Below are 121,896 nucleotides of genomic sequence, written 5' to 3'. Positions count from 1 at the left end.
AGCATGAATGAAGAGGGAACACAACACAACACTTGAAACCATGTGTCCCATTGAGGTACCTGGCCTGGATGTGCGCCTTAGGAATTGGGGGGTTCTATGAGGTCGGGGAATGGATGTTTGACCAAAAAAACCTATTATTTAGAACACATAAAGAGCTCTAAACTCAACCGTAAGCAATAATCTGATAAAAAGTGGGAAAAAGACTTGAACAAACATTTTCTGAATATATAGGATGGCAAATAAGCATATGAAAAGATGACTAAATAATCGGCTATTAGGGAAATACAAAATAAAATCATGATGAGATACTACTACACATCTATTAGAACAGCTAAATAAAAATAACTGACAATACTGAGTGCTAGCAAGAATGTAGAGCAATCGTATCTCTCACACGTTACTGATGGGAATGTAAAATGGTACACTCTGGGAAATAGTTTGGCAGTGTTTTTTTGTTTTTAATTTTTTTTTGGCTAGTTGATTCGGCAGGTGAGTTGTTACACGCTCCTTAGCAGATTCCGACTTCTATGGCTACCGTCTTGCTAGTTTGGCAGTTTCTTATAAAAAACACATACTTATACAACCCATAATTATGCCACTGAGAAATGAAAACTTATGTTACAAAAACTTATCTTCACACAAGAATCTGCACATGAATATTCAGCAGCTTTATTTATAACAAACAAAATCTAAGAACAACCCAAAAGTCCTTCAATGGGTAAATAGATGAATGAACTAGACTATTACTCAACAATAAAAAAGAATGAAACTGATATATGTAATAACTTAGATGGATGCTAATGTCATGCTGTGGGGAAAAAAAGCCAATCTCAAGGCTATTAATATATACTGTGAATCTGCATGATTCCATTTATGTGTCATTCTTGAAATGATAAAATTACAGTAATGGGGAACAGACTAATGTCTTGAGTTAGGGTTATGGGGAGGGTGTGACTCTAAAGAAGTAGCAGGAGAGATTTTTTTGTGGTGGTAGAATAGTTAATTATCTTCATTATGGTGGTGGTTACACAAATCTTTACATGTGATAAAATTTCCTAGAACTACCATAGACCCCAAAATGAGTTCATATTAAAACTGGTGAAATTCAAGTAAAATCTATAGTTAATATTATTGTACCAGTGTCAATTTCCTGGCTTGGATAACTATGATTACATAAGATGTATATTATCCCTGGGGGAAGTTGGGTGAAAAGTATATGGAAATTCTCTGTACCACTTTTGCAGCTTCTTGTGAATCTTTAACTACTTCAAAATAAAAAGTTAAAGTTTGTTTTTTTTTTTTTTTTGAGACAGAGTCTCGTTCTGTTGGCCAGGCTCTAGAGTGCCATGGCATCAGCCTAGCTCACAGCAACCTCAGACTCCTGGGCTCAAGCAATTCTACTGCCTCAGCCTCCCGAGTAGCTGGGACTATAGGCATGTGCCACCATGCCTGGCTAATTTTTCTATATGTTTTTAGTTGTCCATATAATTTCTACTTTTAGTAGAGACAGGGTCTCGCTCTTACTCAGGCTGGTCTCGAACTCCTGAGCTCAAACGATCCACCCGCCTCGGACTCCCAGAGTGCTAGGATTACAGGCGTGAGCCACTGTACCCCGCCCAAAAGTTAGTTTTTAATGTGAATTGGGGGGATTGTACTTTATAAAACTGATGTATTTTATAAGGACTTATGGATTTGGTGAGATCACACATTTGTGACACTTTTTGTTTTTGGTTAAAGAAATATCTGTGACCCAGATAAAAAGCTTATGTGGCGTGGGGGGTTACTTTAGTGGTGGATGCACATAAGCCCAAAAGCTCATGTAAGTTTTACTATGATTGCTTAAACAAACACCAACTAGGGTAAATTCTAACTCTAAAATATTTGAGTGATCAGACAAGAAATCAGGCAGAAACCTAGTTAGAAGCTACTTGAAGACAGAGGATTTCCAGGTAAAATGTCATTGGGATTATTGTATAATACTTCTACCAGTCATCATTTCTCATCTTTTATTGCTCACTAGAGATTTTTTAAATGCCCATATTTTCTCAAGGAGAAAAATGCTATCAATGAGTCATAATTTCTTGGATATGGTAGGGAAAGAATATTTTGGCAATAAAAGTGAATTTAGAGTTATGTTATAGATGATTTTAACTGAGTCTATAAATAGGGTGATGTTACCTAACCTGGGGCACTTTAAAGATGGTATTCACAGTTTTGGAGCAAGAAGTGCAAATTGGGTCGGTCTGTCCAGGCCAAACTGGCACTTAAGATCACCCTATCTGTATTTGTCATTTTTTGCTGGATAATTACCCCAAAGCAAATGATTAGGACATTTATTATCTGTTTCCATGGGTCAGGAATGGTTCAGCTGGGCATCTATGGTTGAGGGTCTCACAAGGTTGCAATTAAGGGCTGACGATATCTCAAGGCTCAATGGAGATCCCATTTCCAAGCTCATTTCTATGGGTCTTTGGTAGACTTTAGGAGGAGGCTGGCTGTTGGCCAGAGACATCAGTTCTTTGCCATATTGTATCTCTCCATATGGCAGCTCACAACATAGCAGCTGACTTCCCCCAGACTGAAAGAGACAGGGGTCTCCAAGTGGAAGCTACAGTATTTTTGTGACCTAACCTTGGAAGTGACACATCACTTCTGCGGTATTCTATTCATTACAAGAGAATCTAAGCCTAGCCCACACTCAAGGAAAGGAGATTTATACCAGGGCATAATGACCAGGAGGAAGGGATCATTGGGGTTGCCTACTATACTACCAACTTATTAATAGCTTATAGTCAACTGACTTGAATATTAAAGAATTGGTTTAAAAATAGTGGAAGTTCTAGACATAAAGATAAAAGATCAATTACAATCAATTCTGTAACTACTGGTAGGCCGAGGAAGTTAGGAATGCTTCCGTCAGTCAGGATAGGCTAGGTGATGCTGTGCTAACAACTCAAAAACCACAGGGGCTTGACGATTTACCCCTCACTCATACTGCATGTCCACAAGTTGGCCGGGGACTCTGGATCATTCTCATTCTGGGATCTAGGCTAATAGTAAAGTGCTATCTGGGGTGCTAGTAGTCTTCATGGAAAGAAAGAAAACACCGGAGGGCAATGAAATGCCCTGCCTAGAAGTGATGTATAACATTTCTGCTCTCAACTAACTGGCCAAGTGGTCATACGGCCTTACCCAAACAAGGTGGCTAGGAAGTGCAATCTAATACTTGCACTTCAGAGCCTGAAATACCTGGTGAACAGTACATATGACTACCACAACCCACTCTTGTCTCCCACAGGAACTACACACCCTCTAGAATGGTTTATAATGAAACGAAATGACAAAACCAAGTGTTAGTGAGGACGTGGGGCAACTAGAACTCTCATACACTGCTGGCAGAAACGTAAGATGGTATAAACCACTTTGAACATGTCTTTGTTTTTCTTAATAGTGAAGTTGATCAGTTATATGGTAAGTACATGTTTCTTAAGAGTTTTCCAAATACAATAGTTCAAAGCAGCATTATTCATAATAGCAAAACCCTGGAAACAATCCAAATATTTACCAGTGGATGAATAAACTGGTATATTCATAAATAACAGATTACTTAGCAATACAAATTTTGGCAGTCTCCAGTTGTTTTGTCTGTTGCATTTTGTTTTCACAATGTTTTGTTCCAAATTACTCTTCCCACAGCAGCCTGTTCTATCAATGCAATGTAGTGGCACACTTGAGGATATAGTTGTAAAATCTTATTCTTTTTTTTCAATAGCTGTTACTTGTTCTGCCTGTGTGGTCCCTCTAAGAAGCTCTCAATTTCTTATATCAGTGACTTTTTCTTTTTTTCCTGTGTAGGATCAGATTAAGCCAGGTCACTAAATACCACTTCCTTCAGGAATTGTGAAGGTCTGGCTGTAGAGACCAGCCAGGCCAAGCAAGCATAACTCTTTCTCGTGTAAGCTGGTGGTGACTGGGCCATCAAGCTCAATTCACTCATATCAGGGTGTCCTGGAGAACGGGGAAAGGCTTGGTCCCTAATGGGCAGACAGTGGACATTTCAGAGGAGGTCTCTACCCAGCTCTTATAAGATCCTACTTACAAGTGGGATCTATAGTAAAATCCAAAATTTTAAGCATATAGGTAGGGCCCCCCTTTTCTTTTTTTTTTTTTTTTTGAGACAGAGTCTCACTTTGTTGCCCAGGCTAGAGTGAGTGCCATGGCGTCAGCCCAGCTCACAGCAACCTCAAACTCCTGAGCTCAAGGGATCCTCCTGTCTCAGCCTCCCGAGTAGTTGGGACTACAGGCATGCACCACCATGCCCGGCTAATTTTTTCTATATATATTTTTAGCTGTCCATATAATTTCTTTCTATTTTTAGTAGAGATGGGGTCTTGCTCTTGCTCAGGCTGGTCTCGAACTCCTGAGCTCAAACGATCCGCCCACCTCGGCCTCCCAGAGTGCTAGGATTACAGGCGTGAGCCACCGCGCCCGGCCTGGCCCCCCTTTTCTATTAGGTAAGTTGTCGTAACAGGGCTGTGACAGTACTGAGATGTTTGCCACCTTCCCAAAGTTTACCTAATATCTTGACACATATTAGCATGCACATTATTTGTTGAGTGAATCATATTAGAAGTGAGTTCTAAAACTAGAGGCCCTATCTAATCAGAAAAAAATGTTTAAAAATGCTACCCATATGAAAGTGATTGAATACTTAATAGTAATCACTATAACCTACAAAATGTAATAGATTCCAGTGGGAAAACATCTTTCAGACTTAAGACTAAGAGATAATCAAATACTATGTGCCACCTGAAGGACAACCAAATCACCTATGAAGTCTTAGGTCAAATCTGAATCTGGTCATGCTTTAATTCTAACTACCAATTCACAGAAATGTTAAACTTACACCACAGGGTTCCATCAGCAAACCTATTCTGTCAGAAATGCTTCAGAACAACAAATTCAATTTCAATACATAAATTGCAAAAGGTGAAAAGAGAAAAAAAGATTAGGGGATACATACAGATTAAAAGATACTTAAAAGATAGCAATTAATCACAAAGTGAGGTCTTTATTTGGATCCTGATTCAGGCAAACCAACTAAAACACATTTATGACATTTGAGACAACAGAAATTGGAACATTTACTAGATATGTGATGTAAAGAAATTGCTGTTTTTTTTTTTTTTTTTTTAACATGTGGCAATATTACCGTGGTTATGTTTTCTAAGAGTCCCCATTCTCTAGGTACAAACTGAAATGTTTATGTAAAAAAACTTGACTAAAAAAGTTCAAGAATAAAATATTGCTTAGCTTTGGGCCATTCTTGACATTTGTGAACATGTTAAGCTATAATCCAACTTCTTTCCTATTGTGTTATGGCAGAGTTTGGACAATAACATAGCAGAAATGTGGGAATTAGTTATTTTGCTAGTGGTAGAAATAAACCAGTTCAAGTAGGTAAAACTGGGAGATATTTCCCACCCTTCATGCAGAAATGTGGCCAGTGCCAGAGGGAATATATCACTGGATGATGTAATTTAATGATTTTCAGTTTAAGGTCTTATCTAGATATTTCAAAATAAAAATGATTCCAGTGTCTACAACTAAACCCAAGTGACCATAGCTCCAATCTCTATTCTATCTGCAATTCCCAGAATCTGCTTTTGAATTTAACTGAATGCAGAAAAAGCAATGAAACTAGTTTGCCACATAGCCAAGGGTAAGAGCCTATAAGCTTATATAGCATGAAGTAAAGATCACTAGCTCTGGATTCAGGCTGCCAAGTTTACAGCACAGCTCTGCCACTTGGTTGATGTATGACTTTTGGGCAAGTTTCTTAACCTTTCAGTTCCACAGATGTTCCTCCAAAGAGGGAGACAGTAGTACCTGCCTCTTCAAGAGTTGTCAGAAGGATTAAATGAATACACATAAAAATGTACAAGAGACTGGTAGAAAGTAAGTCTTGGTTATTTATACGGTTCAGAATTTAGGGGTGGAAAGACTGACTTGCTCACATTAAGACTTTTCTCTGATGAAAATATAGGAGTATAGAGAATAGAAGAATGTTTTAAAATATTCTCATGGCTATGAAATTAGAAGCACTGATTATGCTACACAGTTGAACATAAGACAGAAATTACAGATAGTCACTTAGGTGTTCTGAAAATTTTTCCCATTTTGAAATTAAAAAACAGGATGAAATTTGTTCTTAGTGCTAAAGATTTCATTCTAGTTCTTATCAAACTCAAAATTAAAAATGTCTCTTTACTAAACATGCATAATGAAAAACCCTGGAAATGATTCTTAAAAATCTATAATATAAGTCAGACAAATGTAAAAAAGTAAAGCAAAATGAGTTTTTCTGATCATAAAATATTTATTAAGGTATACTTTAGGGAATATAGTGAATATAAAATTTAGGTTCACAATATGAAGCAATTTCAAATCCTCTCAAAAGTCAGCACAGCCCTCAATACTCTGCAGATGTAAAACCACTGGTGAGACTCACTAAAAGCAGTTTGACTAGTACAGAAGTGGGTTTTCATGAACATTTACAACTACAGCATCTGAATACTTCTTTTAAGTGCAAAACCACACCACATTACACTAATGCTGCAACAATGCATTCATTATTGTTCTCATTAGTCATTAGTAGTCAACTTGCATAAAACACCAGAAAAAAGCACAATGGAGCTCACAAAGTGGGCCAAAAAATGAACCTGTCCTTGCAAAACACACTTTGTAATGGAACAGACGTTAAAAAAAGTATTATGCACATTACAGAAGCTGCGTTCATTCCAAAGATCTCAAGTGTCATTTCCTTTTCTGTAAAAATCAAATTACAAGAACCAGGCACAACTAATATTTGGGAGGCAGTGTGTAGCTAAAATTTCATTTAACTAATTATTCAATGATTTTTAAAATCCCCATAAATCTTTTCTGTCCTGAGGTAGTTGCAAAATAAATTGTAACTTGGATATCAACTACAGCTGAGGCTTTGACTCATTAAGACTAGTTGTTACTGACAGGAACTACCTTTTGATATTTAAAAGACAGTTGAGAAATGGGCCTCTTACTACACACATAAGATGATGGCTATGTGGGGAAGAGGATTAGCTGCTTCAGAACGTGAGAGATGTGGTCCGCCATTACTTCCACCCTCCCCACCCATTTTAGATTCTTTATTGTCCAAAAAGCCACCAGGAACAATAGAGTGGAAGCAGACAGATCATCGTCCTTTGCTGTAGCCAGGGAAGAAAAGCTCAAGTAGAGTCTGCAGAATCTCATTGGGAATCATGATGTAATTCTGGCCAAGATCATGCCGGCAAGCAGGGCAGGAGAAAACCTGGGCCTTAAAGGAGCGCTGTAAGCAATCCTAAAGTAAAACCAAGGGGAAAAAAAACACCCAATTTTATCTGAGGGTAAGGCATGTAGAAAAGTACTTAACAATTTATTGCTGGGAACTAGAAACTTACTGTCTGGTAACAAGAAAAATGTACAAAACGAACAACCGTGAAGACCTGAATCTGCACCATGAAAAAGCCCACAGTGATGGTTTTAGTTCCACCTCTGGTATACACTATGAGACTACAGGTAAATGATTTAACTACTTTGTGCTTCAATTTCCTCATCCAGAAAAATGATGGTGTTGGAGATTATGTGTGGTTTCCACTAGCCTAATCTGTTATGCTGTATTTTAATCCTGTTCTTTCCCGACAGAGGCCTAGAGAAAAAAAAAAATCAGCATTCTCTTCCTTAGCACTAAAGTTATATATTTTATCAAATCACTTAACACATAATGGGCCTTTAAAAAATATATTTAGCTGGAGTAAATGTAGTAAAGAGAGTTAACTGACTCAAGGTTAAGCACAAACTCAGAAGATTTGTTTCCATTTTATAAAAGAAATTGAAGTTCTAAAGTTCGGTCAGGGCACACAACCACTACTTGGCTTGAATAAAACTCAAACTTTCCTTTTATACCACGCTGATAACAATATTCAATTCATCTGGGCATTCTGCCAGATAGAATCTGTTTTAGAGTCTTTATTAAGTTTATTTCCAGTTTGCACTATAATATATACAACAAGCTATTTACATAGTGAAGAGAAATGACACTTTACTTTCTTCTTCATTTCAACCTGTCCTCAATAGTTCTCAACATGACAGAATGCCTCAAACAATATATATCAATATTTGAATTACCATTACTATTGAATTAAAACATGCATTTACCACCAAGATGTAGTTAAGTGCTTCTTAACTGGCAAGGTTCCATAACTATCCTGGCTTTATGGAAAAATGCTTCTTAGCTGACTAAAAAAGAGGTAGAGAATAGTGTGCCTTCATCAGGCCTAATATGGAAAATGAGAAGAGGAATTCTACTTACTTTACAGACGTTGTGGAAGCATTCTGTTGTCACAGGCTGGTAAACTAGCTCCTGGCAGCAGACACACATAAAAGATTGTTCCAATTTTTTCAGAAAATTCTAGAACCCACAGGGAGGGAAAATGAAAGTTAACAGTTCATAATACACTAATTCTAAATGATCAGAAAAAAAAGTATCTTAGAGGTTAAAGGATACAAAAATATAGCTAGATAAATAAGGCCTACTGTTCAATAAATTAGTGGGGAGACTATGGTAAACAATAATTTATATTTCAATACAGCTATCAGAAAATAATTTGTTCCCAGCATAAAAAAAATGTTTAAGGTGATAGAAGATATTCAATCGTCCTGAGTTATTACATATTATATGAATGTATCAAAATTTCACATGTACCCCAAAATGTCTATTGTGTATCAAAAGGGTCTTATTCATATTTAATATGTTTTCTAATAAGAAAAAAAGTAGTCACTCTTGTAACTACTTGAGACAAGCAAACTTACGTAATAAACTGAAGAAACCGCATTCCATACACATTAGTTTTAAATCTTAGTATCGGGGTTAGAAAGGTTGCAAAGTAAAATATATAGCATTAAAAAGTCAAAGTCTGGCTGGGCACAGTGGCTCACACACACTTGTAATCCCAGCACTTCCGGAGGCTGAGGCAGGAGGATTACTTGAAACCAAGAGTTCAGTCTGGTCAACACAGGGAGACCCCCATCTCTACAAAAAATTAGTCAGGCATGGTGGCATGTGCCTGTAGTCTTAGCTACTTGGAAGGCTGAGGTGGGAGGATCACTTGAGCCCAGGAGTTCAAAACTACAGTGAGTTATGATTGCCCCGCTGCATTCCAGCCTGGGCAACAGATCAAGACCCTGTTTCAAACTAAGAAATAAAGAAAAAAGGCAAAGTCCCCCTAAATCTCACATTCCAGGGATAAACTATTTTTACTTAAAAATATCATGGGCAGCTTGTCTCAAGGCCATTACCTACTGGTTGTCTTTTTCAAAAAGCTGCACTGTACAGTATTCCAGTGTATGAATATGCATTATCTGTTCAATCTTTCGCTGTTACAAAACTTGAATATTTTTTGAAGCTTTAATAGAAGCATTCGGCACTAATACTCTGTCATGTCTAATACCAGAAAGAATCAACATTTATTTTCCTAGGATTATTCTGCGATATTTTGTCTCCATACAAAAAGTCCCATATTTTCCTGATGCAAAATGTTCAAAGTGGGACAAAATTATAAGAGGTAGAGCTACCTAAAGCACATGATCAAATGGATACCCCTATACTCTTCAAAAGCTGTTACCGATTCCATTTTACCCAGGCTGTTTCTATTAAACTAGAAGGAAAGGTAGTTTTTTCTGAGTAGTCATAAGGATAATCCTCCATTCAGTTATTTTTGGTAGTAAGGAAGTGTATTTTTTGTTTTTTTTATATTAATAGAAAAAGTACAATTTATAAGAATTTTAAGTTAAAAATTCAAATGCCATATTCTAAAAGATATCTTGATACTGACTTATGATGAATTATAAAAAGTCAAGTGTACTATAATGAACAAAGTATTGTATGACACATTAAAAAATACGGCACTTATGAGATGTTGTATAAACCCAAAGTTTGTATCAAGTACCCTCTTCTCCCTGACAAACTGCTTTGTTAATGACCACTATTTTCCCTGCACTTACATGTGTCTATAACATGGGTATATGTAATATAGGTATTTTGAGTTTCTACAATGTTCCTAGACACTCATCTATGGTGGTAATAAGAAAGCAAAGTCTCTGCTCTCATGGGACTTACATTACTATAGGAGAGCAGACCAAGGGTAGGGGCAGAAGGCATCTCTGAGGAGTGTATTATTTATGTAGATTTAAAGGATATAAAGGAGGAAGCCACACGAAGACAAAGAATTACAGTCAGAAAGACAGTATGCGTTGAAAAGGCCCACGGGCAGCAACAAATCGAGTGTGTTTAAATAGCACAGAGACGGCTGTCATCAAAGCAGTTTGGGCACAAGAGGGTAGCAAGAGGAGACTACAGATGTAGGTTGGGCTATTCACCACACAGGGCCTTGGGAAGGAGTCTGTATATAAATGTATATACATACATACATATATAAAGTCACTGTTGGCTAACAACTGGTTTTTCTGTCTAATGTGTTCCCAGCTTATTTGAAGAGGATGGGCATGAAAGTTGTCCAGGGTGATAGTACATATACATCCAGAGCAATTATCAGCAACAAGGTCACAATAATTTGACGTAGGCAGGTCAGATCCTGTCACCAGTGGGATATCACCCACAGGGAAAAGAATTTCCACGTGCACTCAGGTGGCTTTTTCCTCCATCTATATTTGCTACTTTTCCCCCTGCCTATCCACAGTTAGAATTCACCTGAGTTATCACTAACCAGCTGTATTTGCTACAACCAGAGAATAATTAGACTGATTAACAACTGCTTAAAGTATTTTCACTTGCTCTCAGTGAAAATAAACCTAATCTAATAGAGTCAGACTCTTCTTTTTTTTTTTTTTTTTGAGACAGAGTCTCAACTCTGTTACCTGGGCTAGAGTGCCGTAGTGTCAGCCTAGCTCACAGCAACCTCCAACTCCTAGGCTCAAGCAATCCTCCTGCCTCAACCTCCCAAGTAGCTGGGACTACAGGCATGTGCCACCATGGCTGGCTAATTTTTTCTATATATTTTTAGTTGTCCAGCTAATTGCTTTCTATTTTTTTTAGTAGAGACAGGGTCTCGCTCTTGCTCAGGATGGGAGTCAGACTCTTCTTATGCCTGAGTCTCTTGGCTAAAAAAGTAACTTCCCACAGAGTGAAATCACTTTTCCTCTGTCCTCTAAGCACATAAGCCTCATTCTACCAAGGATAACCCCAACATACCACCGTTTATAGTTTTGTAGGCAAAGGAAATGATGATTCCAATATAAATCCAAAAGGTATTTGATAAATTTCACTCATTTCTAAGAGTTTAAAAATTATATTAGATTATTCCTTAATACAATGATGACTATCTCTCAAACAAGCAACACAAAAATCTAAGAGCTCTCTTTAAGTCTAGATAGAAAGCATATATATTCATTAACTCCATTTCAGACTTATAAGATTTTCCTAACTAATGCAATTAGATAAATAAAGAGAATTGGAAAGAAGAAATTACTAAGACGACAAGATGAACTTCAAGAGAGGCTACTAGGGCTCACCCACAATAGCTGCATATCAACACTTTGGAGGGAAAAAAATCAGAAAAGTAATTATATTACAAATGACAAGGGGTCAGTATCTAATAGATTCAAATTTATAAGCAAAATTAAAGACACAATAAAAGCAAGTGTGCAAGGAATGAACAGATAATTTGCATTTGAAGCCTCCAACTTTGGGGATTTGATAAGAAAGCTTTATTTGCTTAACGTAGCTTAACACAAAATCCACACAATAATCTTGTGATTTCTTTTCACTTTAAAAATTTTATGATTGCCCCAAAACAGGAAAAAGCTTTAAAAATACACAATATTTAAGTAAATCAATACTGGCTTATTTTATCCCTAAGTTGAACATATAGGTTTTGAAAATTGTGCCGAATTGCTTAAAACTTACGATACTAGGTAACTTTCAACCACAACAAAAACTTTCCTGGTGAGCTTTAGATTAGGTTGCTTGTGTTTTACAACTGAAAATTCTTCCCAGAATTAGTTCAGGCATAGAGAAGTCAAAAACCAACATCTAAGAGACTTAAAATAAATGTAAGACTACTTAAATGTATTGCTTTAGATTATATTAGAAAGGTGGTGGCACTGGATGAGAAAACTAGACAGAAGGATCAAGTTTTGACTGACTTGTGAATATCATACTTTATAAGAAAATTTTTCATCATTTGTTAAATATTAGAATGTTATTTAAAAAAATCTGTACATACTGGTCCTTCCACAAGAGATGCAAGCACTTCATCCCACAGCTTCTGGTTTTGACAATCTTCTCTAATTAGATGTTGTTGTTGAGGAGTTAGTTGGAAAGCCTCAACTGCTTCTGGTGAATCTGATGCTTTGAACATTTTGGAGGCACTTGGACAGTCATCTAGGTTTATTTAAAAAAATGTATCAGCAGACTTACAAGTGGTTCTAAGTAGAACTATGAAACAAGAGTTCACTGGCACCAGTGATGTTTAGCAGGAAGATAACCAGCATAAAGCAGCATCTAACTTCCCCTGGAGTTTATATTTGCTGTTACTTTGGTTCTGATACTATTAAAAATATACAAAAAGATCTATCCTCTACCCCCCGAAAAATTCTCTGCTTTTAATTTCTTATGAGTCTCAATTTATTCTCTTAATATTTCTCTTTATTACAAAGTTTGTTATTAGAATTTATGTTCTACAATCATTACCTACCATCTGTAGTTGGTCTTTTCGTGGCTGCACTGGCCTGCTTCTTTGACTGTCCTTTAGTCTTCTTCCCTTCCTTATCTGAAGGGTAACCTGCTGGATACTGATAATGGGGGGAGGGGAGAAGTAAAATGTAGATTTAAGCTCCACAGAGAAGGGGGTTCCAGATCCTGAGAAATTTTTTAAAAGGGGAGGACTACACTTTCCCCAAATCTAAAGACTTTAATTAAAGAAAGGATATAGACATTAAAGAAAAAAAGGGTTCAAAGGACAAATGACTATTCAAATCCCGAATTCAGTGCAAAACCACAGAGCTTTCACTAACAGATTCCACTTTGTAATACAATGATCTTAGTTTCAGATCTAAGAGAGGAAAGGTTAAGTCTTCAGGAGTCATGACTAGGTAGCTTAAAGTTTAAGAAAAGTAGAATCTAGATATGAAGGTAAATAAGGATCAACCACAGAGCACAACAGATGGTAATCAAATAGATGGAATCACAGTAAATTGTGGAATCAAAAATAAAAACATTAAGGGCCAAATTTCTTACCTCCTATGCTTAGTGGGGGTGGGGCTTTCAGAAGACTTAAAATGACTAAATTACTAAATCTGCTACCAGCTAAGGGTAACACTTTAAAGAATTCTACCTATTATCCTGATGTTTTAATGGCTATTTTTTTTTTTTTTTTGCAGTGGCAGGGGTATGCTTTATGATAATGCTCATGCTTAAAAGCTCTAAATGTTTTAGGCCTCAATGACATTATAAACATCAATGATATTATAAACTCATCATAGATGGGATCACATGCTCTGCTCAGTTTCAAATCTAACCTATTTAGAACAATGCTCTGAAGATTGGGATCTGAAAAATCTTGAAAATGAATGACAAATTTTTTAATATTGAGTTACAAAAAGAATAATTTTGGTAGCTATTTTATCAACTGATGGCTCTTGTTTAATCAGTTCTACGAATTTAAAAAGAAAAATATAGAAACAGACTTGCACTAGAAAACACACACTCACCTGCCTGGGTGGTCAGACACTTGCCCATAGTTCAGCCCCTACACATGCAGTGTGGGCAGAGCCAGGGGAAATGACAAAGCTGGCAGTCTTTCCGGGAAGCACAACAACAGGGAATGATGGGGGATGAACTCAAACCATGCTCTGAAGTCAGTGTCAGGGACAAAATCTAGGGTATACAGGCAGTGAAGGGGGAATGCAGCCATACCATCCACTATGCACACAAAACCAATAAAGTCTTTCATGGGTTAACAGCTGAACATGGGCAAAGGGGAAAAAAAGGCAAAGCACTAAAGGTGGTGGCAGGGCAGGGAAGCAGCTTTGCGGGGGAGAGAGAAAAAAGGGGTGAGGAAAAGTGAGAAGGGTAGAAAGCAGACCACTCTCATAAGCCACCTCCCCACCCTTCCCCTACCAGAGACACACCCCTGGGCCCTCTAGAATAAATGTCCCTTCTCAAAGTCTACCACACCTAAATTTTATGAATCCCTTTCCCTCACATTTCAAGGCATTTCCAAATTGAAGTGAAAATATTTTACTTTTTACTGACAAACCCAGTTTTTCTCAAGTACAACCCTTGGTCCTAGCCAGGTTGACACCGAGGATGCTACCTTTTTACTTCTCTTCCTTCTGTACATTTGCATGATCTTATTCCTCACCCCTTATAGTCCACTGATCAATTGCTGTGGGTTATATCCAGAGTTAAGGCATGTAGATAGTAGAGGTGTACAATTTTAAAAACACACAGTAGTCTAGACAAATGTAATCTAACCTGTAAACGTAGACATAATCTCCTTGACCGTTCTATTCCTTCTGAGGTCCAAGGAGCAGGTTCAACATCATCTCTTCTTAAAAGATATCGCCAAACCAAGAATCCATGGCTTGATGAAATCTCTGGCCAGTATTTCACCACCTAAATCATAATATATCAGTGCTAGTTTGAGATGTAAAGTTCAGACTTGTTCATAAGATCATCACATTAGTGGTATAAGTAAGCTTGCCAGAACTTAATGCAGTTCAGAAGGTACTTAGCTTTGCTTTAAGAATAATAAGTCAAAAATATCCACTGAAACATTGTTTTGACCTTAATCTCTATTAAGACAGTTCCCATGTAAATGTAGATGGCTATAAATTTAATCCAGTGACAAATTATGCTAATTAACACAATTTTGCATAGGTAGATTAAAATGGTGTCAGTAGATGCCCCTATTTTTAAAGACCGCAAATATATTTTTGTTATAATGTGTTCTGCTTTGAAAATCTATTACAATTAAAATTATTCTGAAAAGAATCCAGGTCTATAATGGCCAAGTTATTTAAATGGTTTCATCATAGAGAATACATACTTAAATCTTAACCCAAAATATAACTCTGCCCTTAGGAACTTCAAATAAGCCTTAAAAGAAAAGTATCAAAGAGCGTGCTTTGTGCATCTGTTACATTTCCAGAAAAAGTAGAAATATCAACTAAGATAGCCTACTATTTCCTCTAGCCCACCCACAGTAGTTCCCTGTGGCAACCCTGTCTTGAAAGCCCAGGAAGAATGACAAACAAGATGTCATGCCAGATAGAGCACCTTATAAATGCCATCATATCTGTTGCCTTCTTCAGGAGCATATTTGCTGATCTTCCTCCCTTTAAAACTGCGTATCACTCTGACTGGCTTACCAGCTCTCCAATTCCGAGACTCTGCTCCAATTTTATCATCCAATGGAGCATCACAGTTTAGGGCCAACGCCCTAAAAAAACAAACAAAAAAAAGTCTTTATACCAAGTAATCTTTCTTCTGGTATATAATGGAGTCATTAGCTCAATTAAAAGGTGAATTATGCCTTACCTGATGGTCAAGATTCTATGATTCTTTCCATATTATTCCAGATAATAGGATTATGCTTTCCCCCACCAGCAGAGAAGACAAATCAGTTTTCTGATGTCACCCCCAAGCCAGGGGATTGGTTCTCAGATAGCCTGTAGGGTTCTTCTGAAAGTAATAACATCTGTGCCACGTATAATAGAAAACAACTAGAAATACATGGAATTTTCTTTAAATAACGTTTGTTGAGGGAAGGGAGAACGTTGGAAAACTAAAGCAAGTGATTGTTTTAATAGTTATTTTTGATAAGGGAGTGAGGTAAATTGCTGGAATAATGTAGAAAGAAATCCAGAAATATAAATTTGTCATCAAAGTATAAATGATCTTCCTAGGTCTACTTTCCACATTCCAGACAATAGAGATTCCTAAATGTTTAAAAGATTAAGAACAAGTACAGTATGAGAATATTCTTTAAAGGCCTCCATAAAAAGATAAATTTAAATAAGACTGAAGCATCCAAATGCCTGTGCTAAATCAAGACAAAGAAGATTTTTCTTTTTAGAGACAGGATCTCGCTCTGGTGCCCAGGCTGGAGTGCAGTGGCATGATCATAGCTCACTATAACCTCGAACTCCTGGGCTCAAGCAATCTACCCACCTCAGCCTCTCAAGTAGCTGGGACTACAGGCGTGCACCACCATGCTTGGCTAATTTTTAAATTTTTTTTATAGAGATGCGAGTCTTGCTATGTTGCCCAGGCTAGTCTCAAACCCCTGGCCTCAAGTGATCCTGCCTCGGCTTCCCAAAGGCACTGGGATCATAGGCATGAGCCACTGTGCCCGGCCAACAATGAACATTTTTGGCTGCTTGAGATCACTACATTTTAACATAGACAAGGAGGACAGTGAGTTGGAAAAAGCACCTGACTTGGCTGGACCTTCCTTAGTATATGTATTCACTCAGTAGTAATAACTCAATGAGCTTATCAGATGCTAGAAGACCTTTCTTTGAAAACCTAGTCCTACCAAAATCTGTCTTAAAATTATTTTTAGTATTTTAAAATACCAGTTTTAGAATCTGTTTAAAATTAGCATTTTCCTTTAAGACAGCTAATTCCTAACTTAAGTGAAAAGAAAACATTGAGAATACATAAGGTTAAAAAAAGAAGTACATCCAATCTGGTGAAATCAGATAGGATACGAAATACTTTTCCAGGGTATAATTCTTTTCATGCAGGCTCAAATTAAAAAATAGATCTTAAGACTGTATGAATAAAATGTTGAAGAGAAACCTCTTGACCATAGTTATATTTTAAAAGTAAATGAACTTAAAGGATTTTGTTTTATAAAGTAACTTTTATAGCTGTGGTCAAAGAGTTAAAGCCTACCAAGTTATCGTTATCTAAAAGGGAGATAGATGCATTAAAACTCTGGGAGGCAGAAGAAAATATAGCCATCAACTCTAGGGTTAGAATTACATCTTACTTATGGAATACCTATGAAGATATACATACTGTATCTTCTTAAAGAACTAGGATAAGTACTGCCTTCATGTCACTGAGTGGAATGCTTTAAACACTCACAGGTACCTTCAATCATAATTACTGCCACCTCTAACTGGCACTGTCAACTCACTTCTGGCTTCAGATAAGCATACAGGCTATTATTCAAGCATATGAAAAGAGTATAAGAGGATGAAACTAGGCAAAACAGCAATAAAGCTCTTGCTTGACTCTATCTGCAGCCCAAACCAGTCAGTTGTCTCTAACTGCCTGATAAAGGATGGCCAAGTTACCTTGCTGCACTCTTCAGTTTCTTAAAAGTTGAAGAGCTAAGAAGAAACAGGACTAAACTTCTCAGAAGCAAGAAGGTGTCAAATTACCTCTTAGAAAAGAAGTAAAAATGAACTGAACCATACACTTTTTGGGAAAGAGTATACTATCCGTCAGAGCTATGGGCCTGGGCCTTTCACCTCAGTTTTCATGTTTGTAAGACATAGGTACCTTTGCCTAAGAGGTCTTAAAATCATAAGGTATATTCACAGCGTAATGTATAAAGTGACTGACTGGATGCTAAAGTCAACCCTAAATTGTTTTGAGTTAATATTTCATTTTCACCACCCTCTAACTTTAATAGCAAAGATTTTTCCTGCTTGTCAATTATTTTCTAATGAGATTGTGAGAGTACTTATTAGATTGTCTGAAAGCTTGAAAAGTATCTAACATGTACATTACAAAGGTGGGTAGTTATGAAAGAAGTTTCATTCAAGCAAAATCATCTATTATTAAAGGGAAAATATTTTCAGATTTGACAACTTGAAAAGGCCCTTTTGCAAATTCAAGATACATTTTCGTTGATAAAAGCACAAAGTATTCCTTTTAAGATCATTCTTCTTGAAGAGCTGCTTTCTTGCTAGATAAAGAACAGCTAAAGACTAGACTCCTGCCTCAGGAATGTTTTCACCAGCAAATCTGACCTGTCTCCTCTGCTGGTTCAGTAAAAATAATCCTACTGTCAGAAATAATATAGAAGTCATAAAAACAGATTCTTTTTAACTTGGTATGCAATCAAGTCTTGAAAGAATTATGTCCTTTACTTCACACGGTCATCAGAAATTACTTAAAACCGAGTGAATCAGACTCAAAGTGAAAAATACTCACTTTTACTTAATTCATAAAATACCTTTAATAGGATATAAAAAATTTTAACTTTATGAAATGATCACAAAATTTCCAGTATGACAAATTATAATGTAATCTTTGATTATCTGATGGTTTGGGTTACTTATCTATTATTGATGTTGGTAGTAGCATTCACTGACAAAATACACTTTTTGGGGGGAAGTTATTAAATTTTCTGCTTCCATGGGAGTTGGGATGTCAATATTTCTATAGAATAAAGGTCAGTACAAGGTGGCTTTTTGGTAATGCCTTAAGGGGATTTAGTCAGGAAAAAAAATCACTTTTGTAACTAAATGAATATTTCCTTTTATAATACTTAGAAAATATATTATTGGTTTAAATTCTAAAAGTACCTTGATAGTGTAGATCTGATTAAGTTATCTGATATATCACTTATGCACATAAATGTGGCTCCCCTATTTCATACAAGTGAGTCTCCTCTAAAAAGAAGTTTGGCACTTTAAAAGTTAAATCTGTGTTGAGTAGAACATACCACTTTAGCTTTGACCTATGGGATAGTAGACAAGCCACCTTGTCCTCAATTTCACTTAAATTGTTATATATAGGCTCCCTTCCTTCAGAGGCGTCAAAAAGTTTTCAAATGCATAGCACATATATTAAGACTGGGAATTATGCCATTTAAAAAATAACAGTATGAAGAAATAAGTTAGGATGACTATAATTATATAATCAAGCAAAGAATTTTAATTTCAGATCTTTAACTCCCAATGTAAGATTCTCCCCCACAGTTTAAGTTACAAATTATAAACCTATAATCAAACTTTTATACAACGTCATATCTAAATTCTAAGTAGTCTTTACAGTAGTACCTGTTCATGTTTGTTAATGTTTGATCAGCTGATGGTGCACCAATTCTTTTATTGCCGGCCAGATTTTTACCACCACTTCCAGTGTATGTGAATTCATCACCTCGGTCCTGTAGGAGAAGATTTCCTGCATTAAGACACCTAAACTCAAATATTTCATCAATTCTTATTTCAGAGTCAAAATATTTGGTTAGGATGTTACGAGTCGACATGTTCTCTTATCTACCAAAATAATGCAAAATTCAAATGCAATATTATGTGAAGTACACCTTCAAGTTATATCACTTGACCCAAAGCTTTCACTTTAAATTATAATTTCCAACATCTCCAAACATGGCTACCCTCATATATGTAGTCAAAAAAACTATAGGATGTTACAAGATAAGGTCTTATGGGTTAGAAATATTTAATTTAAAATAATCTTATAAATATTAGCTTATAGGTCCTTTATATATATTATTACTTTGATAAATGCTCAATAACTGAATTCCCAACTGCTATCTATACCATACCTAAGTTTCCTGCCAAATTTCAAACTCTGATGTTGATACTAAGTTTTATAAACAAGTTTACTTAAAAACTTCATTAAAATTCTAATAGCATACTAAGTTCTTTAACATTTCATATTCTGTGGGATCATTCATATTACATTTAGGTAAAATAATCATCTAACATTAAAAAGAAATTTGGATAGGAATCTGTCTTCATGGAAAATCTAAATCACAAAAAAAAAAAAAAAGAGAGCGAGAAATTTGGAGAAAAATTTGAAAACTAACAAGTAGTATAAAGTGTATTAAATGTAAAATAAAAAATATGCCAAAAGAAAATGTTACATAAACTAGCTCCATAATCATTTTGGTAGTAATTAGAAATTTATATGAAGTCTCTACCCAATTCAGTACTCAAATTGAGAAAACTATCAGTATGTAATAAATTCTACTAACACTAAAAAGTGATTCTTCTTTAATGAAACAGCATTTGAATTAGTCCAGATGGAACTTTAGACAATGATGTTTTCGCTACTAAATTCTTACTTGTTATAGAAGTCAGTTGTTTATATCTTGTTTTTCTTTTGGATTAAGAACCACAACGAAAATCATATAGTTTGAAAGTGTTTTTATTGGTCAAAACACCTTGAGTATCCCAATACTGGGTCCGTACTTTTAAAAATGCTATTAAGGAATTACATCTTTAGTGTGTATTCTACATAAAGGAATTCTAATAAATAAGTACATCTATTATAGAATAGTTGAGAGTACTTCTAAAATTGATCAAACATAGTTTTCCACAAGGTATCTGTATTGACTCCACATTAACTCTGTCAACTTTTCAAGTTATAATCATGGGACTATAAAGAAAAAGTGGAAACTAGAAGAGCATAAGAGCAACCTAAGATAAACAGTATGTAAAACATAAAAACATTGTTCTTCAAGCAGCAAATATCAAGTAAACATGGTTAAAATTCTATACCATTAACTCATTTATACTTAATCATTACACAAATAAAAACTTTACATTATCATAGGGATATAAGAGAATTGTCAGATTGTCAGAACTCAAGCCAATATTATTTTAGACTATTTTGCATACAAAAAATGATCAGCCTAAATATGTTGCATCTTCTAGTCCATGATCCACTAAATTGTGCCCCTGTGAGGCAGAGGCCTAAACAAGGCTTCTACCTGAAAAAAGCTCACATAAAGAAGCTGTACCAACACAAGGGACATGGTGCTGTCCTGGAATACTCAATTCTTGTATTTTCCAAACTCTATTCTTCTCCCAAGCTGCTAAAGCAGCTGCCTAAGACAACAAGCTGAATGCTCCATGCCTGCCATCACCCTTATCAGGTAGAAGACCATCTCAATCTTCTCAACCTCCCCACTAAAGACTACCAGATAAATCATTCTAAAGCACAATTAAGACCATTAAACTTTTCCCAGAGTCCTTTAATAATTCCTTAATTCAAGGCAGTCTAGAATATATTCTCAGTTTTTGCCAGTTTCTCTCTCACAATACCCTTTACATGCCTACAAGACCGAGTACTACCACTACCACCCATAATACCTATCTAGCTCTTACTGTGGTGGAGGGAATGGTTAGACAAAGCATTTTACATATAATTAATTCATTTAACCCTCATAGCAAGCCTGTGAAATATTATAAACTCTATTTTACAGATGAGGCAGAGGTTCAGTAACTTGCCTCCAGGCCACATAGCTAGGAAGAGATGGCTTCATGCTCCAGGACACAAACCCCAAACAGCATGGCTTCAGAGTTTTTTCCTGATCACTGAGCAAATTACTTCTCAGAAAAACTGAGAAGATGCAGATCATCTTTGTGGATTGTCATTTCTCAAGATGCCCAAACAGGGCACTAAAACTAGCATTTGATTACTTCTCAAATTACTAGACTAAAATATTAACTCAATTGTCAGCAGGTACTCAAGAGTTTCATGCCCATTCATCCAAACAGAACAAAGATCACTGGCTCCATGAATGTTACACCAAATTAAAGGCTTCAGAACAAATTTTTTCTTGAATGAGAAAAGCTTATTCAGGTTTCCCTCACCTACTCCTGTAGATATGACTTGCCTATAGTACAAAGATCTACTTCACAAATGTTTACTGCAGCTTTATCCATAATAGCTAAGAACTGGTTGTGATACACTCTATACAGTTTTGCAAGCTGTCACCACTGCGGGCACAGGATCTGTGTTTCTAATGCTACATATGAATCTATAATTATCTCAAAATAATAAGTTTAATTAAAAAAATATGCTCTATAGAGAATGTTTTTTTCCTACAAGTCAAATTAGTACATGTCAAGATTAGACACTGCCAATTGATTTACCTTATAACTTGTATATAACTGATCACTTCAACATAAAAGCTATGCTAAAAAGATAGTATTTGACGTATCCTATACAAAGCTTTCGTATTTTACTGAATGATCAAGGCAAGTTCTAAAGAACAAGGTTGTATCACGACTTACTACTTCATCTGCAAATCCACCAGCCAGGACAAGAGAATAAGCCCCATCATTACTTCGACCATGAATTCCACCAACATGGGGCCTATGAACACCTGCTTCGCTCACCTATAAAGTAAGTAAAAAGAGTCTCAAAATACCTCTGAACAGTTAAGTAACATTTACAAAATGCTTTCACATACATTATTGGTATCTAAATTCCCAATAACTGAATCTCACCCAGAGTTCTACCTTGCTCTCTTATTTTAGTTCTCCCCAAATATATCCTTTAGGTGAGCTGATAACTCTAGAACTGACTGGGCCTAGAATTCTGAGTTTCACAATAACTAGTAAGTAATCATATTCTTATGTCTATTGGAACTCAGTGGTCCAGATCTCCTTTCCTTTATTTCTTGTCTTTAATTATGGCCCTGTTCTCTACCTTTTTTGCAAAGTCAAAAATCAGGAGTGGCCAGGTACAGTGGCTTGAGCCTGTAATCCCAGCACTTTGGGAGGCCGAGTAGAGAGGATCGCTTGAGGCCAGGAGTTTGAGACCACCCTGGGCAACAGAGCAAGATCCCCATCTCTATAAAAGATTAAAAAAAAATTAGCTGGGTGTGGTGGTGCATGAGTTTAATAATCCCAGCTGCTTGGGAGGCTGAGCCAGGAGGACTGCTTGAGCCCAAGACTTTGAGGTTCCAGTGAGCTGTGATCATGCCACTGTACTCTAGCCTGGGAAACATAGCAAGACCCTGTCTGGAAAAAATAAAAAATAAAAAGATGCATGAATTATTTTAGCCCTATTCTTCTCCCTTAGTCCTCAAACCCACTTGGTCACAAGTACTGCTGATTATACCGTCTAAATTTCTCAAATCTGTCTTTTTCTACTTGCACTTCTTAGTTTGAGTCATGAATGCTTACAATAGACCCTTTTTCACTGCCTCCCGTTTTGCTCCTTCAAACCCATTCTATCACAAACAGAATTTTGCTTAAAATATATTAAATGGCCCCACAGTATCAAGCTTAAGTTAGGCATTATACATTACCCTCTTTCAATCTGGCTCCTATTTTCCCAGCCTTATCTCTAGCTTTTCCTTCATGGAACCTATGTGCTTGAGCCAAAACTATTCAATGTAACCCAAACATACCACTCACTCATTTCTAGTTTACTCATACTATCTACTCCAATGGCCAACTGCTTTTCCCCATGTATCTTTAATTCTGCCTCACTGAAACAAGCATTACTCCTTTGTGTACTTCAAATTCCCTGAGAAAGTTATTGTAGTTCATCTGTCATACAAGTGTTCTTAGCAAAGAAAGCTGAAATTCAAGCTTGCACAGTGGGCTTGAGAAAAGGTGGCATTTTAGAAGCCAAGCAGCAGCTGATAAGAGCAACAGAACCTGGAACAGCTTAGACCTTAGAAATAGCAGACACTTCAGCTGAAGATAGGGCTATTTGATTTCCCAACCTCAATAACCCTGGTAAAAATAATCTATTTTTCTGAATCTTCCCTACTTCCTAAATAGCAAATCCACCCTACTAGTTGCTCAGGCAAATAACCTCATAGTCATCTTAGACCATATAAGAGGCTTTCAGAGTTTTGGAACAAATAAGTGACAGACAGGTTTACAAAAAGAAAAAAGCAAAAAATAAGGCAACTATAATAAAAATACATTGAGTGTATTTTTATTGTATTTATAGTATTATATTCTCTATATTGCATTTTATTGTATTTATAGATCCAAAGTCATATTACTGTAAACACTGAATACTGATTCAACCAAAATTACAACACAACTATTGCAAGGATGAGAGGACATAGAGAATTAAACTAAATGGTCATCTTCTATAGAAGTAAAAAAACTACAATATAGGAAAAAAAGTATAAGCATCTTATTTAGAAATAAGAAGGTAAATCCAGAGGAAATATCTAGAATTTTAAAGTGGTTACCTCTGAGAAACAGACAAGGAGGTTGAAAAGTAGGGTGGGTTCTTAAAATATAAATCATATACTAGTACTTAACTTTTCAAGCTATGTATATGTATTAATATAACAGTTGGCCCTTTGTATCTGCAGGTTCCACATCTGCAGATTCCACCGAGGATAAAAAATACTCGGGGAAAAAAAACTGATGGATGTGTATGTACTGAACATGCACAAACCTTTTCCCTATCATTCGCTAAACAATACAGTGTAACAACTATTTACATAGCATTTATGTTGTGTTAGGGATTATAAGTAATCTGGAGATGATTCAAAGTATACAGGAAGATGTGCATGGGTTATATACAAATACTACACCATTTTATAAAGGGACTTGAGCATTCGCAGATTTGGGTCAGTGTGGGGGATCTTAGAAACAGTCCTCAAAGATATGAAGGACAATTATACATTATTTTAATTTTACAATTGCACTTAAAGTCTAAGTACCAGGGCCACTCAATATACAAATTAAAGCCTTTCTTATTTAAAGTTCAAAATTCTGGGTGTCTCTAATTGGAAACTGTTCTACAAGAGATTTTGTTTTTGTTTCACATCAAGTTATCCATGATAAGATTACCTTTCTAAAGAAGTCAGGAAGAAATACAACAGAGCATCCTTCAAGTTAAAGAGGGAAATAATTTTAGACTAGCTGGCACTTCCTTCTGCCCAGTATCTTAGTATTTGTTTAGGAAGATAAGCCCCAAAGAAAACACCTGAAGCAAGCTTAGAATTCAATGACATTAAATGAGAATTTACCACATGACTTAAAGAAGAATTTAATATTTGGAATATTTGGAATTTCAGATATTAAATTTTTGGCAAAAAATTCTTTAGAAAGTTCACCAATGTTAACTATTGTAACTACAACAGAACAGTAAAACACAGTGATGAAAAGGCTTATGACTAATTCCATGGTGTATTTTCTTCTGTTAACCTCTAGGAAGAAAATACCTGTCCTAAAGAAAATCTTTCATTCTAACAACTGAATGCCATGTGTTACTAGCTAGATGCATTTACAATCAATAGATACTAACATTGCTATAATTTGAACTATACCCAATTTGACCTTTTCAACTAAGCCAATTTTAAAGACATACCTGAACTCTAAATCTCCAAGTTGATCCAACAGGAATACCAGGAATAGGGCCATAATGATTAGAAGGGACAATAGTGCATTCTCTCGTACGACCAACACAAGCCATTCCCTATAAGTCAAAACAAGCTGTTTAAGAAATCAGTTATGTTAAATCTTACTAAAAGCCCCCAATTTTCTTAAAACATGAATAATATAAACCCAATGGTTCATGTAATTTAAGTACTACCAATATTAACAAATAACTGTTATACCATTATTACTATTCATATTGAAATAACATATTATAACTTATTACTAGGAAAAAAAGAATTTCTTCTTTACCCTGCCCCAGTCTCTCCGGCTTTCAGTACTAGCCGATGGCATCTTTGCTTTCTTTTTACTCATCTTGAGTCTTTCACCAGCCTTTACAACCTCACTGGAGTCAGTTTTACAGGAAGGACAATACCTTTCAAAGAAAAGAACAAAAGAATTTTGGCAATACCATATTAAGGCTAGAAACAGAATAATAGGCTTTCTAGATTAGAACAGGTATTAAGATGTATTAGTGTGTATTACAGTTTCTGCTGGCATTAAAATATTAAATTTTTCCAAATATTTACATGGTTAGGTTGGCTGTAAAAAATACTCTTGTCATCCTTTTAGAGAACTTAAAGATTTTATTATAAATCCTCAAATTCAGTTCAAAAGCCAAAGCTGTGAGATTCAAATGGTACCATGACCCTTAATCTTATTACTAACCCTGAGAACAAATTATTCATTTGATGTTATCATTAAAACAAAAGCATTAATAACAAGAATAGATATTCCTAGACCAAACATTCAACTAGGCAACAGACACATCACCCTATATAAATTGGTCTTAGAATTCTCAGAGTCAAAAATGTACAGTTTATTATAACAAAGTATAGAGGACTTCAAGGATGTTTATATTAACCCTATTCCTAGCTCAATTATAATTCCCTATACTTGTTTGTCCTTTAGCCCATTTGCAGTTGATTGCCCTACTGGAACCTGTATTTCATAAACTGCCTTCATACTTTTCTGAAAAAACAAGGTATATATCTATAGAATGAGATGGGGCTATTCTTGTGTCACCAAGGAATAGAAACTTTGGGAATATCCTAACAAAGATCTAATGGCCACTGCCCAATTAAGTTTAAATTTCTTTGTCCATACTTTCTATTTCATAATTATCGTTCCATATAGCCTTTACAGCAAAGAAGATATCTATGCCCACTAATTAATCCTGATTGCCTAATTATGCAATATCTTGTAGTGTACTATATGAGAGAAAAATGAAAACAATTCAATCCCTAATTTTGAGGAAATTATGTCTCAGAAGGGACTAAATACTATAAATTAAAATCTCTTCTAGTTGGAAAATCAGGAAGGCTTCCAAAAATAAATTTTTTCTAAAGAGAAACTATATTTTACCTGAAGGGCTCACCTTTATAACTATGATTTTATTAAAGATCCTGTGACTAAAGCAGGTATGATCTGTGAGAAAATTAGTTCAGAGATTAAATATCCAGACCACATGATTTGGACAAATAGAAAAGACTTAAGGTCAAAGAGTTCCAGGTGAAGTGAAGGACGTTGATATGAATGTAGAGATACTCCATAGAGTAATATAAGACAGTCTTCTAATTATAACATCCTAAAGTCATCCCCCCAAGATTCATTCTTTTCTCTTTTTTTGACACAAAGTCTCACTCTGTTGCCCAGGCTAGAGTGCCGTGGCGTCAGCCTAGCTCACAGCAACCTCAAACTCCTGGGCTCAGGCGAGCCTCCTGCCTCAGCCTCCCGAGTAGCTGGGACTACAGGCATGCGCCACCATGCCCGGCTAATTTTTTCTATGTATATATTTTTAGATGTCCATATAATTTCTTTCTATTTTTAGTAGAGACGGGGTCTCACTCTTGCTCAGGCTGGTCTCAAACTCCTGAGCTCAAACGATCCACTCACCTCGGCCTCCCAGAGTGCTAGGATTACAGGCGTGAGACACTGTGGCCAGCCCCCAAGATTCATTCTTTTAACAGGTTTGTTCAGAACCTCCTATGTGCAAGGCACTGTTTCGGTGATGGGAATAAATGATCAAAATGCTTGTACACAGTAGTTAAGGAAAACCAGTATATACAAGGAAAGAATTTCAGAAAGTGTTAAGTGCTATAAAGGAAATACATCAGGGTTATGTGATAAGAGTGAATGGATGCTAGCTGTTACAGTCATGGAAAAAAAAAAAAAAAAAGAAAGAAAAAAGAGTGAATGGGGGCTGGGCGCGGTGGCTCACGCCTGTAATCCTAGCACTCTGGGAGGCCGAGGTGGGCGGATCGTTTGAGCTCAGGAGTTCGGGACCAGCCTGAGCAAGAGCGAGACCCCATCTCTACTAAAAATAGAAAGAAATTATATGGACAGCTAAAAATATATATAGAAAAAATTAGCCGGGCATGGTGGTGCATGCCTGTAGTCCCAATTACTCGGGAGGCTGAGACAGGAGGATCCCTTGAGCTCAGGAGTTTGAGGTTGCTGTGAGCTAGGCTGATGCCACGGCACTCACTCTAGCCTGGGCAACAAAGTGAGACTCTGTCTCAAAAAAAAAAAAAAAAAAAAAAAAAGAGTGAATGGAAATGGTATGCTTCTTAGGTAAAGTAGATAACCCAAGGAAGTCATTCTGGACAAACAAAAAGTATAAACACCCTGAGACATAAAAGGGAATGATATGATTTGAGGAACATAAAGGTGGGTATAGCTCAAGGTCAGTAAGTAAATAGGCTAGTGATAAGCAATAGAAGTTAGAGAACAGACATGGGCCAGGTCATAAATGGAAGGGCTGAAATAAGAATCATGGATGAAGTTAAGCTTTTTGGCATGAACAAGTATTTAAGATGATAGTACTATTTACTAAAGACTGGGGGAAGAGAAGAATTTTAGCAGGAGTTTTTTTTTCTTTTTTTAGAAATTATGATTTCCATTTGGACTACTTTTGTGATGCCATAAAACTCAGGAGAGATTAGATCTGAAGATATAAATCCTGAACTATTAGCTTGGTATTTAAAGTCTCATGATTGGATGAGGTTACCTAGAAAGGAAGCATGAAGAGAAAACAAGTAGGTAGTGCTTTGAGGGAACTCAGAAATCTGGTAGGTGAAAAGAAACCAACAGAAGACTAGGAAGGAAAGGCCAGCGAAGTAGGTAGCAAAACAGGGTCATATGATATCATTAAATCTATAAAAACAGAGAGTAAGCAGCTGAGCAGTCCTGTAAGGAGAGGAATGAGAAGTAACCAGTGGGCTTGGAAACACAAAGTGTCTGTGAGCCTGACATAAGCAGATACAGTGGAGTCGGGCGAAGGAAAGCCAGATTGGAGTGCTGAGGTATGAATGAGAGGAGAGGCAATGGAAACAATTAGCGGAGATAGCTCTTGAGAAGCTTGGCCATGAGCAGAGAATTGGGTAGGCAGCTGGTGGAAGAAATGGGATCAAGGGAGGGGTGTGTTTTGAAAACTCAAGAGATTCTCAGATGCTTATGAGAACAACCTAATAATAGCAACTGAGAAGAGGAATTAACTGAAGGAGTGAAGTTCCTAGTAAGGCAAAAGGATATGGAACTATGAGAACAGGTAAAAGAGTTTCCATTTTAGAGAAGCCCTAATATTACGGTCCATTGAAACAAGAAGGAAAATATGAGACTTCAGAGGAAATGTCAGTATCGATGGTAAAATTCAGGGTGTGATTATTATGTGCAGCAATGGTAGGAGGTGAAAGGAAGAAGATATATCCCCCTTCTTTTCTCCCATCCCTACATCTTATCAGTAACCACCTTCCTAACAGGCAGGGGAAGGACCCAAATAACAATCTATTTTCTTCAGATACCAGTTACCCACTTGTGACATCAGTATTTCTGACTATGTCATCCCTCTTACTTAAAAACCCTCAATGGCAGCAATATGGCCCATAGTTTAAAAAGAAAAAAAAAAAGCCAATTGCTTAATATGGTTAAAACGGTCATTGTAATTTGGGCATATTTTTCCCAGTCTCTTTTCTAACCACTTCTTTCTGTAGCTACCACTACTATATGAAAAAAGTATATGTGACCTTAGAGCCCTGTTCTACTTAAGCTTCACAGGATTAAATACAATAATCCATATAAAGCACTTTGTTAGTGTTTAGCAAAAATTAAGTACTTGATATTTGTTAAAGTACCATTATAGAACAGGAACATCCAACAGTTGGGGTATAGAGGGCCATCCATAAAGGCTTACCAGAGGAAATCATATTTAACTGAAAAGCTGAAGGACGAATATCATCTTGAAGTTAAGCAAAGAGACAAATGCTTCCAAGAAGAAAATGTGTCAAGTGTGAAAACCCAAAAAAGAGTAACATGACTTATTTAAGGAGTCAAAAGATAAGTAATCTGGCTGGAGTGCAGAGTATTTGGGGAAATAAGAAAGTGGTAAGAAAAAAGCTGGAGAAGCAACTAAATAACATGCAGGGTCCCGTAAGGCAACACAAAGCCTCCGAAGCAAAGGAATAACAATCAGACTGGCATTTTTGAATGAACACAGGCTCCATACTGGAGAAGGAAATGGAGCGATTAAAAAAAAAATGGGGCTAGAGACCAGTTCAGAAGTTGTTATAGTAATTGATTAGAGATATCAATGCCAAATAATCATTGGCTATAACATTTTAAGCACTTTAATATATACTATGTATCTTTAGAAATCTACTTTTGGTGGGATAAATATTTCACATTCAATTCTTTATATAACAAGAACAATAAAAAACATGATAATCATACCAGTATTCCTCTTCGGGCACCTTATCCAAAGGTGGATCCAGGCAGTAAATATGATAAGCCATATTACATTCATCACACAGAACCTGCATGTTGGGCTCATGTTTCCCACCACATACATGACAGGAGCAAGAACGGCATGTCTTAGTTGGGTCTCCACCACACAGGTCACATTCAGGGTCATTTCTTCCTATTAAGAACAAAATTATAGCTAGTCTTAAAACAATTTTTATATCTATGAATACTATAAAGAAAAACACATGGAAACAGCATACAGCTTTTTTAATGAAAAGAAAGGAACCAAAAGAAATAATCAAATGTGATGCTTTAAGAACAACTACCTGAGCCTCATCCTAGACTTATTGGATCAGAATTTCAGGGATGGGGCCCAGGCATATGCCAGTGAAAAATCCAATGATCAGCAAACATGAGGATAATGCATACTTTTGGCTTAAATTGTATTTATATATGGATCCACAGTTCCCCAAATGTGCATTAAGACACCCAAGGGCAGTGTAGTGAATTCACTGGGCCACCATAAGATATCTTAAAATGTCAAGGGAAATGCAACTTGTCCAACAAAGTTATTTGGACCCAACTACTTAATAAACAGAACTGTTATGCATTTCTTTTGGTTTATGGGTATCATCAAAAAATTACTGTGGCCAGGCGTGGTGGCTCATGCCTGTAATCCTAGCACTCTGGGAGGCCGAGACGGGTGGATCACTCAAGGTCAGGAGTTTGAGACCAGCCTGAGAAACAGCGAGACCCCATCTCTACCAAAAACAGAAAGAAATTATCTGGACAGCTAAAAATATATAGAAAAAATTAGCTGGGCATTGTGGCACATGCCTGTAGTCCCAACTACTTGGAGGCTGAGGCAGAAGGATTGCTTGAGCCCAGGAGTTTGAGGTTGCTGTGAGCTAGGCTGATGCCATGGCACTCTAGCCAGGGCAACAGAGTGAGACTCTGCCTAAAAAAAAATAAAAATAAATAAATAAATAAATAAAAAATAAAGAGATATAAATTAATACTTTGGACCTTTAACTCCTATTAGACTAGGAAAAATAAATGACAAGGTAATGGAGAAATAGGCATACTGGTGAAAATGCAAATTGATAAACACTGAAAGTCCATTTCACAATACTCAGGAAACCTTAAGCTTAGATTCTTTTGTGAGAGTATTCTTTCTTCCTACTCTGCTAGTTTCCAGGAGGGTTTTCTCTAAATACTCTTGTATTTTTATCCTGTCCCTTATTACTCCTTGGGGGTGGTGACATACTTGGGTTGGTGGATTTAAGCTGCTCATCTAGGTATCTAATCAAAAGGTCCTGTAATTATGAGGGATTTGTTCTCTGCCTACCCCAACAAGTGGAAATAGTGACCTAGGCAAGTTCATATGTTCTGCACATCTAAACCTTTCCTTGAGTTGGCTGTACGAAGGGAGACTGGGCTGTTGGGAGTTAGCAAACTCATTTTGGTTCTCCCACAAAAGCTATGCTCCCAACCTACTCTTCGTGGCATTTGTAACTCAGTTATTTTTTATCTTACTTGTCACTTGGTTCAGAACTCTGGGAAGAGGCAACCTTTATTGGCCCTAAGTCCACATACCTTCTGTCAAAGTATTCCCTTAAACATTTTAAATATACACATGTACACAAGTTTTACGGCTATGTTCGTAAGACTGAACAAAAGTTAAATGTCAATCAAAAGGGGAACAGTTGGATAGAATTTATAAAAGATAAGGTAAATTTACAAGAACACAGAAGTATTATGTATATTAAATTCAAAAAGGAGATTGCAGAACATATATTTAAACAAAATTGTATAAATATATAAAGACAAAGAATTACATAGACACAAGAATAAGTGCCTGCCTCTTGGGAGTTTAATGTTTGAATTTATGTAGTTTTATACTCTGAATTTCTTACAAATATACACATTTGTGAGAAGATTTACCATATCAGAACTGATCTAGCAATGTAAGGGACAGGGAAACAGTAATTGACAAGTGACAGTGAGAGGGGGCAGAGATAAAGCTACTGATTTTAGTAATAACTGATCATTGCTGATTCTTGCCAATTAACAGAAGATTACAATTTACGTTCTTTTCTACTAAGGTAGCTATGACAACATATAAGCAATGGAGACAGAACAGACACAAAATACCAAAGGCAGTTTGGATTTTTGGTTCGAAGAGTGATTGGACTGGCAGCAGTCTGGCTTTGAAACGGTTTCTTTATATACAACTTCAAAGCTATAGCTATATTATGATTAGCATCAGGCAGAAGAGAGGACAACAAATATATACAGATACAGAGTGGGAGACAGTAGAAATATGAGAAAAACTTAGCCAATCTTGGTTTTCTATTGTGCTTTACTAAGAATGACTATGTCATTTTTATATAGGTTTATTCATCATGCCTTAGGGTTCTTAATTCAAATCTAGATATGTTGAGCATTGTGGCCTCAAAAAATGAGAACAGCCTAGACTGGAGACCTGAAGTCTACTTATTGATCTGTTAAAGGTCTTCTCTTGTTCAAATCTTGTACAATTATGGTAAGAAGAGGTTAGGCAGGACCCTTTAATCATAAATATTTCTTTCCCAGAATATATTAGACATTGACACATGGCATATAGTCAATGGATTGTTCCCCACAAAAAATAAAGAGAATATGAGACACTATAATCTATTTGGAAAGACAGCGATTGAACCATGCATGAGAAGACCTAGAATCTAGTCCTACCAATTGTGTGATATTAAACCAGAAAAACCTATACAATGAAGAGGTAGGGCTGCATTCTAACATTCTAATGTTTATATAAACCTCATTTATTACCTCCTAGAAATTCAAAGCTCAATTAGCACTATTATTCTCAGGCTCCACTGGTATAAAAATAAATCTCATTATTAAAAATATTCATCTTGGATGGCCACAAAATTACTGAAATAGATTTTTCCTTTGGACAGAATCTATAACAGAGAAAACAGCAGAAAATCCATCAAGAGATGGACAAAGAAAATGTGGTGTATACATACAATGGAATATTATTCTGCCACAAAAGAATGAAATCCTATCGTTTACAACAACATGGATGGAACTGGAGGACATTATCTTAAGTGAAATAAGCCAGGTACAAAAACCAAATGTCTCCTGTACTCACTCATGTAGGAGGGAAAAAAAAAGTGATCTCATAGAGGTAGTGAGTAGGATGGTGGTTACCAGAGGCTTGGAAGGGTAGTGGGGAGGGGGAGATAAAGAGAGGTTGGTGAATGGTACAAAAATACAGTTAGAAGTAGTAAGATATAGTGTTTGGTAGCACAATAGTAGGACTAAATAATAAGTTATCCTGTATTTCAAAATAGCTAGAAGAGTAGATTTAGAATGTTCTCAACACAAAGAAATGATATATGTTTGAAGTAATGAATATCCCAGTTACACAGATTTGATCATTACACATTGTATGCCTGTATCAAAATATCACATGTACCCTGTAAATACCTACAACTATTAAGTATCCATAAAAATTAAAAAATTAAAAAGAAAATAGCAATAAAATGCCAAGATGAGAACATATGTCTTTGAAAATAAAATTTTATCATTTGGGAAAAATCCATCAAACCAAAATGAATCTTAGATCAAAACTTGTGTTGAAAATATTATAAATGTGTATGGTCTACAGTTTTATATTTTCTTCTAAGTTATTCACTGACCAGTAAAAATAAATTTCAATCATGTTCAACACATGTAGTCTAGGCCCCAAAGAAAAATCCATACTTAAAAACTTTCCATCTGCAAATGAAAGAGGATGGGCTCCAGGTTTCTCGATCTTGAAGATTTCATCTACATATATTATCTTGCAGTCATTTAATGTTCCTTCAGAACCCCTGTTTAAAAAAAGAAGAAAGGTTAACTTCTGTCAACAAATCTAAACCATATACAAATAATAATTAAGACTCAGCTTGGAAACTCACTGGAATTTGCCTATTTACAATTTGAGATTATAGTTATTCCAATCACTCTGGAATTACAATTTCCAATAGCAGGAAAAGTCCAATTGTGATTTAATTAACATTCAAAGTTAAGCATAACTTTAGTGTAGTATCAGGAAAAAAATTCAGAAACTTTATACTTATATTATCTAGTAAGAAGTAGCTATTCTACAAATTTAATTTGAAGACTAAAAATGGTACCCTGTCAATTAAAATGTAATACTTAAACCTATTTCCAATAAATATGGTAAATTTCTGGGCAGAAGTAAGATGCCTTCTCCTTAAAGTCTTTTTTTTTTTTTTTTTTTTTTTTTTGAGACAGAGTCTCACTCTGTTGCCCAGGCTAGAGTGAGTGCCGTGGCGTCAGCCTAGCTCACAGCAACCTCAAACTCCTGAGCTCAAGCGATCCTCCTGTCTCAGCCTCCCGAGTAGCTGGGACTACAGGCATGTGCCACCATGCCCGGCTAATTTTTTCTGTATATATTTTTAGCTGTCCATATAATTTCTTTCTATTTTTAGTAGAGATGGGGTCTCGCTCTTGCTCAGGCTGGTCTCGAACTCCTGAGCTCAAAGGATCCGCCCACCTCGGCCTCCCAGAGTGCTAGGATTACAGGCGTGAGCCACCGCGCCCGGCCTACTTAAAGTCTTTAAAATACTAAACCATATTTGTCAGGGACTCAATTTATACCTGTTTGTATATGCATCTTCAAAATTTTCTGCTATGACTGCAGATTTATATATTTCTCCTTTTAAGTTGTCAGCTTTTGCTTTATATTTTTGAAGCTATGTTATTAGGTGCATACAGATTTAAGAATCCTGTATCTTCTTATTAAATGTCTACCTCTACCTCTACCTCTAGTAATGCATTCTACAACAAGTCTGCTTTTATTTACTTTTTTTTTTTTTCGGTTAGCATTTTTTGCAGACTTTTTCCATCCATTCACCCTTTCTTTTAAAACTTTTAATGTCAAATATACACAAATACAGAAAAACTGCATAGATAAATGCATAGCTTTCCCAATTATAAGGTGCACAACCTTCGTAATCACCAACCACGACAGAAGATAGAACTATCAACTACCTCAACTTGCCCCCTTCCAATGACAACTTCTTCACACCCTCCTGTTATATTTAACTTGATTTTCTTCAGTCTCCTTAGCTGTCTGCCTCCCTAAACATACAGTAGTTTTGCCTGTATTTTAAGTCTAAATTCCCATACCATCTCTTTCTTGAAATCTGTTGAAGAACCCAACCATTTGTCTTATAGAGTTTCTCAGTCTTGATTTGATATTTGCATTCCCAAAGTGTAGTTTAAACAGTTTTTCCCTATTATCTGTATTTCTCATAAGTTGGCAATTGACGTAGAGTAGAGGTCAAAAAACCTTGGTCCACTGCCTGTTTTTGTAAATAAAGTTTTATTGGAACTTAGCTACACCAACTCACTTATGTATTTTTGTGACTGATTTCATGCTACAACACCAGAGTTGAATAGTTGTGACAAAGACCACCTGGCCCCCAAAGGTAAACTATTTGGCTCTTTACAGAAAAACTGCTAACTCTTGTGCTTAATCAGATTTAGGTTCATCTTTTTGTAGACTATTTCATAGCTCTATTTCCATCAGAAAGCACCTTGTTATTTAGTTGTCTCCTTCCCTGTCATGACAGCAGCTACTGATGCTCAATGCCTAGATTTATTAATTCATTGGGGATTTAAAAATGTTGGTACTCCAGTTCTATTATTTCCTTCTCATTTACTTGCCAGAACAATTCTATAAAGGGAAACTTGACTTTACTAACTATTGGGTAAGCCAGTGGTATAACAAAGGGAGATAAAATGCTTATTTAGCAGTTTTTAAAAAATAGCTCTCTAACATTCTCTATAGGTGATCAGTTTTTGTATTAGTGTGAAATTGTACATTTAAATATATTCGATATGTCTCAAACCACTGTAGTTATCTTCCTTATCAGTGTTCAGATTGTCTCATCTTTGGTCAATGGGAGCTTCCAGTTGACTCCCAAATTCTTCTGACAAGAACTTAGCAGTCTTTGTGGGATTCCTTATTATTGCCTGACAAGATGTTCCAGGTTCATCTGGTACATTTTCTGTCCCCAGCCTGGAGTCCTATGCCCAAGAAACCCTCGTTTCTTTCAGTGGAAAATTCAGTGGCATTTCAAGACCACAATTAGGCAATAGGAAAGCTTATTACAACTGGGTTGAATTACTATTTATAGGCTTTTTCAGTGAACAAAGCTAGAAAATTTAGACATATACATTAATATACATACTCAAAATACCTCATGAGTTCATACTACTGTTGTCCAAATTCAGGACTAAAGAGTATTTACTTTGACAAACATTATGTATCTTATTTTCCTTCCCGCCCTCAACCAGAAAGTCCTAGTTCTCAAAGGATGTCAAGGATGCCTAAATTAGAATGGTACAAATATTCCTTTGCTTTATCCCAAATGACACGCAAGACAGCCAACCAGCTGTCAATATGATCAAAGTTTAGACTTTTTTGTATATTTTCTTCTCTATTTTTCAGTTATAATAGCTACCCTGTCACATCATATAGCCACTACATGCTGTATTTTCTCCTTTATGTTCTTCATTTAGTGCTAGGTCTAATGTGGAAATATTTTTAGTGTTTACCACCATTCTTTACATTAAATTCTCTTTAGTCATCTTGACTAAAGCTAATTCTCTAGAAGATTTCTCATGAAGAATGAGAGCAATATCTCCCTAGTTCTTATAAACTAGTAAGTTTGCCTATAGCCTTTATACTGAAGGCAAGTTTGGCTAAACTTAATCCTTGACTCTCCTTTTCTAGACTCATGCTTGTCTTTCTGGGATGCTTTGTCTGTAAGCATGTTATCCTATTCCTTATTTTCTCTCCTCTAACTTTGTATAGAATTTGTATTAATCCTTTCTTTTTGCTTATTTTTATAAAATAAGTTTCCTGAATCTTTAGAGGGTGTAATTGCACGTTATTTTTTGCTAGTTCACAGCCATAGAGTTCACTTTTGAGAGAGGCATTCAAAACTCTGGCAGCTAAGATCTAATAGAAAGTAAATCAGTGGTTGCCTGAGGCCAACACTAAGGGTCAGGGTGGTGACTGTAACGGGCCTGTGGGAACTTTCTGGGATGATAAAAATGTTCCATCTCTTATTATTCATTTGTTTTTTTGTTTTTTTTTTTTTTGAGAGAGAGTCTCTGTCACCCGGGCTGGAATTCAGTGGCATCATCATAGCTCACTACAACTTGAAATTCCTGGGCTCAAGAGATCCTCTTGGTTCAGCCTCCCAAGTAGCTGGGACTACAAGCACATGCCATGTGTTGATTAGCAGTGGCGCAGGCATATATATTTATCAATATTCACATACTACATATTACTGAACAAAACTAATTTTTAAAAAAGATATCACAAAGGCTGAGTATAATGGCTCACGCCTGTAATCCCAGCACTTTGGGAGGCTGAGATGGGAGGATTGATTGAGGCCAGGGTTCAAGACCAATGTGGGCAACACAGTGAGACCCTATCTCTACAAAAAAATAAAATTAGCCAGGTGTAGTGGTTCCTGCAGTCCTAGCTAGTTGGGAGGCTGAGCCAGGAGGCTGGCTTGAGACTGGGAGTTGGAGGTTGTAGCATGCTGTGATCGTACCACTGCGCTCCAGCCTGGGCAACAGAACAAGACTCTGTCTTAAAAAAAAAAAAAAAATCCACAAAAAACCCAAAACTGTCATGAAAGCTTACTTTCTGAAATCTCCTGGCTCTATTATCCTTCCTATTTTTAACTAGAACCTTTTTGCCTTTGTCTCTATTTTCCCTGTCCCACTCAATATGGATTCTATTCCCACTAGTTTCTTTTTAATATGGAGCTTTAGTCCTGGAAAGGAGCTTTAGTTGATTAATTTAAAGTTCATAAGGCTCTAATCCCTGCAGACCTTACTACAAATTGCTCATACTTATCCAGATTGGGATGCATACCCCTTTCTAGCTTCAGCTGCTATATCAGTTATCTATTGCAATATAGTAAGTCACCCATGACAGCTCAGAACAAAAATAATCTCAATTTCTGTGGATCAGCCTAGCTGATCTGGGAGCAGCCTAGCTGGTAGTTCTGGCTTAACATCTTTCATGAGGTTGCAGTCAAGCCTTTGGCCAGGGCTGCAATCTCATCTAAAAGCTTGACTAGGGGAAGATCCAAAGGCTGCCTGAGTAGCCTCGTGACATTCAGCTGGCTTAAGAGGACACGATCCAATGGAGTGTCCAAAATGGAAGTTATCTTTTTATAACCTAATCTCCAAGTGGTATATGTCACACCATATTCTATTGGTCACAAGAAGTCACCCGTGGCTAGGCACGGTGGTTCACACCTGTAATCCTAGCACTCTGGGAGGCTGAGGCAGGAGAATTGCTCAAGCCCAAGAGTCTGAGGTTGCCGTGAGCCAGGCTGATACTATGGCACTCTAGCCCAGGTGACAGAGAACTATATGAGGGTGAGTACCAGGAAGCAGGAATCACTGGAGGTCATCTTGAAATACCAGAGCTGCTGTTCTAAAATTAGTATGCTAGGCCAATTCATTATTTGGAGTTCCTGGACCTATTACAGATCCTGTAGCTACTTTCTCCTTCCTCTTGCACAGCCACCAATACCATATAGGTCTTGAAGCTTTCTGTTAGTTTATCCCACTGGCTATTTTGGAGTTCGTAGGAGCTAGCACATCATCCTGTTTCACTGTAGATGTTGCCAAGGAGTTTCTGGATTACATACTTTAGTTTCTTTGTATGTTTTTATAAGGACATTTGAGGAGATTAAAATTGAGATTAAAAATCCATGCTATTGTCATCTTCCTAGAATTCCAACCATTCTTCTCTTTTCAACTTCTGTGACTTTAAGGAGTCTTTCTTGTAAGTAGCATACAGGGCTTATTTTGTTTTAATCTAGTTTGTTCTTTGTCTTTAAATGGAATATTTCACATATAGTTAATATAATGGCTGATATAGCTGTTTCTGTCACTCTATTTTCTATTTTATCTCCCTATTTTTAGTCTTGATTTCCTTCTTTCAGATTAGTCTAATGTTTATTTTTCCTTTTTTTGTTTTAAGAGACAGGGTCTTGCTCTGTCACCCAGGCTGGAGTGCAGTGGCACAATCATAGCTCACAGTAACCTCAAACTCCTGGGGCTCAAGGGATCCTCCTCCCAAGTAGCTGAGACTGCATGCTCATGCCACCAGGCCTGGATAACTTTTAGTTTTGTTTTTGTTTTTTTTTGTTTTTTTGGAGATGGGGTCTCACTATGTTGCCCAGTCTGGTCTCAAACTCCTGGATTCAAGTGATTCTTCTGCCTCAGCCTCTCAAAAGTGCTAGGATTATAGGCATGAGCCACTATGCCTGGCTTGTTTTCCCATTTTCACTGCATAAATTTGTTAAAAATCCTTTCATTTTTTTAGAGGTTAGCCTGGAGACTGGTATGTCAGGTTTGCATAGTCCAATCTACTATAAATTTTAACTTTCATCACTTGCCTCAGAATGCCAGAATCTCACAATTTCATTCATCAATCCCATCTCTTGTGTTACGATTGTCATGCATTTTTTGCTACACGTTTTAAACTTTATTTTGGGGGGAGGTTGTCAAATGATCCTTTATTGAGATATTTTCCTTTATACTTTTTAACTAGCTGGGTATTCCACTGCACCACTGTTGAGGTCATCTACGATGTCAAGAGGGTGGCAGCCATGAACACTGCAACCCACAGACTGGGCAGTCCCCAAGATCTCTTTAATGGTTCCAGAGAGTTCTCTGGCTAACAATTGGTGCCGCGTCTGTCTGGCAATGTTGACAATCTCTTTTTTTAAACAAAAATAGAGACCTGAGACAATCTCATTAAGTGATATTTCCGTTGTATTTAATGTTTCTCTGTTTCTTTCTGTCTCTTGGTGATTCCCTGAGGGCTTTGGTGATCAGGGCAGAGGTAGAAGGTACTTCAATCTGGGCTTGTCCCGAATAGTTTTACTGTAGTCCTCACTGAGTGCCTTGGCAATGTCATCATCAATCTTTTTTGGAGACAGACCCAGGGGGCCAATCTTGGGGACCAGGGCAGACGTGGGACTGACTTTGCTACCTGTGCACCTCAGGTACACGACTTTGATCTCGTTGGCTTCAAACTTAGGCAGCATGGTGGAGGTGGCTGGTGTCAGGTGAACCCGGATTCGGACTACCAAAGAAAGCTAAACCTTGGCTTCCTCTGAGCCAAAAACCAAAAGCTAAACTTTATTTTTTTGAATAGCTATTTATACTTACACATATATTTACCCTTCCCCTACTCTTAATTCCTTCCTGTACTTCCATGTTTCTATCTGGGATTTCCTTCCTTCTACTTAAAGAACTCCCTTCAGTATTCTTTTTGGTGTATGTCTGTTGGTGATGAATTTCTTCAGGTTTCGTTTGATAATATCTTTGTTTTCATTTTTGAAGGATATTTTCATTAGAAATGTATTTATAAGTTGAGATCTATTTTTAAATAAGTGTTTTCACATGCTACTCCATTGTCTTATTGCTTACATTGTTTCTGGCTTAAACTTGGTCATCTGCGTTTCTATCTTTAGTTTTCAGCAGTCTTATTTGTGATATGTCACTATGTGTTTTCTTTGTATTTATCCTGCTTAGAGTTTATAGAACTTGTTTGATATGGACTGATCTCTTATCAGTTTTGGAAAATTATGGCTACCATATTTTTAAATATTGCTTTCACTCCACTTTCTACTTGGGAATTCCAAGTACACATAATTGGACCTTCCACCAAGTCCTGTGTATCTAACATTCTCTTGTGTTTTCCATATTTCAGTTTGGATAGTTTTTATTGACTTACCTTCCAGGTTACTAATCTTACCTTCTGCTATCTTGTTAAATCAATCTAATAAGGTCTTAGGTTTGCACTATAATTTTTAGTTTTAGAATGTCCACAATTATTTTATCGATTCCAATTCTCAGTTGAAATTCACCATCTTATCTTTCTTCTTGAGCACATTAATCACACTTTAAAGATTCTCTGATAACTGATTGTCAAGATCACCTATGGGTCCATTTCTGTTATTGGTTTGCCTTCTGTTTTCTGATTAGGTGGCCCTGTCTTTTGGCAGAATAGTATTTTTGGCTCCACTGCATATACAAAACATTAGAGGCTTCAGATGTTATCTTATGTAAAGAAGGTTTAATCTTCTTTTTGCTGGGGAGATACTGTGGCAGTTCAACATTTTAGACAGCAAGTATGTCGAGTCAAAGCTGGTTTATAGCCTTAGTAATATTTAGTCGACCTGTTTGTCTTAGCTATTCAGTTTTCAAACTAAAAGACTGCCATATATTCCGTGGAGCCACTCCATGAGTGATCCCAAAATCCAACGGTTCCCTTCTGAGACTGCTGAAAATGCCACTCTACTTTTTACTTACGTTTTCAGTCTCCTGCCCAGCAAAACCCCAATTTGGCCCAAGTCCTAAGGTGAAAACAGGCCATATACTTGAGGCATCCTAAGTATCTGCCCAAAGCTCTGCTGATTTCTGTTCCCACCCTGCTGCTAGCTGCTCTCAACTAGGTTTTGCACTGCATCCAGAATTAGCAGATTCCCCAGAGGCAAAACACAACTACAGAAGCCACTTGTGTTCTCAGGTTCTTCTTTCTCCAGAGTCATAGTCCCAGTGGTTCTCCTTGATCCTCTGCTGCCTTCAGACATACAACTATTTAATCTGGCTATTCTAGTAGCCAGGTAAGAGCACTGACCTACTGCCAGCTGACCCACGCTACACAGAAACAGAAGCCTTCCATATACTTCTTTAAGTGATTCAATAAATGTCACAAAAACAGTTTCAAAGCTAAAAACCATTCTTTCAAATATTTATCACTTTAGTTAAAGACTTACCACAGACTTTCCTTCTGCACAAAACTGATAAAGCCATAGTAGATCATAACTAAAACATGTAAATACACTGTCAATTTATTTCTTCAAGAAATATTAATATCTTATTTCATTGACTTTAATAAGCTAATAATTATAAAACATTTTATGTACTACCAAAAAAGAAACTGGCCTGGGACACCAAATGGTAGTCAACAACTAACTATAAGATACATTATGTAATTCCAAGGAAAAAAGCCTGCAATGAGGTGTTTAAGAAGGACCCTCAAATAAAGCCAGGACACCAAACGGTTTTCTCAGTTAAAGATAGACGGGAAATAAACCACCTTGCAGATACAAGTTAAAAGTTAAATGGCACGCCCAGGTGACTGGGAAAAGCAAACCCAAATCTTTAGAAGATCTTTAGTCAGCAGCCCAATAGCAACTTTACAATCCATTTTTATTTCAGACACGTTAAAATATGAAAAACTATTCTCTTACAATCTATGCAATACTGTATTTACTGAAAACCCATTGTAGCTAGTGCTTTGAATAGGGCCTGGCACGCAACAACAAAAAGTCAAGGCATTAACATTCCAGTGATACGACAGGCAGCATAATGGACCCCAAGGGTGTCAATGACCTAATCCCAGGAACCATGAATGTTACCTTACATGGCAAAAAGGACTTTGCAGATGATTAAGGACCTTGAAATGGGAGGATTATCCAGGTAGGCCCAAATAATGATAGCAGACCTTAAAAGTGGAAGAGGCTGAGGGAATCTGAGGGAGACATAACTACAAAAGAATTGCCAGAGAGATGCAACATTGCTGGCTATGAAGGTGGAGGAAGCAGGCAACAGGCTAAGGAATGTGGGAGGACTCTAAAAACTGGAGAAGGTAAGCAAATGGATTCTCCCATAGAGTCTCTGAAAATGAACACATCCCTGCTGATGTTTTGATTTTAGCCCAGTGAAACCCAAACATATGTAAGACTTCTAACCTCCAGAACTGTAAAACAATGTTTTACTGTTTAAGCCACTAAATTTGTGGTAATTTGTTGTAGCAGCAATAGGAAACTAATACAAGTGGGGTAAGAGAGACAATGTCAAGTGATAATACATCCTACAAAGAAAAAAAAATGTCAAGAGTAAGGGACAATTCAAGTAATCTATGCCTGGTATGTATATGTGTGATTTTACACAGGGTGATCAAGAAAGGCCACTCCGAAGTGACAGTTGAGCAGAGAACTGAAACAAGAGACAGAGCAAGCTAAATGAGTATCTGTATGGGGCAGACAAGGCAGAGGTAAACAGCAAGTACAAAGGCCCTGAGGCAGGAGCATGTTCATATAATTAAGCAACACAGGAGGCCAGAATAGTTGAAGCACAGTGAGCTTTGAGGTATAACTTGATATGGATGTTAAATATATCCTGTAAGAATGGCATACTCAGTGATAAGAATATCACTATAGAGATTTCATAATAAACAAGTATGAAAAAATTTAGTAAATAAATGAAACCCCATAAAAATGACACTGAACATAAAGCAAGTATATCTATAGTTTTAGTAATGTCAAATTTTCTTGCTATTGGATTCAAATTCTACTTTACTTATAAATGCCTAAACTAGTATAACTTAACATGGTATTAAATATGATATATATTACAATAGTAAGTGAACTTTTAAAAATGTAACAACTCAAATAGAATCTGATAACTAGAATTTGACAGTTCAAGCATATTCACTTTTTGGTACTCACAAATTAAAAATAGAAACAAGCATGAACTTTAACTTCAAGTTCCCTTATCAAATCTCCAAGGCAGATTAAAAAGCATGTCCTCTATTTGCTTCTTCCTTTGTACCTTCAACACAATAGAGAGGATCAAAACTGAAGGTTAGTTCTTTGCAAAAGTCTAACAAAACTGATAAATCTCTGGTGAGATTGACCAAAAAGTCACAAACTTAAATTCAGGAATAAAAAAGGAATATTACGACAGATATTGTATATATTAAAAAGATGTGGCTACTAAACAAATTTATGACAATTCTAAAATATAGATGAAAGTAAATTCCCAGAAAATTCTAGTTCAAAAAGAAACAGAAAATATGAATAGTTCTATGATCAATATAGAAATCGAATCAATCATTAAAAAAACCTTCCCATAAAGAAAACTCAGCTAGCACTTTACTAAGGAGCTCTACACCAAACATTCAAGAAGAAAATACAAAACTCTACCATAAGATAGAAAAAGAATATTCCAAATTATTTTATGAAACTAGCATAAATCCATGAAGAACAGCTAGACAGGAAGATTAATGTGCAACTTTTCATTAACACAAATGTAAAAATCCTACACAAAATACTATCAAATCAAATCCAGGAAAACATTCATAAAATATCTATAACAAACATAGTTATTAATGAAATTTTGGAAGTTTTCTGAGGTCAGGAGGATAAAAGGATGCCTGCTATCACCACTTCTTTTTAACAATGTATTGAATGGCCTAGCTGGTAAATAAGAGGAAGAAATCAAAAGTAAAGGAAAAGACAAAACAAAAATGTCCCAATTCACAGATGATTATAAACATTTCAAAAACAATCTACATGTAAATTAAAGTTAGTAAATCTAGTAAAGCTACTACTGGATCCAAAATCAAAGGAAACTTGAATTCCTATACACTAGTAAGAAAAAAGATGACTGGAAAATTCAAATGAAAGTACACAGAGCTAAGAACATACAACCTACTTGAAGAACAAGGCAGGATGACATGCTCTGTCATATTATGAAAGTGTGGCACTGTTATAAAGATACCAGATCCATGGTAGAGAGTAGAAGAATCAGAAGTTTGCATCAAATATAAGGATTCTTGATATGAAAGAGGTGATACTGAAGATCAGTGGTGGGGGAAATGGGCTTTTCAATAAACAGTGCTACGAAAAATGATTATTCATATGTATCAAGTTAAATTAGACCCTTACCTCACACTATAAACAAAATCTACTCCAAGTCAATTAAAGATCTAAAGGCAAAATCACAAAGCTTTTGTTAGGTACCGAGAGTATCTTTATGATCTTTGAGTAGGGAAGTTTCTTAAAGCAAGACATAGAAAACACAAGGAAAAAAACTTCCTTGAACTTTGATGACTTCAACTACATTAAAATTAAGAAAACTAATATTCAAACATCATAAGGAGAAAAGACAAGCCATAGAGTTAGATTTTTGCCACATATGACTGAAATGATTTAGTCTTCACAACTGGAACTCAAAAACTAATCAGATGAATTATTCAATTAACAACCACTAAAAATGCACCAAAGTTGAGAAACACATCCTCACAAAAAATATCCAACTTGTCAATAAACACACAAAAAGGTTCTCAACTCCATTACTAGTCAGGGAAATACAAATCAAAGCCACCATTAGATACTATTTTATTATATACTCACCTGATTAATAGAAACTAAAGTCTGACAAAACCAAGTGTAGATGAGAATGCAGAGCAACAGGAACTTACACTGTTTCAGAATTGTAATTTGGTACAACCACTTAAATATCTGATCTTTACTAAAGATGAAGATGCACAGGGGTTGGTTCTATGATCCAGTAATTCTCCTAGACACAGTATGATCTAGAGAAACTAATGTCCATACGTGCCAGGACACAGTACAAGCATCTCATGGCAGCACTATAACAGCCCCAAACTGTCTATCAACAGCATGATGCTTTTATATTTTAACCCCGATCATTTACCCATTCTTTCCAGTAAGAAAAGATTTCTAACTATGAAAAAAAAATTCCCATCCTCAAGCCACCAGCTTTTTTGGCTCTTGTGTCCCTAGTGCTTCTAAGTAAAAAAAAATGAAGAACACAATACTTCACAGGACATTGTGTTTTACTGTTGGGCTAGCCATCATATAATTGTTCTATCAAGCCAATATTTGCCTATCTATAATTTCCACTCAATCTTAGTTCTAGCTCCTGAGTGCCAGCTTGCTCCACTCTAACTATACCTCAGAATCACTTGGGGAAATTTTTTTTCTTCTAAATAGCTGGCTTTTTTGCTCAATGCTATGAGTACTGTTACGCTATTGTGTACACATGCTTTTTATACATCCTACACTCAAGTACATTAACTATAAGGCTCCTTACACAGCCAGTTTATTTAGGTGCTTTCTCCTTTTCTTCATGATTTGTTTCTATATCAGAATTTCAAAATGTTTAGATGTTTAATCGAGCCACACCCTTAGTCTAGCAATAGAATCACACTTTCTAGGAAGTTCTGAAATCTGTTTTCTAAAGTATGTTTTCAGCATCTCGCAACATTCATTTTCTTTATCTCAGGATTCAGCAAACTTTCTCCACAAAGGGACAAATAGAAAGTAGTTTTGGGTTTGCAGGATGGATGGTCTTAGTTGCCAACTTTCAACAATGCTATCAAACAAAAACAACCACAGATAATACATAAGTCAATAAGCATTGCTGAGTTCCAATAAAACTTTATTTACAAAAACAAGGCAGCTAGTGGGCTGTAGTTTACCTACCCTTGCTTTATGTATTTTTAACCATAAGCAGATGCTTGCTCCCAGATTTGTCACCTTGTGTCACTAATTCAGTTAACCAGAATTTGACAAGAATATTAGCTTGGCTGCTTCCCTTATGTAAAAGAAAACTGCCAGGGTCATTCCAAAATCTTCAATGCTCAACACAACAAATCTAAGAATTCTTTTTAAAGAAATGCAGGAAAATGTATATACAAGGATGTTTATTTAAACATATTTATAATAAAGGACTGGAAATAGTTTAATAGAGATTTTCTTTTTAAAAAGGAAACTAGTGACTATTTTGCAAAAAAACTATTCAGATGAAGCAGACATAGAAAGATGGTGACAATATTTTCTTAAGTGACTGTAAAATAATACCTAGTACTTTAAAATTTGGGGAAAACATCTGAAAGTATTTCATAAAGAATCAATGGTAGAAATATGAGTGATTTGGTATTTCAGGTGATTTTCTACATTTTGAATTCTCTTCACTACACCTGAATTCTGTAAGTTGAAGAAAAATTACTATGAAGGAACGATTTCAGCTAGTCTTAGTCCAGCAAACAGATGGTTAAGTAGCCATCCACTGCTATTACATCTACACAGATCCTTATAGCAATCATAGTTATTAAAATGCTTTTGTATTTTGTTTTGATCTATAAGAATCCTGTGAGGTAACTAAGAATTTCTCTAATAAAATGCTCAGTTTTCCCAGATTCATCCAAATAGTATCTCCAACCATAAAGTAGAGCTGGATATTTAAGCCATTCTTAATTTTAAAAATCCAAGAACTTATAAAATATTCTCCTTTAGTATGGAAATTTCCATCTTTCATAATTTCTATCTTTTGTTGCTAAGGGACATGTGCTTAATATCTAAAAATTACTTTCCTTGATTAATTCAGTAATTAAATGGCACCAGTGAAGAGAATCTTACCCCAGGAAAATTTTTACACGAAGTTCTTTTTTGGTCCTTGAGATTGTCTTCAGTGTGGTAATTTCTGCATCAAACCAAAATCCTCTTTGTCCAGGATTTTCTACGTTGTAATTAACCATTACCACATCACCAACATTTAATTCACTCCATTTCAAAATGGTTCTAGCTCGTGGTCTAAGATCCTTGACATTCATTTGTAGAATACCACTTTCTGGATATCTGAGGAGAGAGAAAGAACCACAGAGCATGGCTTATGATTATCACCAAAAACAACTAAAATTTTATGCAACATATAGAAAAATCTCATTTGTAGAATTAGTCAATTAAAAGAAAAAGTAATACAGGTTGCAATGTCCTTAAATAGCAGGTGTACTTCATGTTGGCCTCTCACCTGTATTGTGATACCTACAGGTTGGTCTCTGTAAGTGTGAGCACAAACCCTCTCCCCACCCCCACTAGGCCTCTTTTCATGGCTTGCTGAATGCCAGGCAAGTGTTTACTCCATGTTCAAGAACCACCATTATATCTACCTTGAGGGAGCTATATACCATTTCTCTAGAACAGACTAGATGTAACATATCTATTCAGTCAATGATTACTGTTATAATCTGGATATTCTGAATGAGAGACTATATATTCTTAGTGGTACTTAAATGATATACATTCAAGATCTTAATTCCCAGAGTAAAACAATTCTTCTTAAGGTCTAAAGACATTCATTGCTTGCTGGGAATGGGAGCAGGTAAAAAAAAGAGATACAATTTTTAAACCCAAGTTTAAGATTAGATAGATTTTTAATTCATTTTTATTTATTTTTTAAACTATTTATTTATTTTTTATTGATGGATTGAGACAAAGGTCTTACTCTGTCACCCACACTGGAGTGTGGTGCTATGATCACAGCTCACTGAAACCTCGAACACCTGGGTGGATTACAAGCATGCATCACCATGTCCGATTAATTTTTATTGTAGAGACAGGGTCTCATAATGTTGCCCAGGCTGGTCTTGAACTCCTGCCCTCAATCCGATCCTCCTGCCTCAGCTTCCCAAAGTGTTGAGATTACAGGCATGAGCCACTGTGCTTGGTCAACAATTATTTTAATAGGACTAGATGTTGGTCCTTCTCTGATCTTGGAACCAGTTCATTGAATTCTGCCATTTCCTTTATGCATAATAAGAACGTGAACGTAGCATTCTCTAATAGCCCCCATTTTCCCAGGAAGATTCTAGTTCTTATGTGTAGACAGCTCTCTAGTAATACTTAAAAAAACACAAAATTTTATATGTACCAGAAAGTAGAACATGTAAAAAAAAAAAAATTCTAGCAGAATTTTGGCTTTATTTATATTTTCTACGGGTAAGCATAACCAACCTAAACCTCACCTATACCGAAAGCTTTAGGAAGTTCTTCAATTTTAGGCCTAACTTCTTGGTATCATCAGGCCCAAGTAAGAAATATAACAGTTCATATTGGCTTCTATAAAATTAAGACCTGCTGCCCCTACATACTGCTAGGTAGTAGAGGGACAAATAAATGAGTAACACCTGGTTCTCGTTCTTACAAAGTTCAGTCTATTGAGGTAGGCCAAACTATAATACTATAGCAGTGGTTCTCACAGTGTGGTCCCCAGACTAGCAGCATCAGCATCAGCATCATCTGGAGATGTGTTAGAAATGCAAATTCTTGGGTTCCACTTCAGACCCTGAGTCAGAAACTCTGGAAGTGAGGCCTAACAATCTACTTTTACAAACCCTCTCAGTGATCCTGATGCATGCTCAAGTTTAAGAGCCTATTGTGCTGTAAGAACATAGGAATTAAATATCATATTGCAGTGTAACAGTATTAACAAAGTAGAAACTAAAGGAAGAAACCTTTAACTCTCAATCAACTAAGAGTGGCCTGCTAAAAATGAAAGTGGGTCTAAAGCTGGAAGTAGCTCTAGCAGTTAGCCTTGGTTCTTCCAAATCAAATAAGGATATGTAAGCCTAGGACTCTCACTGTATATCAACTCATTTAGAATAAATAGATATTAATCCTTGTGGGATTGTAATCATCCAATTTAATCAAGTCTCTAAGTTTTAGTTAGTTTGGGGGGGGGAAAAAAAAACAACCCTCAGGATTGCAAGGGGCATCAGACTATCTGGTCCATTTACCCTTTCAGTGCCATAATTCTCTTCTACAATGAGGCTTCCAAATAATCAACCTCTGCGTTTTTTTTTTTTTTTTGAGACAGAGTCTCAAGTCTGTTGCCCAGGCTAGAGTGCCATGGCGTCAGCCTAGCTCACAGCAACCTCTAAGTCCTGGGTTCAAGCAATCCTTCTGCCTCAGCCCCCGAGTAGCTGGGACTATAGGCATGCATCACCATGCTCAGCTAATTTTTTCTATATATTTTTAGTTGTCCAGTTAATTTCTTTCTATTTTTTTAGTAGAGACGGGGTCTCACTCTTGCTCAGGCTGGTCTCGAACTTCTGACCTCAAACTATCCTCCCACCTTGGCCTTCCAGAGTGCTAGGATTACAGGCATGAGCCACCGGGTCCATCCCATATTTTAAACTCTTTTTTTTTTTTTTTTTTTGAGACAGAGTCTCACTCTGTTGCCCAGGCTAGAGTGAGTGCCGTGGCGTCAGCCTAGCTCACAGCAACCTCAAACACCTGAGCTCAAGCGATCCTACTGTCTCAGCCTCCCGAGTAGCTGGGACTACAGGCATGCACCACCATGCCCGGCTAATTTTTTCTATATATATATATTTTTTAGCTGTCCATATAATTTCTTTCTATTTTTAGTAGAGATGGGGTCTCGCTCTTGCTCAGGCTGGTCTCGAACTCCTGAGCTCAAACGATCCGCCCACCTCGGCCTCCCAGAGTGCTAGGATTACAGGCGTGAGCCACCGTGCCCGGCCCCATATTTTAAACTCTTATATGGTGATGACTCTAAAACTCCACGCTTACCCAAGCTTTTAAGATTCATATATCCAATGAATGTACCTCTAATCCAGATGTCCCAGAAGCACCTCAAATTCAAAGCATTCCAAAACGGAATTCCCCCACCCCATAATCTGATGTTCATGCTCTCAGAAACTCAGAAGTTTCTCTAATTCCTCTTATAATGCCTCCATCCATTAATGCTTATTTAATGTGACTCTACGCCCTTAGTTAGGATTTGCATTTTACAGATCTTGACTACTGCCAAAGCCTAACACATCTCCCTGTCTTTAGGATACCTTCCAATCCATATTATACTTCTGCCAAAGTGAGGATTCTAAAACAGATCTACTTACAATATTTTATTAAGTCTGATTACAATCTGTTGATAGGCTATGGGCAAACAGATACTCTCATATATTGCTGATGGGAACACAAAGTGTTGTCTTCCCCTCGTGAAGGGGAATCTGACAATAGTCAGCAAAATTGCCTATATTTACCTTCTGACCCAGGAATTTCACTTCTAGGAATACATCCCAAACATAAAAATCCCCATGAAAAGATATATACACAGGCTATTTATAACTGCACTATTTTTTAACAGGACTAGAATCAAATGTCTATAGCAGAAACTATTAAAATATAGTAGTTATATAATGGATTACTATGCTCCCATAAAAAAGGAATGAGGAATATATGCTATAGAATGATCTCCAGGATATATAAAATAAAAAAAAGATGAGGTGCAAACATTATGTGTAGCATACTATTTTCTATTATATGTATGCGTAAATACAAATATTAATATATGCATTTGTATATAGCACATATATAAATGTGTATATACATGTATACACACATATTTTAAGATAGAAGCAAAAACCAAACTAATAAATATTGTTACTTACAGAACAAGGTAAGAAATAGGGTAGAAAGAATCAGAATGCAGGCTCAATTTCTCTTAATGTACCTTGTTTTGGAGATTAAACTGTGACACTGTGGTGTTTCACATAATTAACAAAATGTGAGAAATACCCCAAAACCAAAATGAAACAAAAGTACACAATTGGTGGCTTCACTTCAGAGGAACAAGTAATTTAAAAACACTAACTTGACTATACAGCCCAAATAATGTATTTCCGAAAGATAACATTTTAAATTTTTTTCAGTAGTCCTATTGTTTGCAACATTAGTACTGCTCGTTTACTAACAGTAAACTCACTGTTACCGTGAGTAGGATAAAGCATTATCAGTGATAACATCAGGAACCATGATTTTCAGGGTAAGAGAAAATAAATATAAAACTAGAGAGATTAATACTCTAAGTTTCACTCTAAGTTTAATTAGAAATATCAATATAAACCCAGGGTGTATTTAAGTATTTCCTAGCTTTGTCCAATGACAAGTATCAATGAGCAACCCAGACTATGTGCTCTAAATACCATTTCTCACCAAGATTAACTGGGGCTCCTCCAGGAAATGGCAGAATCTCGGCCTGGAGCATGTTGTTGCACCCAAACACAAAGAAGTGCTCAAGAACTATTACGTCAGGTTCAACCTGAAGAAGCCTCCATAGGCCAGAAATAAAATAATCTGGGCACCAAAAATAACAACTTGGATAGATTAAAATGAGTCTTAAAATCCACTGTGAATTCATAATGCTTAAAAGTAAAAATCTCACTTGTCAACCTTTGGAGGATTCTGCGGAGTTACTCTACAATTTTATAATGGATGGATCAGGCTGACAACACCTGAATCTTATCACAAAAAAGAGATGCAGGTATTATGCATCTACAGATGCCACACAATAGGTAAGCAAACACCATCTCTCAAGTAGTGTTATCTAGTAACACAATTTAAATCCAATCTAACTTCTAGATGTAACTATTAACATTAGCTTTTCAGGAAACTAACAAATAACAGAAGAATGTGTTAAATACCACTATAAAGATGTGATAGTAAAATCCAGTCTGGGAAAACTATGTAAGACAAATTATATAGTTTACAAAAAAAATTTTTTTTTTTTTTTTTTGAGACACAGTCTCACTCTTTTGTCTGGGCCAGAGTGCCGTGGTGTCAGCCTAGCTCACAGCAACCTCAAACACTTGGGCCCAAGTGATCCTCCTGCCTCAGCCTCCTGAGTATTATCTGGGACTACAGGCGCTTGCCACCACACCGGGCTAGTTTTTCTTTCTATTTTTAGTTGCCCAGCTAATTTTTTCTATTTTTTTTTTTTTTTTTTTTAAGTAAAGACAGGTCACTCTTGCTCTGGCAGGTCTCAAACTTCTGACCTCAAGCGATCCTCCCGTTTCAGCCTCCCAGAGTGCTAGGATTACAGGCATGAGCCACCATGCACAGCCTCAATTATTAATAAGTACTAAGGAGAAAGCAGGAGAAATCTGTAGACTGAGACTTAACCTATCAACTAAATGTAATGGATGGACCTTGCTTTTTGAGCCTTATTTTATCAGCCTAAGTATATTTTTAAAGAGACAATTAAGGAACTCTGAACACTGGCTAATTGATATTAAGTAATCACTGAGTTTTATGTGGGATTTGTTGTTATACTTTGTGTTTCAGAGTTCCCAAGTCCATCCCCAGGTTCAATGATTCACTAGAACTCACAGGACTCCTCCTCTACAGGACAGTATATAGCTGTACCTATGGTTATGATTTATTAATACTACAGCAAAAGGATATAAAGCAAAATGAGCAAAGGGAAAAGGCACATAGATTGAGAAGAAACTAGGCACAAGCTCTGAGAGTCCTCTCCCAGTGGAGTCAACAGGGTATGCTCAATTCCCTCAACAACCAATTGTGGCAACATGTGTGAAATGTTGTCTACCAGGGCAGCTCATTAGAGAGTACTCAAGGTAACTAGGGCCTGGTCACATAGGTACAGCCTAGTACATACCAAAATTCTAGGCTCCCAGAGGCATATGTACAGCATAAAACATTGTTTGTTGAAAGAGGTTAGGCACAGTGAGCTATTTTTAATCAGGAAATGACTGGAATGCTCCTGAAATCTAAGTTCCCAAACACCAGCCAAGGGCCAACCACATAAGCAGATCTTTTTAAAGATAGCAGTCTCTGATCTGATATGGTAACTTTTGCAAACCCTAAAAAGAACACTTTTAGTTATTTTGTCAGTTGGATGCTCTGGGAAACAGATGTCAAGATAAAGGTGACACCTATAAAAGACAGGGAGAAAGAGCAGAAGTAGGCAGTAAACACCCTTAGACCATGATGCTGGTCTATCACATTGAAAGAATGAAAGAAAGTCAGGCAGGGAAAGCCTCAGACTGTGGCACAACTCTGACAACGTCTTGGCAAAACCTAATGGTAAACTCAGGTGCAGAGATTAACATTGGGCAGAATTTGCCAGGTCACTGGCTGGGGGATGCCAATAAAGAACACAACCTTGGTTCAAACACCGTGGCATAGCTCAAAAGTGCTATGGTTGAAGATTATAAGCTAACTGTCCTCCTTGTAGCTGGTCAGTAAAGATCTTTCTTGAGGGGAGATCCAACTGGTACATACCACGGTCACTAAGGCCACATTTGAAATGTAAGGTTTGAGACTTGCTTCAAAATAATCCAGTGGTGCTCAGGGATGCTGATAAACAAAATTGGCCATGAGTTGATAATGGATGAAGCAAGGCGATGGGTTCATTATACTGTTGTTCTGCTTATGTTTAAAGATTTCTATAATGAAAACAAAAATGCTAGGTAAGTTAAAATCTAAAAGGCTCTTCTTATTTTTTGAATGTTTTCTATATGTGTACAAATTTTAAAAGGAAACACCCAAGGCTTATAATAAAAACAAGTAGTCTCCTGGTACAGACCATTAAGCTCCTAACTCTTGTTCCCCAGAGGCAACCACTTTCAATTCTCAGCTATTTCTTATTTACCTCCATATTTTTAAACAGCATGCTAAAAATTTGTTTTGTAAACTGTTACTCTACCCATCCCCCACATACAGTTCACTTGCGTACATCCTCCTCTTATAATTCTAACACAGGGCAACTGCTCTCTAAGTGTTTACATATATTTACAACAACCCTTATGACAGAGGTAGGCATTATTCTATCCCCATTTTACAGATGAGGCACAGAAGTTAAATAACTTATTTGGACAATATTAAGAAACAGAGACACGGTTCACATTCTTGATTATCTGGCTCAACTCCATTTTCTCAATAAGGGATGACAAACTTTCTTGCTCTCAAGCACATTATACAAACTATGTAGTTTGTAAAATCAGTATTTCAATTTTTTAAAACATGTTAACTAGTATTCACAGCTAAATGATGATGTATGCTTTAATTACATTTCCTTCCTGCCACAGCTTTACTTTCCTTTGAGTACCTAACTGTTCTTTTTGGTTGCTATTAATTATGTACCTATCATTAATTTATCTCCATTCCTCCACAGTTGGTAAAACTCTTCTGTGTTCAAACATTTCATGTACTCTACTAATCTTTTGGGCTGCAGAACATCTCTAGAGCTCTCTGTCGTATTCCAATCTGAACAGCTTGCTCTGTAGGCCTGTTCCATTGCTGTCATGTGGGATCTTCCATGACATCCTATGTTGAAGCCTATTTTCTGGATAGCATGTCATCTTTCTTGCTTTAAACCCTCAGTAGGGTTAAGAGTGGTTAAAATGTTCCTTAATACAAGTTAACTAATCAATCCGTTTGTTCTCAGTCCTATTTCATATGCCTAACCTCCAAAGTACCTAGAGAATTCAAGTCCTAAACCTTCCTAAGGTTCTCCAATACCAAGTTACTTGCTTGCTTCTTGTTTGTTGACTTCTTGTCCAGAGGATTCAGCTTTCTCTGGGCTAAGCTAGGTACTATTCATCCATTAGTATTTTACCTTCCAAAATTTTGTTGCTTTCCCTTGTGTTTTGACTTCAATCCCTTTTTTATCCTTGGGGGTTTTTATGCATTTATTCTCTGTCTTCTAGGAGGGTTTAGGAAGGAGTGGAAAACAAAACACGCACCTTAATCTCCTTAAGATTGCTTAACTGGGAAACTTTAATCACCTCTAGTTTCATTTCTTCTTGCCATATGCCTTCTATACTCCAGCCATACTAATCTATTTTCAGGTAGCCTCATAGTTCCTGTTTCTTTATCCTGTACCCTGCTGTTCTCCTTCAGGAACACAGAACTATCTCTTCTACCTTGTACTCTCAAAGCTATAAGTGCATATTTCTATCACACTATAAAATAGCAATTTTTCATTGAGGAGCTATTACTATTTTCAAACTTTAGGGTACTTGGACTATACCAGGGCTACAAATGTTTGGAAACATGCCCGATTCACTAAATAGAAAAATCTGCTTTATATAAAGCTCTTAATCAAATATAATAAACGATGACTGCTGTATTTGAAACAGATCCCCTTGATTTTGCTGTCTCCTTAAGGATCCTTGATCTAAATATTAATAGTTAGGTGGAAATACAAAATTTCATGCAGAGCTAAGAAGAAAAATGCTTTTAAAAGATGTTTTTAGTGTTCTTAAAAATATGTAGGCAACTAAGCTATTAATTATACCAGTACTCAAGAGGAAGCCTTTTCAAGTATAGGCAGCTGTCGACATAGCAGTCCCCCTTTCCCATGAAATTTAATGTATAGTTGAAGCTAATCACAGCAATTGGTCCAAGCAGCCGAATTCAGTATTTACATTGAGGAAAACGATCATGCAGACTGTATGAAACATTTTGGGAGGTATGGAAATTTGAACTTTTTTTTTTTTTTTTTTTTTGACCTGGGACTTTAATTACATTGAACTTCTAAAACAGGGCTCAAGGTGTCCCCAAAGAACTGGAACACAGAATGTATCAAGGTCAAGTTTACCAATACTGTGCTAAGGGCCAACCCTATACCTCACACGATAGTAATATTCCCCAGGGATTTGGGGATTGGGGGTGTGTAAACTCACAACTAATGGATGTGGTGAGCATTGTAGGGGGGAAAAGGCAAACCCCAAACCATGGTTTGGGTGTGGCAAAGTCATAACACGTATCCAAAATGTTTGTATCCCCATAATATCCTAAAATAAATAAAAAATAAAAATAAAAAGTGGCCTTACTATAAAATAGTGAAAGTACATTTTCTTAGGTAGCTTTTAAGTTAATAATTCTAAAAGACTCAAACTATATTAAGCAAGGCAGTAACACTGAAACCCTATTCTTTCAAAACACAGCTTCCTGGGGCTAATGTGTTTAAATAAGGACACCCTCATCTGGAGACGTTCTAGTTTAGCAAATCTTTAATATCATACCTCATGTAAAAAGAGAATAGTTCTGATTTTAATAAACTTCACGAAGTTTCATACCTAAAATTCAAGGCTTACTCAAACAATTTAGAATAACTCACTTTAAACAGCTTACACTGAGATTTTACATACTACATGGAAAAAAATCTCATTTCAGAGCACATTAACATTGGATAACTATTTTGATAGTAGGGGAAACATAATTAAATTAAAAAATACCTATGCCAAAAATACATCTCTAAATATTATTTAAGAGTGCTTACCAAAATACCCTGGCTATATTAGTAAATGAAAAGCAAAAGGTTTGATTCTATTATCACCAGGTATTTTTCAACATCAGAAAAAAGAACATGGGTCAAGCAGGTATTTACAGGCTGGGCGTGGTAGCTCACACCTGTAATTCTAGCACTCTGGGAGGTGGAGATGGGAGGATCGCTTGAGCCCTGGAGTTGGACGCTGACGTGAGCTATGATGATGCCACTGCACCTGCACTCTACCCAGGGTGACAGAGTGAGACTGTCTCCAAAAAAAAAAAAAAAAAAGAGTAGGTATCTACAGATGAGGAAATTAAAACTGAAAGATTTAAAACAAAACAAAAAACTTACCAATAAACTGAAGACCTGGAATTCAAAACAAATTTCAAATCTAGTACCTAAACTGTATAGCTTATGAGAGAATCACTGCTCTGTATACTTAACAGGCCCCTGGGTATCTGTGTGAAAAGCAGATTCCTGGACCCTGCACAAGGCCTACCCAATGTCGGGGCAGGGATGGAGGGGTCCCCTCACGAATCTGCATCTTAAACACCTTACCTGGGTGAAACTGCATTTTTCTAACCATTTTTGAGAAACACTAATATATATATAAAGAGATGAAACATAAATTTGAAGAGGTAAAATCAAATGATATCTGTAAAGTCCTTTTTCTAAGTACTAAGTGATCTTACAACATGTAGACAAGCAATGATAAGGTCACACACAGATCTAACTTCTATCCTTTTGAACACTATTCATTCAAGACCCTGCAAATCACAGGTTAGAAGAAATATTCTAAGTCTTTGGTATGTATATCAGTAACAACCAAGAAGCAACGAGGCAGACAGGTGCTTGCACCAGGGTTCTGAAATTAAATCTCTCGTTCTAGCACCCTACACTCAAGATAAACATGACACTTCAAGAAAAATATGCTCTTTCTCCCATCAAAACTTAGAAATCATTACATTTGACTCACTCAAAACATTTTTAAGACTCCTTTAGAAATACATCACTACATGTCAATATACTTAAGAAAGTCGGTTTTGTTACTTCATAGAAAAACTACTTTCATCTAAAAATACCATTTGATTTTATTCAGAATTGGCTCACTGACTTCTATTTGCAGTAGCCATAATTAAGGCTACTCAAAAGCATGTACCACAGGCTGAGAATAGCTCCAAAAATCTTACAGAATGCTGGGAGCAATGACAATATATTTTAAGACATTTGCCAGATGAGCTTTTAATTATAGCCTAGCATAAGTTACTCCCAAATTTCTAAGTGATGCTGTAACATTTCCATTTTATCTCCATCCCATGGTAAAGCCTTGACATTGTATTAAAAGCAGCAGTTTAATCTATGGTTTAAAAAACCCCTTTAATATTAATGAGTATGTATCCTCCCCACAGAAAAATACACAGGCATTTATGGACAAGTAAAGAACCTCAGGTTTATAGATGTGTTCTGTGAAGGCGTCATGACTAAAGAGATAAACACAAGTTTTTTAAAGTATGTAAACAACTCTATATGCTATATATAGACAATGCTTTATAAACCTTTTTATAAGCATGCTTTTCCCAAAATGAGAAGGCAGTATGGTAAAGTAGTTGCAAGCATGTGTTTTTCTGAATCTTGGTCTACTGTTTACTATAATACCTCTTTAACAATGGGCAAATTATTTAACCTCTCTTAACCTCAGTTATTCCCAAGTATCTACTTCATTGAATTTCTATGAGGATTATATGAGATAATCCAAGTAAAATACTTGTATACTGTTTGGCACATTGTGTTATTTTAACAAGAGAATTATTAAACTACTATAATGTGGGTATTACTATAAAAAGGCTTTTTTGGCAGTCATTTACCCACATTTAAAGATTGCCAACTTTGCCTAGCCACAAATTACTCATTCTTAAGATATGATACAGACATTAACTTTCCTAAGAGATTTTCCTTCTTTACATATACCCTGTACAAACTACCAGGTGTTTTCTAGCTTTTCTCCTTATAGAAATCAGCTAAAATTTATAAATCAAGACCTCTAAATTGCATCACTAAATTCAATAAAACAAAAGAAAAGCAAGTCACTAACAAGAACAGTTTTCTTAAATTTACCTTTTTAATTGGCCTATAAGACTGACTAAAAGTACACATTAAATTCCCAGTAGTAAGACAATAAAAGAACAGATGGTACTGTAGAACTATGGCCTAAAACTCAAAGCCTAGACCATACGATTAAGAACTTTACGTCAATGTTTTAGAGAAACTTTGAAATGATTGAAAATTTGTGGACTGAATATATTGTAGTGACCAGAGACTGAGCTGCTTAATCGACTAACATTTCAAAGAAATGCATTTTATAACAGGGAAGACGTTGAGATCTAGTTCAACTCTATCTCAACTTCAGGAGGCTTGTCTTAGGAGAACTGACTGGCATATTTAAGAGCCTAATTTAACAGGAAAACCAGAACTAGATCTCAGAATAAATAGTCAACAATTACATAGTATTTTCCCCCTACTCAAGAATTTCATAGGGCCGGGCATGGTGGCTCACGCCTGTAATCCTAGCACTCTGGGAGACTGAGGTGGGAGGATCACTCAAGGTCAGGAGTTCGAGACCAGCCTGAGCAAGAGCGAGAGCCCCATCTCTACTAAAAATAGAAAGAAATTAGCTGGACAACTAAAAACATATAGAAAAAATTAGCCGGGCATGGTGGCACATGCCTGTAGTCCCAGCTACTCGGGAGGCTGAGGCAGGATTGCTTGAGCCCAGGAGTTTGAGGTTGCTGTGAGCTAGGCTGAAGCCATGGCACTCTAGCCCAGGCAACAGAGCGAGACTCTGTCTCAAAAAAAAAAAAAAAAAAAAAAACCCCACAACAAAAAACTTAAAAAAAAAAAAAAAAAAAGAATTTCATAGATAAATTCACCCATAAACACATTATAGATGCTACTTTTTATGCAAAGTTAATATGAGTCAAGACTGTACAGTGGAGAAATGGTTCTTCATTTAAAGTCACCTACAGGTCATTTAGCTTGAATGAAATATAATTTTGGAAAAGACTTTGAGTTCTAATAATTTTGTCTATATGGAAACAAAATAGAAAAAAAGCCACAGACCACCTAACATGCTAAAATAAGGATGAACACCCAGATTCTTCAGGTCATGCATATCATTTTTGGCCTTTAAATATTTACTATATTTAATTAAATTGTCACATATCAACTCTTTTCCCCCATATTGCTCTTCAGTAGCAGTTGTCTAATAGCAATGGATAAAGCTGAGTCAAAAAGAGTCTACTAACAAGTGGTTCTCCAACTTGAGTGTGTCTCAGGATCACCCAAAGGACTTATGAGAACACAGATTACTGGGCTAGTCCCAGAGATCGATTCATCATGTCTGGAGTGAGCCTAAAAATTTGTATTTCTAACAAGTGATGCTAATGCTCCTGACCAAGGACCATACATACTTTCAGAACCACTGGTCTAAGGCTTTAACCATAGCTGCACATTAGAATCACAGGGGAAGAACTTCTGAAGACACCTATGCCTGGGCTGGAGAGGAGGCACTCAGAAGGACTGTATAATATTAGAAGTTCTTTGGGGATAGGTGCCAGGCACTGATATTTTTGAAAACATCCTAGACAATGTGTAGCCAAGGTTGAGAACCACTAGTCTAGGTATTAAAACCAATTTAAACTAAATCCACTGACAATAGGTGTTTCTTAATATAAGAGATAAAGATTTTAGCATTTGCCTACTGATAAAGCAGCCAAATGATAAATACAGATAAAATTCAGTGGGATAGCCTCAGTTGCTGACATACCTACCTATGGCTTAACTCAGAAGTTGTATGTGTACTTTTGCTTTAAATCCTAGGCAAAATCTAAAGCAAGTCTTTAAGTCAAAATTGCTATTTATATAAAATGGCTGACCTCTGAAGGCAATGAGGTATAGGCTATTACAAATTATATGTACCATGTCTGAGCTGAGTGACAATACTGCATATTGATTAACTCTGGAGTCAGACAATTTAATTGATGTGAACTCTGGCAAGTTATATAATTAAGGCTTGGTTTCCTCACGATGGTTAATGTAACTAACATAGTCATGCTAAAGATTATGCAGCATACATGTAAGAAGTCATGCTCAGAGCCTGGCACATGAGACTTAACATTATCTAAGATATTGTAAGCTATGCCATAAACATTATTAAAAACACTAAGGAAATGACTGTCCTTCAAGACTACTACTTGCCTTTGGTCAACATCATGGCTCTTGATCAATAGCTTCAGGGTCTCTACTCTCACAAGACTACAGTCACAGTTTTGTGACTTTAGATGTTCAGAGTCCTCAAAAATACTAACCTTAACTTTTACTATCTTAACTATAGAGAGGATAATTGATGGGAATAAGCAACATTTAGGGAACTATAAAAGTGAACAGTACAAGCTTACTGAAATGAAGAAAAATTTTGATATTCTCTTTTTTCTTTTGTTGACCACTTCATGATTTATAATTGCCTCTATTACCTTGACATTTTGCTTACATTTAAATTCAACTCCCTTTTGTTTTCTGTCCAAAATACTAAAAACAGAGTTTTTCAGTTATGGTCTCTCCCCAGTAATGAGGGCATGGGGTGGGGTAAGGTAGCTCTCCTCGCAGCCAAGTTGTGTATGCCCACTAAAACAGGTACATTTAAAAATGATTTAAGAATTCCTTGGAATCTAAATCTCTAGGGTCTAAATTTAATAATCCTAACTGTCAAATTTCTCCCTAAGTAATGATTAGGTTGGTTGAGTTCTAATAGAACAAGGGTGATGATAGATGAGTGATATAGACTAGCATTCAGGGAAAAAACCCCACAAATATCTACTTTGTACCAGGTACCTCTATGTTAACCTTTGTTTTACAGTATCTGTGGCAAAATGTGAACCATAGACTTGACAGCCTAATCTAGGCCTTAAGATTAAAAAACTATGGAATATTCACAAGAAACCTTCAAAAATTCGCCTATGTTCAGCAAGAAATCTGTAGAAAAGAGACGTTTACAAACAATTAGTAAAATTCAAATTTTAAAACATCTCAAGTCTCTTAACCTTTTTTTCATGATCTTACAGTGTTTGTATCTTTGAGGGGAACAAAAAGGAGACAGATTAGGAAAGAAATGATTTTGCTTATATTTTACAATGATGTCCATTACTATGTCTTCAGTATTTTTTTTGTTTGGTTTTTTGAAACTCTTCTACCAAGAATTAAATCTGTAATACCTACCATTCCTTGTAGACTGCAAATTGTTTTTAACTCTGTTGTCTGGAATACTGGTTAAACATGCAAGAAAATATCTATTTATCTTGGTCTGATTCAGCAAGCAATTCTGTTTTAATCAAATTCACTTCAAAGACTAAGAATTAATCTGGTCTGATATCAATATTTATCCGATCTGTAGTTTACTACAAAAATAGCTTTTAAACAGCTCCATTCTAAACTGATAAACACTGCAGATCCCAGAAAAATTCCAGAGGTAGATTTCTTGATCCCATGTACAATACCTCCCTGCCTTTGCTAAATGACAGCTTGTTCAAATTACACTGCCGCACTTGGAGGTTTGGTGATATGATTATGCACAGGCTTGCCAAATAAGCAAATTACTCTAGTAGGAAGAATGAAAAGTTAGTTAACTAAGAGAAAAACCGTGTCACTTAATCAGATCATAAATGGAATAGGATGGCATCCTATAAGTACTTAAAGCCTATTTAAAGTACAAAAGAGTAACTTTGAGAAACACTGTTTTGGAAATAAGAATTATACTGAAGTTAGAGGCCATCTAATACAATCACTAACTTTATAAGTTATCTTTGCAACATACCATCACTAGTAGGTCTCCCAGTCTATGGCTGAAGATGGCCAATGCTTGTTTATTGGCTACTTCAAAGGCAGACCATTCTCTATCTTTAGATTTGACTGGTAGGAAGTTTTGGTTATCCTGAAACTTGCCTTCTGTGTCGTACAGAACTTCCTTCTAGAATGAACTTTAAAAATATAAGAGATCATAATCCAAGTCTTTCCAGTGAAATATTTAGTTCTTTCAGCTGCTATTCATTACAGTTTTACATTTTTATATTCTGCGTTCTATTCTGAACATGCACCAGGTCCTGTTGATATTGTTTTTGAAGCATGGAAGCTAGAGTACAATATTCCAGGTAGGGAAGAGCCAGTCTAGTACAATAGCAGAATCATCTGGCTTGTTTTAGATACCTTACTTCTAATAAAACAGATTTATAGTATTAACTATTTGAGAGCCACATTCTGTTGACTCAGAACTTACCACAATGAAAAAAAAAAAAAACCTGTTTAATTACACTACTGCTAGGCTATATACTCCACTAGCTATCTCTTCAATGCATTCTCCATCCAAGGAAGAACTTGTTAGATGACTTACTAAAGTCAACATATACTTCACTTTAAAATTCATTTTTCTAATGATCTAAAAAAAAAATGAAACTTTACCAAGCTTTGTATCACATCCATATGGGATCAGAATGATTCTTTTCAGGTGCTCACACCAGCCTTTTGTTATCTTGGACTTTTATCCAGGAGCTCATTTATTCTTTTTTTTTTTTTTTTTTTTTGGAGCAGAGTCTCACTCTGTTGCCCGGGCTAGTGTGTCATGGCATCAGCCTAGCTCACAGCAACCTCAAACTCCTGGGCTCAAGCGATCCTTCTGCCTCAGCCTCCCGAGTAGCTAGGACTACAGGCATGCGCCACCGTGCCCGGCTAATTTTTTCTATATATTTTTAGTTGTCCAGCTAATTTCTTTCTATTTTTAGTAGAGACGGGGTCTCGCTCTTGCTCAGGCTGGTCTCGAACTCCTGACCTCGAGTGATCCTCTCGCCTCGGCCTCCCAGAGTGCTAGGATTATAGGCGTGAGCCACCGCACCCAGCCTCATTTATTCTTATATCTTATACTACGTTTTATATAGTTCTTTTCTCTTTTTAAAGAGGTGAATGACATTTACCTACCACTAAGTTTCTGTTATCTTTTATTCTTCAAAGAAAGTTCAGCTATCATACCTTTAAGTTGCCAGAAACTGAAACATTTCATTCCATCATGTAAAATTATTTAGGGCAGATAATTTTAGTCCTCTCATGTATGTTGGATTTAGATTATTTTTTACCTTCATTCTAAACAAGATGAATTTTCCCTTCATTTAAAAAAAACAGCCAAATGTGTTTTGTGCTTTAACATTACATTAAACTCAAGCAGGAGTGGGGAATCTGCGGCCTCAAGGCCACAATGTGACCCTCCAGATCCCCAAGTGCAGCCTCTCAACCAAATCCAAACTTCACAGAACAAATCCGTTTATTTGGATTCAGTCAAAAGGCCACACTCAAGGATCCAGAAGGCCACATGTGGCCCCAAGGCCCGATAGTCTTACTCCATAACCAACTTTAAGAGCCCCTCAAACTGTAAAATTTAAACAATCTTAGTTTACTTGGTATTTGAAGCTTCTTACCCTATTTCTATGTTGTGCCATTCTGTACAATATTTTTTTTTACCATACAATAACTCTTCTATTGGCCAGAATCAGATCACAGGTAGCAGTTTTCCTTGTTATTTCTCCCATCATTCAAGAGATAAAACTCAAGATTTTTTTTTTTGTGTGTGTGTGTGTGTGTGTGTGACAGAGGGGTCTCACATCGTCTCCCAGGCTGGAGTACAGTGGCACAATCATAGCTCACTGCAGCCTCAAACTCTTGGGCTCAAGGAATCCTCCTGTCTCAGCCTTCCGAGTAGCTGGGACTACAGGGGCGTGCCATCATTCCTGGCTAGGGTTTTTTTTTTTTTTTTTTGGTCCCCCAGAGATGGGGTCTTGCTATGTTGCCGAAGCTGGTCCTGAACTCCTGGGCTCAAGCAATCTTCCCACCTTGACTTCCCAAAGTGCTGACATTACAAGCATGAACCACTGTGCTCGGCTAAAACTCAAGAACTTTTTTCCCTCCTTCTGCCGCCAAAACTCAAGAACTTAAAACACTACCTGCTGACAGCAGATAGCTGAAAGTCCTCCACTGCTATAGTAACTTGCCTCTTTGCCACAGCACTTACAAATTCACAGACTGCTTATTATCAACACACCAACTCCAATCAACTCCTTTCTACTCCGGCCTCAATTCACCAATATTGCCAGTCCTGGCTAATCTTAGATCTAAATATTCATTCTAGTTATTGATTCTATTACCATCTATAATACTATGGTGAAAAGCAGCATAATGGCTCATTTGAAATAAGCAGTGTTGGTAGGCTAGCCACAACCACAAGTAGTATCAGAAAAGTGAAGATTAAAGGGATCTATTCTTGTCCCCTCCTTTCCAGGTATCCTTATCCTGGAAACCTGAATTAACACCAAAGTCTTTTTATACTGTCTTGTGGTAGGGAAAAAGTCATCACCAATCTAGGATTTTGAACTCTCATACTTGATAAGAATCTGGTATTATTTCCATACATATCAAGGTATCACTTGAGTGGTGACTTAAGTTCATTTAGCATGCTTAATAAATACTAAATTAGTCCCAATGGTAACTTTTGTAAAGTTAAATGCATTTTTTTTAAATGGATACAGAAAATAATTCAGTGTTAGAAAGCCCTCAAGACAAATTCTTAACACCATTTTCATCTAACATTTTAAAACATTTGGTTGGGGAAGGGAGATTAGGGAGTGGCAGCTAATGGGTACCAGAGATTTCTTTTTGGGGGGATAAAAATATTCTAAAATTAGTTTGTGGTAATGCACAATCATGTCAATATGTCAAAAACACTAAATTATATCTTTTAAACAGGTAAGTTGTATGTGAATTATCTCAATAAAAAGCTGTTTAAAGATATTTCAACCTCATTCTAATGGCTATACATGTTATAATACACATTCTAAAATACTGCTAAAATACATATCAAAAACTTAATAAAACAAACCTGTACATCCTAAATTAAACCAAGTTTTAGAATACTGAAAAACAAACCGTTTAAGAGCCAGAGATGACAGAGAGTTAAAGGGCCCTTATTTGTTAGATTACAACCACCAAACAAAAGTAACAGAGTGAACATGACTGCTAAATGATTTCTTCCGAAAGACTAAGATAATTTTGAAATGGAAGGCTTTGCTTCTATAAACAAAAACATGAATGAAGTCCTCAATAGCATGAGCACTTACTCATCGTATTCGATATGATAAATAATGTCTTCAGCAGCAGCAACAGAGTCTGAATTAGATGTAGAGGGTACACTGTCCAATTTATTTGTGTTCTCTTTGGAATTACGATTTATGTTTCCATTAGTCCTTTTAAAAGAACTGCCATTCTTCAGTGGAGTTTTGCCACGTGACTGTTCATCGGAAGCTTTAGTAACACTACGTATATGTGCTTCAAACCAAGCACCAAGGCCGACATCTCTGGCATCCACCAATTCATTTACCTAAAAAAAGTTTAAAATTAGTTAATGAAGCTTTATTTTATCTACTGCTTCAAAAACTTTAATATAACTCAAGTTATTTGAGAGTTATTACGGTAAACAATATTTGAAGCTACTCATGTTTAAAGTGATTATATCAAAACTATTCTTTCTGGATTCTTACATCTTCAGTCTTTCATTTATTAGAATGAAAATATTAACTTTCTTCTAAATTTCCTTCAATGAAGTAACTGTTTTAACTACTGTTTACCCATGTCTATACTAGACTTTTGCAAATATAATTCTTATGTATCTACGAGTCACTCTCTTAAGTTATCAAGAATGTTAATGAAAAGCAAGGACCTTAGACTATTATGACTGCTATTAATCTGTTCCATGAATTTCTTCATAATCCTAAAGATAACTTACAAAGTCTAACTAGAAAACAGTAAAGTATTAAATAGAAAATAAACCTTGAAAATGAAAGAATTATGAACAAAAGGAAGAGTCTAGTGAACCCATTATACAAAATGGGCTAATTTCCATCACTAGTTAGTAACTCACTAGGGCAAATATATTTGCCACCTCAAAGAACAAAGGTAAAATATAAAAGCAGGGCTGTAAGATACAAAAATGGATGTAGTCAAGTCTAGTAGCTGATCCAGAACTAAACTGTGCAATCTGACAAAAGGAAAACAATTTAAAAACAGGTATACCATAGAATTATGTTAAGAGTTAAGAAATGGAAGCAGGTAAAATTCTTCTCCAGAAAAAAAATCTAAGGACACTGTCTAAAAGGTCAAGGCCCTTTCAAGACAATAACCAAGAGAGATCTCTTCAGCTTTTTTAAATCCTTAAAAAAGGAAAAAATCTATCAACACAAGATCATTTCATCAAAGCTAGCTCTTACGTGGGAGTATAAGAGACCACTTAAGAAGTCTAATATAATTCTAACAGATTGTATAGCTTGTGGGAAAAGTATATACTAAAAGTTAAATACCCATATGTCAGGTATTATTTAAGGTTCCTTACTTAAATGTTTGTTTAACCTTAACAAGCTTAATAATTCTTACTTTATAAGATAAGGAAACAAAGGCTCTGAGAATTTAACTTGCTCTAGGTGAAAGGTAATGAAATATAAAGCCAGGATTTGAAAACATCTTGATTTTGAAGCTTATTTTCTTGCCATTATATCATGCACCTTGATATAGACAGGTAATTAAGAACTTTAAAGGTAAGTGATGAACTTAGAAATATGGTACTAAAAATATAAGCTTTCAAACCACCAAGCTGACACAGAAAGAGAATACAGACAAAACCAAAAAGTAGTAACTATCACTACGAGAAGAGTAACTATCACTACCAGAAGAGTTACAACGTTTAACTGAAGGCAGTATATGTAATGAACATGGTAGCAATGAAATAGCTTGAAAGATAACGTTCAATGTAAGAATGAAGAGTTTAGGAGAAAAGGAAAAAACCTAAGAGCCAACCATGCTAGTTATGACAAAGAAATCAGATGTAATGTTATACATTACATAAATTAATCCCCGTATTAAATGGACATATGTATAACATTCCATCATTTTTTTCATAACTGTCACTGACAAATTTATAGACATTTAGCCTCTTATAGGCAACACAGCTAAAACAAAAAATAACCAATGTTAAGGTCCATCATACTTGGGAGAATAAACTGAGGTTACTACTCCTTCATAGCAAATCAAAACGTAAGAGGTTTCATACAGCACTACATAAATATTGTTGTAGCAGAGAATGCATCATATATAGTCGATACTAAAACAGTATAACAGCAAAACTATCTCAAGCAATATAAACCTTACTATGGAACAGTAAGAGGCATATATGAGACACTGAATTTGCCTATCAAATATAAGAAACTAGCAGGCAGATCTAGCATCTGGCTACCTCAGTATCTGGCAATAAAATCAGAGTTAGAAAAAACCTAGGTCAACCTAAAAACACTGTTGTTGCTTATGCTTAAACATCATACATAGAACTTACTAGCTCACGAAGGTAAGGCATTCTTTGAGTAAACCTAGATTTACAATAGGAAACAAGAACAAAGTTTATGTCCCATTAAGTATAAGTGAACCACTCACAATGTATATAAACAGAGTTTGGGAAAAATGCTCTTAAATTCATAAGTTTTTGCACATAATAAACACACTAAGTTAGGCAAAACTTGAATGGGCCAAACTGCATGCAACAGGTTAAAGCTCTTTTGTAAAGCTTAAGTTTTTTTGTTGTTTTTTTTTTTGAGACAGAGTCTCACTCTGTTGCCCAGGCTAGAGTGCCATGGCGTCAGCCTAGCTCACAGCAACCTCAAACTCCTGGGCTCAAGCAATCCTTCTGCCTCAGCCTCCCAAGTAGCTGGGACTACAGGCATGCACCACCACGCCCGGCTAATTTTTTCTATATATTTTTAGTTGTCCAGCTAATTTCTTTCTTTCTTTTTTTTAAGTAGAGATAGGATCTCGCTCTTGCTCAGGCTGGTCTCGAACTCCCGAGCTCAAACAATCCATCAGCCTCTGCCTCCCAGAGTGCTAGGATTACGGCGAGCCACCACGCCAACTGTAAAGCTTAAGTTTTGAAGCCAGTTCAGAAGCAAATATTTAAACCCATATGATTAACATGAAAACAGATGATACTGCCATGGTAACTTTCTAAGTAATCTAGTGGAAATAAAGAACTGAAGTAATTAGCCAGAATAGAGTAGCAAAAAAGCAGATAGTATGACAAAAGAGGAAAACAATTTGTGTGTGTGGGAGGGTCTCAATTGTGCCCATGAGATGGTAACTTATTTAGGTAACTGACAACATGGAGAGGCTAATGTCATTGAAAGAAGAATTACTTTTCCCAAGAGAAGGGGACACATACGAAAGCACCAGGTTTGGTCTGGAGGCAGAAGGAACTAGGGAAAAGCAGGGCCCTGAACCTTTGTGTTTTCCATGGGAAAGGCAAGGCAGGGGAAACTAAGATTGGCTAGTTTGAATAAAGTCAGCGGGCTGTGGGCTATAGGGCTGGTCGTCTGGTACCTGGGTCTACGTGATTAGAGTATTTTAGAAAGTCAGTTCTTAGAGTCAGTGAGATTCAACTTATGTTCAATGCACATACAATGGGAATGGATGAACCAAGCCTCTGTATAATCTTTCATGGGCTCTCCAGATGTGATAGTGATATCTAGTTTCTTGCAACATACGAAAATACCTGAAACTGGCCAAATATTGCCCAGAATTATCAAATAGGGCAAAACAAGAATGATACTGGATAGTAACTTCAGATTAAATTTTCATTTTAATGTATTGTTTAAATTTTTACCTCTGCCAGTTTTGACTAATTTGAATTTGAAATAATTTGAATTTGAATAATTTAATTTGAAAATTCACCTTTTGGGACCAAAAGAATATTTTAGTCAAAAAGGAGAAGTCCAAAAATTTGCTTGTTCATCCATAAAGCAATTTTAATCACAGAAAGCTCTATATCTATGAAAAAATCTTTATAAAGTAGAAGTGACATAAGCAAGAATTCAAGATAAAGGCAAAAAACCTCCGTTTTTGAAAGTGTACCTAAAAGCAATTTAACAAAATTTTGATACGCTAACTACTCAGACTTGCACTGTGGGAAATAGAAAAATTCAATGCAAATTCAAAACAAATTTCAAAGTAGCAGCTTCTAAGCTGTTTTCAATTTAGTCAAGAAATTAATATCTAACAAAAGTTCCATGAACACAGGGGACAGTATCATTTGTTTACCTCTCTATCCCTAACACCTACTACAGGTATATGCTAGATATTCAAATATTCATGGAATGAATGAACTATCTGGAAATAAGCACTTCTATATGAAAAATAAAGCCACCAAAATTTCAGATACCTACAACAATTATTAAGCTTCATCAAAAAAAAAAAAAAAAAAAAGAGCAAACAAATTTGTTAGCCTCTTCAATAAACAAGGGAGGTTAAATGTAGCTCTAAATATATTACCATAGGAATAATAGATGGTAGCCTTGAGAGTTAAAGTGCCAGGTTACAAAGTATTCCTAAATGGGGAAAGGGGATCTTAATGTAAAATTTACTTGCCAGTTCACACAATTAAGCAGCAGCTCATCTGGAATTTGAAACTAGGTCTGATGACAAAGCTCAAGTCTTTAATGTCTATACTATATGATAATATGAAATAGAAGAGATGTTAAAGAGTTTAAGTTAGTGACAGCCAAAGTGCTAACACTGAAAATAAAAAGCAAAGATCTACTGAGAGAAGTAGTTTCTCACGATGCTCTTTTGCATTAGATTGTGAGAGAAGAGGCAAGGTGGGATACTGAGAAGTTTGCTAAACAGAAAGAATTTAAGTTGGCCTAAACTGCTTAACCTTGATCGAGATCTGCAGATACATAAACTAGTCCTACAAAAACAAATTGATCCTTTCACTGCCCAAATCAATTCAAAAGTAGCAGCTTCTAAAATCTAAACCATAGCTGAAAAGACAAAAATATAAGCTTAATATACAGATGGTTAAATATTCATAGATGTGTATATACATACACATATTTCCTTGCTGTCAGCTGAGGCCCAAACAGTGACACTCCAGTTAGCAAGGAGCAAGTAAGGAGTATACCTAGAGTCCAGATCTTGGTTTCTAATATAATTCACCAATTAAACGAACCAGGGTGTCTTGAAACCAGGGTGTCTTGAAGAAATGGTGTATTTTAGGACTGAAGAAGGAAATGCACAAGATAAGCCTGAAGCATCTTGTAGTGCCAGAAAGAATATACTTAAGAAAAATAAAACACTCCACAATAATGGGAGTATGTCAAAGGGACACAGCAGCCAAATAAACAAGCTTCCGATGGCCAAAACTGGAACAATTTGAGCACAAGTCCATACTGACATAAATAAATGCCTGAATAAATAAGTGGGAGAGAAAAGACAAATCTATGTTGAATATTTTTTTTTTTTTTCTGAGACAGAGTCTCACTCTGTTGCCCAGGCTAGAGTGAGTGCCGTGGCGTCAGCCTAGCTCACAGCAACCTCAAACTTCTGAGCTCAAGCGATCCTCCTGTCTCAGCCTCCCAAGTAGCTGGGACTACAGGCATGCACCACCATGCCCGGCTAATTTTTTCTATATGTATTTTTAGCCGTCTATATCATTTCTTTCTATTTTTAGTAGAGACGGGGTCTCGCTCTTGCTCAGGCTGGTCTCGAACTCCTGAGCTCAAACGATCCGCCCACCTCGGCCTCCTAGAGTGCTAGGATTACAGGCGTGAGCCACCGCGCCCGGCCTATGTTGAATAGTTTCAAATAATTTTTGTAGATACTCTGCCAACAAGGCAGAGAAATACGTAACTCCCCACTCCAAGTGTGGACCACACATAGTGATTTCCTCTCACACAGTACAGTATAGAAAGGGAGGGAAGATAATTTAACAGTGGAGAAATTTCACAAGCACTACCTCAGCCAGCTGACTAAGGTTCATATCAGTGTTAACAGTGTTATTATTGATGTAAAACCTAAGTTATATTTAGCAAATAAAATGTTGCTAGTATGGGCCCTAGATATGTCATGATAGCATTTTATCTCTGTGGTATTCCTCCCCCCCCCAATAAACTCAGTCTAATGATGAGGAAAACAACAAATGAATCTTAATAGGGGGAAATTTTACAAAATACCTGACCAGAACTCTTCACCAGAACTCCTCAAAACTGACAAGGTAATCAAAAAACAAAGAAAGCCTGAGAAACTGTCACAGCCATGAGGAACCTAAGGAGATGTGACAATTCAGTGCAGTATGGTATTCAAGATGGAATTCTGGAACAGAAAAAGGACTTTAGGTAAAAGGTAAGGAAATAATGATTCATTAGTTGTAAAAAAAATATACTATATTAATTTGAGACAATAGGGGAAACTGGTTGTGGTATATATGAGAACTCTATACGATCTTCCCAATTTTGCTATAAATATAAAACTGTGCTAAAACATTTCTTTTAAAAGCAACAATGTAAGAAATGTAGGAAGTACTGGTATCTGAAAAAGGCATGAAATCAGTGGGTGATGTGGACAAAATGGCAAGTTGGCTTTCAGTACTGAAAATCCTGTTTCAATTGTGAGCACTACATAGTACTGTTTTCATTTATATAAGACTTAATTTATTCCCAGACTTTACCTTTTGTTATTGTAAATGTTTTTTTCCCTCTTTTACTAATTGATGTACCAAGGAAAGCTATTAGAAGCTCAATGTTAACTTTGAAAATACCCACTTTACTGATTGCTCGTAACATTCTAAAATGTCTTCTCAGCTTTTCCAGATATCCATAAGCAAAAACATTGCCTTCTCCAATATTTACACTTTATTTTGTTCTCCTGCCTAATTGCATTATCTAGCACTTCTAGATATAAGTTAAATAACAGCAGCATTAATTGGCTTCCTTTTGTGGCTCCCATCTTTAATGGGAATGCTTCTGGTTTTTTCCCACACTAATAAATGTGAATCAGAGTATGGCTTAAAATATTCATCTATTCCGACTGTGCCTCTTACCAAGGGCATCCTCTTTAAAAATCAGGAATGAACTCAAATTTGTATTTAAATGCAGAAAACATTTTAAATTAAATAATTTGTTTTCTGTGGTTTATTAGTATAATGAATTATACCAAAACACTTTCCAAGGAACTATGCCTACTTTTTGACAAACCATAGTCAAAGAAATGTCCTTTCAATATGCAGTCATAACTCTATTTTCTAAATATAACTTAAGTTTTACATCAATATGTTAGTGATGCTGATGTGCTTTTTGTCATGTTTTAGGATCAGTGTTAAACTAAATTTATAAAGCAACAGGAAGCTTTCCTTCTTTACGCTGTGAGTCAATTTAGGTAACATAATAATTACCTATCTCTTATAGGTTTAAAACAACTCATCAGCCACCCAAGTCCGGTACTCTTTTTTGGTGAGACAAACCTCTTTGCTTTATCTCTTTTTAAATCTTTCCATGTACATATATGGACCTGTTTGCATTTTTCCACAGATCCCAAATTATCTCAATTCGAATATTCTTTTTTTTTTTTTTTTTTTTTTTTTTTGAGACAGAGTCTCACTCTGTTGCCCGGGCTAGAGTGAGTGCCGTGGCGTCAGCCTAGCTCACAGCAACCTCAAACTGCTGGGCTTAAGCGATCCTACTGCCTCAGCCTCCCGAGTAGCTGGGACTACAGGCATGCGCCACCATGCCCGGCTAATTTTTTGTATATATATATTTTAGTTGTCCATATGATTTCTTTCTATTTTTAGTAGAGACGGGGTCTCGCTCTTGCTCAGGCTGGTCTCGAACTCCTGACCTCCAGCGATCCACCCGTCTCGGCCTCCCAGAGTGCTAGGATTACAGGCGTGAGCCACCGCGCCCGGCCTCGAATATTCTTAAATAATTCACTTCATATACGAATTTTTAGTCTTAAATGCTTTGAAAAACTGAGTCTAGGTGCGCATTTATCCCAACTGACAAGTTATAAAGATAGGAAAGGATAAATTAAAACTGCCATTCAATTATTTCTACACAACTTATTAGAATTTGAAAAGGCTGCTGGATACAAAATTCAGTAAGTAAATCAATTTTATTTCTATACAGTTTTAAAAAGGTAACCATTTATAATAGTAACAAAAACCCCAACAGCTACCAGAAATAAATCAACGAGATATGTAAAGAGAACTAAGACATCAAAAATCCAAGTTAAACGAGAGGTCTATCAAGTTCCTGAATTAAAAGACTCAACATCGTAAAGATGTCAGTTCTCCAAGCTGATCTATAGATGTAATCCCCATTGAAATCCCCGAAGATTACTTGTAAAGCTTTGAGACAAGTTAATTCTAAAATTTCTATATGCAAGTATTAAAAGCCAAAAAAACCAAGATACCCTGAAAGAGGAAAGAAATTTGGGAGATGGAAGAAAGGGAGATATCAAAAAAGTCTAGACGGCTACAGTACTTAGAACAGTATGGGCACAGAGATAGGCAAAGTAGACCAGTGGAACAAAATAAAGCAGTTTTGAAGTATCCTGTGAGTGAACAACCAGCATTTCTATTCCTAGGTAGAAATTTCTAAAGAAATTCTTGAACACATGCACCAGGACACACAGAGAAGGTTCAAAACAGCACTGTTTAAAACAACCGAAACTGGAAACAGCCCAGAGATCTATGAATCATGGATTAGATAAATATACTGTGACATGTTAGTAAAATGGATCATAATAGTGAAAAGGAATAAAATACAGCTATATGCATCATAATCTCTTAATGTTGAGAAAAAGTAGAATTCTATTACATAAAATTCAACTATAGACAAAACATTGTTTAGAGAGACGTACATAAGTAGCAAAACTAAAGGAAAGACAAGAAAATGATCGTAAGTCAGAATAAGTGGTTTACCTCTTAGGGAGATAGAGGGAGATGTGTTCTGGTAGGAGCACACAGGAGGCTTTAAAAAGGTACTGGCACCATTCTACTTCTTAACCTTGGTGGAATTACACAGGTGTTTGCTTTATTATTCTTTAAATCGTATATACACATTTCACACATTTGTCTATATATTTCACAGCATTTTTTAAACACTACTTTTAAAAGTTGTAATATTAACAGCCCAATCTTTACTTTCAAATGGCAATTAATGTTTACTTATTCACCACAGCCTGAAGAGAAGAGACATCTGTATTCTCACAACTAGCAAGTATGAAGATGACAACATACCTTATATAGTCCAAAGCCAGGATCAATAAGACAGGCATGAGTTGATGTAGATGGCTGACTGGAGGGTCCCACCCGTGGAGTTTTCTTTACTTTAGGTGGACTATTAGAACAGGGTTTGGCCTCTCTATCAGTCTGTGTAGATGTGCTAGGAAGAAGATCTGGGTCTGTGCGAACTAGTAGCTGAATTATATCATTCAGTCCAACATCATAGTCAAATAAAGTATATCCATTTTCCAACTAGAAAAAAATAGAAAAAGATATTGAAATACTTCTCTTAAATCTTATCTTTCTACAACTTTAGGATGTTCTAGTCAAACTATTAAAACTCATAGCAATGCATTTAGTGATTTTGAAACCATTTTTATTACTTCACAGCCTCTGATGTCAGCATCTCCTCTAGACCCCAATAAATTCTTAAGAATCACTCCATATTAGCTATATGGAACACTACTGGCCATCAAAACCAAAAATGTATCATTGCTACTGTGACCTAATGACTTAAGCAAAAAGTTTGTAAACTAGATTTAATTTCTCACCAAGTTTTAATAAATAGTGCCTGAATCCACTGCAAGAAAAAGGTGAATTTTTAAAGCAAGTTGTTGCATGACTTTGTGTTTGTAAAGACATTAAGTTATTTTATCTTTCTGAAGCGTTGTCAGTAATTTCAAGGGGGGAAAAAAAAAGAAATCAAGCAGGAATAATTACCTTGTAGCCCACCTATATTTCGGCAAGGGTTATGGCTTGATTTGCTCCCCCCCTCAAAAAAAATGTTGAAATCTTAATCCAGAGTACCTCAGAATGTGACCTTATATGGAAATAGAGTCTTTTATAGAGGTAATCAAGGAATAAATTTAACAAAAGACATGTAAAACTGACTGTTATGGGCTGAGTTGTACCCCCCTCCCCCCGCCAAATTTTTATGTTGAAGTTCTAACCCCAGTACCTCAGAATGTGACTGTATTTGGAGATAGTGTCTTTAAAGGGTAATTAGTTAAAATGAAGTCATTAGGGTGGCCCCTAATCCAATGACTAGTGTCCTTATAATACGGAAATTTGGACAGAGACACACAGCAGGAAGACAGTGAAGACACACAGGAAAAAAGCGGCCTTGTGACTGGAGTGATGCATCTACCAGCCAAGAAACAAGATTTCTGGCAAACACAGAAGCTCAAGGAATGAGCTTCCCTAGAACTATCAGTGAGAGCAGGGCGTTGCTGAAACCTTGAATTCTAGCCTCTAGAACTGTGTGAGACAATAAATTTCTGTTATTTTAAGCCACCTAAATTGATACTTTGTTACAGCAGCCCTAGGAAACTAAGTCTCCACTTTATTGCTTTGTAAAGTTAAGTTGGCTATTTCACAGTGATACAGTGAAACAAGAAAACTAAATTCTTTGAGGATCAGAACTATCATTTCCCCAGAAACAGCCCAATATGTGATACTTGTCACCATTCACAATTCTAACACACTAAGATCATATTTGAGAAGTCAACCAAAAGAACATCCTCTAGTTCTGAACTCCTGGGGAGAAAAAACTTTTAAAAAAACCTCAAGGAGGCTGGGCGCGGTGGCTCATGCCTGTAACCCTAGCACTCTGGGAGGCCGAGGCAGGCGGATCATTTGAGCTCAGGAGTTCGAGACCAGCCTGAGCAAGAGCAAGACCCCGTATTTCCTAAAAATAGAAAGAAATTACATGGACAACTAAAAATATATATAGAAAAATTAGCTGGGTATAGTGGCGCATGCCTGTAGTCCCAGTTACTTGGGAGGCTGAGGCAGGAGGATTGCTTGAGCCTAGGAGTTTGAGGTTGCTGCGAGCTAGGCTGATGCCACGGCACTCTAACCCGGGCAACAAAGTGAGACTCTCAAAAAGAAACAAACAAACAAACAAACAAAACAGCTCAAGGAGCAAAAATATTTTCCAATAGCCAAAAAAACAAAACAAAGCAAAAACACCAATTATGGAAGAGGTAAAAGAGCACAACTTGACTAAATACACAACTGATGAACACTAAGATAACTATTTAAAAATTGAAGTGTTTAAAGTAGAAAATAAAATTCTGTAACAACTCTAAGAGGCCGAGGCGGGTGGATCATTTGAGCTCAGGAGTTCGAGACCAGCCTGAGCAAGAGCGAGACCCTGTCTCTATTAAAAAATAGAAAGAAAATAGCTGGACATCTAAAAATATATTTAAAAAAATTAGCCGGGCATGGTGGAGCATGCCTGTAGTCCCAGCTACTCGGGAGGCTGAGGCAGAGCATTGATTGAGCCCAGGAGTTAGAGGTTGCTGTGAGCTAGGCTGACGCCATGGCACTCTAGCCTGGGCAACAGAGGGAGATTCTGTCTCAAAAAAATAAAATAAAATAAAATATAAAAAAAAAATAATAATAAAATAAAATTAAATTAAATTCTGTAACAAGCAAATTGATTGGTAGGGCATTCCTTAACATGAAGATAGCAGTTGAAGTGGTAAACTAATTAGAAATGTTTCCGTATTTCTCCATTGAAATTTGAGGCACAAGAGTCAGAGGGACCCTTGGGGCATTTCTACACTCAATCCCTCCAATTTCTTCCAAATGATTGTCAGGAGTAAATACAAGCTGTTTTAAGTGGTACTCTTTCTAACCTAGATTTGACAGGAAAACAATGTCTAAACTCAGAGTGGAACACTAAGCATTTCAAGGCCTGAGGCCCTACAGTAAGTTATGTCCACACTAACATGTAACCCACCTTTCCTCATGCTTCCTGTGACACTTAACCCAGATTATCCACTCCTTCCCTAATCATAAGTACGCCGCCAGTCTTCCTAAAATAGTGATTATTACCCACTGCATAGCAAGTTCCACAGAGATTCCACACAGCTTTATTCCACAAAGCTTCACATATTATGAAGAGTTGTGAAGTGCTGCAATGATTTTCTTGAAAAGTACTGAAGTTTTTCCATATTTAATGAAAACGAAGATTGAAAGTTATTTCTAACACTCAAAAATTATGTTCTAAGTAGAGAAAAAGGGACGGGGTCACTGAGAAATTACAAACACCTACAAGTTGCAAGTGTGTAACTATGATCCATTAACGTCTCAGAAGTAAAAATGTTTGGGAACTGCTGTGCTAGAAGATGGAGATGCAGGATTTACAATACTGGAAAAGCAGGAATGGTTAAGATTTTTTGTCAGACCACACTCTTGAATTTTCACTAGAAAAAAGAAACTCCAGATTAACAGGAAGAACTTCAACAGTGATGCAAGGAAAAAGTAGGAAGCAAATACCAAGTGGCAGTGGCTGAGAAGGCAGTAGGGAAGTCATTCTCAAGAAACTATTGACTAAGAATGCAGGTGAAGGGCATAAGTTAATAACCTTCATGTATCCATCATGCATTACATATTATACACACATTCCTTTAATTAGGCAAGTACTTTTATGATGTAATTCTGTGAAAACAAAGCGCGCGGGGCAGAGAAGATAACCTTTTTCTTCAACTAAGGTTCATGCCCCACATCTGCAATCTATTTTAAGGCTATCCCTATAGTGGTAACAAGGGAAAGAGTGAGAGGAGGGGAGAGAGAATCCTTTCAAAGTAGGAAAAGCTCTAGATTCTCAAAAGCTTTAGAGATCCACCAACACAACTCTTCCTTAAAATGACCCAATCCCCAGGGTACCTCAAACTCAATCTCCCAGATAAAAATGTTCACATGAGGCTATCCTACTCTAACCAGAACTTACAGCCCTGAATTCCTGGTGTCCATCTTGACTCTTAAAAGTGGAGTCAATTATGCTGCTTCTCAAACTTAATATGCAGATCACCTGGGTACCTTGTTATAGCACAGATTCTTCAGTAGGTCAGCTTCAGCAGGACTGGTCTGAGGCTCCCAGGTGAAGCTAATGCTTGCTGGTCCTGAGAACCCAGGGACCATACTCTGAATAATAAAAAACTATCTTTCAACATTCATTTTCAAACTCTGGTGTTCATCAGAATCTCCCATGGGGTCTTGTTAAATTCAACTACTTGTGGTTCTGGGATGAGCCAAGCATCTACGATAATATCCACAAGTGATTCTGATACATACCAAAGATTTAAAACAGCAACCTAACATACAAATGGAGGGAAGGTACCACTTAAATGTTAGACACTAAATTTTTTTTCATGACTTTTTTCACTATGCGGCAGTAAAGCACCTTCAGGAAGGGGTACTGTTTTCCAATGAGGACAAAGGTATTTCACAGGATAGGTTCAGCCTGTGATACTAATCCAGTAATTGCATGCTGCACACACACCACCTCTCTTGCATGGACTGGGGTGCTCCAAAGATCAACAGAGATAATCACTGCCAGGGCTACTTGTCAGCTCATAAGGAAGTGAACACAGCTGGCATCAGTGGCCTGCCTTTTCTGTCTCCAAATCAATAGCTGGCACCAAAGGTCTAGTTCTCATCCCTACTACTGGTTTATCACTGGGCTGAAGAAATCAAAGTAGTGAATTATCGACTGCTCTGGGGGAGGAAGTGCAAAGGTTGTTATCCTCAACAGTTTTTCCTGGAATTTGAAATGAGCTTCCTGGTTTACTGAAAGTCTACTTTGTTGCCCTGAATTTAACCCAATCCCTGTTTTTTCCTCAAGACGGGCCAGGTGATTTTAGTATATTTGATAGTTAGACTTGAGGAGTGTTGTCCAGGAATACATTCTCATCCTTCATTTTTATCTCTGGTGCTGAAATCCTATCCTAGGAATTCACGTACTGTTGTCCCTAGCCAAAATATAAAAATGCAGATTTGATGTTTTTTCATCAGTGACCAAACGGAAAAAGGTAGCAGTCACTTGAGGCACAGCAATACAAACCTATGTAGTATTTAATATATGTACAGTTATTTCAAAAGCAAAGTTTACAATTAAATCAAACACCTGTTTTTACAAGTCACCAACACTAAAGAATCAGTATAAAACTGGCTGCAAACCCAAATCAAAGGTACTATAACATTTTTCAAAAAAAAAAGAAAAAAAACTCTGGCTGTTTCCCAGAGTGTAATTTGTTACTCTGAAATTTCTGCGCAGTTGTTGAAGGGTAAGCCTGTGAAGGGGAGAAAAATATTCAAGTCCTCTGCAGCTATAAGCTATCAATACTTCTACCAAATCAAACAGACCTCCATTTCAAACCACAAGATTGGAGCCAAACTATGGTCTATCAACTCAAGATGCCAACTTTAGTGCGTTAACAGCAACAAAAAGTCAAAAACATGACGGGTCTGGGCGTCTAGGTAAAGACTATGAGAAACTTGTGGTATAGGAAAAAATCTTAAGACTGGTCAGACCATGGCCATACCATACAAATACCAGAGATGCCCACAAACACTCTTACTGCCAAAAACAGTTTCAGCCTTCAAGTATGTATCGCTGGCTATGCTGCAGTTCTGTGTTAAAAGCTTGAAAGAGGGGAATATTAGAAGGTGAGAGGCAAGAAAGGCAAAGTCTTAAACTCCTTTCTACTCTAAGAATAAAACCCGGGCCTATACCGGGCAGCGTTAAACTCGGCTCCAGGGTACATCAACAGCTCCTTCATGCCCAGATCTCTAACCTTCCTCAAAACAGATTCTAAGTCCAGGAGAGGTGATGAGGGATGGGAACCAGAAGTTCGAATCTTCGTCTTGTGCAAATCCTTCCACAGTGAGGAAGCAAAGCTAAGGTTCTTATTCCCGAGAGAGAGCAATGCCCCCTCCTGTTTGGGAGCCCGAGGCGCGGAAGCGCCACGGAAGCAACGTGAGCCCTTAGCTGGGTCAGCGCTGCCGTGAGCCGGAGGAGCCAGCCCTCCGAGCCTCCCGCGCTGTGGCATGGCCGCCAGAGCCCACTGCCCTCCCCGCCCTCCAGGAGCCCCAGGCCCCTCCGAGCGCGGGAAGCGAGGGACCCAGGTACCCTATGCCTGAGGCCGCGGTCCTACCAGAAGAAAAAAACGGCGAGTTCTTAGCGCTCTAGGCGCCCTCACTTTCGACTCCGCAGGGCGCACCTGCAGCCGGAGCTGATAGGGACCCCGCTGTTCCCCACACCCCTGCGCCTCGCGGGGCTACCCAATAGAAGTGGAGCCAGGTGCGCCCTGCGCGCGCGTCGCACCGAGCCCTCAGACCCGCGCGTCAGACGCCCAGCTGTTCTTGCCCCGGGCTTCCCGAGGGATGCGGCGGGCGCGCCTCACCTGCTTGCCCCGGTAGAAAAGGCGCTGGTACTCGGGCCGCACGTTGAACAGCATCCACACCCGCTCGCGCAGCTCCTCAATCGTGGCTTTGCGAGACACGTCCTCAATGGTGCGCGTCTTGGAACCGTCGATGGTGCGAACCTGGATCCACATATTGGCGCCGGGAGAGGGGCCGGCCCCCTTTGTCTCCCCCTGTGCTCTGGGCGCCGCGCCCCGCCCGACCCGAGCCGCTAGCCCGGAGGCTCCGGCTTTCCGCGGCGGGCAGACGAGGGCGCGCACAGACAAGGAAGACCGACCAGAGGCCGGTCCCGACAGGCGGCGGCGACTCTCAGACCGCGCGCCCACCCAGCCCAGCTAAAGAGAGAAAACCGGAACCAGTCCGAGGCGCCGCCACAGCCTCACAAATAGGAAGAAGCCATGTCTGCGTCGCGCGGAGTGTTTACTTATAGAGCTATAGCTCCCACATGGAGGTCACGGCGCCAACCCGGATCTCGCGAGATCCACGCCGGGCTCCGCCTTAAAGAGGAAGCGGCGGGGGAGATGGTTACAGACTCAGGGGACCTAAAATGGGCGGGCGCGGAGAGGGCGGGTCGGAGGGGCGGGGCTGCCAAAAGCCGTTACTTGCCCCACAGCCTGCACCTGGGCCCTGGGCACGCCTCCCAGCTATTGGGTTTCGGGCAGTTACACGGCCGCCCACACCGATTGCCCTTTTAGGTCTCGTTTTCTGGGTTGAGGGGGCGGGTGGCTCCTCAGGCCTAGCGGATACGGTTCTCTGGTCTTGAAAACACACCAAAAATAAGAAACCCTGACGTGCACTTGTGTGATCAGGACAAGGGGGCGCGGGCAGGCGCGGCCTAAATTTCTGAGAAAGCACAGAAGGAAATGAGCGCGCCCCACGGCACTCCGCCGGACAACGCCTGCCACGAGGCCTGTCGGGGCCGGTGTCCCTGGAAAGGCCCTGGGGACACTTCTGTTTCGCAGACAAGCTTCCCGCCTGGCCTGAGTGCTGCGTTGATGCGGAAACCCGCTTCTGGGGGTTTCCCGCTGCTGGACTGGGGTCACAGGCCGCAGTTCCTCTGAGATCGCCCTCTATGCCCGCCGCCCTCCCGCCCGGACCTCTGGCGGTGGAGGCGGCGGTGCGGCTGCGGGGATAGCCCCTAGCTAGAACCAGACATTTCCATCTGTGGACCTTCCGCGTTAGGTGTGCCTCCGGCCTAGGGGATTGTGGGTTTGCGGAAAACAGTTTTAAATAATGCGGAACTACACACCTCCGAAGAAAGAGCGTACTTCAAAGATCCCACTAGGAAAGCATTCTCAGAAATAGGCCCAACGCAGCACTACCTAAAGGGGGGGCTTTTTAAAAATGAAAATATGCCCTCGTAAGAAGGGAGAGAGCATATGAAGGTAGAAAACAAAACAGCTGGACTTTGTATTTGCCAAAATCGGTAACTGGTGCTAATTATTCCCATTATGGTATAGCAGCATTTTTGTAATAAACAGTTAAATAATTACAAACACAAACAAGACAAGTAGTATCAAGAAAAAAATAAAAGGCCCAGCATGGGAGGAACAGAAAAAATGAAATACACATACGTATTTTGGGTCTCTGCCTTTGCTGAACATTTCACATTCATTTAGAACCTCTATATAGAATTCATCTGGTCTGTTCCTGCTTTAACTAAAGTAAATATTGAGTATTCATTACATATGTAAATGAGATGATAGATATACCTAAAGCACACTTCCCACCTATCCCAATAAAGCATTAACTATTTGCTATTATAAGGTTATGGTGTGCCCTTTTGGAGTTACATTAAGATATTTTTAGTCCCCTGCAGCAAAAAATTTACAATCTAGTTGAGATAAGATTTAGCAAAAATAAAAACATTTACGAATAATTTAGTACTAAACAGTCTGACGTTGGTTAAAACCATGATAAGAAACGAGAGAAAGGGGACTAGAATGATCTGGGAATTTAAGAATAGGTGTACAACTTGATCCAAGTTAGATGGTTTATGGTGGTGGGGGCAGCATTTAATGTTAAATTCATGCATTGAAATAGATCTGGGTTATAATCCCAGTTTTGCTGCTTGCTTAAAATGTGATTTTGGACAAATTCTTCATTTTCCTCAATGTAAAATGGTGCTTAAAACACCTAAGGAATGTAAAGTGCTTAGCATAACTATCCCTGAATAGTACACAATACATTATTTTAGTGCTATTGTTATGGAGAAGTTAGGTAAACAGAGAATGCCCATAATGGAGAGAATGCTTAAGTAAAGACAAAAAGGCATTTTCACAGGTCAGAAGAGACTGCAATCAGAGAAACGTTGACTAAATAAAGAAGGGCAGTGTGTGAAATTAGCATTCAAAGCAGATTTTTGTGGGCCCCAGGGAGAAAATAAGGTTTTGGTTTTTTTTTTTTATTTCAGCTCATTATGGGGGTACAAAAGTTCAGGTTATATATATTGCCCATGCTCCCCCATCCCCCCCTGTCTGAGCTTCAACGTGTCCATTCCCTAGACAATGCACATCGCACTCATCATGTAGGTATGCACCCATCCCCTCCCCCATCCCCATCCCCCCGGTCAGATCTTCAAGCCTGTCCATTCCCCAGGCAGTACTTCACACTCATCAAGTAGGTATACACCCATCCCTTCCTCCCAGCCCCCACCTCTGTCCCATACCCAATTGGTGTTATTCCCAAATGTGCACTTAGGTGATGATCAGGGAAACCAGTTTTTTTTAAGGAGTGATTGTCATTAAATATGTATTTGGAAGACAGCATAAGGAATCTGGATGTATGCCTTAGAGAAAAAGTAAGGGACAGGGAAATGAGAGGAAGAGATTGTTAGAAAATTTAGTAAAGAGGCAATTGTGTGTTTTGGTGAAATTAATGACAGTGGGTTAGGAAAGGAAAGGATGTATTCGAGAGTATTCTAGAACATTGAGCCTAGAAGACTTGTAGGATGTATGGATATGAGGGATGAGGAAAATGGAACGTTGGAAATAATTCCCATGTTTCTAGTTTGGGAGACTAAATTGGTTGACTTGGGTAGATGGTGATGCTCTTAACTGAATTAGAAGAGGAAGCAAGTTGAGAAAATGCAGCAAGTTCCATCTGAGGCGTATTGCATTTGCAATACATCCAAAATATAGTACCTAGATGTCTGACTGTAAGAAATACAAATACAAGGTATTGAGGAGAAGTAGGAAAGTTCTTAGCGAGGGACTAGTTCAAAACTCCTGTACTCACTCACAGGCAATTTATCCTCCTTAATGTGGTGGGGCTTTAATGGAAAACTCTTGGGAGAAAAAAGACTGCTGTCAAAATTGGGTGTTTTCTGAGACTGTATAGGTTTTGTGTTAATCTACTTAATCAACATAGATTCCAAAGGATTGGCAGCACAATTTAGAGATGTAAGACTTAGAAATTATGTATTTGTCCTGTGAAAACCAAATGAATTACAGCTGGAAATATATAAGCTTATGTATGCAGTAAGCTACACAGGGTATACATAAATATTAATAATTGCAAGTAATGATTCTATGTACAACAAAATACATCCTTCCTGTGTTTCTATACATAGTATTGAGTACTATAAGTTTTTCTCTCTTTCCCTACGATGCTCTGGTCTGCTTAGGAATCTGCCCAGTTGTAAAAACAAAATAGAAGTTCTCTGACAAAAACCACAATATTAATTAGTTTTGACATATCATACCTTATTACCAAACGTGTAGCTTAAAAAATTTGGATATGAGGAGGGAAAGAAAAGAGGAATAATGTACATGGATGAAAAGCATATGCTAAAGTTTATACTATCAGTCATGATCCAGTATTTGTTCAAGTGAACAAAGCAAAACAGAAAGACAAATGATTGTAGAACTAATTCTAAAATCTTATGATACCTCAGAATGTCTCCAGTTTTCTCAACTACTGTCCCCAAATCAAGAACTTATTTTAAAAATGAATTTCATTCTGCTCTCTGAAGCTATGATTACCACCTTTTCATATGCCCCTCTTTGCTGGATGTCTTCCTTTTTCTCCTCCAGGGCCACCTCTACCTGCAGTCTTGGGGTCCAAAGGTAGGGAGTATAGAAGGGCAGTGTTCTTCCAACTGAGTTTGACCAATGTGGAGGGAGCACAGACAGGAAACTGCAGGATGGGAACAGAATGAGGCCAGGATATTTTTCCCCTGGCTTTCTCTCTGAAAGATCAACTCAGGTTGTCCCTTGCCTTCACAGGATGTCACTCCTCTTCAAGTGGCTTGCTGTGCCTTACTCACTCTTCCATCTTCTGATAGCCTCTCCCTCCCTTATTACTCAGGGTTTAGGGGTTGTAACAGCTTTATAGTCACTAGTCCTAGATTCATACATTTTCCTTCAGTTCCCTGTATCTTGCCCCATACTCCTAAAATTGGTCCCATGGAGTGGGGGGAACCATGAAGTTATCTTAACTAGAGGATTTCTTTTATAATCTCTAATGCTATTTTAGAAGGAACTACATGTTATAAGAAATAAACTAGAATTTCCATTGGCTAAAAAGCACTTCATACTGTTGCTCATTTTTAAATTCGTCATATTTTAAAGGGTGTGCTGCTTTCTCCTTTTTAATAGAATCACAGATTTTTACTGTGGAAATCTAGAGGTCATTCTGGTCTAACCTTTTCTTTAACAAATGATAAAATGATTCGGGCACAGACATGTAACCAATGAGGGACAGTGTTAGTGCTTAGACCTCCAATATCCTTCCTCACTAGCCAGTGTTCTTTACCTTTCTGTTGTCCCTCTTTTGTCTCTTTGAAGGCTTCCCCTTTCACTTTGTCTAGAGAATAAACTTCCTCTTTTCTGTAGTGAGTGCCCCTGGTTCTTTGGACAACTTGATAGCTCAGGTGGGAGTAGGGACCTGGGTTCTCACTACAGACTTGCAATTTATCCCAGTTTTCAGTGTCATGCTTTCCCCTGCCTTCTACAATTTGTCTTTCCTATTGCTGAACCTTTCTGAGGGTCTTTGGATCAATTTAGCTCAGATTTCTCCCACTGAAGGCAATGTTTAACATCATTTATGGGTGGCCATTATTTTGGACTAGGCTCCTGCACCAGGCTCCAGCAGACTGGACAAAACCCGAAAGGAGTCACTTGTGCTAAGTATCACAATAATCAAACTGAATTTTGAAATGGGCCAGTTTTTTTTTTTTTTTTTTTTAAACCCAGGAAATTCAGAGCAACCAATCAGAGAGGGCCCAGTTTACCTGAGCTGGCATGATAAGAAAGTTCACTCTGTTTTAACTATATAAGGAAAGTAACTTTGCAATGACCAATCTGCGTTTTATTCTGTTTCTGCTTTCTTCAGGCCTTTTTTGCCTATAAAGCCAAACCCCTCTGCTCAGCTCAGCAGAACACCCATTCTATTTTATAGAATGGGATGTTACCCTATTCTAGAATTGCAAATAAAGACCAACTAGATCTACTAAATTTGTTGTAATGTTGTCTTTTTACATCATTTAGGGTTCAATGTCCTGATGATGGGGTTAACTTAAGGTTTGACTTCCAGTTAGGTTGTCACATACAACTTACTCTGCAAAAGAAATTTTAGAGATTTATAATAACATTACTTTACTATCTCTCACAGTTTCTGTGGGACAAAAATCAAGAAATGACTCCATTGAAAAGCCTGAATTCTGGCTCAAGGTCTCTCACACCATCACGGTGAGATAGGGCCAGAACTGGAAGAATAGGGACTAGGGTGGCTGGGAATTAGCTAGGCCTCTCTCCCTAAGAAGTCTCAGGATCTCTCCATGTGATTTCTCTCTGTGGGCTAGTTTGGGTATTCTTACAGCATGGCTTCCCCAGGAGCAGTCAGACTGCTTACATGGTGGTTGAAGACTTCAAGGAAGGATGAGAATTCTACCGAGCAAAGTGCAAGCCGTTCCCTTTTTATGGCCTAGCTTTGAAAGTCACATAGTGTCACTTCTATCATATTCTTTTGATCAAAACATTCAAAACCCCACCCAATTTCAAGGGGAGTTAATTTGACCCTCTCAATGGGAGGAGGGTCAAAGTCACTTTGTAAGAAGAGCCCACAGGATGGAAGATACTGTTGCGGCCATTCTTGGAAAATAGAATCTGCAGTGTAACTCTTCCATCTAATTTTTTCCATCATTTTTTTGGTATAACCAAAGAGTTTTTAAATTATGAAATACATCAGCAATACTAAAAAAATTATAGAGAATTATACAATAAGCACTCTTGTATTCACTACCTTGCTTTAAAAATAAAATAAAAATTTCACTTTTCCAAAAAGATAAACATTGTCTTGAATTGGGTGTTTATTATTGTCATATATGCCTTTATATTAATACCTTTAATACATGTACATGTATTTCTAAACAACAATAAATTTGGGTGTGTTTTAAAATTTTATATAGCACGATTCTTTGTAACTTTGAAACTTGCTTCTTTAACGCAAAATTATTTTTCTGAGATCTGTTCATATTGTTGTATGACTCTGGTACAAACTTTTCCTTAAAGGATCGGATGGTAAATATGTCAGGTTTTGTAGGCAGAATAATATTTGTTGCAACTACTTCATTCTACAATTCTATAAAAGCAGCTAGACTCAATATGTAAATTAATGGATGTGGCTGTGTTCTAATAAAACTTTGTTTACAAAAATAAGTGTCAGACTACAGGATTTGGCCTGTGGGCCATAGTTTGCTGACCCCAGTTTTAGTACATTCATTTTTACTTGTATATAATATTTTATTGTATAAGTGTACCAAAATGTAATCATTCTCTTTTTAATGTATATTCAGGTTGTATTTTTTACTCTTACAAACAATGTCATAAACATTCTTGTACATTTCACTATGTGCAGAGTTTCTCTGGGGTATAGATCAAAAAGTAGTCCATAAGCTTTTCATCTTCTAAAGATGTGTTTGTATCTCTCTTCAGCTATCCTCTTCTCTCTTGTTCTTTTGGGTCTGTTACATTAAAAATTCTTATTAAAAATTCCTTTACCACCATTTTTATGAGGTTTTTGAGCAGGAGTTGAGTTGATATGGCATATTTCTCATACATGTTCTTTAATTTTGTTCTTTCCCTTCATTATTGAATACACAGTAGATCATCTGAAGTCCAATGAGCGTTAGGTTGAGGCTAATGACTCTTGCTTTTGGCAAACTTAATGATTTTATCTTCATCCCAATTGCACTGTCACTATAAGCCATACTCATTTTTTCCATTTTCCACTAACCGATATAAGGTAATATACACAAAATATCTAAATAATTGTCAAAACAAAGCCTATTACATATACCAAAATGATGATATTAGTGAAACTAAACTGTTTGGCAGGCAGGCAAGGATTTCAGGGCTTTGACTAAAATGCATTTATAAAAAGTGGGCAGAATTTTCCTTGTTCCTATTGTTGGTGCTCCCCTTCTTTCCCTTGTAAATTGCAATACAATTTGCATCTCATCAGAACTCATCTGCATGCACATCTCAGGATCTTCTGGCAGAGCAATTCTCACCTGAGATGATCTGTCACTGCACTATGTGGGCCTAGCCTAGACTTGTTGACATAGTGGATGTGCAGGGTTCTACAAGAGCCAGTGGAAGACTACACAGCCTCTTGAGGTCTAGGCTTAGAATTGGTGCAAGTTTACCTCAACAGATTTTACTGGCCAAAGCAAGTCACAAGGCTAGCCCAAATTCAAGTAGAGGGAAAACTGACTTCTCTTAATAGGAGGAGCTGCAAAGTCTCATTGCAAAGGGGCACGGATATAGTAAGGGGAATAATTATGGTCATTTTTTATAATTAATCTAAAACACCATCTCTTACTAACCCTAATTGTAATAGATTACCCATTGATAAACTTCTATGGTTTTCATAGTAATATTGGCCTCTATTTCTCATAATCTTTCAATCCCTCAATCTACCACAGATTATTGTTATATAAGTGTGCTTCATGTATTTGCTGGTTCAGGCTGAATTTTCTTGTCAGCTGATGCTGATGACCACTTTGAACTACTTCAACTTTTGTCACCCAATATCATTTTATCTAATCCTAGCTAAGGCAAAATTATATACTTTTTTGAGTGACTCCTTAGAATATCTCATGGTGCAATTTAAAAGACGTTAGGGGTTATTCTTTTGATTCTTTTAAATTCATAGAAATAAAAGTTGCTTTAAAATATAACAATACAGTTGACCCTTGAACAACACAGTTTTGAACTGTGTGGTTACACTTATACACAGATTTCTTTTTTAACCAAACGTGGATGGAAAATACAGTAATCAAAGGACCTAAAACCTGCAGATATGGAGGGCCCACTTTTCATATACTGGGGCAGGGCCAACTGTGGGACTTGAGCATGTGCAGATTTTGGTATATGCAGAGGTCCTGGAGCCAACCCTGTGTATACTGAGGGACTACTGTATTTAGTTTCTTAAAACATATCACAAATAAGTATAATTTAAAAAATATGTGTGAACAACAATCTGATTAAAAATAGGCACAGGCCCTTCACAAAAGCATCTGAATGGCCCATATGCATATGAAAAGACCCTAAATATGGTTATCAAGGAAATGTAAGTCCCACTAGAATGGACTAATAATGATTAAAAGGCTGATAATATTAAGTGTTAGCAAGAATATAGAGCATCTGGGACTTCCATATATTGCTGGTAAGAGCGTACTAGTTGACTAAATTGGAAAACTGTTGGGAAGTTTCAACATACTTACCCTTGGAGCAATTCCACTCATAGGTATGTGTGCAATAGAAATTAATACATATGTCCAACAAAATAAGTACAAAAATGTTTATAGAAGACTTAGTTCTAATAGCCCCAACTGAAAACCACTTCAATGTCTATAATTAAGAGAATGGATGAGCAAATTATAGTATATTTATGTAATGGAATAATACATAGCAACAGCAAAAAAGAATGAACTACTTATACATACCATAACATGAATGAATTGCTTTTTTTTTTCTTTTAATAGATTTAGGGGGTACAAGTTGAATTCTGTTACATGTGTATATTGCATAGTGGTGAAGTCTGGGCTTTTGGTGTACCCATCACCTGGGTAGTGCACATCGTACCCCATAGGTACTTTTTCATCTCTAACCCCCTCCCACCCTTCGCCCTGTGAGTCACCAATGTCCATTACACCACTTTGTATGCCCTTGTGTAGCCCCAGTTTAGCTCACAATTAAAAGTGAGAACATGTGGCACTTATTTTTCTGTTCCTTAGTTACTTCACTTAAGACAATGGCCTCTTGTTCTATCTAAATTGCTGCAAAAGACATTATTTCATCCTTTCTTATTGCTGAGTAGTACTCCATGGTGTGTGTGTGTGGGGGGGGTGTATCCCAAATTTTCTTTATCCTCTCATCAGTTGATGGGCACTTAGGTTGATCCCATATCTTTGCAATTGTGAATTGTGCTGTGATAAACATACAAGTGTAGGTATCTTTTTTATATAATGATTTTTTCTTTCTAGGTAGATACCCAGGAGTGGTATTGCAGGATTGAATTGTAGATCTACATTTAATTCTTTGAGAAATCTCCATAGAGGTGGTACTAATTTACATTCCCACCAACAGTGTATAAGTGTTCCCTGTTTACGGTATCCACACTGACATTTATTTTATTCTTTTTCTTTTATTATTTTTTCTTATTTCAAAATATTAAGTAAGGGGGTACGAAGTGTTTTTGTTACATAGATACTTTATACAATGCTTAAGCCAGAGATTTTGGTGTGTCCATCACCAGAATAGTGTTCATTGTATCCAATAAGTAAGTTTTTGTCCCACATTCCTCCCAATCTCTCCCTTTCTTGATTTCCCATGTTCTTTATATCTCTTTGTGCCCATGTATACACACTGTTTAGCTCCCACTTATTAGTGAGAACATATGGTGTTTGGTTGTCCATTCTTGAGATACTTCACTTAGGATAATGGTCTCCAGTTCCATTCAATTTGCTGCAAATGACATTATTTCATTCCTTTTTATGGCTGAGTAGTACTCTATGGTATATATTAATATATACCACATTTCCTTAATCCACTCATGAATTGATGGCCACTTAGATTGATTCCACATCTTCGCAATTGTGAATTGTGCTGTGATGAACATTTGAGTGCAGGTGTCTTTTTGATAAAATGACTTCATTTCCTATGGGCAGATACTCAGCAGTAAGATTGCTGGGTAGAATGGTAGATCTACTTTTATATCTTTGAGGAATCTCCACACTGTTTTCCATAAAGTTTGTACTAATATGCAGTCCCACCAATAGTGTATAACTGTTCCTTTCTCTCTGCATCCATGCCAGCATCTGTTTTTTGACTTTTTATTTTTATTATTTTTTCATTTTTTTGAGAAGGAAAGAGAAGTTTATTACTTTGCCAGCAAAGGAGGAAAAATGGTAGAACTTCTCATCTCAAAATCCAAAATTTCCTATGTTTTTTGACTTTTTAGTAATGACCATTCTGATAGGGGTAAAGTGAAATCTCACTGTAGTTTTAACTTGCATTTCCCTGATGATTAGTGATATTGAGCATTTTTTCATATGTTTGATGGTCATTTATCTATCTTCTTTCAAAAAAACTTCTGTTCATGTCTTTTGTGTACTTTTTGATGGAGTGATTTGTTTTTCTTCTTGCTCATTTGAGTTCTTTGTAGATTCTGGATATTAGACTTTTGTTGGATGTATAGTTTATGAATATTTTCTCCCATTCTGTAGGTTGTCTATTTATTCTTTTGATTATTCCTTTTGTTATAAAAAATCTTTTTAGTTTAATTAAGCCCCATTTGTCTATTTTTTTTATTGCATTTGTTTTTGGGGTCTTAGTAATAAATTCTTTGCCTAGGTCAATGTCCAGAAGAGTTTTTCCTATGTTTTCTTCTAAGAATTTTATTTTTTAAGGTCTTACATTTAAGTCTGTAATCCATCTTGAGTTAATTTTCCTATATGGTGAGAGATAAGAATCCAATTTCATTATTTTTCTTATGACTATCCAATTTTCCCAGTACCATTTATTAAATAGGATGTCCTTTCTCCAATGTATGTTTTTGTCTGCTTTGTTGAAGATCCATTGATTGTAGGTGTATAGTTTTATTTCTGGGTTGTCTATTTTGTTCCATTGATCTATGTGTCTACTTCTATGCCAGTACCATGCTGTTTTGGTTACTATAAACTTATAGTATAATTTGAAGTCAGGTAATATGATGCCTCTAATTTTGTTCTTTTTGCTTAGGATTGCTTTGACTATTTGGGCTCCTTTTTGGTTCCATATGAATTTTAGAATTTTTTTTCTAATTCTGTGAAAAATTACATTGGTATTTTGAGAAGAATTGCATTGAATATGTAGATTGCTTTGGGTAGCATGGTCACTTTAATGATATTAATTCTTCCAATCCATGAGCATGGGATGTTTTTCCATTTGTTTGTGTCATCTGTGATTTCTTTCATCAGTGACCTGTAGTTCTCCTTGTAGAGATGTTTCACCTCCTTGTTATTTTCTTAGGTATATGTTTTTTGTAGCTATTGTAAATAGCATTGAGTTTTTTTTTTTTTTTTTTTTTGAGACAGAGTCTCACTCTGTTGCCCAGGCTAGAGTGAGTGCCGTGGCGTCAGCCTAGCTCACAGCAACCTCAAACTCCTGAGCTCAAGCGATCCTCCTGTCTCAGCCTCCCGAGTAGCTGGGACTACAGGCATGCACCACCATGCCCGGCTAATTTTTTCTATATATATTTTTAGCTGTCCATATAATTTCTTTCTATTTTTAGTAGAGATGGGGTCTCGCTCTTGCTCAGGCTGGTCTCGAACTCCTGAGCTCAAACGATCCGCCCACCTCGGCCTCCCAGAGTGCTAGGATTACAGGCGTGAGCCACCGCGCCCGGCCGCATTGAGTTCTTGATTTGGTTTTCAGGTTGGTTGTTGTTTGTGTATAGAAATGCTACTGATTTTTGTACACAGATTTTATAGCCTGAGACTTTGTTGGATTCATTTATCAAATCTAGGAGTCTTTTTGAGGAGTCCTTAAGGTTTTCCAGGTATAAGATCATACCATCAGCAAATAGGGATAATTTAACTTCCTCTTTTCCAATTTGTATACCCTATATTTCTTTCTCTTGCCTGGTTGTTCTGGCTAGGACTTCCAATACTATGTTGAATAGACATGGTGAAAGTGGGCATCCTTGTCTTGTTCCAGTTCTCAGGGAGAATGCTTTCAACTTTTCCCCATTCAGTATGCTGGCTGTGGGTTTGTCATATGTAGCTTCTATTGTTTTGAGGTATGTTCCTTTTATGCTGAGTCTTTTTTTTTTTTTTTTTTTGAGGGTTTTTTTATCATGAAGGGATGCTGGATTTTATCGAATTTAAAGATGCTTTTTTTCCCTGAATCTATTAAGATGATCATATGGTTTTTATTTTTAATTCTGTTTATGTAGTGAATCACATTTATTGACTTGTGTATGTTGAAACATCCTTGCATCCCTGGGATAAAACCCACTTTATTTTGGTGAATTATCCTTTTGATGTGCTGTTGGATTGGTTTGCTAGTATTTTGTTGAGGATTTTTGCATCTTTGTTCATCAGAAACATTGGTCTGTAGTTTGTTGTTATTGTTGCTGTTGTTGTTACATCCTTCCCTGGCTTTGGTATCAGAGTGATACTGGCTTTGTAGAATGCTTTAGGGAGGATTCCAACCTTCTTGATCTTTTGGAACAGTTTCAGGTAGGGATCGCACCAGTTCTTCTTTTTATGTCTGGTAGAATTCAGCTGTAAGTTCATCTGGTTCTGAGATTTTTTTGTTGTTGTTGTTGTTGTTGTTGCTGTTGGAAGATTTCTTATTACTGCTTCAATGTTGCTACTTGTTATTGGGTCTGTTAAGAGTTCTATTTCTTCCGGGTTCAATCTCTGGAGGTCGTATATTTTCAGGAATTCATTCATTTCTTCTAGGTTTTCTAGTTTGTGAGTGTATAGTTGTTCGTAATAGTCTCTGTGATCTTTTATATTTGTGTGGTATCAGTCATAATGTTTTCTTTTTCATTTCTGATTTTTTTGTTTGGATCTTCTCTCTTCTTTTCTTGGTTAGTTTAGCTAATGGTTTATCAATCTTGTTTATCTTTTTGAAGAAGCAATTTCTCGTTTCATTGATTCTTTATATATATATATTTTTTGGTCTCCATTTCATTTCATTCTTATCTGATCTTTGTTATTTATTTTCTTCTGCTAAACCTAGGTTTGGTTTGTTCTTGTTTTTCTAGTTCCTTGAGGTGCAATGTTAAGTTGTTAACTTTTTTGATGTAGGCATTTAAGGCTAAAAATTTAGTACTGCTAAAAATTTAGTACTGCTAAATCCTCTTTAGTACTGCTTTTTCTGTATCCCACAGGTTTTGGTAGGCAACATGAATGAATCTTTAAATCATTACGTAAAGTTAAAAAAAAAGCCAGGCATGGAAAGTACATTCTGTATTACTATGTAAAACTCAAAAAGATGCAAATTTAGTCACCAGTGTTAGAAGTAAAAACTTTGGGGAGTGGGAAATTTGTGGTATTGACAGGAAAGGGCACAAAGGAACCTTCCGGGTGATGGCAATATTCTATATTACGACCTGGGTAGTGGTAATGGGGGGGGTTATATATGTAAAAATTTATTGAACTATACAATTATGATTTGTTCACTTTACTATATGTAATTTAAATGTTTATACATGCTTATACTCGCATAATTATATAGATATTCTTATTAGAAAAAGTGAATTTTTAATTTTTAATCTATTGATGTTATAAATAAAAACATAAATTCCATTCCTGGCCTGAAGATTGATCTGTACAGAGAAATTAAAAAAGATTTCTTTTTTTCTTCCTTCTCTTTCAGAAATTAATTAAGGGAAAAACCCCAATGTAAGAATTTGATGTGGTCAAAGGTTGAGAAAAGCTGAATTTAAAACCTTTTGCAAGTTTTGTAGTTAAAGATATTGATGAAAGATTGGTTGTTCTGTTTTTGGAAAGGTATGGTGGCATGTATGTATGTGTTCTGTGTAGATGCACACATGTGTGGTATGTATGCATGTGTGAACATGTGTGCTGTGTGTGATGCATGTATGTGTCCCAAATTCTTATTGAGTCCCAAAATCTTGAAACAATTCTACTGGATCTTCTGTGTACTGTTATTCTAGATATAGCAATGAAGATTTGGGGAAATGTTCAGCTTTAGGTGAATTGCCCTAAGGGGAGGTTGGTCACAGGGCACAGAACCTAGGACAAGTACATCACTCTTGTGTTAGGGAATAGGGCATTTCTAAAGTGGCAAGGTGTAGAATATTATTGTGAAGGGTAAAGAAGGGTAAAGAAGGGGCTGTCCACCCAGAGTGAATTTGAAGGTGGGAGCAAGTCTAGAACTGTGGTGCTCACCAAAGGGGACCCATATGAAAGGCTTAGTTCTTTTCCTTTTGGCCCATGGCACCTAGTACTATGCTTTTTGTTTTGTTATGTTTTTGTTCTTGAGGTTTTTAAAAATTATTTTATTTATTTATTTTTTTGAGACAGGGTCCTCTTGCTTTGTTGCTGAGGCTGTTCTCAAATTCCTGAGCTTAAGCGATCCTCCTGCCTCGGCCTCCCAAGTATCTGGGAATACAGACATGTACCACCATGCTCAGCTCTATGCTTTTCTTACACTGTAATCTGCTCTAGCTTTTCTCTAATTTTTCATAAAAGTGTATTAACCGTTCTCCAGCCTTATGTTAGTCATGTTGCGGGAGCAGTGGGCAGAGAATTAAGAGACAAGGCAGTAAACAGCAGAACAGCCTTGCTTACTTTACCTCTCCCCTGAAACCAATGTTAACTGGAACTACACGTTTCAGAGAGGGAAGATAGTGATCTTAGAATTCTCAAGGCCACCAGGAGTGAAGTGAACCGAACCCCATTGCAGAGTGGTGGTTGGGAGCTGTGTGACCACAGACTGCTGCAGCACAGACAAATGCAGGAGAGGATGGAGACTAACCCCTTGAGGGGAGGCAAGGGTGGGGAAGGTGGGGGAGAGTGAACTTGGCTTACAATGTAGTTTAGGTTCTTTGATAAAGAGTCTAAAGGGACATGTGAATGAGAAGACAGGAAAGAATGGGACATACTGGATTTTTGTGTGTGTGTATATTGAAAATATTCTATGTGTAGAATTTTAAAAAGTCAAAATAAAGAGCCAAAATGCATTTTCATTTAGCTTTCTGAGATTATGAGATTGGGGGGCAAACTGAAGCAAGATACAGATTTTTTTTAAAAAGAGGGGGTAATATCCAACATATATGTTCCTTGAGGATTTCAACTATTCTGAATTATTCACAGAGCAGTGGAAGAAAAATCACAGATTAGAACCCAAATGTGGTTGAAATTGGTGCATAGCTTCAATAACTTTATACGAAGTCAGCAAATATGCTAAATGCATTTTAATTGTCAAAAGGTCAAAAGAAACTTGGAAAGAGTGAATGTAATTGAGGCAAGGTGCATGCCCTTGTCAGATTTTGTATTCAATAACTTCAGCTAAGCAACTCTCACTACAACTACTAAAATATTGATAAAAGATTGTTATATGTTCCGCAGTTGTGGAAAGTACGTAGACATAGAATAGAGACCCTCAACTATTTCCAAGGAAGCAGAAAGTCTAGTCAGGCCAATGCTAGATAAAATAATCGTGCATAGAGGAAGTATGATTTCCCCGTATCTTTTATGGGATCAGTCCCAGTCTACAGTGATTAAGGATGATAACTAACATGGCTCAGTTATGGAGCTAATTCAACCATGGTGAGGTCAGTAAGGCACCCAGACCCACATGGTCATTCTATTTTCTATTGTGTATAGAACCATTTATTACAGTCTTCAGTTACTTGCTTTCCGTTATATTACTTGCAAGATTCCTGAAGTGTTCTTTCTCATTGGCAGGCATTTATCTATGGCTTTATTTATTTTTTTTTTTTTTTGAGACAGAGTCTCACTCTGTTGCCCAGGCTAGAGTGAGTGCCATGGCGTCAGCCTAGCTCACAGCAACCTCAAACTCCTGAGCTCAAGCGATCCTCCTGTCTCAGCCTCCCGAGTAGCTGGGACTACAGGCATGCACCACCATGCCCGGCTAATTTTTTTTTTTTCTATATATATTTTTAGCTGTCCATATAATTTCTTTCTATTTTTAGTAGAGATGGGGTCTCGCTCTTGCTCAGGCTGGTCTCGAACTCCTGAGCTCAAACGATCCGCCCACCTCGGCCTCCCAGAGTGCTAGGATTACAGGCGTGAGCCACCGCGCCCGGCCTATCTATGGCTTTAGAATATTGGTGATTTAAATGCTTCAGATATCGTATTAGTTAGCTAGGGTTGCCATAACAAAATACCACAAACTTGGTAGCTTAAACAATAGAAATTTATTTTTTCACAGTTCTGGAGGCTAACAATCCAAGATCAAAGGTGTCAGCAGGTTGATTTTCTCCTGAGACCTCTCTCCTTGGCTTGCAGATGGCCGCTTTCTTTCTGTGTCCTCACATGGCCCTTTCTCTGTGCCTGTGCATCTTTGGTGTCTCTTCCTTTTCTTATAAGGACACCAGTCATATTGGATTAGGGGCCTACCTTTATAACCTCATTTAACCTTAATTACCTCATCAAAGACCCTATCTCTGGCTGGGCATAGTGGCTCACGCCTGTAATCCTAGCACTCTGGGAGGCCAAGGTGGGTGGATCGTTTGAACTCAGGAGTTCGAGACCAGCCTGAGCAAGAGTGAGACCCCCATCTCTACTAAAAAAATAGAAAGAAATTAGCTAGACAACTAAAAATATATAGAAACTATTAGCCGGGCATAGTGGCACATATCTGTAGTCCCAGTTACTTGGGAGGCTGAGGCAGTAGGATCGCTTGAGCCCAGGAGTTTGAGTTTGCTGTGAGCTAGGCTGATGCCATGGCACTCTAGCCCCGGCAACAGAGTGAGACTGTCGCGGGGGAAAAAAAAAAAAAAGACTCTATCTCCAAACATAGTCACATTGGGGGTTAGGACTTCAACATATAAATTTAGGGGGATGAGGGGCACAATTCAGTCCACAACCAATGTCTAACACTATTTCAGGACAGCCTGGCTTCATTCTTACAGACTTTCTTCAGTCTTGAAGACTCTTTTGAACTTCCCTATTTTTCTCCTTTGTTTCCTATCCACAAATGGGGATCTAATTTTTGTCTAGGAAGTAGGTAGCTAGAAAAACCAATGGGTATTGCTACATTTGTGAACTTGAAATTCTCTCATTAACTACCTTCCTTTTAAGATTACAACTTACTCCTAAATATAAACAGCAAAATATCTTAAGTAAAGGCTGCATTGCTATTAGAAAACCCCCTGGAACTAATTTAGGAATTTAAAATTTACTTCAGCCAGGTAGAACCTCAGATTGCTAAAACCAGAATGAATTGTGATCACATGTTGAATACTAAGCTTACAAAAGTCAATTAAATTATCTAAAACGAGAATAAGATCACTGGGAAAGAAATAACAAAAAGCAAGTGAACAGAAAACTGACACTGTGAGAAAGAATACCACTATCTAATCTTTTATACTTCACAAATTAAAAAGTAAATCTAGCTATGAGTTTTTCAGAGCTTTTTTCTTTTCATGGTTCATGTTAAATCCATAGTAAAGAATTTTGCTTTCTAAAGCTAGACAGTTAAGATTAAATGTTTTCCTTGAAAAACAATTAATAAATTCTAAAAATATGTAGTGAGAAAAGAAAGAGCTTTATATATATAACTCAAAGAGATAGAAGCTATATGTACTTTTTGTCTTAAGAATAGCTCTTCATTTTAGAAGAGGAGGAAAGCCTGTACTGAGATAAATAGTTTTGAAAGATAATTGTTGTTCTGGTTTGGCTTGCCTATGTCTTAAATAAACAGAACATAGATGCTAGAGAAGAGGCCTGCGGTTGTTTGCTTGGTGTGTCTGCAGATCTGGAGTGTTTCGTGTGTGCTGGCAAGTTCTCAGAGAAATTCTCCCTCTTTTAAGAGTCCAAACCCTTCGTTAGGGTTTAAAATATGACATTATGATCACATAAAGTTATAGATATAAAAGACATTCTTAATTTACTTTTCAAAATTCAAATTAGAAAAATGTACAATGTTTTTTCACCAGCAACTATAACCACAGATTCTGCCCACTGTAAATATCTTCATTTTCTTTGAAAATCCAGGTAAGATATTTTTGTTGTTCCTGCTCTTTAATGTGTTCTGAGAGAAAAAAAAAATTATATACCTATATGCCTCACCTTACTGCCACCAGGCCCCACCATCCATACCGGTAAATAAATCCACTTCAAAAGCCTCTAAAACAATGATAAAAGTCTATTGCAATAGTCACAGAAACATCAGTACAATAAGAAGTTGCCTTTAATGATCCAGGTACCTTGCTTTGAGGAAGAAAATTCAGAGAACAATGTGGTAATTCCCATTGAGTTCCACAAAGGTAAATATGTGTTTATGTAGTCAAAGAATCAGAATTGATTAATTTTAAAACCATAGCAATTATTATTTTTCTGAGCCTAAAACTTTTTTCATTTTACTTTTATTATCTTTAATACCAAGGTAATATATATTTATTGTAGAAAATATAGATAAACAGAATGGGAAAAAATCACTTTAATGTCTACCATCTTCTAGAGAAAACCACTACAAATTTTTTCATACAAATACTTCTAGACGTTTTTCTTTGTGTATATAACTTTCACATAATATTTAACAGAATAATCTGAGTATTTCCATCTTATTATCTATAGACCTATTTTAATATTTTTGATGGTTCTGCATAATATTGCAGTGAATAAATAACAAATCCCCATTGATGGACATTTTGGGAAGCTTGTATAGTTTTGCTACTATAATCAATGCTGACATGAACCCAACACATGCACATATACACACATATATCTATATCTATGTAGATAAATGATTATTTTCTTAGGATAAGTTCCTAGAAGTACACCTTTTTACTGAGTTGAAGAATGTGCAGTTTTGACACAAAGTGTAGAAGCTCTCTTAACCCAAGAGACAAATGCTGGTAAATGGCCTATTAATCAAAACAGCTTTTTAAAGAGGGGAATCATAAAAATATTTATTTATATGTTAAACATTTATTTTTAACTTAAAATTATAAATAAAAAATACATTTTAAAAATATAGATGCATATTCATTCACTAATTTAGATGAAATTTTAAAATTTCTTTTTAGGACTGCAGAATTTGTTGTTATCATTGTTGACAACAGGACCCCTGATTAGGGTTCCATGTAATCTTTCTGGAATAAATGACATCCTCGATAAATTGTCTAAGATTTTTAGTTTTCCTTTTTGTTTAGGTAGGGCAAGAACTGAGAAAACTTACAAAGAAATCTGAATATAGAATTATTAAAAAATGTTATTATTCTCCAAATATTAATTTGACATTTGTATGTGTGTGACTTGCCTTTAGAATCTATCCAAAGCATTCAAATTACTTTTCCCTGAAACAAGTCTTTTCTTTTACACAATATCGGTTAAATAACATAATTATAAAACAAGTACAATCAGCATAAAAGTTTTTTAAGAACACACAACTCTTGGTAAGCAGATAGTTCGAAGTGTCAAGAGCAGATCAAAGAGTAGCCTACTGACATCAAGTACTCGACGGGCCCTGGCTAGCAATGTTTTTTTTTTAATTACATTTAATTATTTTTATTTTTTTCCTCCTTTACTACAATAAGAAGAAGAAAGCAGTGTTCAATAGAAGGAATAAAGTGTCCGTTTGCCTGCTAACTTGGTTAATGCAGGGTTGGTTTAGAGAGTTTCTACTAAACTGCCTTGCCAGAAAGTTTTATTGATTTGTCCTCTTTGCAGCAGTATATGAGAGTGCTTGTCTCCTTTTACCCTAGCTCTCAAACTTTAGTATTCATAAGAACCACTTGGAGAGCTTATTAAAAATGTAGATTCTTGACACACTATCCTAACAGAATCTGCAAGTCCCAAGAATCTGCAAAATTTCACACCAAGGCTTTCTTAGGCAAATGATCAGTCAAATTATTTAACTCATGGATGAAACGGGCCAGGTGCTGTGGCTCATGCCTGTAATCCTAGCACTCTGGGAGGCTGAGGCAGGAGGATCGCTTGAGCTCAGGAGTTCAAGACCAGCCTGAGCAAGAGTGAGACTCTGTTTATATATTAAAAAAAAAAAAAGGGATGAAATATTATGATTCTTATTTGCCCACAGTCATGTAATGATTTGGTTATGATAAAATAACTCATCAAGTCATTTCCCGTCTTTATCCAACCTGTTCTTTCTTTTTTTAAAAATAAATCTCAACTTTATTCAACTGATGTGCTTTAAAAACAATGGGTGTAAATCCAAATTTGCAAATCACACCCACTTAAATTCATTAGGACAAAGGACAAAACCCAGCAGTAACTTCTTCTATAACATTAAGACTCTTCTACTTACTTGGTCTTTGAGTTTGGCTTTTCTTAAAGTGGTCATACCTTGAGTAAATGTCCATGTAATAACGATATTCCCAAGTTCCTCCTGACAACCCACCTGTTTTATACCACAATAGGCACACCAAACTCCTGTACCAGGTGGCAGAGTCCAGCTACTGGGGTTTCTTGCACCACCTCGACCCACGAGTTCACCCCCGTCTCCACTAGAGGGTGCTCCTTCCCTGGTCTGGGAGCCTCCTACACGGGAGGCTGTGGAGACAGTTGTAGCCAGTTGGACCAAGGTGTGTTTCTCACAGGGCGCTGAAAGTGAAAGTGTGAGGGAAGTTGGTCACATGATGACATGGTCTCAGTGCCCTTGGGACTCCAGACACACTGGCTGCTGTTCCTCGGCCCCAGGTGGTAAAGACCCACAAACTACCTTCACAGTTTTTATTCCAAAGAAGGGGAACTGGCTCTGAAGGTGCAGCATGAAAACTTGAAGCCAATAATTGCTATAAAGTGTGGAAATGCGCTGGTGTACACTACAAAGAGGTCCTATCAGCCAATGCAGGTAGGGGGTTGGGAGGTAGGGTTTCTGCCTCGCAGAGTCCAAATGGCTCAGCTGCTCCCTGCATACCTTCCTCCAAAGTGTGCTGTCTGGCAGGATATTTGGGTACCCAGGGGACAGTACAGCCAGGTCTGTGTGGTCCAAAAATCTACTTTATGGACTGCCAAGGGCCCTGTGGGTAGGCCCTAGGAGAACAGGGGTGCTGGTGTGATGAAAATTTCAAACTATGCAACCCCAAAGTTAGATCTAGGTTTGAAGGTGCCCCAACCCTCTGCACCCTCCAGGCTACTGTTTTCACTCTGGCAGGGCCCTCAACCCTTTTCAGAAGGGATCACAGATTCCTCCTTCCATGGAAATCTAGGGCTCCTGTTTGAACCAGAGGGGTAGGAGCAATGGAGATCCTGTCTGACCAAAATTGTGACGTTAGTATCCAGGAAACTCATATTAACTATCTGTGACAAGTAAAAAAACACCAAAAGGGGAGCTATGTCACAGATGTGCCTGAAGAGACCAATATGGCTACAGAAACAGGTGGGAGGGGAATAAAGGAGGCGAAATGGAACACATACAGAAAAGAAGGGAAATTAGAAGATAGTTCAAGTAACAAAGACAGGAAGTAGGGGGGGCAAGGCAATAAAAGGCGAGGTTAATACTGACCAGATTTCCAGTTCCTCTGGGGAATTCTGAAGGTTATTTTATGTCTTGCCATAAGGCTACTTTGCCCACAGCTGGTAGAGCTGGCAAGGCCTGTGATAAATGAGAAAATATACTAACCAGGTCTTTCTGGTACTTTCAGCAAGTAATCATGTCAGATGGACTTCAAGCAGACTGGCTTTATAATAAATTCCACAATATACTGGGTATTGGTACAGCCTTCATCCAGGGCCAGTCAGAGAAGGGAAAAGGTTGTGGTCCCTGGAAACAGAGTGTTACAGGGACAAACATTCTAGGGATGCCTCCAGGGTGGTATCTGCCAACACTGGTTAGGCAGACTGGGGGCTTGGCTGGCTGGTACTAACATATTTCAAGGAAGAGAAGATAGTCAAAGAATTAAGAGATGCTAAAACCAGAGATGGGACTGTAATTGACAAATCACTAACCTTTGCTCACAGCTACTTTCTAAGGGGCAAAGGCCCACCAAAGCCCAGCACAACCGTCAAGCTGTAGTCTCTGAACCTTAAAAGCCAACCATTCTGTGAACGACTAGAAGAAATCAGTGACTAGAGTCTTCAGTCTCAAGACTGAACCCTCCCAGGAAATAACATTGACCTCACTTTAGAAACGAGAAACATCCAACAAATATAGTGTGGAAAATCTTACTTGTTATCAGCAACAGTTTCAATGCCTTGTTTTCCCTAGGTAGCTGCTCCCAGGAAAGGGTGATGAGTATTAGCAGTTAGTCATCTACATGTCATTTGGGGTGGTGGGGGGAGGTGGCTAGGAGCAACAGCGTGTGAATCAATCTACTATAAAGGCTGCAGGAAAAGAAGGCTTCTTTCTTCTCCTTCTTGCTTTTACTCTAGCCTATCCATTAGGAGCCAGAAAGGCCGGATGATGACAAGGTGTGAAAGTGTAGACAGTCCTGCATATAAGGCTCAATGTGGAAGCCTTCCCAGGATGCACATCAGCTGTGTGGACAAAGCCACCAAAGCCATTCTTTCCCTTCCCCAGTGAGAGAGAAAGAGAGAGAGAGAATAGGGACTTCTTTCATTTCCTAAGCACTGCACATCTTGGTGGCCCAGGTTCCCCCTTCAAGATGTCACAGAAAACAGAGCATGTTTGAATCTAGATCACAATTACTCCCAAGTGTCTTCACAGTTAAGATAGGTACACATTTCAAAAGGTGGCCTACGCGCCCCCTCTCTCTTCCATGTGCACACACTCACACACACTTGCATGCAGTGGGAACGCTGTTCAGCTGCTGGGCTTGGCTGGCTCGTGTCAGGTACTGCACCATGAAGAACATGACCACACAGGTAAGCAGCATCCCACCAATCATAAAGTACTTGTCCTGGAAAGCCCGCTTTCCAATGAGCTGCATCACTGTGTTGGACAAGCCCACCATGTTGGCAATGTCAAAGATCTTCTTTTGAGTCCCCTTCAAAATCAGTCTCTGGGCCCTCAGTCCCTCCAGAATACTGTGCCCGCCTCCAATGAGGTCATCCCTGCAGTGGTGAACTTTCTGGAGGGAGGAGTTAAACTGCAGTGATTCATCCATTGGCATGGTGGTGTCAGAGTCATTAGTGGTGAAGGTGCGAGAGAGAAGCTCCTCTTGCTGTCTCTCCTGCTGCTCCCTTGCATAGGGCTGATGCTGGAAGTTTCTTAGGGCAGTCTGCAGGTGCTGGACATCATACTTTTACTGGTCAACATGAAGTTTCACATTCTGCCTTTTGGTAGGGGGCTCCTTGCTGGACAAAATCTCCAGATGTTCTAGACAGCTGAATACTTGGTTTATGCTTGCTTGGATTCGTTTTCTACTAAGTGCAGAGACTGCTTGTCTGCCGTTTCCAAGTGTCCCGCGTGAGACTGGACCTCGTGGCCTTGCTTGTGGGTTTGCTGGTACAGTGGCTCCATCTTGCTGGCTGCCCCGAACCCGGCTCTGGCTCCCTCGAAACACATCCTCACACCCAACCTACTCTTTCTAGAGAAATGACCCTTAGGAAAAGAATTCTCTTGGCCCAAGTTTTCTATGATAGAGCCTTTGACAATTTAACATTCAGATTTCTTAAAACAAATTAAAGCCAGTTGTTTGAAAAGTCTAAATGCATATTAGCAGTAGGGGTAGATGCTCTGAAGCACACCAGGCAGGTTTTTTCCACAGAGTTAAAGACTTGGAATTAACTTAGGGAACTCAGATCCTGGACTATAATATTAAACAATTTCAGAGTGGCAACCTCCTCTTAGTTGTTACATAAGTCACTTTGCCATTAAACTGAATTTAAATAAACCTAAAGCCATGTAGATGATGGAATTTGTTCTTTAAAAACCATGTCTCTAATAAGTCAATGATGTTAAAACCTGAATTTGTAATAAGTAGGAGGTAATGCTTATTTTCCCCTAAACAACCACAAACAACCATTTCTCTCTGGATAGCAGAAAACCAGAGTTAGTTTATTAACTCCTTTAGAGGTTCAGGGACTTAATCCACCTTGACTAAATTGCAAGGTAGCTACCCAGTGCCTTGCGGAAGAAGAGTGGGTAGATATTTATTGGATTTTCTTGCTGTTTTGTCAAGTCAAGGGGATGGTACCCAGCTGCAAAGGAAAATGAACGCTGGGGTGAATGCTTTTTGAATTTTCCTTGCCAAGCTAGGGCCCTAGGACATTGAGTTGGCCTGGAGAGCCAGGGCTTGTCTGCTGGAGTTAGTAGACGTCAGGAAGAGAATGCTCAGGGGTCAGGGCACAGTTGAAACCTGGAGACTACCTAGGAGGCTGAAGTAGGGGTCCTATTACAAGGTGCCTGAGGTTTCCATCTGTGAGTCAGTCAGGAACTGTTAAATGCCCCAGCCATCTCAGAGAGAAGTGTGGGACAAAATATATGTGAGCATCAGTCTGAAAATCCAGGGCTCCTCTGAACAGGACATTTGGTGAGGGAATCACCTCGGGGAACAAAGTGTTGGTATCTAGAGGGTCTCTTAGTGAAGTTCGACAGAGAAGGGAGCTAACATTGAATGATGCTTTCTTATATACGTCTTCTCATTTAACATGATCATCATCCCTTCAGAAGTTAAAAAATGTTTGAAACAAAAGGCAAAAGTAAGTAAATAAATAAAAGAAAGGCATCAAAAGACACTAGCTTTATAAGGCTTACTTTTTATCTATAGTATGGGACATTCTAGAGAATTAGCTGATATCAGATAGTGGTATGTATCAGACACTATATGAATGTCCTGATAAAAACTCTCTTTGACCCAACTCAGCCTCCTTTGAGACCTCTTCTGGACCAGGCCTCAGCCTTGGCCCATAAGGGCTGCAGGGTCTCAGCACAAAAGATTCTGTTCATCTCCCTGGACCCTCCCCTATCAACACACATACACTAAGCTTGAACAAATTCTAGTGTAGTTTCTACAGCTCAAGGGCATATCCTGGGGTGACCTACACTCTCCGCCCCTTTAAGTTCCTATTTGGAAAAGTTCAATACTGCCAAAAGAATTTACTGTTTGTTTCAGTCAACACCTGAAGAGAGGGCCCCAATCTCCCAGTCTCTGAGAGGGAGGAGCCTAACTTAGATAAACACCAGTTGGTAAACTCAGATGGCCTAATCACATTGACCAACCCCCTACTTGGTTTTGTAATTTCTTACTTCCCTGACTCTGCTCAAGCCTCAGCTCTTTCCTCCTCCCTACTTCTACCTTTAAAATGCCCAGTCACCTGTCACTTCTGCAGGGATTGAAGTTGAGCTCTGTTTACACTGGACTCTCTTCCCTACTGCAGTTGTTACTGAGTAAAATCTGTCTTTACTACCTTTAACTAGTGTGTCTGGTTTTGTTTCTCTTTGACAGTTTTCATAATAAGTTTGTATGGCTCTAGTTGTGAGATAACATTTTCCCCTCATTTGTCTAGTGGCTATGCCAGCCCTAGCTTATGTGCCTTCACAGGTCCATTAAGCCCATGGGTTCCATGGTTCTCGGATGCTCATGGCACTAACTCTAGTCTGATCCAAGTGCAGGGGCATTATGCCACGTGGGACAAACTGGACTAAAGAGAGATAGCAAGGAATCTAGCAGATAAATTGCCCACCCTTCTCCTGGACAGAAGATTTCAAGACACTGTGGCTCATGTGGCCCTTCTTGAGAGGGCCCATGACACTGAGCAATGAGTTGTGTGCCTTATAAAGCTGTGGTCAGCTTAGTAATGACGATTTTGTGTTTGCCTTTTTTCCTTGTCTGCCTTACTTTTCTTTTTTCCTTACTCTTGCTTCCCTGGGATTGCACTCCTCTCCCCCAATAAAACAGTAGCACAAAAGCTTTGCCTGAGGCTCTGTTTTTTAAATAACTGAGGCTAAGAAAATGGATTCCAGGATTAGCCCTAAAAATCAAACTCTCAGGATGGGATTTCGATTGCCTATTGACGAAAGGCAGTAGAGATCCTAGTGCCAGTGGTAAGTGGGGCCATAATGACTCCATGCAGTGAGATCACAGTTAATGAAGCTTTTGCCCGTAGTTATTGGGAGGAGATACAAGGCAGAAAGCAAGGCATTGGGAGATCAATATGTGGAAAATGATAATTATAAGGCTCTGACATGGGGGGCTGATTTTTATTTTAGAAAATGGTAGACTCGGGACAGCTAATTGCTAACTTAAGAGATCCTCTAAAAACTGGAGGTCTCAGTGGCAGTCTGGTCTCAGGGTAGAACAAGTTGAAAATTAGATCCAGATTCTAATTATAAGGACAGTAAAGATGTAAAGGAAATTAAATTTGCAGCTTCAATGAATACACTGCATTAAAGCCAGGGCCCAGTTAATGAAGAGGGCACAAAGACCTGGGATGAGAATATTTGAATGGATAAACCTAAGAATCCTGAACTGAAAATTCCCCTAGTTGTTTTCTGGGTCAGTGGAATCCACCTGCTGCCCCTTGCCTAGAGGGTGTGCAATAGCCACACCTGAAGTGGGTGCCTAACAAGATGGTACTTATTTTCCTTAAAAGAGACCTCCACCACACCTGATTGTTTCCAGGCGGGTAACCACGATCATACCTCAGCACAGCCTGAGAGTGAAGGTACGGTCCTTGTTCAGGGAAGAAATAGCTTACCTATCAAACAAATGATGGAATTTGACCATTGTATACCAGCAGGAAACTGGTGAGCATGTGTAGGAGTAGATTTTGAGGATATCATATCAGGCGAAGACTATAAGACTGGATAGGGGAGAATCCACTAATGTGGGATATTCGTCCACTACTCGGGGATTCAATGTTCCGGGACTGAGAGCTGGCTTAAATGCATTGTTGGGTTGGCTCCTTGAAGCTTGCACATCACAATGGCCTAGGCAGTGGTCCCCAACATTTTTGGCATCAGGGACCGGTTTCATGGAACTCAATGTTTCCACGAACACAGGGAGAGCTGAGGTGGTGATGCAAGCGAAGGGGAGCGACTGTAAATACAGACGAAGCCTCACTCCCTTGCCCCTTGCCCCACTTGCCTCCTGTTGCTGTGAGACACCCCGGTTCCTAACTTTCATGGAAAACAATTTTTCTCCACGGGATGAGGGGGGGCGGGGCAGAGCTCTGTGCCTGGTCCCTAACAGGCCACGGACCAGTACCGTTCTGCCACCTGGGGGTTGGGGACCACAGATAGAGTATGTGAGGTGAAGTTGCCAGACGTCTTGGCATTATTCGGAGCAAAGGGGACATATGGATCAGGGAAGTAGGATGTTAGCATGGAATTTATCTGAGAGCCCAGTACTACTTTCCTTGGAAGGAGCCAAAGAACATTGCCATCTCTAGGGCAAAAGCAAATATACTAGTGCTGGGCACTACTAGTTTCTTTAGGAAGCTTGGCGGTAGCTCTTCTCTCAGGCCATACCTGCAGATACAGCCATGGGATTTGGCTGCCTAATACCAATGAGAATGATGGGGCTCCAGAATGACAGACCAGTGGTGGGACTTAATTCTCGGGTGAGATGGACACAGTTATTGTAATGGGCATCAAAGTCAGAGTGGCAATCAGAGTGCTTTGACCTACTCTGTGGCATTTTTAGGGGCAAGATAGATAGAGAACAGACTTGCTTGAGTTGTATAATAGAAACTTGAGAGCTGGAAAGCAGAAAGCTGACATCGATGCTGCAATGGAAAAATAACCCAGTTTCAAGAACTAAATTGACTTACAGACCCAGAGTCCATGGACTGGAGGGAGACCAAGTCTCCTTGGGGAAGAACCTGGAAATGCCACCAAAGTAGACATTCTTATGATCCTTCCCTAAAATGACCTTTGGCTATTTGCTAGAATAACTGTTCCAGGGGAAAGCGTAATAACCAGGCTTTTAAAATCTATTAGATATGGAGTCTGAGCTGGCACTGATATAAGAAGACCCAAAATGCCATCCTGGTCCTCTGGTTAGAATAGGAGTTATGGTAGCCAGATGATAAACGGAGTCTTAGCTTAAATTCAATTCACAGTAGGATCAAGGAGTCAGCAGACCTGTCCTGTAGTTACTTCCCTAGTCCTTGAATACATAAGTAGAATAAGTATCAGGTGGAGTAAATAACCAAACTCTTACATTGAGAGTTCCCTTTACTGTGTGGATTAAGGGCTGTTATTTTCAGAAAGGCCAACTGGAAGTGCCAGAAACTGATCCCACCCCCACCCCCAGTCAAGAACATAGATTAAAAACAATACCTCGCCCCAGAAACAATTGCAGGAATTAACGGATTGCAGGAATTATGTTGCTATCAGACTTGAAGGGTGTATGCCTGTGAGGTAGGGGTAGGGGGTGTTCCCCATCACACTTCAATTTGCCTCACTGCTTCCCTCAAAACCAGATGGATCAAGGCAGATGATGGTGAGTCAGTCTGGTGGCAGTCTCAGTCACAGCTGTGGGTAGGATATGGTTATTTTTACAGAAGCACATCAATTTGTCCTCTAGCATTTGCCATGCAGGATCAGCTTAATGAATGCTTTTCTTCCAATCCCCATGAGTAGGAAGAATCAAATCTATTTGCCTTTACAGGGCAAGAGCAGCATGGAGTTAATGCCCTATGGGGCAAATTTTACCAGTGGGAGAAAGGAGATGGGAAAAAGCTGACATATAAATTGCTTGCCCTTCAGAGTCCAACACCATCTTTGGAGAGATCCTGCAACACCAGAAACTTATTAGGGTCTCTTTAAAAGGCGTGGCCAGCTCATTAAACCCACAATCTTGTATTACCATTTTCTCTTTTCCTGCCTCGCTTGCATTTTCCTCTCACTGTTGCCTTCCTGAGACTGAATCTCCAATGAAATATTAACATGAAGTTTGCTTCATGTTCTGTTTTCTGAGAAATCTGAGCTAAGAAAATGACCTTCACACTCTCCTTATCCAACCAGGTTGACAGTAGAAAGAGGAACATAAATATGTAGGTAAGCAGAAGTAAGTTTTGAAAGACAGCGTTTCTCTGCTATTTCTATGAAAATTGATAGATTTCTTTTCAAAGTTAACCAGAGATTGCATCTAAAAATGTTTACACAATAGAAATATAAATTTTATTTCCCTCTGTTTAACCAGCCAGATGTTTTAGCCTAGAAATTAACTTTCTAATTCTTAATTAATATTGCTTGGAGATATAGATTTCTGAATAGCCACATAGCATCTGATTGTTTTTATTTACATTTGTCATTTAATATGTGTCAGCAAGCCAGTGTTCATGAACAGCAATTTTTAAAATGGCAAGCACTAAATTCAAATCTTTGCGACAGAATCCAACTATGATTGACATTCTGATTTGAGAAATATTTTAAGGACACAGTCTTTACCATCAACGACAAAGGTTGTGTTGCAGCATTAATAACAGCCAGCCTGTGAAATGCTGAGTTTAATCCTCAGACCTCTTGAGGTGCTGGGTGTATTTAGAAGACCTGAAGCAAGTTCCTGGATTTTCAACAAAAAAGGCAAGAATTAAAGGCCTCTGCAGGGAAACTTGAGCTCTGAGGTTCCCAGGCTTTCTGATTTAACAAAGCCTTAGTGAGGTGACCTTCAGGGCACAGCTGAAGGTACTGCTTTTAATTTAACCCTATTTTTCTGAGCAGAGCTAACCAAGCTTGTTGAGTCACTTTATTTCTTGGTTCAATAATTATTTTCTGTTTCACTTATTCCATGATATGCCGTGTAACACAGAGTCTAGAGAGTGGTTCCCTCAGAAGGATAGACTTAGGGAAGAGGTCCTTGTGGGCCCTTGAAGAATTCTCAAGGTAGGCCCATCCCTTGGCTTGTGGACCTCACCCTATAGGGAGGGATTTGCTGGAGGAAGGCTACATGGAACCCTATAAAGTGCAAGACCTAGGGCAGGGCATGGGTCTCGGGGTGGTATTTGAGCACGGCATGATCAAGGAACAAAAAGACTATGGAGGCTGGATGGGGGTGTTAAGTCCAGGGCTGAGAGGGAGACACACAAAACCTCATGTATAGCAAAATGCTGTTTATTTGAGCATCTGGGTGCAGATAGGTGGAGGCTGAAAAGAGCATCCACACCAGGAAGGGGAGAGCGGTGGGTTTTATAGGAGCTTTGGATGGAAGTTTGGGGAGGGTGATTTTTTTTTTTTCCTGAACATTAACCAGTTCCGCAACTGCCTGTGGTCAGAGTTAGATTTACAACCTCTGGGATCTCCAGACTCCCGTGGCTATTGTTTTACAGACCTTACAATCACTATCTAAGTTTTCCATTAACTGCATTTGGTTCTATACATACTTTCCGGGTTCCCACCCTGAGCAAATCTAACAGGGGGTAGGCACAGAAAACTGTGGTAATAAGATGAAATTGATGAGCCAAACCTGAAGACATGATGGGGTGTTTGGATTTTTGTTTTATTGCTATGGTTGTCTGCCAGTCTGATTGCACTTAGATCTGCAATAGGCTTGAGCCTCCCAATAGTGAAAGCTCCAAATGGGAGCTGACTTGGGACTTTGTCTAATATTTATCTGCAAAGCTTTGGGACAGGAAGACCTTCTGCAAGAAGGAGCTTGAGATTTTAGCTAGTCTGTGGTCAAGCAGAGGTTAAAGTAGGCCAAAATATGAGGATATAGCCAAGGTGATATCAAAGCCCCGAGGAAGGAGCTTTTCTATAATATTAATATGACTCACTGATGCACACCCCTGGCCTGGAACCAGAAACAGGACCTGTTCTAAATAACGCAAGAGCTTGGCAGGAGGTAGAAGGCTGCATGCTTTGCTAGGAGGCTGTGCATCCTTTGGTCTTTCATGATGTCTTTGCCTCATTCACAAACACCTTGACTTTCTTCACAGCAGTGCCCTTGGGTGCCTTCATATGCTCTCTACCTTTTTGTAAACTTTGCCTGATTCACAAGTCCTGGTTCTGTAATCCCAGCCTCTGGCCTTTGGGTTACATATTAGCACTTAGTCTTGCCAGCTTTCAAGTGAAAGCTTTCGCTAATGGATTCTGACTTAGTTGGCCTATCTGACCTCCTGATACCACATGGCAAATACTGTTCCAGTTCTGACTACTTGGAATCTAACTTTTACCCTAGCAAGAATAACCTCTGCCTCTCAGCAAAGACAAATTGAGCATTTTGTTGTGAGCTACCGGATTCACAGCAATCTGCTTGGTTGCCCCGGCAACAAGGCAATGGTTCTGTTTTTCTTTAGTCCCTGAGCCTAGGGAATATGCCATTACAGAAGGAAAATTCAGAGCCCTGAGGACAAGTTTCTGCTGGGCCCACCTAATGAGCTGAGGTTGGGATGGAGATGCAGACCCTGCTTTCAGAGATACTAGTGCTAGCAGCTGCTGTGGGGGGACAAGTCTATCTCTATTCATCCACCCAGAGAAATTTAGAGGCAATTCAGCAAAACTCTCTGAAATCAAACAGTCGTAATGATTTATGAATATCTTCTAGGATTGGGTTGGAAAATGGGGGCGGGGTGCTGGTATGTGCAAACTGATTCCATTTCTAACATACTGCATTTCAGGAAACATGGAGGGTGATGACCCTGCTCCTGAAGCCCAACCAGCCATTGTTAGAGGGGGTTAATGAAGGTCCACCCACACAAACTGATAGGCATTGCTCATCTGGCAGGAGGATGTGTTGATGCCTCTAGAGCTTTTCAGCTACCCCGAGGGAAGTGGGGGGAGTAATCCAAACTTCCACACAGTTCAGCCACAGCCTCAAGAGAGGACTATGAAATGAGCTGGCTCAGATCAGCCTCCTGATATTAAACAGCTTCTATACAAGGCTAGAGGTGGGACTAGCACACAACCATGCTTCCCCTTTCTCATGGTGGTAGCAGGTGCTGTGTATGTGTGTGAGCATGCACGTGCATGCCCATTTGCTTCTGCCTATTTCCCCCAGCCCCAAGCAGGGCCTTTGTATGCTTATAAGACATTATGCCTGTTTTTTATGTAGATGGCACTATTCATATTCTTCTTCTAAAAGATGCTTGCTTAAAGAATGTCTATTGTACAAAATACGTATTAATTTTAGGGATTTTTTTTTTTTTACTGGTGATAATATTCAAAAATGTCTTCCTCTAGCAAGTGACCTCTTTCCAAAACCTTTGGGATTGCTTTGTATATGATGCTGCACTATAAAGAAGCCGCTGGGCAATCCTTGGTAATGATGGCTAATATTTAGTAGTGGCAGAAGAATTTCTGCCATTTGGGAGACAGCAGAGTAGCCCTGAGTCAGATGGACCTGGATTCAAATGTCCACTTTGCCATTTGCAAGCTATGAAGACTTGGGCAAGTTCCTTAATCTCTGCCTTGATTTTCTCATTTGTAAAATGGAAATATTAATTCCTTTCTCAAAGAGCTTTAGTGATTAAAGGAGATAACATATGTAAACTCCTAGGCATATAGCAAATGCTCAAATGTATAATATAGAGGTTTACTGGACTTTATCACTGTCTCCACACTTATGATCTTTAAATATTTGCAGGATATTAGTTGTGTGTGGTGGCACGTACATGTAGTGCCTGCTACTCGGGAGGCTGAGGCAGGAGGATTGCTGAGCCCAGGAGTTTGAGGTTGCAGTGAGCTACGATGCCTCCGCTGCACTCTAGCTGGGCAACAGAGCAAGACCCTGTCTTGGGGGAAAAAAATTCATTACCAATGCATCATATGAAAAATCCTGTTTCATTTCTAGCTATTTTCAAATCATGGTTTGGTTTCGTTTTTTTTTTTTTTTTCCAGAAAAACTTTCAGTGTAGAAATATCTCTATGTACTAGAAGTTGATTGCATTGTTTTGCTAAGCTCCCCCCCTCCCCCCGCAAAGATAAATATGATTTGGTGGCTAGCTTGCATATAGACAATGAGCTAAAGCTTGCATAGTAATGGCATCTTTTCACAGTTAACTGGACTTTCAGCTTCACTGAGAGGACTGCATGAGTCATTTTCTCTCTGCCTCTCTCACATGCACACACATAGCTATGCTAAAGCAGCGAAAATGAAGTTTAATAATCTGAATTAAGATTAACTGAACTCCCTGGACTTTAGTAAAGAAGGGTACTTCTATCAGATATAGTGTAGAAGTTTTCATGATCAAAAAGCCCAAAGAAGCTAAAATTAAGCTTCCTTCCGACTTTTACTTGTTCCCTTAAATTTCTAAGCAGCTGACACACAAAATCTTTGCTTTGACTCTATAGGAATCAATGAATGTGCTGGCCAGAGGCCTCAGAATCCTTTAAGACCTGGCCAGAAGGAAGGGAATATATTTCTTGATCTCCAGAATGATCAAAAGGCAATATAAGAGAGCTCTCAAGCAAAAAGGACACACAATCGTTCCTTGTCCTGTGAATCTAGACAGTCCCAAAGAACATCAGTGTATCTTCCTTTCTCATCTGAGAGAAACAGTGACAGACCCCATGTCAGAATGGCAGAATTCCAGTGGTTCATTTGTAGAAGTGAGTTATGTGGAACTCAGAATGCATTCTCCATGGTAACCATATTATGCATGGTGGTTAGCTATGATAAACCCATAATGCTCTGAAGTAGAAGTCCAACAGAACTACAGGACTTGCCAGCTGAGAAACAGTATTTTTACTGGGAAAAGCATGCAGGGGTCCAGCTAAGGATGCTTCCCTACCTTCCCACTCTTCTGAACCTCTGTAGCTTAGGGCAGGGAATCCCCCCTACAAGATGATTGGGAAGAAGGCAATGAGGTCTGGAGCTGGAGGCTTTCAGAGTTTGGGGTTCGGGGGATGAGTCCTTGTGAGAAGGTGTGAGTCTTCCTTGCTCAGCAGTGGTGGCTCCTGGCTCACTTCCTTTCTCTTCATCCACTAAAACTGACCCTCTTGCTTCTCCTTTCACTGCCACAAACAATCTCTTTCTTGGGAGGTGTTTTTCTCTTCTCATTTTGGATTAGAATAAGGAGTCCCCTCTACTTGCCTGGCCTTGAAGTAAAATAAGACTTTGTCCCATACTCTGTGGAGTTAAAAAAATAATTCCCTCAACTCCTTTCTCATATTGTAAGTAGTTTCTATAGGGTAAGTTCAAAACCCTTGTTAATGATAAGCCTTTTTCTACTTAAGGAACTAGTACAAGATTTAGCCACATTTGAGGAGAAATTTTAGGTTTAGGCTTTCATAAAATTTTTTTCAAAAGTTATGGCTGATGGTGGTTTGGGGATGAGGAGCATGACAATGGAGTTTGTGCAGCACAAAATAGGACAAAATGACCCTGGGGGTAGTACTCCCAAGTGTCACGGAGAAGCTGTGAGTAGGGGCGGTGGCTGGGGAAGGGGCGTGTTATGGACTTTATTCCCTTGCCCTAACTCCCCTCCTGCAGGGGCAGGAGCTCCAGATGTTGGGTTAGGCTGCTCAGAGACTTTGGAATAAAGCAGTTAAGTTAATTCAAGAGGCAGCATCCAGGAGTGAAACCACAACTAAGATGCCATCAAAGAGACCAGGGGAAAAGGTGAAATTTGAGTGGCAGATAAAGAGATGGACAGTGGAGGAAACTTGGCCAAAGCAAGAGATTCCTGGCAGAGGCTGAGGGAGCATGGTAAGAAATTTCTTTTCCAAGACCTTCAGGCTCTATGAGGGAAGGAGACTTTTGAAGGAGCTGAGTAGACTTGTGTATCATTCCCTAGATCACCACCAATCCTGCGTGGGCTAAGGTCAAAAGAGCATTCTGGAGGCAACACTTGAGCAGATGAAGCAAGCAGTAGTAAGAGCCACGAGACTTAACTTCCAAGTGTATGGCAGAATTAGACCGCGGCTGCCTTGATGCCCTTTGGTTTTTAGTAACTTCAGATGCCTCCTAGGTGTGGACGCATTTTGCCTTTCTGACTTTGGCTACCCTGGTCTTCTGTTGACATTGCTATTTGTCATCATGCTGAGCCCATTTCTAAGGATAAACCAGGTCTCTCTTTTTGGCTCCAGCCCTGTCTCCTCCTTGTCCTATGGAGTTTGATGAGATAAGGTGGACTTGATCAAACCCTGGACTTTCTTCCCTCCTGTCATTTATTTATCGATTGCTTACTATGTGCCAGACACTGTATTGAATGTTGAGAATTAGGGTTTCAACATATAAATTTTGGGAGGGACAAAATTGATTCCACACAGATGTAAGGGAATTAGCCATGTGGATATTGGAAGGAAGCACATTTATTTTAATCACATACAAAAAATTAGGGAATCCATTGCCTTTCAGACAAGGCCCAGGTTAATAAGTTGGTTGGAGAGTCAGGTGATTTAAATAAGCTGCATAGTGGATAAAGGTGTGGGGTTCTAGATTCAGATCCTATGTTCATACTCAAGCTTTGCCACTTACTAACAGTGCATTTTTGGGAAAGTTACTTTACCTCATAGGGAAGGAAAATTTCTTTCCTTCTACCCATCTTAGGTTCATGGCTGAGGTCCCTATAATAAAAGACAGATTGATAAGAGAAAAGCATACAAATTCATTTAGTTTTGTTCTGAGAACAGACTGAGGGTAGCAAATTTATTTTTATTTATTTATTTTTTTTTTTGAGACAGAGTCTCACTCTGTTGCCCAGGCTAGAGTGAGTGCCGTGGCGTCAGCCTAGCTCACAGCAACCTCAAACTCCTGAGCTCAAAGGATCCTCCTGTCTCAGCCTCCCGAGTAGCTGGGACTACAGGCATGCGCCACCATGCCCGGCTAATTTTTTCTATATATATTTTTAGCTGTCCATGTAATTTCTTTCTATTTTTAGTAGAGATGGGGTCTCGCTCTTGCTCAGGCTGGTCTCGAACTCCTGAGCTCAAACGATCCGCCCACCTCGGCCTCCCAGAGTGCTAGGATTACAGGCGTGAGCCACCGCGCCCGGCCGCAAATTTATTTTTTATTGAATTTTTTTTTTTTTTTTTTTTTTGAGACAGGGTCTCACTCTACTACCAAGGATGGAGTGCAGTGGCACAGTCATAGCTCACTGCAGCCTTGAACTCTTGGGCTCAGGTAATCCTCCTGTCTCAGCCTCCAGGTAGCTAAGACTACAGGTGTGTACCACCACACCTGTCTAATTTTTAAAATTTTTTTGTAGAGACAGGGTCTCAGTATGTTGCACAGTCTGGTCTCAAACTCCTGGCCTCAAGCAATCCTCCTACCTTGGCACTTGGGATTACAAGAGTGAGTCACGATGTCTGGCTCCAAATTTATTTGATATAATTTTTATGTGACATGGAACCTTCATAAAGAGATGAAATATGAAGACACAGTTAAACCTGTTTTTTTTTTTTTAGCTACTAAGTTTGATGAAGAGTAGATAGTTGTGGAGAAATATGATAAGGCAAAAAAAGGGTATGATCTAATGGTAATAAACTGGGGGATACTTAGCAAGGCCTGTGTGTTCAGATTCTTCTGTGTCCCTATGTCTTCCAGGTATAGAGAAGGCACCCCTTACATGAGGGTCTTATGACTTCCGAGGAAGGCCAGAAAATCCTTCCTAGGTGTTATGACCTGCTTCATGAAAGAAAGGTAGAGTGGTGGGGGAAAGGTGAGAGTGGCCTCCCTGCTTCTGTTTTTTTCTCAAATTCCTTCAGCTTAAAATATGAAATATACTCAGGTGCCACCTCAACTTCTTTGAGTCTTGGTTTCCTAATCTGTAAAAAATTAAAAAAAACCTGCCTCAAAGAGGTATAGTGAGTACTAAATGAAGTAAGGCATGAAAAACATTAGACTATTTCCTGGTCCATACTAAGTGATATATAAATGTTTGTTTGCCTTTTTGACAAATACACACCATTCCAAAGTAGCCAGTCTTTACTACCCCCAAACATGTGAGTTGCCTTTCTTCTCTCAGGCTGTGATGGGCTTATCAGGCTTTCTTAGACAGCAACAGAAGGTCAGAGATCAAAGCGTGTACTAAATCAGAAAAAATCCATTAGGAAAGGACAAAAGTCATTTCATGGGAACATTTGGTTTGAATACCAAGTTGAAAGGGCCAGAGGCAGGCTCAAAGTTTAGGGTCTAGTGAGCCAAAGTTTGGAGTCAGATGGAAGCAGGAACAGAGTTCAGAGTGAGAAAGAGTGAACAGGAATAAATGAGAGGATGTCCAAGATGAGTGCTGCAAAGGGTCGTCCCTCTTCCCTTAGCTCCCCACTCAACACCATCAGTGTAGCTCCATGAAAGACTCTGGTGAGGATCTAGGGATTGCTTGAGATGGAAGGCTGATTCCCATGACCATTTTTCTGGCCCCCAAACCTCTCCACAATATTAATTATAGAGAGAGCCAAGGTACTGACTAGCAGGTATTTAATACTTCTCTGTGCTCTGGCTTCTCAGCCCAGATTTTGAGGGTTGGGAGATATTATATAAAGGTGGGTTAGGGTTGAGATGGACCATGCTCAGAGCAGATCAGTAGAAGATAGAATGAGTATGCACGGATGGGAATAATTATACATGAGCTTCCACAGGGTGGATAAAGATTTCAAACATGCTAAGGAAGACATCTTAGTTTGGGGGGGCATTCAGTGGAGCATGTGTTTCATCCCCAACACTGCCTCAACCCAGGGCTCATTGGTACATCTGAAGGTATTTTATAGCTTTCACTGGCAATCTGTGGCTCTTCCAGCTGCCAGCCACTAACTAACTAGGGTGGTACTGATGATCAGTAATTTGGGAATTCAGGTTAAATAATGATCTAGAAGCTATAAATGGTATGGAATTGTGTATTTGGTGGTTAAGAAACACAGCAAATTATTATTAATATATAGGATTTTTGTAGTGGTAAAGAACATTGACTAGCCGAATTATCTGTAATAAGTGTTTATGAGGTGGTGTGGAGGCACAGTGTCCCTTGTATGTGTTTGTGGAGCTTGAGATTGAGGGAGCAAATAAAAATCCTAGACACCTGAAGCTTGAGTGAGCTTCCTTGGCTGATAATCATATACTGATGTTCCAGCAAAGTGATGTATCCTGAGGACATGGAAATTTCAGGGTTGGAACCTTCTCAGAACTTATCCTATGTGTCTCTTTATTTGGCTGGTCCTGACTTGTATCCTTTACAATAAAACTATAATCAAAACCATAGTGATTTCCTAAGTTCTGTGACTTGTTCCAACAGGTTATAGAACCTGAGAAGGTAGTGGAAACTCCAAATTTGTAGCTAATTAGTCAGAAGTGTGGGTGACAAAGTACAGTGCAGGTTTCTAAGTCAGTATTAGGATATTTGAAACCATATTACCACGTTAAAGTGTGACAAAATAAAAAGATGTGAAGCCAAGCTAATTACAAAGGAATCAGTTTCCACCAGGACTTTTTACAAAGTGTTCATAGCTTCTGGTGAATAGTTATGTTGGGTCTTAAGATGTGTAATGGATATATGGGTATTTGGGTTTTTGTTTGTTTGTTTGTTCCTTTGTTTTTATTTTTTCTAAGATGGAGTCTTGCTCTGTTGCCCCAACTAGAGTGCTGCGGCTTTCATCGTAGCTCACTGCAACCTCAAACTTCGTTTCAAGTGATCCTCCTGCCTCAGCCTCCCAAGTAGAAGGGACTACAGGCATGCGCCACCATGCCTAGCTAATTTTTTTTATTGTAGTAGACACGGGGTCTTGTTCTTGCTGAGGCTGATCTCAAACTCCTAAGCTCAGGCGAACCTCCCATCTTGGCCTCCTAGAGTGTTAGGATTACAAGTGTGAGCCACCATGCCCAGCACTATATGTGGGCTTTTGGTATGCTATTATTTAATTCCTTCCCATGTGAACATAAGTTCCATGAAGGCAGGAATTTTTTTGTCTGTTTTGCTCACTGCTGTATCCCCAGCATCTAAAAACAGTACCTGACACACAGTAAGTGCTCAATGAATATTGGTTGGATGAACAAATAAACTTTTTCATAATTAAAACAACAACATGGTAGGAACATAGGCTCCTCCTCCTGGCCAGGGCAGGAGTGTTTCCCTAGGTTTCTCAGTGGTTCCCAAGTCTGCCTCTCTAACCCATAACTTTCCTAGTGGGGAATAAGTATAAGATTTTTGCTGAATGTGACCCTAAATCCAGAACCCAGTTAATGAGATACTCAAGTTCCTTTCCCAGAGTTGTTTAGGGAGATTGAGGTGGTATAGGGTTAAGAATATGGCCTGCGTGAGCTGAAGGTACCAGAAAACATAGCATAGATATACGTGAAGATGTGCAGGGAGAATCAGAAGGCCAGGGATTGATGGTTTCCATTACCTTAAGAAGTGACTCTTCTCTGGCATGGTTAGGAGACCTAACAAGTATCAGAAGGTTTCTGTGGTAGGTAAGTTCTGGCATCATGACCCAACTCTTATTCACTTCTTTTGAATTGTATGCTGTCCCCAGTCCTGGCTAAGGGGTGAGTCTAGGATAGTCATACAATAACTCTCTGCATGTCTGCCCCAATCTTAAGGGGAAACGCTCTCAGTCTTTCACCATTGAGTGTGATGTTTGCTGTGGGTTTTTGATATGTGGCTTTTATTATCTTAGAGCAGTTTCCTTCTATTCCTAATTTGTTGAGTATTTTTTATCATGAAAAGGTATTAAAGTTTTTTATTTTCTTTGAGTATACAATGCTGTGGTTAGAGAAAGAGTGTTGAGTTTTGTCCAATGCTTTTTTTTTTTTTTTTTGCATCAGTTGAGATGATCTTGTGTTTTTTTCCCCTTCATTCTGTTAATGTAATGTATTACATTGATCAATGTTCATATGTAGAACTATCCTTGCATTTCAGGGATAAATCTTACTTGGTCATGGCATGTAATCTTTTTACTATACTGCTAAATTCAGTTTGGTAGTATTTTGTTGAGAATTTTTATATCAATGTTCATGAGGGATATTGGTCTGTAATTTTGGTTTTTTTTTTCCTGTCTTGTAGTGTCTTTGGCTTTGGTATCAGGGTAACACTGGCCTGACATAATGAGTTAGAAAGTATTCCTCCTTCAGTTATTTCTGGAAAATTTGGAATGGGTTGGTATTAATTCTTCTTTAATGTTTGGTAGAATTTGCCGCTGAAGCCATCAGGTTCAGAACTTTTTTTTTTTTTTTTTTTTTTGAGACAGAGTCTCACTCTGTTGCCCGGGCTAGAGTGAGTGCCATGGCATCAGCCTAGCTCACAGCAACCTCAAACTCCTGGGCTCAAGCAATCCTACTGCCTCAGCCTCCCGAGTAGCTAGGACTACAGGCATACGCCACCGTGCCCGGCTAATTTTTTCTATATATATTTTAGTTGGCTAGATAATTTCTTTCTATTTTTAGTAGAGACGGAGTCTCGCTCTTGCTCAGGCTGGTCTCGAACTCCTGACCTTGAGCAATCCGCCCACCTCGGCCTCCCTGAGTGCTAGGATTACAGGTGTGAGCCACCGCGCCCGGCCAGGTCCAGGGCTTTTGTTGTCAGGAGAGTTTTTTTTTTAAATTACTGATTCAATCTCATTACTAGTTATAGGTCTATCCAGATTTTCTATTTCTTCATGACTCAGTCTTGGTAGTTTTTGTGTTTCTAGGAATTCTCCCATTTCATCCACATTCTCCAATTTGCTGGTGTACTCTGTTATATTCATTGTTATTTCTGTAGAATCCATGTTAACGTCCTCATTTTCCTTTCTGATTTCAGTAACTTGAGTCTTCTT

The 121,896-nt window shown here is 38.0% G+C and overlaps 1 protein-coding gene and 2 pseudogenes across 2 annotated transcripts; all 3 read right to left on the bottom strand.

Annotated features, from left to right (window-relative positions):
* Nucleotides 1-6,359: 6,359 nt before the first annotated feature.
* Nucleotides 6,360-81,621, bottom strand: UHRF2 (ubiquitin like with PHD and ring finger domains 2). 2 transcript variants are annotated; one of them, XM_069476467.1, is made up of 16 exons: nucleotides 81,166-81,621; nucleotides 74,987-75,223; nucleotides 66,000-66,259; nucleotides 47,334-47,552; nucleotides 33,742-33,851; nucleotides 29,965-30,151; nucleotides 25,489-25,612; nucleotides 25,169-25,276; nucleotides 22,111-22,215; nucleotides 19,123-19,229; nucleotides 15,377-15,539; nucleotides 14,573-14,713; nucleotides 12,792-12,888; nucleotides 12,321-12,478; nucleotides 8,390-8,488; nucleotides 6,360-7,378 (listed from the first exon to the last, which is right to left on the bottom strand). In XM_069476467.1, the coding sequence occupies exons 1-16, from the start codon at nucleotides 81,316-81,318 to the stop codon at nucleotides 7,232-7,234; spliced, it is 2,415 nt and encodes an 804-aa protein (XP_069332568.1). In that variant the 5' UTR covers nucleotides 81,319-81,621; the 3' UTR covers nucleotides 6,360-7,231. The 2 variants fall into 2 exon arrangements, with proteins under 2 accessions (XP_069332568.1, XP_069332570.1); XM_069476469.1 differs by lacking the exon at nucleotides 74,987-75,223 and having other exon boundaries at nucleotides 6,387-7,378.
* Nucleotides 39,633-40,151, bottom strand: LOC138387266 (large ribosomal subunit protein uL11-like; annotated as a pseudogene).
* A 20,636-nt stretch (nucleotides 81,622-102,257) lies between the features above and the next one.
* Nucleotides 102,258-104,781, bottom strand: LOC138387265 (Golgi SNAP receptor complex member 2-like; annotated as a pseudogene).
* Between the last annotated feature and the right edge of the window lie 17,115 nt (nucleotides 104,782-121,896).

The sequence above is a fragment of the Eulemur rufifrons genome, chromosome 7, assembly GCF_041146395.1.
Source record: "Eulemur rufifrons isolate Redbay chromosome 7, OSU_ERuf_1, whole genome shotgun sequence".
NCBI classification, from domain to species: domain Eukaryota; kingdom Metazoa; phylum Chordata; class Mammalia; order Primates; family Lemuridae; genus Eulemur; species Eulemur rufifrons.
Note: the sequence above shows the minus strand (reverse complement) of the source record. Positions and strands in the feature narration are given on the sequence as shown.

Bases quoted from the DNA above. Each gene is read 5' to 3' on its own strand.
- UHRF2 (XM_069476467.1), bottom strand. From the start codon at position 81,318: ATGTGGATCCAGGTTCGCACCATCGACGGTTCCAAGACGCGCACCATT. The intron at 25,277-25,488 runs GTAAAGAAGAAA...TTTGACTTATAG, and splicing joins GCCGGAGAGACTGGGGCAGG to GGAATGGCTTGTGTTGGTCG. The intron at 22,216-25,168 runs GTATGTCTTTAA...CTTACTTTATAG, and splicing joins CTTGGAGATTTAGAGTTCAG to GTGAGCGAAGCAGGTGTTCA.